This window comes from Coloeus monedula, assembly GCF_965178545.1.
Source record: "Coloeus monedula genome assembly, chromosome: 3".
Lineage (NCBI taxonomy): Eukaryota > Metazoa > Chordata > Aves > Passeriformes > Corvidae > Coloeus > Coloeus monedula.
Window position 1 is genome coordinate 48,006,453 of NC_138783.1, and position 144,179 is coordinate 48,150,631.

The window sequence follows — 144,179 nt, forward strand, 5'->3', positions numbered from 1 at the left end:
AAAAGTACTTATGAAGGTGGGTGAAATAAAGCTCCTACTGGCCTTGTTGTACCTGAGGTACAACAGCAAGATGAAAGCAAGCGGGAAATGAAATATCTACGGCAACTCTTTGGATGAAAAGATTCTCCACGGAGGCAGGATGTTCTCCCAGGCAGCCAGAAAGTCTCAGTCCTTGCAGAGCTTCAGACTCTGGCTGAAGAAAGCCCCAAGATATACGTTTTAAATCCTACTGTTCAGCAGTCAGTGCAAAGTCCACAGGCTCCCTGCACAGCAGTTGCAACTCTGAATGTTTCATTTGTCAGGTTCTCCTGTAACTGTCCTGACCCAAGATAGCATTGGCCTAACCTATGATGGTCCCCATGAGCAACCCAAATCATATCTTTGAGCAGCACCTACATAATAATTCATTTCATGTCCCTCATTTTAGATAGAAAATTATCTTTCTCCCAGTCAAATCTGATATTAATTGTCATTTATTACCACAAATTATTGCAATTAGGGATGGCTTGCTATTAATGGGCTGTAAAAAAGTGAATTGCTGTTTAATTCAAGCTGCCATTTCATGATTTAGTCATGACTTGCTTGTGTCCTTCAGGCCAGTGGTAAAGGTGCTGTGCAAAATGCTCTGTCTGGAGACTGCAGTGAGTTCCCCAGGTGGGACTGAGGCTCTGGGGTGCAGTTCATCACCCTGGTACACCTGGTAGTGGAGAAAGGGATTTATTTCTTAACTGAAAGGACACCGCAGTGTGAGCAGATAGGCCCACTGAGGAAAGAGCATCAGCTCTTCTCTCATTCTCCATGGACTACAAGGGCACAGCTGCCTACCATGGTCTGCACCACAGGCTGCAGAGGAATCTCAGTGCCCGCACCTGGAGCACCTCCTCTCCCTCTTTCTTCACTGACCTTGGTGTCAGCAGAGCTGTTTCTTTCATATGTTCTCACTCCTCTCTCCTCTGGCTGCAATTGCTTCTGCAAAATAACTTATTTTCCTTCTTAAATATGTTATCACAGAGGCATTACTAATGTGTTTGATGGGCTCAGCCCTGGTAAGCAGCAGGTCCGTCTTGGAGCTGGCAAGATTTATTTATTAAGCCCTATTTATTATATTAATTTCTTTATTAAGCCTTATTATTTATAGGGCTTGATTTTTGAGATAAAGTTCATGGAGCACAATATCACAAAACAATTTATATTCCATGTTTATCTCTTCAGTCCCCATCATGAAGTGTGACAATGTACATCCCCTGCTTCCTTTGTTTTTATCACACCAGTCTTAAAAGAAACACGGACTCCTTTAAGAAGCCTTACATCATTAGCCATTCAGCAGATTGCACTTGCTAAGCTTAAAGGGGTGTGGGGGTGTTGAAGAATGTTGTGATTATTGTTGTGAAGTCTTTTGTGGACCCACACATCCCACTTTGGTCCTGACTTGGAGTGCTCAATGGTGTTACTCTATGAAGCAGTCTCAGCAGCTGCTGTAAATTGCTTTTCCCCGGTTCCAGCCCATGCTATGTCACACCACCCATTGAATTGAGTGGGAAACTTACGTCTGTGCTGGGAATCGTGACTGAAAAACTGATCCCGTTTAAAAAGAAACATTTTGCGGGGTTTTTTTAGAGATGAGGCAAAAAGCACCAACTCGATTCGCAATGTGGCTGCAAAATGGTTGCTCCAGACCCCCGATGTACCAGGGTACCAGGTGGGCAAAGGAATGTGCTGCAGGAGCAAGGGGGCAGAGATGCTTTGCTGCTCTCCACAAAGCCGCAGCCTCATGTGGAGACAGCTCTCCATCAGCCACTGCTCTCCTCTCCTTGCCCTGCCCTTTCATGCCCACCCACCATGCTACCACCTGTGCTGTACTGGCACAAGCAGCTTCATGACTGCTCAGCCAAACAGCTGAGAAATGACTTTGCAAAAAGGTGGGTTATTTGTCATCCAAGTAAGTACGGGGATCCTGTTCACCCTGTGTTGCACAAGTGACCGTGCTGGCACAGTTGGTGGGCAGCCTAGAAGCAGAAGCAAATGCTGAAGATGGATTTAGGGGGAAATATGGATTGACTGTCTTGTTAGTGGCAATGTAGAAATGTACACAATACAGGTACATTTGAAATGTGTACAGCCCAGGAAACATATTCTGTGCTTTCCATGTTTCCAAGGTCCTACCATGTCTCACATGGAGACACCAGGATCCCCCACGCAGTGCTGGTATCAGGAATGTTTGGGCTTTTGATACTGTCAGGTATCCCTATGGCCCCATCCCTGCTCTGGAGACCAAACACACAGGCAGAGTGTCAGCGGCTGCTCCTGACGCCTGAGAATCTTCGTGCACAGGTACTTGTGTCCCACAGCTGCTGTGTGATAAAGTGCTTTGTTCAAACACCACAGTGGCACACTGATGTGCTCATGCTAATGCCTTTCCCTCTGCTCTTAGCAGGTTTCCATGTCAGCTTTCTGTGTGTGTGCACCTTTCCTCTCCTCAGTGTGGCCAGAATAGGTCGGTGCTCCAGCCCTCCCCATGAGCTCAGGCACACACACAGATAAGCTGTGGAAGTTGACAGCCTGTGGGTGCTCCTGAGCCCTCTGTCTTGGCAAGGTGTCTGTACCCTGCGTGCCAGCAGAGCTCTGCAGGGATAGGGACAGCAGGTCGCTCCTGCAGCCCTGAAGCAGGCAGGTCAGGGTCCCCTCAGCCATGGCAGGAGCTGCTTGTCTCTCCACAGGCAGGTACACCAGAAACCCGTTTCTCTAGACAACTTTGGTGCCAGTTCCTTTCCTTAACTTGATGAAGCAAGTCCTATAATCCTCATGTCAGCCAACACTGCTCCGAAACTCTCTTGGACCAAATAATTTTTCAGTTTAAAGTAGTTTGTTCCAAGCTGGCTATAAATCACACAGACTGAGTGTGTTGTCCCCCAAATCCCTCTCAGGCCAAGAACACCCAGGTGGGTCCTTCTGAGAGCATTCCCAGCCCTGAGGGCAGCAGACCCCAGTGGCATCTAATGTGGGTGAAGTGCTGGGACATCCCAGGCACAGCTTGGCCATCAAAGGCACAGAAGCTCCTGATGGTAGCAGGGCACTGGAGAGAGGCTTGGACAGCCCGTCACTGCCTGTACACAGAGGGTGTAAAGGAAGAGGCTATCCACTGTCATCCTCTGGCCATGAAATACACTCCATGGCAAAGCCTCTCCAAGGTCACCTACTCACAGGGGCAGCAAATGTGGGCTGCAGCCTCTGGATCCACCTCTGCAGCCTTCTCAGGAGGCTTCTCTGGAGGGAGCAGGAAGCATTGCTGGGATTAAAAAGCTCCATCAGTGGAGGGACAGTAATTACTGCCAGGTGATCCGTTCATCTAGGGGGAAACCATGTTCACTAGCTGTAATTTGTAGTTGGTTCTATGGAAGGGAACACACTTCCATCCATCTTCAGAATGGAATGGTGATTAGTTTTTCCTGGGGGAAGGAGAGATGCTTAAAGACAATTAAGGAGACTACAGCTTTTCCTCTAATACAGCCTGGCACACCCTGTACTATGGAACATTTTCCTGCAAAAGAGGCTGAGTCTCTGCATCCAGCCTGGAGAAGGATGTAATAAGCAGCTATTAGCATCATGTCTGCAGGTTGCTGAGCACCGCAGTGAGCTGGTTGTCAGCTCTGCACCAGGTTCCTGCTGGCTGCGCTCTTTGAATGGAAAAGTCCTTGAAAATCCATCTGTTTCTTAAAATGGAGAGCTCTGGTGAAATTCACCTGGACAGTAACTATGCAGTAGGATCTGTTTGATGCTGTTTGGTTTGCTAGTACAGTCCTGTATTGTCTCTGTGCTCACAAACTTCCATTTTCAGTCAGCTGCACTTTGATGACTTTGGGTTTTACTTCACTGCTGCTTAAATTACCGTGCTAGCCCATGCCTTGGAGTGGCTTGTGCCAGGCTGCCTGCAGACTTTGACCACCATCTCATTGCCTTGATCTTGGCTTGCTTGTGTCAGCTATAAGTAGAGGGAAAGAAAAAATACTTGGGGTAGTGGGAGGAGGAGATTTCTTCATGACTACCCAGGTTGTGCTTCTGGGGTGTAGAGGGAAAGATTAAATGCAAACTCAGAAAAGTCCAGAAAAACATAAACCAGTGACCACATGGTTTTCTGGGTTATTCAGGCTGGATCTATTGCAAAGCATCAGCTTGGTGGGTAGGAAATCTGCTGGTAATTTTCTTCACTGTATGTCATGGCAGAGGGACTTGCCAGGTGAACTGGGACTTTCTGGATATTGCACAAGCAAGTGCAGGGGCATGAGGGAAGAGCCAGCCATGGTGATACTGCTGTCCTGTGTCTCCTGCTAAAGCATGGAAAAATGAGAAAAGCTCTGTTCTATCTTTCTCTGTATCCTCACCGGTGCTCCTGCAGCTTTTCCCATTGTCCGTCTGTGTCCCTTTCCTTAACACACATACACAGATAAAAGCAGTTTTGGCAAGAGGCAGGATGAAGGCTCGGAGAAGAATATTCGCTTCCCTACTTGGGTGTGTTGCTGCAGACAAAGTGTTAATTTTTATTCCTATTGCATAAAGAAAATGCTGAGCAGCCTCCTCGGGGAGAGAGCAGCCCCCGGCGCCTGGCAGCGCAGCTGAGGTGCGAGACGTGGCGCTGGTCGCCTGTCGGGCATCTGACGCTTTCTGGCTGGGTCTGCGGCTCTGCACCGACGGCAGGCGCAGTGTCCGCGGCTGCCAAAGCCGAGCTGACCTCCAGCTGCCTTTATCGGAGGTAAAGAGACGAGAGAGGGTGTCTGTGGGGTTGCATCGGTTTGTAGTGGAACAAGGGGAGTTGGTGTTTAAGCATGTAACTGGCTCCTGTGGTAAAGCTCTCCCTTCCTGCCTGTCCACAATCCTGTGCTTGCAGAGGACCACACACACAAAAAAATTTCCTGCTTTCTCAGAAACTTCCCAGGGTCTATTTTATTTACAGAGCTTAAATTCTGGAAAAATCAGCAAATGTGCTAATGCTGTGGTATTTCCATCCCAGTCCTTTTCCGGTGTGTATTTTCAGTGGGTGCCCAGGTGAGCTCCTTGCTGACCCAGCTCTTCAGCCTGCAGATCCTTCTCGTAAACCCGCAGTGTTTAAGGGCAGAACGGAGCCTCAAATCGCTTGGGCAGACTGCCTGTCTATCACAGGCTATTACATTTCATTTGCTCACCTCTGTCTGGAGCTCAGTTACTTGCGTGGGAATACAGGCATCCAACCTTGAGCTGGCAAGAGGTATTGCCTTTGGCGCTGAGAGTTAATGGTTAAGCACCCTGGCTGGTGGAGGTTTGCACTCCACTTCCAGGCTGAATTTGTGTGGCTGCAGCTTCATTCCTCAGTTTTTACTATGATTTCCTCCTCTATATCTGTTCCTTTGTGACCCCTATTTTCCCCCTGAGCAAAAGTTCATACAAATTGTAGCAAGGTCAGCTCTCACTATCCTTTATAAGCACTTCAGGTTTTCTCTAAGTCTTGAAATGTTCAGGATGTTTTTTTACTGTAACTTCTTAAATATTGAACAGCTTCCAGAATTGCAGAGGCCAGGAGTGGATAAAGTGCTAAGGTGATCAATGTGCACAGTTAAAATACCCCTTTCAGTTCCTTTGTGTATGCAGAGACCATTTAGGCACCCAAGGGACGTTCTCCTGCTTTTTCCCTGGACTCCTCATCCCTCCTTGGACATAGTCTTGCTGTCCTGCTCCCTTCCCTACTGCTCTGCATCTGGTTCCAGACTTCAGAAGACTTTTCCTTGTAGGGCTTGGCAGACTGAGAAGTCCAGCATGGCTGTCGTGTGCCTTCCAGCTACTCCTGAGCCACTTGGGAAGGTGCTGCTCTCCTGGTCACCAAGGAGACTGCCAGTCCCTGCTGTCTCCTGTCGAAGCCACCCCATCCTGCACACGACCGCTGAGTGTTCTGGTGCTGCTGACAGCTGCTGGATGAGGAACCAGCAGCCAGGTCATCACCCCTTTCAGGTGTCGAATTTTAATTCCTTTTAGCATCTTTTTGAGGGGGAGCAATGCAAGTATCTGTCCAGGTAGCAAAAAATGCAGGACAAAGCACAAGGGCCAAAGACTGTAACAAGACAGAAACCAAAGTGAAGGTCCCAGGGGCTCAGGCATCCATCTGAGTGACTGAACTCACTGAACCCCTGCTGTATGATGGCTGCCAGGCTCCAGCTGCTGCTCCTGGGAGAGCTTTAGGAAGGTTTTAAGCACTTTTTTGAAGCACTCACTTAGGCAGTTACTGTAAAAAAAAACATTAGGAAATATCCTGTTGCAGGAGCTCCCAGGACCTTTTTGCATGCCTACACAACCTGAGCATGTCCAGCCTTCGGAAGCAGCTGTGAGCAGGGTGGATGGTTCAGCCTTCCCTAAATCGATGGATGCATAGTCCATCACAGGGACATAGAGCCAAATTTGCAAATAGATGCAGCTTCTGTTAAATCCAGTGCAAAACTGGTCATATAAACCAAAACTGGATTTCAGCTGGAGTCCCTTTATTCTGTAATAAATTCCTAAATGGACTGTCAGGTTTGATATTCTCTCATAAACATCTAATTAAGGAAAAAGAAAACCTCTGCTTCATAAAATCCCTGACTGATAGTACTAATAAAATGTCATAAATAACAATGAATGTTGTGATAATTCTTTTATAGACTAATTACCTTTCATTATCATTAGCACAGAACTGATAATCACCCAAAAAAATCTTGGTGTCACAGTGGTGTTGCCAGATGCAGGACAGGGAATGGCCCAGCTCAACCCCTTGCTGTGTTTGAAGCAAGAAGGAGGCTCCTGGCCCAACTTGCACGTCCCCAAGTAGGGAGGAAGGCAGAGCTTTGCTTTGCTGTTCCCCAGCAGGTATCACACCAGAGAGCAATCCCTGCAACTCGCACTGGCCCCACAACCCAGCTGTACAGGGGCTTCAAAGTTGGAGATGGTTCCCTGGAAATTATGTGAAAATATGCAAATTATTTCATTATGTTGCTGGCATGAAATGGCACACACGGAGCAGATAAAAGCTTGGCAGCTACAGAAATGGGAAAAGTGAAAAGGAGTTCAAAGAGGGATGCTAAGCTTCCTCATCCTATTTTTGCCCTCTGTGTGAGCAAATGAGGTGACGAAAAAGACTCACGGCTGGCCAGGGAAAGCATGACATCTCCACCTAGCATTCCATGGCTACCTCCACTGTGCTTGGTTAATGCAGCTGAACATGGATACTTTGGCTGGAATGTGTTCGTGTGCCAAGTGGCATCTGTGCTGTGTTTGCAGTACATATGGATCCTTCCTCGCCTTGTCCAGGAAATCCTAAGTGGTAGAGTGTTTTCCTTATCCTCCAAAGCAGAAAGTCAAGACTGGCACTAAGAAAATATGTTCTTTTTGCAGAATTCTTTGTCCAGCACAGTGGACAAAGGGGTGCTGGAGGTTTGAAGGGATGGGGCGGTGCATGTGAAACACCTGGAGTTACAACATCGAGGAAGTGTTGAAAGAATACACGTAAATCTTCCCAGGGCATTCATTTTTTCCACCCTGGCTGGTGTCACACTGGCTGTTGGTCAGCTGGCTACTTTGGTCCCACCTCAGGGCTGCCAGCACTGGCCTGGCATTGCCCTCACCCTGAGCTTCACAGCTGACCCGGGAGCCGGCCTGCTCCAGCATCCTAACCCCGGCTGGTTTCTGTTGGCAGTGTCCAGCCTCATGCTTGGAGCCTCAGCAATTAGATCATTTAATAACCATCTCAATTTGAGCTGGTTTGTGTAAAGCATTTTACCTGGCTTTATTTCTCGCATTGCTTTGTATTTCTTCAAACTCCAACCCCGCAAATCGATGTGGTGCCACTATTGTTGCCTCTAAAATGTTTACTCCTGGCTCTCTTTAGGACCTAAAAGGCTGAAAACTGCATCGTAATTGTCCAATTAGTCCTAATGCTGCGTAGTGTTGACTGTTTAGTTACCATATATTGTGTACAGAACTAATTGTGGTGAAAGTAAATGAATGTGAAGGAAACAAACAAGCTACTAGAAAATAATTACTTGGAGTGTTTCTTTTTAGTACCTGTACAGCAGATTTCATTATAGTCAACAGCTTCTAAAGCTGCTTGAAATAGCGGTATTTGTCATTTTCATAGAAACTTGATAATGACATTAATTTATCTTAATGGTCTGTTCTATTGTTATAAATAGTAAAATTAGCTTAAATTGTCTTGCTTTTGCTGGTTTTGGATGGCTCCAAAGGGCCCCACAACAGCAGATGAGTAGATAATTTGGTGTGCTTGACAGATTTCCAATAATTTGTTATGTGGAACATGAGGTAATGCTAGTACCATTAATGTTCATTTTCCTCTAAATTCATTACTGCCCTTTTCCCTTTTATCTTTTTTAATGTCTGGGCCATTTTTCTATATTTCAAGTGGAGCTACAAAGCCTATTCATATTCAGCTATAGTAGCTATTAACATTCTGCACATAGAGAACATCATGTAGGAAAACAACTCTTTATGAAATGATGAGGCTGGTGGCTATTTATGCTGAAAAGTAGGCAAAATGGGTTGTTTGCTGGTATTAGGGATTGGCTGTAATTAAGTCAAATGTAATTTTAAAGAAATTTAAATGTTTTCATTTTTATAGCCAAGGTAAAACACAATTCAGGGAAATTCTAAGATGGTGTAAATGCATTAATAAAAACTATTTTCCTGGTTTTCTACCCCTCCTGATTAAACTTCACCGAGGATTTTATGCATAGCTAGTTATTTGCACAATATTTTCTACCCAATTTAAACCTAATTAGTCTTGGGAAAGTATTAAAATTAATGGTACTTTTATGTAGGTTTGCTGATATGATAATGATCTGAACAAACATAAGAGCTTTCCATCGGGGAAGAATAATTTTGCCTCCTGCTCCTTTTCTTTCTTTTTACCTTTGTCTCTAAACAACATCAGTATCCTCTTCCCCTCCAGGTGCAGAGCCATGGAAGGGGAGGAAGGGATGAGGTTTTGCTGTCCGTATCTCACCGGTGCATCCACAGTGTATATGAAAATCCAAACAGAAGGAGTGAGACATGAGGCTGGCTCCCACAGGGTGACTATGGAGGGATGCCTGGCACCATGGCCACCTCCCCATCATGTGGCAGGGAGCAGGGGCAGGCCAGGAGGGGAGGGAGTGCTCTGGGGAGAGGATGATGCCCCGGTGCTGCCTCCCTGCTGAGCACTGGTGGTGATGACCCCCTGTCCAGCCAGGTCGGAGGAGGATGATCCTTTCTGCTGGAAAGTGCTCAGTGATCTGTGGATCTTGGCAGGCTTCCATGAAAGCATATTTTCATGACATTTCAAACACAAAGTGCTCCTGAGTGATGGAAGTATTTTTGAAAAGCTCAGTTGTCTTTCAGGAAAAGCTTGATTGGGAACATTCTTAATTTCTGTATTATTTTTGGATTTCATCGGATCACAGAGGGTTTGAGGTGGGAAAGGACCTCTGAAGGTCATTTAGTCCAGCACCCTAAGCCAGTTCTCTAGGACCATATCCAGCCAGCTTCTGAATATCTTCAAGGTGGGAGTTGACATTTCTTCAGTTTAGGTGTAGCAGGCAGCATGTGGCTCTGAGAAACCATGAATTACCATGAGAGTCAAACCAATGCATTATTTTTGTGTTTAAAATCAGCCACTGCTTATGCCTGATGTAAATGTCTGCCCTCTAAACCTACATCACAGCACTGCTGCTTGGTTGTGACGGTGTCATGATGGGCCACCCTCACCTGGGTTTAGGGCTCAGCTAACCCCCTCATCGGTCAGAGGGCAAGCTTGCCTGGCTGCTCTCAAAGCAGCCCTTCTCAGAGGTTTTAATTCTGACTAACTTGGACAACTCCTCCTGTCTGTGGTAGGATTCCTCTCACCGAGCTTTAGACACTATTGTGTAAAAGTTGGTACATTGGCTGCTCTGCTCATCCCCACTCCACCCCACTCCACTCAACCCCACTTTCAGGAGAGGGGAGAAGAAAAGCTATGCCCACAGTGTGAATCCTGTGATTTGTTTTAGACAACTACACTAGGATGAGGCAAAGAGCACCTGAAAGTGCCAATTTCTCTCCATTAAGGAGAAAGGGAGCTCAGGCTCCCTGGTATAAACTTCAGGTGTCAACATGACAGATACCTGTGCCTGGGAAAAGCATCTCTATCCTTGTGCCTCACTCCCAGACTGTGGGTGGGAGAAGTGCTCATCTGGTGCAATTCTTCTCCATCATGAAGGTCCCGGGTAGCCCAAAGATTGCACAGCTGTGTTTTACACCGAGCTATGGAAGTGCAACATAATTACACAATGGCAAGGTTTTCCAGACTTCCAAGGCTTATGTATCTTACCGAGTTTAGGCTGAAGCTTACATGCAGTTTCCCTATAGGTCTATTTTGCTCTTTCTGTTTCGTATATATGAGTTTTAATTTATATATTTTTAAAGATGTACTTATCTTATTTTTAAATTTTGGGGATGTTGCCGTGCATGCTGAATTTTAAGCAAATCCTTTTTTTTTTTTGCCTGTCACTGCTTCTGTACTGAGAAATGTATTGACTTGACTGAGCATTTATAATTAAAATATCTGCTACTCGAATCTTTCGAAGACTCACCGAGTGACAGTCAGACACACCTGGCTGAAGCTGGAATCGGCACATTTTGTCTGTTGTTTGCAAGTGCCTGTCACAACGTGCCAGGTTTGCTCCTTGCTCCCTGCTTAGCTTTTATGTGTTCGACAATGAAAAATCACGCCAAACAAAGGGGAAATTTGCATCACAAAGATGCATCTCTGCGCTCAGCCTTCCACCTCGAGATAAAGTAGATAGGTTTCCCATTTCGGCATCAAAACCCATAGGATTGGTAATCAAACACTCTCAAGCCCAGGCGAGCATCTGCGATTGGGAGACAGGGAGAGAACAACGCAGCATCTGAAGGGTACGGCTGACAAGGCATTTACCCTGAACCGAGGAAAATATCCATCTACCTGCTCATTTGGAAAATAGCAACTGAAGGATGAGCCCAAGCCTCACCTCTCATTCACTCTGACTGACTTTACCTGGAGTCTCTGAGAGGGAGCTGTGGCTGGTACTCAGGAAGACCTTGCCAGCCTGGGGCAGCCGATGGCCACCACAATGCCACCGATGGCCACCACAATGCCACCAGCACTGGGCAGTGTCATGACTGTGAGGCCAGTCATCAGAGTGGCTCTGAGCAGGGGACTGGCAGCATTGCCACTAAAACCTCCTCTTTCAGGACTTTAGAACACGTGTGTAAATGTTGATTTGCTCTGAAGCTCTGTACAGGGGAGTTTGTTTGGGGAGCGAGTTTTTCGTGTAATTGTATCTCCAAGAACAGGCATTTGAGTGCCCCAGCCATGAGCACCAGCAATAGCTGAGGGGTGTGGCTTCTTAAACTGGCAGAGCACGAATTAAGGCATAGTCATCACAGAGACCTCCTGTTGATAATCCAGGTGCAGAGTAGTTGTGTGGCACATGAGACCATAACATGATGCCTTTTCCTGGTCTTGAAAATCAAGAGTCAAACATGGTTAGAAGGGAAAAAGGGATTTTACCTTGGTGTTTATTTTAAGGATCCTTAGGTGCACTACATCCAGGTTGAATGCACCTCGATGCACATCACAATGCACACCACAATGCACACCCCCAAAAGATCTGGTATAACACTATAGGTCTCACTAATTAGCATATCTATCAAAGATTCCCCAATGAAAGGCTCAAGTGAGCCCCCCTCTCCAAGGAACCTTCCCCTGGATGGTTCTATCTTAGTTTACAGAATGTGTTCTGGAGAGGGCCTTGGGATCTGGGGCACACTAATTCCCACCTACGAAGCTTCTAAAATGTTTGGTCTCCCAGCTGAACAAACACGTCCAAGAGTGCAGGCAAAAAGCACTAAGAATACAGAAGTTGTAAAAAGGTATAACAGGGGTATAAAAGGCAAAAAATCATCATGGCATCAACACGTACACACAAAGACGTGGATGTAGCTGATCTGTTTGCTAACAGAATTAACCAATCATAGCAATAAAGGAAGGATTTTCTAAAAGCAGACAAACACGTCAGACCTCATTAGATTAGGCAAGATTTCCTCTGCCTCACAGAAGATGGGATTGCAGCAGCAACAGCTGCCAAAAGATATTTCTGTGCTGCTTCTCAATTGACTCCACTCCTGATGAAAAACCCCTCCCTGTGCCTTCCTTGCCAACAAAAATAATGAGACACAGACATAAAATCAAATAAGTGTAGACAGAAGCATTGCTGCTGGATGCCTTCAAAGCCTGTCCTGGGGTTGAACCACCTGTCCCAGCTGTACTCGCAGCAGCAGTTCTGGTCCAGGCTGGTGGGGTCAGACCTTCCTGGGTCTTGGTCCTTTGGAAAAGGTAGGCTGTACAAATAGTGAGGGAAAGGTGAATTAGGAGAGAAGAAAAAAAAGGAAAGCTGAGTGTGGGTAGTTTTTTTAACCTAGCTGAGGCTGATTTACAGCTGTGTAAGGAAGCAGAGCTGTGCCTTGAGGAGCTGCAAGTCTGGAAGGAGAACAAACAAGCAAAGCTCTGTCTTGCCCACCAGGCCACCCAAAAGCTGCAAACCTTTAGGTAATTATCTACAATTTGTAATCTATATCATATAGGTAGTTTTAGTTAGTTATACAGGTAATTATAATATATGGGTAATACATAACATATGGGTCATGAAAATATCTGTAAACATGCTAGAAAACAGCCTACAGCCTCATGTGCTGAGGTTTTGGTTGGTGGCACACCCTCATTCTTGATCAACCTGCCTGGGAAGCAGGACGTTGCCGAAACCTGTCCTTGTGCAAGAACTGCTGTTACAAGTGGTTCTGGGCCCAGGCCAGAGATTTCGGGTTGTTGCTGGAAATTGGTGCCTCTCACCCTCCCAAGGGTACCTGAGGATGCAGGTGAATTACAGGTTTCCACACATGGCCACTGACTGAGGGAGTATTTTCCTGTGATTTTGGGTCCCAGGAGACTCAGCTGATGAAAAGGATTCCTCTGAATGATGGTCTCACTGGATTTCTGACAGATACTTTTGGAGAGAGAGGAAAGAAAAGAGCAAACGTTTCATTCAAGAAACTCCATGCAAAACACAGTTTCTTTAGATTGCAGTTCAAGTTGCTTTGGACAGCTGAGAGATTTGCTCTGAAAACACAACTATTTTTGATGTCAGGGAAGGTAGTAAAACTTGGATAGGTGATGCTATCACCCAGGGAAAAGACAGTAAAACTGGCACTATTGACAGATGAGCAGCTCCTGGCAGGATATAGCACGTGGGAGCAAGGACCAACCCTGCAGGGTGGGAGGACAGCCCATGGGAAGGACTACTTGGGCAGGAGGTGGGAATGCTCAAGGCTCTTCTTGCCTTGCTAAGGGAACCAGGATCAGGGAGCCAGTCCCGGTGTCAATCCCAGGGAGCTGCTCAGGGCCCTCAGTGCCCTTTCTGCTGCAGTATCATGGTGCAAAAAGGTGTTCAATGGATGTGAGATAAATCTGGGGACACTGAAATAGCGTCTGTAAAGATAGGGTGGCCCTGCAGTACATCTGCTCCATGGTCTGAACCTGCTCTGCATCTCCAGTATCCCCAGGCCAGAGGAGAAGTGGGACTGGTTTCACTGTGAGAGGTGCAGAGCTGGATCCTGGTCCGTCCTCTGCCCAGTTCATATGAAAAAGGCACTGGGGACAGAGATCACTTGCTCTTCCACTCCCCTGGAGAGTGATGCACTAAACGCGCCTCGACTCCGTGGGCAAGAATTTATGAAAGGAAGCTGATGCAGCAAAGGTTTGTGAGCTATTTTGCCCCTGCCTATGGGGCAGGTTAACCAGGATGCAGGAGAGGGGCTGGCTCCTCTCTCCCTGATACCAGCTGCAACTCACCAGCAGCACTCCAAAATTTGCCAATTCTCAGAGGCTGAGTTTAACTGAGCTGAGTTGGAGATGGAATAACTGAAATTCAACAAGTCTCAGAATATTTGTTGTTCTGCCCTGCATGAACTCACACAAATCTATTTTTCAAGGTTCATGGTAAAACCCCCTCGTGGAGCTCAGACAAGGTCGGAGCTTCTTTCTGCATCATTAATTCCTTGACTTGTTTTTCTTTTTCCAGAGTTCTCTGCGGATCATTCTTTTCCAGTGCAGCAAAGGATGGAAGAGCACATTGAAACAATTATTGATAAATAGTTGCATCTTGAAGCTACACAGAGCCATTATTTCTCAAAGATGCAAAGACAAAATGATTTTGCATCGTGCGAATTATTGTTGTATTTGAAACACAAAATCTCTCTCAAATAGCTTTAAAACCCTCATTGTAGTGGAGCATCCAGTTTGTTCCATTAACTACTCCCAGAGTCAACTGGAGAACCACTGTTATTAATTTCAATGGAAAGCTAAAATGCAGTTCATTTTCTGTAATTGCAGGCCCATCACCTGAAGACCCAGGAAAAGCTTTTAATCCGAGGCATTTTTAGAAGGGTATGATTACATCGGATATCTTCATAAGGTGCGTAATTACCAGGGCGCCAATCACAAAGAAACACAAAGAACCAAACTTCCCGGGCTGTTAGAGAGCGGTCCCAGCCCACCAACCTGGGGCCACTGGTGTGTGGGGTGCTGGGGTGGGAACCAGAAGTGGGGGACCTCTCCAAGACCCAGCCATGATGGATCCCAGTCTTGCCCTGGGTGGGGAGCAGAAAATCCAGCAGTGCCACCCTGAACCCCCAGCACCATCACTGCTGGCCCAAAATAGCCTTTACACCACCCTGTGTGCTACATGTCAGAGGATGATGCAGAGAGACCCTGTGAGCCTGAAGGAGGCATTAGTGGGCTGGAAGATGCCTTGGAAAAACCAGCATTTAAGGCAGTTGTAAGGAAGCAGCCAAGGGAAGTTGTAGGGACTGCAGAGGGTCAGAAAAATGGTGGAAAGTTTGGGAAGAAATATCTGAAGGTAAACGCTATTTAGCTAAGGATGGGAAAGACTCTGTGAGGCGCCAAATATTCAGCTAAATAAAATTTCACCCCAAGATGAAAACCACAGACAGGTTGGTGTGGTTTTCACCCTGGGGTGAAAACAGGAAAAAACCTACTGCATCTGGACAGCTGAGCCAGGATCCCTGGGCCAGCTCCCCAGGATGGCATGAGGGCTGCCGTGGCATGGTGCCTCCTGGCCGGTCCTGACTGCCCTCTCAGCCATCATCCTGTGCCAAGCTGCCAGCCACGCTCACACTGCAGCCAGAAGGGACCGCGTGGTTGAAATTTAAGGTCTTTGGTACCCTGACTCTGCTCAGTCAAAACAAACCGCAAAGCACCTCCGGCACGTCTGGGGGAAGAGGCAACTCCAGTTGGAGGGAAGAAGAAAGGAAAAGCTTCAGTTTTGAATTATTGCTTGGCTGTTTTGCTCAAGGAGGCGCAGCCACAATCGTCTGCTCCGATTCAAGGCGGCTGCAGCCCAGAGGCGCCCTGGCAGGACTCGCAGCCGCGGGCAGAGGTTCGGTGCAGGACCACTGACTCCAAGCAGAGTCCTTTGTACTCGCAAACCTGACTCGCAGAGGAAACTCAGATCTGTAGGAACAGAGACGCCAGAAAATCAACCCACTTAAATCAGGCGCTTGAAATGCATTAACATCCCTTCCCTTTGTCTCTTGGCTTCAGTCCTCTCTGGCTTTAAGCACTGCTGGATGCTGAGCACTGGCTGCAGCAGTGGAGGGGGGGCAAGAGAGCCAAAGCTGTTTCTTTCCAGGGGTTTCACCAGTGAAGAGGAGCCACCTCTTGCTGCATCCTACAACAAGGGACACTTTAACTGATTGCAAAAAGAGTTAAGTGTACTTAGCACCTTGGCAGATGAGGGCTAAGGTGGGTAATAGCCATAGCAGAAGTAGCTGCTTGGGAAGCAATTTAATTAATAAAAATGTAAGAAATAGAAAGGTCAAGTCTTGCCTCTGCTGTGTTGCGTTTAATCTGCACATGTACACAGGACTTCAGCCTCGCGGGTGTTGTTTTTTTTTCCTCTGGCACATTTCCCCAAACACGATAACATTTTTTAACTTTAGTGGATGACATTTTGTAATATGTTTAAGGATCTGTAATATTTTATGCTTACAGCTTTTTGCTATTGTTGTTCCAGTATGGCACTGATGCTGGTATTAAAGTTTAATATGATTAGAAAGCTCAATTGTATAACCAAGGGGTTATACTCTTTATCTATTCTAATCTGATTAAAAGGCTTCTCTTCTGTAGCTTTCCACAATCACTTTACATCAAAACCTGGGAGCAAAGCAACCAGCACTTTGGTTTGTCCCAGATCAAACAAAACACCAAATTGATTCCTTAACAGTGTACTTCATTCCTTACCCTACAAAGCTGCACCCAAACTGCAAACCCAGCTTGTGTGGCTTTAGTGGATCTGTTCACTGGAACCAGTCAGATGCCCAGGCTTGCCCTGAGGCTGCTTAAGGCTCAATAGCTGCCTCTTCCGGGGCAGAAAAAAGGCATTTTGGGTCTTGCTGCCTGGTGGTTTTGCACCACCATACACTATGCTTTGGGGGTAAAACAGGGTTGGCAGATGAACCCCATACCCAGCAGAGGTTATTCTCTGTGCTATGGATCCCTAGCATTAGCAAGTTGAGCTCTGACACCAGAGTTAGAGAATGCTCCTGATGTGTTTACATCAACTCCTGCACCTGCATCTTAGAAGTGGGGGGTGGCTGCCCTGCAGACCACCTCCCTGCAGGACCCCCCAAGACTGAGTCACCAGTGGGATCACCAGCTCCCATGTGGCTGAAGCCAGTATCTGCCACCACAGCAGGGTGCTATGGGATGTAAAGTGGCCTCAAAGCTATTCCCTCTCCTCTCTAAACCTGAGCCATGGTCTCTACAGGGTCTCTACTCCTGGTTGCTGTGGCTAAGCCAGGGTAGGAAAGGTCTGGGAGGGAAGTCAAAGCTACTACTTGTGAAGGAGAACAAAGAGGGACAGCCCCTCCTAGATGTGGTATTTGCCCTTTAGAGTCATAGAACAGGCTCTGCCCTTCTATTTCATGCCCAGTTCCTTCCCAGCCTGTGATGAGAGCACTTGGCCCTCATCCCTCCTTGTGCAAACTTGGCTTTCCCCACTGAGGAGCATGCTGCTTGTTTGGCTGTGCTTGCAACCCACAGATTCCTCCAGCCAGCCTTTACCAGCATAGTTCAACAACAAAAACCCCCAAATCCAAACACATTCCTTCTCCTTCTAAACCAGCTTCAGGCCCAATGGATGCCACAGCTGAGCAGGCTGCCTGTAACCAGGCTCTTGGGCCAACTTGATTTCTGAGTTCTGTGAGACTCTCCGGAAGGGAGTTCATCGCCACTGTACCAGCTGCAATGCATCACTGACATGTGTGTTGCATCCACACTGCCCTGCTGATATTCAGGAGACTTACCCATGTGTGGTCTGGCAACGAACAGGACAACATCAGCATTTACTTAAGAGTAAGCTTTCTTATCCATACAATGTTGTTTGAATTGTCCCAAAGTATAAAGTCGAAAGCCTTCTCATCCTTTGAGCAACAAGTAATTTAAGAATTGTTCTTCACTAGCTAGACAGACTTATTTCAGGTGTGACAAGGTCTCTCCTTTCTCTATGTGTCTACAAAGAACCACTTTTTAGATAAGTAAACTCACCTAGAAGTTGTGTGAGACAAATGGGATGAGGAGGTTCACTGACCTGCCTTGGCATTACACCACCTTCTTTCTCAGGCCATGTGGCATCTATTGCCTTAACTCCATGTTTGCCATCACTGCTGTCCTGCCTGGCATACACACACTTTTAAGTCATCAGGATCTCCTACCTTAGTTTGTTAATAAATGTTTATGATCCATTAAAATTGCCTCAGTAGTACATGGTCAAGTTTCTTTAAAAAAAGGAACTTGCCTTGCTTCTGATGTTGTCTGCGTGACATTCTGAGAACCAGGCTTATATTTTCATTATAGCCACCCCAGATCTATTACAGAATTTGGAAATATATTCTTAATATGTATTCTTAATTATTCCGTGACATTGATTTTTCTCCTCAGTTGCTCATGACTGTAAAGAGAAAGTTTAGAGTGGCAAACAAACTTTCTACATTTCACTTTACTGGCATGCTGTGATGTGGCATAAACTTTTACATTCTTAACTGGAGATCCCTAGGGTTATTTGGAAAAGGTGTTCCTCCCATGAAGCTCCAGCACACAGATGACCAAGTCCTTACACAAAGCTCTGTGAACCTCCCCCCGCAGCAATGAACTCATTCATCTGTCTGTAAACCAAAACTCTGATGATCTGGCTCCTACCTTACAAGAAGTACAAGACCTCATAACCTACTGGCAGACATGGCAGGTTTCTTCTGCACTTCTGTACATAGGCATGGTTCTCTTTTAAAGGAACTCAACTATTTGCAACTACTGCAAGGAGCAGTAACACAGAGTCTGGGCAACTTTACTGCAAATCATTAAGAAATTGCTTTTAGACTCATTGTAACATTGCAGACATCTAAGGATAGAGCATACTTGCCTGCAGGAGATGGGAATTGATAACCAGGAGGGTCAAGTTTCAGTTGTAAAACTGATGTTTCCAGCAAGACTGTCTCCTTGCATCAAATCTCTGCTGTGAAAACATCCTCCAGCTGATCAGTACCAGCTGGCATGGAAGGGGAAAGAGGAAACACTACTTGTGGCAAAGTACCATACGGCACAGATCTTACCTCCACTTTAGAAACACTTCTCAGTGCTGGGATTAATGGGACCCTGGCAGGATGAGCATACCCTCAGACCCCTATGGTACATTCACTAACTGTAATTTATGATAAATCACAGGAGAAACCTGTGATTAAACCGAGTCTGCACTGAGCTCCCCATGTCTTTAGCAAAGAATGAGACGATACTTCTGAGTTATTACAATGCGTAGAATGAACTTTTATTTTCATTCATCCTTCATTAATACCATACAATTATATAGCAATATTTGGAAAAAAATAATCTTGAAATAATTTAAAACAGAAGGCACAGAAAACCAAACCCAACTATTCTGCTACAAGAGAAAGGGGAAAAATGATTTGAGAAGTGAATTTATTCTGAAAAGTTTTATCGCTAGATATTCTGATCAAAAGCTACAGCACACAGAAACAAAACTGCACAGTTTAAGCTAACCCATGCTTTTGTTACATTTAACGTATAAAAGGAAAAAAAAGTCTAAAAATATTTTTTGCAGGATTTTGAATGAAAAGTGTAATTTTTAAAATAAAAACCACTAAATCTAGTACATATGTCAAAAACTTCCCTACAAAAGCCTACACACTAAGATGTACTTCACAAAAAAGTCTGCATTAAGGGCAAAGCATACAGTTAAACACCATCTGGGGATGGGAGAAAACTGGTTCTTAAATCAGTTAAGAGTATCAAATAAATTTGGTGTTTGCTTCAGAAACAAGGATTCTCACTACGGTAATATACTGGAGAGGACATTCTTTTGTATTTTAACATTATGAAATTAAACCAACAGTATACATTACAGAGAGGAATCAAACCATTCATATGAGATTTTTAACTTTTTTTTTTCTTGCAAAAGAGTAACTTTATTTCTTTTGAAAACAAAGCTACTGGAATTAATGACATGCGATAATATGCCCCGATATTATACCAGCTAAGTTTGAAAATAAAGTTCATGCTTCACAATTGAAATATGCTGTGACTCTCAAATACATTCTCTGGTAATTAATAATACAATACAGAGGTCATTCATAAAATCAGTTCAGGTTGGGAACCTGGTTTATAAATGAAGCTCTTTTCAAATATTGAGAACACTGACAACACACAGGGTTAGCTCCAGGTCAGCACATTCCTTGCTGTGCTCCACCCCTCTTTTCTTAAACAAGTGGGTGCTTAGCCTGCAAATATCATGGAAAGGCAAAGTCTAGAAGTTACAGGTTGGTTTGTAAAAATACTAAATACAATCGAAGACAAACAGTATTACTGACAACTTAATAGCAGGTGCTCTCTAAAGGAAAAAAAAATATCCTGAAATGCAAAAGAGATCTTTTCAGCATTTGATATCAAGGCATTTGCACATTTGTCAGGAGGTGACAGACAGTAAGAGTGAACTTTGCAGCTTACTTTGCAGTTGGACTTGAAATCAAAGAGCTTTCCATCTAGCCTGCTCACCTGTAAACCATAACATATGGTTTCTTAATAGCTTGCTTTTTTCCCTGGAAATAATTCTCTCATTTAGAAAGTACAAGTCAAAGTATTGTTTCCACACTTGAATAAAGAGAGCTGACAACTACAATAGAAACGGTAAAAATGATCTTCATAAAAATGTTCATCAAAATTCTCTGACATAGCAAAACATTCATTTGTAAAGTAAAGTCTAATACTGCAAGCCATTCACTCAAAGGTGACCTTGGGCACATGTATCCTTGCCAGCATTGCAACGGGAATTGCTTCCATATTTCCTGTCATTATAGGGTACAAACTCTGTAATATATTAAAGTTTCCTAACAAAGAGTCCAATTATTGCACTTTATAAAAATTCTAGTAATATCAGGCTTTTGTCCTACTTTTCTATGAACATTGATGCCCTGCAAGAAAAATTTGGGGGACCAAGTAATTTTTGATGAGTAAGATGGAATACTTGAATCAGTCCGAAATATGGAATCAAGAATGGGAAGGCTTACGAAATGAAGAGATGCAACCTTTGGAAACAGGTTTTGGTTCATAGCAGCAGGCATGTGTCATTCTGGTACTGACACACGTCCTCTTTGCCGCGAAGAGCGGGCACATGAATGTTACATTTATATATCACAACTCAACTTGAGGACTTTGCAGAGAAACCCAAAGAACCGCTAAATTCTTCTGCTGACCCTACAAGCCTGATGGGAAAAGCTCAATGACAGCCACACTGGAGTGGGGGTTTCTCTGCGAGCTCAAATATATTTGCATTTGTGTCAGCAATAGATATAGCGAACAGAAATAGCTATTTTAGGATGGCAAAATAGGTAGAGTAAGTCTGAGAGGCCTGAAAAAAAGGAAAATACAGCAGTTTTGGCCCTGCTTTTAACCAGCTGTATCAATAGGGAAAAAAAGATAGAGATTTTTGTGCCAGCTATCTAGAAAAAGATGCTGCTTGAACCGAAGTGATTCACAACTCTATATGAGGCTTCCAGGCCAGCAAATCACAGTTAAAGTCACTTTGTTCCTCTGCTCCTTCAGCATGGGAACGAGTGCAGAATGACTCATTCCAACCGTGGATAGTCCATTTACAGCAACAATCATATCACCACACCTAAAAAACACAAGAAGGAAAAAAAACACATTATGAGTCCCGCTCTGCAGTAAGTAGCACACACCAATAAACAGCACTTCACTGCTGGGGTGGTAGGTTTGCATGAGGCTGGAGAGTGTAGCTAAAAATCCCAAAGCAGTTCAATTTGAAGTCTGTCCTACTGCTGAAAGATGCTCCTGTTCATTGCAGGAGTGTTAGACTAGGTAACTTCTAAAAGGTTCCTTCCAACTTCCAGCTATTCTAGGATTCTCTGAAACTCATCCGGGAAATTCCCAAATCACTCTATTTCAATTCTAATACCAAGATAATTCTGTGTTAAGAGCTGACCTGTATAGAAACATGAGAAAAGAGATTTGGAAAGACCTAATAGAGTCAAGAGAAGATGAGATAGCATGTGCATGACAGAAGCATTTCTGTTTGTTTGTGTGGATTATGACACATTTACACCAAACATGCCTTTACTGTAGGAGGTGTAAGTAAAGATACTTATGGTTACCAACCAACCACATTCCAACTACGAACCTTGTTTTCAGTGGTTTATGATTTTGTCAAATATAACCATTTGGCTTGAAATCTCTCTCAGCAGATGGTTCAACTGAGAATTGCAGCATCTCTGCATTTTGAAATGGGTAACAGAAATTTTGAGGGTGCCATTTGCTGGCCCTGAGAAAACTGACCTTGAAGGGTTAAGTTCTGGTTTTTAAAACCTCAGAAATTTCAAATATGGACCCAATTTCTTTCTGTACTGACCATGTCCCATCTCTAAACACCTCTGCTTTGCAACTTGAGTGTGTGACATTCCCCAGAGTAGTCAAATGTGACTTGGAGATCAAACAGGACTTTTCCTGAAACTGATCCACTCAAGTATTGAAAGCACCAAAATGGACGGCAAGAAGATGCTCTCCTGAGCTTTCCCTACGGCAGAGCCGAGGAAGAGGAAGCAGAGTTACCAACACCAGTCAAATGTGCACTCCAAAGTCCTCTTCTGCCTGAACCAAGGGACCCCATCACCCAAACTGCAGTGCTACAGTTCAGTACATCCCACAGCCTTTCCAATGAAGTCATTTTGCCTTCCATAAAATCACACCAGACAGATCATGTAAGCAGAAAACTGTCTAAACTATTGAACTGTGAAGTTATTTACTCCCTTCCTCTCCAGCCTAACATTTAGATAATTAAAACAAAACAGAACAGCTTTAGAAGAGACCTGCCCCACAATAACTCACAGTGCGGGTTCTAAGGGGCTCTCCCTTGTTGAAGGCCCATTTTTGAGTCCGCATTTTCAGTGGAACAGTACATTTGAAAAGAGAGTATTATATCACATTATCACACAAGAGCATCTTTTCCGTATGTTACAAGGGGACAAATGTGATCACAATGATTCTTCCACTCTTCTTAGAAATGATGCTTGAACTTCCTTTTGTGTGAAGACCTCTAGTTATTAAGCCCCCAACATGAAATTATTTAATTTGGGTTGAACTAAGATCTTTAATCTGAACTGTTCCACAGTTGGAAAAAAAAATCGTAATTTTGTGTTCAGCCAAGTTATTTTTTTCATTTATTTATTTAGTCACTGAACTGAAAAATCAATTACTGTCAAGGCTCTAGGCATAAGTACATTCTTTTCTTAAGTCACTTTGTAAGAAAATCTGCATGTAAAATTCATGCCACAAAACTTCAAGTTGCATATTCTTGACTGCCACCTTCACAAAAAATCAAGTTTATGAACAAGAGAACCTTTAATGGGAATTTTAAGTCCTAGTTCTGAACTAATCCTACATGAGGCTAAGACATATATCTGGATACTGGACCTGGAGGCTGCATCCAAATGTAATGTGTAAGTAAAATCATATAATCTTTAATGTCACAAGGGACCTCAGGAGGTCTACAGCCCAACCTTGCGCTGCAAGCAAGGTCAGTTGTAAGATCTGACCAGGACTCTCAGGGGTTTACCTAGTAGGGTCTCAGAAACCTCCAAGGGCAGAGACCATGCAATTTATGTTACTGCCTGACCATCCTCATGGGGAAATACTTTCTTCTTATAGCCAGTCTCAAAGCTCTTTTGTGCAATTTGTGCCCATTGTCACTCATCCTCTCACCCTGCACCACTGAAAAGCCTGGGCTCTTTCTCCTTGATAATCTCCAGGTAAGTACTGGAAAGGGTTTTGGCTGCCCCTGAAGCCTTCTCCTTGCAGGGAAAGTGCTCCAGCTCCACCATCTCAGGGGCTTCTGCTGAACTTGCTTCATTTATCAGTGACTTTCCTGCCAACTAATGACAGGGTAATGCCATGGGGACTTGGTTCCTTAACAATATTTTCAGAAATCTTTATCACTTGCTTTCTTGCCCTTCTATTAAAGCAGCAGCACCCATCCTCAGTACCAGTTTCCAGCAGTGGCTTCAGAAGGCTATGTGAAAGGACAGAGCAGTTTTGCCCACTTTGTAGAAGTTAAGTTCTAACTTTTAGCTGTTCTACAGGAAGACAAAAACTAGCTAGTTCTGCACATATACACTGCACATTGTCTCTTGGCTGGAAGAAGAGTTCGACAGGAGACAGCAGGTGACATCACCAGCACAGCTGGGGAGGAGCACAGGAGATGCCATCACCTCTGAGAGATGCCCCTTCCCCAGCAGAAACACCCTGTTACTTCCCTGCATCCCACTCATCAAGGAGGCAAAGCACTACAGGGCTGCACCATCCAGCAGCACAAGATGCTACAGCGTACTTCCTTAAGCAATTAGTTGCACATAACTGTTTACAAGTGGTTTATTATTGTTGCTGTTATTACTATTTTTATTATTTCTACCATTGTTACTTTGGCTTACTTTAATCTTCCATCAAAGTAGGCAGGAGTTCCAAGAACAATTGTTTTAATGAAGAAAGGCTGGTTTGTGTGGTTCTCCTCATAGCCACCGACGATGCTGAAGCCCCAGCTCCCTAAATTGCTCCGCCGCAGCACCACGTCATGGCAGCTATGCAGGCAGCTGTGGAATGGAAGCACAGGATAACAAGAGAAAAAGCCATGTATAGTCTTACAGTAGGCACAACATCTGCTGTCTCATCATTACCACTGCACCAAGAGTGGAAGAGAAAGGGAGGGATGGTGATTAGACCTCTGTTCCCAGAGTAATTTTGCAATAATCAAACCAATTACCGAAAAAGCCTCACAATCTTGAGACAGGAAACTGTCTTAAAAGAAATAACACAGTGCTAGAATAATTACTTAAACACAGTTAACTCTGCAAACTGACAGTAATAGAACTGCATTTTAGGAATTTCACAGGTGGCAACAATGTGGGTGAAAAATCCATACCTGATGTGTTCAGCCTGCAAGTCAAAAATGCAGAGCATTTGTCTTCCACCCCCATTCAGTTTAAGCTTTTTCTACTTTAAGTAAAAATTAAAAATCCATGCACAATCTTCATTACCTCTGAACTGATTCACCACCAGTAATGACAATATAAATGACTAACCATTTTATTACACAGAATGTAAATAATTCAGATCACACTTCACTAACTGTACTGCTATGTTATCAGCCCTAGTGAAAATTAATTCTCGCCAATGAAGTTGGCAATGACTGTAATTTAAAAAAAACCAAACAAATCTACATATAAATTAACTTTTTGTCAAAAAGACACCAAGTTCTTTACTGTTGTTCAACACTGCTTTAAAGCTCAATGCAGAGCATAATGTAAGGAGCCATACATGAGCATCTGTAGCATAGAAGAAATAAACCACCAGATAAGAAATAAACCGCTGCTAAAGCATGAAAAGGAAGTATATTTACCAAAACTGAGAGCCATTTACTGAGATTACTCATTAATACTTTAACAGAAGATAAATTAATTGACAGTTAAACTCAGAAAAAGAGAAACCTCTGGAGGGCCAATGCATGGTTGTGTTATCTTCAGTTGCATTCTGCTCCCAGTCTGACTGGTTCTTGTTGTGGTTTTACACTTTAAGTACAGACCTGGCAAATTCATCAGAGGGAAAGGAATTAACCTGTATGCCCTGACTGAAGTTAACAACTCTACTAGCTGTAGTAGGAACTCTTCTTGATAGCAACTGATGGCAGAATGAGATTATAGCTGCAGCCTCAAGAGAGTGAGGAGTACAAATGAAGTGATGTCCAGCAGATTGCAGAGTAGTTAAGGGGAGGGAGCTTGCTGCAAACGTCTAAGAGTTTCTGTGTTTGGCAGAGATGGTAGTGGGTTCTTGAGAAAAAACAATGTGAGCCTATAGTTACATGGCAACAGTCTTGGCACAGGACATGTCAAGAATCTGTCAGAATGGCCAAAATCTGATGCAATATTCTGAAGTGAACTATTTGGCCTCATAAACTTAGGTAGCAGATTAGCAAAGAGGCAGATGGATATACACTTTGCGGTTTTATTAGTAATTGCTCTGGTTTTAGATATTCTACAGAAAGTTACAGTACAATAAAACAAAAAAAAGATTAATTGTGCCTGAACAGAACATTCCACATGGGTAGTTACTATGGTTTGTGAAGGGATAAATCCAGTCTATTAATCTTTGAGTTTCCTAAGGAAACACTGCTCCTGTTCACAGCCTGCTTCCTAAGCACACTGCCAACTGGATATAGCTGAGATGGTCAAGCAGAAATAAGGGCAGATGTGCAGCAACTAAGGTCTCTGCTTCTTTATGTCTCTTACAGGACTTAGCTTACAACAGCTAAGTAAGTACTTGATTAATTCCGTACCTCGGAAGTCCCAGCCACATGACCCACGATGGTGACCAGCTGGCATCGTATTCATTTTCACTGATGGTACTCAACTGTTCTTCAGTAGCCTGGGGCTGTTCTTCTACAATCTGGACTTCCAGGGCTTTCAGGGCAACTACTGAAGAGGCAGCACTAGCCTTCAGCATGGCCACCGCCTCGCTGTGACTCAGGTTGGTCAGATCAATGCCGTTGATGTTCAGCAGCACATCACCTGTGCAAAGATGCGAGGGAGAGCACATCAGTCTGACAGTCCTGCCCACCCACAGCACCTCCCACACCAGGGTTTCATTCCAAACTGGAGTCTTGGGACCTAAGACAGTCTTAACTAACAGACTGGGAATGCGAATAGCTCTGAAGCCTTATACTGTCAGTTTGAAACTTTAACGTACTGAGCTTTTATCAAGTTGGATCAGTGTTTATTTCCACATAACACACCAAATACTGTGACTCCTATGTATACTGCCCTGAAAATCTGGAATAGAAATTAGCTAAGGACCTCACCAGTTCGGCTGCAACTAATACTGCAGATGCCATGACACAGCTGTCTCCAGACATGGATCTTGGGTTCATTCTAACTTTAAAAGTGAAGGAAGAATGATGGCAGGAACAATGCAGGCACATCAAAGTAACCAATTATTGTACAGGTAAGGTTCCACAGAGTGCTTCAATTCATCTGGTTTTAAAAACTTGTTACTTGGGAGAAGAAAATGGAATTCAAAATCTACTGGAAAGTTTGGTACAAAACCCAGTTAATTCAAAGACAGAAATGGAACCTCTCTACAAAGATAATTTGGAAAGAGTCAAAGCCAGGAAAAAAATTTCCACAATTTTAGTTTTATGTTTTTTAAAAGCCTCAGGATAAAACCAAAAATGTTATTAACTATCCAGTGGCAGACTCCTTTTCCACACAATGTCTCACCAATGAAAGCCAGAAAAACCAAAGCAAAAGTGCAAACGCCCAGGTCACATTTGGAATGAGACTCAGTTTTTAGAAGATTTTCCTCCCAGTAGCTTCTGTGGCTACTTTAATGTTACACAATGGAAGAACAATAGTGATTCTTCTACCAAGTGTGTTTTTCATAGTAGTACAGGAAAAGAAAGCATACCTGCTGGTGTGTGGGTGTAAATCTCCCTTTCTCAGAAGCAAAGAAGGATGCTCCCACACTGTTCTTTTAAATGTACAATCTGTGAAGTTTTTTTCCTAAATTTCTTTCCTGAAACATTCTCTAATTCTGTGAACTGTCTCAGAGGATCTCAGAGATCCCATAGGCAGTCTTTGCTTCACATATGACATAATACATTTTAATGATCAAATCCTTTGCTATCAATTATGCAGGACTGCCTTCACCTATGCTGAGCCTAACCTCCACCTCCCCGTTCCCTTTTACAAAGCCAAGGAACAAGGGCAGGTGTTGCAGCACCCCTGAAGACCAGCAAGCTCATGCTATCCCAGAGGACAAGAAAGCTTTTGGGAACCGGGATCAACACTGATGTAGCTCTTAGGGTAAACTCTGTGTGGGTGAGCTGTGGCCTATCATCAGAGCTTCTCTGCTGTTCAGATACTACACTGAGGAGGAGAAATTCCTTGGACAGAGATGTGGTCCAATCCACTAAATTAAACACAAAACCAGGGTGTGTGTGCATCACACCAGACCCCCAGCTCAGGGGACTACCATCAGCTTTAAAGAATTTAACCATACATTTCCTGATCTTATCCACTTCCTCTGCTATCATGCTGTAAACATCCCCTTCCTATAAAAGGTGAAAGTGCAACACTAAATACTGTATTTCCATTACTGAATCGTGGAGAAAAACATCCATAAGCATTTCCCTACATCTGCGAGAAGACTTTTTGACACCACCTGACTCCAGAGAATGCAGTGATCAAAAAGCAATCAGAGGTAGCCATGCCACCAGGGAAGCCAAACCCCACCTCGTTTAATCCTGCCGTCTCTTGCCAAACACCCGTGAGGCTGCACACTTGTCACAAAGATGGGCAGTTCGCCACTTTTGCTGCCTCTGCCTCCTGCCACTGTCATTCCCAGAGATTCATGTGGTTCTTTTTTCACAGTAATGTGCTTTTCTTGGCATGTAACACACTGGGAGAGATCCTGTTTAATAGGGATAAAAAGCATTTTTAAAACCAAGGAAAAAACCCAAGCAAACCAAAACAAAAAACCAGAACACAACAACTAAATGCACGCCAAACCCACGCTTTGGCACTTTAATGGAACAGTTTAAAAGGACTAAGTAGAAGAAACCAGCTTTGGCTGGATTTCTTCCAGGTCAGATCCTTGCCCCCTCAAAAAAACCCCCAAAATCACCAACAAAAACCCCATGGATGTAGATACTTAAACACAGATAGAAAGTTTGTAAAGGCCCATCTTGAAAATCCCACTCTAGTTTTTCTGAACATCCTACACTGGAACAGGCTAAATTTTAGGACTGCACTACAAAACCATATGGTCAAAACTCTGCAGACAAACCAGTAACAAATCTTTTTGATGTCTTGGTGAACATCAGCATTACTTCATTTGTCAGTAGAATATGCCCCAGAACTACAAAGAAGCTGCTAAGAAATGAAAACATGATGACAATAAGAGACCCTTTACAGCCCTTGCATCATGTTCTCTTTTGCAGCTAGTATGTAGAACCTCCCAGAGCACAAACTAAGGCCAATTGATGCTAATGGCTTGTAATGGGTACCTTGGGCAGCCTTCCTAATGATTATAATGAAGACTCAAGCTTGAAACAAGAAGAGATCCTGTATTAAATTTTCCGACAACTGAATGAAGTTCAGTCTGTATTTAGTTCTGCCAAATGAAAAAGATCTAAACCTAAATCAAAGTAAATTTTATTTGCTGAAGCCTTTCCCTCAGGCTATTAAGCAAAAGATTCAAACCACTGCACATACACCTGTAGTAGCATCTTAAATTAACAGAATACTTGCAAGGAATCCAAAATAATGAAAGAAGTAAGCTGGGATATTCTTCAAAGTGTATCTATGTATATATTCCCCTGCCTTCTCTTGGAAAATGACAACATTGTCTTCTTTGACCTCCAGTGCCATGTGCTCCTTCGGACTGGCTCTGCTCTACACATACACATTAATCATGGAAGTAGCTACATGTAAACACACCATAGCTTATAAAAACAGTTCATTCCTAAGGCTTCAGGCTTTAGAACTGGCTGCTGCCACACAATCATATAAACGTATTTTAAGCCACAAGGCTTCTAAGCCAACTACAAGTCAATGAGAGAAAGATAAATGATACAAAACATGAGAAACGTCCTCTTGCTGTTACATGGGACTTCCCATTTTCAAAGAGCCCACAGATAGCATTGATCCACGAGGGAAATCCACTCATCCAACTTTGGAACCATGGTAAGAGCACAACCCATGCTGGCACATGCAAAGTTGGTTCACACTCTGACATCAATGAACTAATCGTTGTGTAGGTATGGCCCAGCACTGTGGCAAGTACCCACAGCCATGGTTTTAAGGAGCCTCACCTTTGTCCCTCAGGAGGAAAACAACCTTCCTAGAGCCTCATTCGTTCTTTTCTGAAACGATCCCCGCTTTTAAAAGAAAATACTATTAACGCACGTAAATTATCCTAACAGAAGTACGACAATAAATAGTAAAGCAAATAGAGTGGACAGGAGCAAAGGTGGATTTGTTGACATGGTCAACATAACAATTATTTCACAAAGTCAACTTCTTAAGAGTGAGAAGTTGTATTTTTTCTAATTACAAGAACATCTCAGGCACAGGCTCTATTTCTGCAGCTCTTCCAAATAATTTGACACTAGCTTTATGAGTCTCTTCATTTTGCCTTTCTCCCCCTGCTTGAGACCCTGCAGTACTCATCAGCCTTGTAGCCAGGACGGTGGACTCATGAAGGAGATGACACATCCCTCCAACATGCTCTTCATATGCTGGATGGTAGGCTCCTTCCTGGTTGCAGCCAGCACAGCAGCAACAAAAACCGTAACATTCTTGAATGACAGCCCTTCCATGAAGGAGTAACATCAGCCACTGTCTTAGACAAGGTCTAACTACAGCTGTATGAGCCCACAGAACTTGCTTCTTTCACTGCAGTCAGCAAATCAAAAAACATACTGAGAACCTGTTTCGTATCTTTTGCTCCTACTCCAGACATGATGCAGGACTTCAGTACTTGGAAGTCATCACCATTGTTTTATTAATTAGATTAAAAAGACATAATCCTTTCTTCTAGCTTTGCCTTGCTACACACACCACCACATGAGTAAATGAGTATTTATTCCTTTCAGAAGGAGAAGCACCAACCTTATGTGAGTTAGGTCTGCTGTGAAAGAGCTGCTGGGACTGGTGTTGGTGTGAGCTGCTGCTGTGAGTCCCGGTGTCTCGGATAATACTGACTGTCTGTGACTTCAGGGATCTAGAGATGATCAAGTTCACTCTCTCCCCACTAGCCTGTTGAGTACATTAGGTCATCAAACGTCATCAAGTTTGATAGGATACTGATTGTTAGAAAGGGAGGAAAACATATGACAGAATGCAAAACCAGACAACAGAAGACTTTGTTTTCCAGTTCCTTTATAGACTGCACAGTCTCTTACTTGCTTCTTTTTGCAATTCCCCCTGGAATGGAAGGGAAATTAACTCTTCCTTCTCCTCTGATGTCACCTTTACATCAGCTGAAAATCCTTTGTCAAAAGGACCATTTCTCACTTTGTGTTACAAAGCTTCAAATATTAAAATTCACCCCATTCGATTTGCAGCCTCTGAACTTCAGCAACACACAGCAATAAATGGAAGAAATGCCTATGTGATAGCCCCAAGATCTGCAGATTTTGATCAAAAGCTCTGACTGCATCTGGTACTTCCCAAAGACACTTGCAAGAACAATGATACACATGAGCATACCATCATACTCTGGATTTTGGGGAATACTGGGAGGCTCCAGTCTGGAGTTACCAGATGTTAAATAAAACATCAATTCTTTTTATTGCTGCAAAGCCACACCTTAAAAGGTAAAAGTTATGCAATACTAAATTCTGATCACTGTTTACAAAAATTGGGAAACTAAAATTACAATTCCCAAGATGGTTGTTATTTTAATTTCACTGCAAGGAAAACTCTTGAAATGACTCCTGGAACAAGTATTTACTACTCATTTGTATCGGAGTTCTCTATGTGGTGCTTTATGCAAGGATGACTAGACTGCAGGAACGTACTACTGGTATATTCCAACTTTCCTAAAAACAGAGCCATTTTCACCAACATCCCATCAGCAGGAAGTAGCAGTGCTGCATCTGTTTCCTTACAGACTGGAAGAAAGGCATGGAGTAAATGTTTTCCTGTGGGGACACAGAAGGGTTATATGTCACACTGCATCAAGCTTTGGGTAATATTCGTGTCCGGAACATAGCCAGACATTGGAAACAGCCCTTTTTTGAACACTCAGAAAATGAGCTGTAACATGCAGAACTCATGGAAAACCTATATTTGACTTATCAGCTGCTACCTATTGACTCTACGGTCTGACAAATTACTTTCTTGTTTTAATTCAATCCCATGCACAGGCAAATCAATAAAAACCAAAGCCCGCTTCTATAGAGCTTACTGAGAGACTAAAATACAATACATACATAAACAGAATAATAATAATCCTGGTTTTTTTTTTCTTCCCTGCTAAGCAATAGGCTACAATAGGCTACTCTCCTTGCTCACATGAGCTGTCTTCTAATCTTCAGGCTGGATTCCAGGGAAGACTAATGCATTTTTCACTTCTGAGGGGGTGAAGTTCATCTGGTAGGTGCCAAAGCAGATCCTGTTCTTCACTATTATTTTCAGAACATAAATCACTGTAAATTACATTGACACAGGCTTTTAGGCCTCACACAAGCTGCTCTGCCTGGGAACAGACTCCAGTCCAGGTTTTGCCCAAGAAATAAAGCTGAGCTAAGGGCTCAGGCAGGGAAAGCAAATTACCTGTATAACCTGAGCAGCAAGCTCCGGTGTGCCGTGCTTCAAGTCGTGTCCATTAATGGCCAGCACGCGGTCATTGCTGCAGAGCCTGCCGTCCTGAGCAGCCAAGCCCCCTTCCAAAAGGTCGAGGATGAAAACTCCTGGCTCATCTGTTCTGCGCACCAGCTTGATGCCGAGCTGCTCGCTGGAGTCGCGCTTGTGCAGGGTCACCTGGAAGCTGTCGTCCCGCCCGGAGCCCGGCGCGTCCGCGTGGGTGTGCGTGCGGCTGCCGAACCGCCGCTCCCGCAGCACCGTCAGGTGCAGCACCGAGCACGGCTGCGACAGCACGGCTCGAGCGTGGTTGTGGGACACGTTGCTTATGTCAAAGCTATTGACCTGCAAACAACAGCAGCAAAAAAAGGTCACAGTGATGTTTTCGTACGTTTAGTTGTTCCTGGTTATGGAAATAAGCCCTTTCCAAAGTAAATGCACTCGCTTCAAAACCAGCCTTGGAGCAACCTACATGTCTGACCCTACTAGGCTTCCTCTCTTGTCCTTCCATTCTCTCCTGCAAACTCACATTGGATGCTCAATCTACACATTTTTATTTTTAGGTTGGAAAAGATCCTCAACATCATCAAGTCCACATGTTAACCCAGCACTGCCAACTCCACCACTAAACCATGTCTCCAAGTCCCACACCTACATGTCTAAACAGCTCCAGGGATGGTGACTCCACCACTTCCCTGGGCAGCCAGTTCCAGTGCTTAACAACCCTTTTGTGAAGAAATTTTTCCTAATATCCAACCTAAGCTTCCCCTAGCACTGTTTTAGGCCTTTTCCCACAAAGGTGACAACATGTCCTCAAAAGTTAACACCCTCTGCCATCTGTCCTCTTGGTCTCCTATACTTGTCTTCCTTAGATCTTTACACTGTTTGCTCCCCAGGAGAAGAACATGGCATGTGCTTTCAGTGCCAAGCCCAGCATCACTTAAAACTGCAAAATAATAGCTATAAAAAGAATGCATCCAAATCTCTGAAGAAAGCTTGTATGTTACAATACGCCGTACTTGCATTTTGTGAAAAAAACATTTAAAAAAACTGAAATCCAGAATAATGAAATTGCTTCATTAAGACAGTAGAAAAAAGGTAGTTGTACTAATTCTCAAGTCTTAACATGAACTTAGATTTTCCACAGACTTCAACTAGGTCAGAGTTTCAGACTTATAACCTGTATCACACAAAATCCAGTTGAAAATGAAAAACAGATTTAACTTTCTCTACCTACAACTAAGAATTGTGTTTGTTGTATGGCCCACTGATACAAAGATCAGTAACCTTCAGTCATTTCCTGCACTGTAAAAATAAGAACTGACAGTGCAATGAGATTTGGCAGAAAAGAGGAACATGAAAAAAATTCAGCACAAAAGCTGTGTTTGCCTTGTTTTGTAAAAAATGGTTTAAAGTTAACACTAGAATTTCATCCTTAGCACATATTATTGAGCCTTGGTGGAGGAACCCCTGCCCCCCAATTTCAGCAGATAGAAACTAACACCAAATGGTCTATACTGATTGATGTGCCTTACCTAAGCCTTTCAATACTCCCCATTGCAACCTAAGTAAAAACAAGCATGCAGCTTCTCACCATCTAATAGCAATATTAAAATTTTTTAAGTATACGAAGTAATGTACAACAGCTGCCACATTTACATCACACATCTGAGCTCAGGGGCTCCCAGAAGTCTGTGCCAAACCATTTGGCTGTGGTGGTTTCCAAATGGTAAAGGGGTACTGCCCCCTCCCTGAGCCACCTCCAGCCCAAAACCCAGCACAAAGCCATAGCTGCTGGCAGCACCATGAGCTCAGACAGAACCACGGTGGTGTCCTGCTCTGCTACAGCCCTGAGACAGGTTGTAAACCTTGGGCAGAGGGAAAAGAGGCATAGCTAGGAGAAATAACATTTAGAGCTGCCTCCTGCAAAAACCACTAGGGCTCATCCAGCAAAACCCTTAAATTAAATCCATTTTTATTTTTAACTGTAGCTAGCTAAAGTAAATACATAAAATATAGGAGCACTCAAAGGGCAAAGAAGAATATATGCAATAAAATGTAATTCTTTCTAAAAGGCAGTTCAAAATTTCAGAATACAATAGCCTTATCACTTCTTGGGGAAAGAGATTCTCATTAGGACATGCTTCACATGAATTACAGTCACAGTCCAGCACAAAAAAGCGACAATTTGTAGAGCACTTTGAAAATGTTAGGCACCTATCTGTACCTTGCAGACAACACAAGCTTTTATGTAGCTGTTACTAAATGCTGTTCCCACAGCTCTTAAAAGGGTAATACTTCTTGTCTGACTGGGCAAGAAAATGCTGAGTTTCACCTCACAGTCCTTTCTGGCTCTTTCTTTTAGACCTTTACAGCTCATAAAAGCCCTGGAAGACATTTTCAGAAATATCCAACCAAAGTGTGCATGCTGAGCTGCACCTAAGTGCACCTAATTACAGATGGCAGAGATTGAACCTGATCATTTTAATACAACAGCTCAGCACCTGCACAGGTAAATTCAAAGAAATAAAGCTATTCTAGCTCCCCTAAAAATTTAGGTTTTGCCCTCTGTACCTCTCCCTTGGCATGAGAGGACGACTCTCGTGGACACCCACTTAGCATCTGACAGCCCCACTGCCAGGATGTTGATAGGGAAGACTCACTGCAGTTTGTAAATTCCTATTTACAGTCAATTCACTGCCATTTATGGCTTTGGAAACTGTAACTGACACCTGCCCAAACAGCAGGAATTTCCAAAGCTTCACTGGAACTCAAGCTCCCTATTCTGTCAAACAAGTAGAGCCCTTAGTATAAAAATAAATGAGGCAGCATTCAATCAGTGTCTGCAATTACTTGTTGAAAAGGCAACATCTTGGAAACCTCTTGGGTTGTTTTCTTGGCCAGCCACTATGCTTACACTCCAAGAGAGGAAAAAGGCACATTTCTCAAAAGAGACTTTATTTTCTGAAGTGCAAACTGATTTCCTTCCAAGGGTAACTACTGTATTTAAGCTACTTCTATCGGCTTGATTTCAAAACAGTGAAATGAAGAAGGCTTACAACTACATTTGGACTGATCTTAGGCTGCCAGATCAAAAGCAAACATTCTTACTGAAGTAATTTTGAATTGACAATAATATATTTGTTTCAGGTGGAATGATTAAAAATAGAAGCTGGATGACTGTTCTGTTTATGCAGCACGCAGTTACTGTCATTCTAAAGTGTCCTATAAACAACCCCTTCCCCAAATATAAAAATTTAAACTTCAAAATTAATAGAATTTTATCTTTTTCTACTGCCTGTGGCTAATTACTTAAAACCAAAACAAAAATACACAATCAATCAAAAACAACTTACATTTTGTTTATTTTTTTTCTTTAAACACTTATAGCACCTGGCTTTAAATCATTCCATTGAAGGCTATCACTGAGTCTTTCATATATACTGAAAGATGCCGGTCAACTGCCTCGGCTTTTGGAAGGCAAGAGTGAAGCCAGATTAAAATAACAGTTTAAATGAAGCCAGCCTTACAATCCACAAATTGCTTTTTACATAGGACAAGTTACGCCAACTTGCTAGCCAGAAATAACCTTGGGCTCCTTCGGAATGCATGCATAAAGTTGAAATAAGGACCAAGTCCCACAACATTTAAAAACAGAAAAATAAACTTGTATTTTAAACGTTGACAACAGATGCTAGGGAGGAAAGATAATGCCAGAGACTGGTCCGACAAACAACATAAAGCATGATAGCCAAAAGTGCTAGAACAACAGGCTCTGCTCTGAATATTAATTTGCTTTCCAACTGATAATTGCAAAGCTAACACTGACACAACATAGTCTGACAAGGAAAATCTTCCATCTCATTTTAACAACAATTCTGCAAGGAGTGAATAGAAAGCAAGCAGACAGAATACGTAATTAGGTTCCATACTTGAAGTATTTGGTCTCCAGCAAGAAGTCTTCCATCTCTGGCAATGATCCCATCTCGATAAACCTCTTGAATGACAATGTTGATCAAAGGTGTTTCATTGCCACCCACTATGCTAATTCCTAATTCAATATAAGGATTGGACCGATGAATTTCAATAGTGGTGATCTCTCCTTCAGGCAAGGTAGGTGGCTGTTGATTTGCTGCCAATTATTTTTAAAAAGAAAGACAATTAATATCTTTTCTACCTCATTCGCTTTCAGTAAAATAAATCACCAAAAGATAATGTAGACAGGTCACAAAGCAGCAGTTTAACAAAAAGCTAAACCAGTGCAAATGAGTCCGTTCCACTACTTGTTGAAACCCCTAGCTTGTTAGAAACAGCTCTCTAATGACTTAGCAGCATCCATGCTTCCTGAAATGGGGTCATTTGGATTGGAATAGGATATTCTGAACCCTTTGGATCCCATCCTTTATAATAAATTTCATATGCTTCATTGGGTCACCTGGGGATTTGCATTTGGTGATGAGGATAAAAATGTATTTTAGGGGTTACTCCACGATAACCTCTTTGTCTTGCAATTGCATTAGGAGCTGCTGTTGAGTTACTGGGTTAACTGAAGGAGCCCATTTCTGAAGCAAACATGGATACGACTAAAAAGGGAAAAGGAGAATGCTAAAGGATGGCAAATACAGAGGAAAGGGGACAGGACCATTTTCCTCTGTGGTAAGGCTCAGCACTTCCTCTCAAAAATCCCAGATGCTAAAGGTGTTACTGCTCATTTGGTGCAGCTGGATGCAGGAGTAACTCAACTGCCTATTGTCTCGAGCAGGACAGCGCTCCATCTGTGGGAAGGCTGTTGATCCAATTGGGGGGAAAGGGTGAAGAGGGAAAAACAAATCTCATCTTAGAAAACAACTTTTGTAATTTTACAAAGGTTACACTCCTTCTATCTCACTTGTGAGGCCAGTTCCACTAGCAGATTAACAAGAACTACTGCATCATGACACAATAAATGATATAGCACCACAGTAGCTGGCACACACTCAGGTATTTCTTTCCTTCCTGTGACTTTATCTCAGTTGTAAACTTGCACATAATCAAAACCCACTAATATTTCTCCAGAAATTGCAAAAGAAAAGAGCCGAAGGTGCACATTCACAGTTGGTAAGAGACAAGCTCTGACACCACAAATGTTTCCACATCTGATAAAAGAGACTTGAGAAGATAAGTGATGACATACTGTCTGCTACTGTGTTCTCTTCAAAAGGCGGATTGTCGATGCTGGGCTCATCTGTCCACACGGGAAGGGCGGGTGAGGTAAAGCTCTGCTCAGCTGGCACTATTCCCTGATCAGCGTCCGGAGATAAACTGCTGGGCTGCTCCAGCCCGCCGAGACCACTCTCGCCCTCTGCTTCTGCTTGCAGCTTGCTCGTTTTCCTTCTCTCCAGAGCAACCCTCCGATGGGAAGCCCCAGGACACCTGAGAAGACAACATTTATATCATGGTTCAAGTCTGCAGCCCTATTTGTAGCACAAAATGCCCAAGTACTTCATCAAATTAAATTAGTCTTCTTCAAAGCCACAGCTTTAAACACAGCCTTAAAAAAATATTAAACACACTGAATTTTAAGGCCAAAATATGTTTTAGTGGACAAAACCCCATTACTGCTTTCCTCACAAAACTTCTACTAGGTAGTCTTTTGGCCATGAACTCAATGTGCTATAACACCTTCTGAATATGGACTTACTCTGTTATCATAGAATGGTTTGGGTTGGAAAGGGCCTTAAAGATCATCTAGTTCAAGCCCTCTGCCATGGACAGGGACACCTTCCACTGGAAGGTGGACTCTGTACATTTCAATTTCTGGAAGATAACCTTGCTGGAAAGATTAAACAGGATGGTCAAAAAAAATCCACAGAAGAGAAGCCCTGTTCCAAGACACAACTGGAGTCCCACTGAAGCCATCTCCTTTCACCTTAGTAAGCCAGAAGAAGTAAGCATCATATTTTCCTGGGCTCATTCAAGGGAGTAAAGACATGAAAATTTTACCTATATTGCAATCTAAGCGTTGAAATACTGAAAGAAAATTATGCTTGTCTAGGAATCTGTATGAAAGGTTTAGCAAAAGTAACAGCTCTGTTCATCATTTCCTCTTGGACCAGTAGAAGGCATTTACATCTCCCTCCTATCTCCTGTTTTTAATTTCTGACTTCACATAGGAGGTGCAATTTTTTGTTTCCCTCACGCAGCAATGCTCCCTCAGCATTTGATGCTTCTCACTACAAACTCAGTTTTTTTGAGTTTCCATTACTCTTAATGCAGTATTTTTTTTTTTTTTTGGGTTATGTTTAAAAGCCTACAATAGTTTATTGCATAAAAGGGCCACAATGTTGCAAATTCATGGAAAGTCTTCATTTATCGAATCATTTTGCACTTACATGTACATAATTAGATGTGGACATCAATCTTACATATGCCTCTGTGACAGTTCTGCCAGTGTCTGATAAATCACGTCTTAGAGTATTCGATGTCCTTAAAGTTCCTGCTTCTGAAGGTGCTGACCACCTAAAAAACACTCATACTGTAGCAGTCCCAGAAAAAAAAGAATCACATTCTTGAAAGGACTCAGTGTTTGAGAATTTGGCAGATTGTTATAACAAAAGAAGAAATTATTTATTTTTGCAAGAGAAGAAATGTGTCAACAGAGTAAAAGACAGCAGCAGCCTAATGACATCCTAACTTGTTAAACCAGAATGTTTTGAGAATCATGACTCTGTTCTGACATTCTGTAAAAGGGATTTGATAATTATATGGTTAGACTGTTTCAGCAGGGATTTTGAAGATAACCTGCTAACAAAGTTTTCAGATCCAAAGAATGTTGATAAAGCTTTTGTGACCCCCAGCCACGTTGTAAATACATGATATCTATTTTTTTTTTTTTCGATATACACAGAATGATAGAAATGGTTGTGGTTGGGCCCCATCCTGCCTGTCCTTGAACACTTTCAGCAATGGGGCAGCCACAGTTTTTCTGGGAAACTTCTTCCAGTGCCTCACCACCCTCACAGAACAGAATTTCATCCTATTATTTAACCTAAATCTACCCTTTTTCAGTTTAAAGCCATTCCCCTTGACCTATCACTACATGCCCTTACAAAAAATCCCTCTCCAGCCCTCTTACATCCATTTTAGATACTGAAAGGTGCTATAAGGCCTCCCTGGAGCTTTGCCTTCTCCATGTTTAGAAGAAAAGAAAAAAGGTAACCAAATATGCTCTGAAATATGCAAAAAACCATACATTAGAGACAGTTCACGTTATGACATGACGCATTTCAGAAATAATTCCTTGGGGCTTTTCCCAAAGCAACTGCTGGTCATTTTGTTCTTCAAAGCTAAGAAAGTGTAAGCATGAAAGATGAAAATTATTTGACAGGTTTTGCTTTGTGAAAATGTTTCTATTATTTTAATGATGGAACACAACCCTGTCTTTTGGCTCTGCCCAGACAGTATTTACTACAGAAAACCACTGGCACAGTGGGACTGATTGGCCAATATATCTGTCTGGTGATAGAGACACACAATTACAGGTGAAAATCACCAGGAAATTTCTATCATCGACCATTTCACAATGCAAACCTCAACACAAAAGTCCCAAAAGACCAGACCAAGAAAAATAAGGATGCTATCACTTCCCTCAGTATTTCTAACATACTTTAACTTGACGGGTTAGCCACATGCTCCCTCAAATCTTAACACGGTCAACGGGGAAATAAAATAAAGGAACAGTCTCCAACATCACTCACTTCGGCAGCAACACAGCAAGGGGTAAATGCTCTTGCAGAGAAAACCTTTTGTCTGCTGGGAGCTCTGATAGACATGCTCTCACACACTGATTCACAAGAATTTAGGACAAAACCACCCCAAGCCGTGTGTCCTTGCTGTCCCTGAACTGCTGTGCTATAAAAGTGGTGCTCCTTCAGCAAGGAGGCAAATGAACAGAAACCAACACTGTCAGAGAACCACGCTTCAATCCCACTGAGCCTGACATCAGAGTCCAGCCTTACTGGACTACTTCCTAGAGCAAGATACTTCCTTAGGTACCTCCTACCAAACCCCTGTGCTGTTGTTGACTCTGACTCAGCCATCTCACAAGGCCTGAGGAGCTCAAAAGACCTGCTCGAGGTGGCAAAGCACACCTGGGAGTTTTGGGTTTTTTTAAGCTGTGTCAAACCAGGACAGCATGAAACTCATCCCTGGAAGTGTCCTATTTCTGTCAAAGCCTCCTAAACCACAGCCAGGTCCTCCTCCACCCTCCTTCACAGAGCACATTCTCCCATCATTACCTGCCAGCTGATGAAAGTCATCACACAAAATATAAATAGATTTGAGGTTTATTTTTGCCAATGATGTTTAATTATCATTTCAAAAGCTAGCATCAAGAAATGTAAACAGCCTCCTGAGCACACCTACTCAGTTCAGCGGAATCCCTTTTGCGCAGCACTGTATGAGGCAAAAAAGGGGAAAACCCCACAGATTCTACCCCAAATTAACCAGTAATTGCAATAGACTCTGAATTTCAGTCTAGTATAGTGCAACTGCATTGCCAAAAAAGTAGTTGTCTAGTGGAGACATTAATTCATGGGATGCCAGTTCCTAGGTCTTTAAACACAGCATGCTGCCTACCAAGCAGCAAAGCCCCGTACTGGTATTCAAGCAGATCTAAACGGAGATTTTTCCTTTTCACTTGCAACATAAAAAGATTTTTACTGGCAGTAAGAATGTATTATTCACAAACAGCAAAACCATACAGCAGTTCTAACAGTTACAAAGTTCCAATAAATCTCCAGAGGGGCACACTTTCACTAATACCAAATACCTGGGATAAAAAGCATTTTGGACTAATCTTGTAACAAGTTATGTACACAGATGGGCATCTCATGATGAAAACAAGCTTTGAAGGTTGGATTCCTTTACTCATGAAAACATTCTCATAAAACAAATTGCATAAATAAGGGTTCAATTCAAACTTATAGAAATGGCATCTTGAATCTACCTACAAGGCCAGAATACTTTGTCTAGGAGCAAGAACAAAGGCAGGACTGTTTTAAAAATATTTAGAAATTCCTTAATTTCTTTCATGAAACAAGATGCTCAAGAGAAAGATTCCAACTCAAACTATTCTATGCTAAAGCAACTGAGTGATATTATTTAATGGGAAGATTGAAGGGCAGTTATTCTAGGGATGTAAAATTAGCTTCAGCTTATATTCCACTTCTTCCTCTACCCTCTTTAGCACCAGCTTCTGCTCAGTTCTGGATGGTGACAAAGTATAGCTTTTACCTTCAATTTTTCTTAATTCATATCAGACAGAGAAGAAAAATGGCTCTTTTTGTTTGGTGGGTTTTTGTTGGGTTTTTTTACTGCCAAGTCTGCTGGATTTCTCATTTAAAAGCTGACTTCTTGGAACACTAGCAGCAATCCCTCTTTGCTGATAAAAAGAGCTTTCATACAAAATTAAGATGTAGTTTACAGGGTATTTCTGTGGAATAACAGTAGGAGCTTGAAAAACACATTTGCTCACTGACTACTGAAAAGAAAGAATTCATTGTAACCTACGCCATCAGCTTCTGCCCAGTCTAGTGGTTTGATAAAAGCAAACACACTAAATAACCTCAAACCAGTTGCACTAAATCATTTTCCAAGCAGGAGCTGTATTTAAGCAAAGACTGCAAAGAAGCAACCCAAGTGCCTTTGTTATTGCTCATAAAACTTTGCCAGCAAAACGACCTTAAGCAGTAATTCTGGCAAGATTTACAGCTGCAATTCAAAGTAAAACCTGATGCTGCTTTGGAAAGTTAAGTGTCTGGGGGTTTTTTTTTGACAGGGAAAAAAAAGAAGGGAAAAAGAGAAGAAAATGGGGGAAATGAGGCACCAGGCGTTACCTAGGTTTAGGAGTCAGAGAAGACTAAGGAAAAATAAAAAAAGAGTGGTTTTGGTGCATACTTCTCTCTCCCACCCAAGAGCAGCTTACAACGTTGTCAACAAGCTTCAGAGCAGAGAACAACCACAGATTGTTTACCTTTCAAGCAATGGATAGAACCCATAGGGCATGGAAAAACTATGAATCTGTTGCCTATCCACTTACTCAAAAGAGGGTTAAATCCCATAGATCCTCTTCACTTCTGGTGTTTGAAGTGCCAGGCAGGGACAGTGCTTGCAGCTAACACGGGAGAGGGTGGGAAGAACAGGACTCACCAACACTGTCATAAACACCAAAATAACTGAGATTGCCATGATTTTATATGATAAAATTGTGTACCTTTACAACTTGTTTTCCCATGGCTTTTGTTACTCTAAATCCATATATTAAGCATGCTGAGTGACACACAATGAATAGCCCAATTGTTTCTTCAATTCCAAAAAAGGCAATCCTATATAAAGTTCAAACTTAACTTGACATAAAATTATCTGCAATGTTGCCCGGTCAGAAAAATGGCTCCATCCAAAATGATAACTTAAGCTACCATAGGGAAATACAGGAGGTGAAAGCTAAAGCCTAACTCAAAAGCCATAAACACAATACCTGACCCTCTCATTATAAAGTTGTATGAGAATTTCACAGTATGTTTTTGTACAATGGACTTTTTTCAGTTCTGAAAAACCCGTAAGAATTTAACCAAATTAAAATCATACACAGAAAATCTCAGTAACTTTTTGTTGGATTTTCTTCTCATAAATTTACCTTTGATATTTAGAAATCACAGAATCACAGCATTAACTAGGTTGGAAAAACCCTTTGAGACCATTGAGTCCAACCCATGACTGAACACCACCACCATGTGAACTAGATCATGGCACTGAGATCCACATCCAGTCTTGCCTTGAACGATTACAGGGAATGAAACTGGCACTTAACTTTACCAAACATTAACACATTTTCTATACCAAGTGACTGAAAAACAGTACATTACTCGTATGGTTCTTTCCTTTAAATCATATTACATGTATTGTGTTTTACTTTAAAAACCAAGTTTGCAAGTAATGTAATGAAACTCAAGAGTTTAAGAAATCAAGAGTATTTTCTTTGTGCAACAAGGTATCATGGAGTGCAATTAGTGACTGTGAAGTAATCAGGTTTGTGTCTGATGCCTCTCATCTCCTTGTGGGAGCATTTTGCGGTAACCTTACAGTCTGAGGCACCTGGTGGATACAATGACATTTTCTTCCATCTTTTATGCTCAAATGGAGGCAATTAAAAAAACACTGGAAAACCCCAGTGTGAAGGTTTTTAGACAGTGAAAATTAACCAGCCATACTGCTTTTCTCAGAAACAGAAACCAGCTCATGTAAAGGCGTGTTGAGACTGGTTTATATTAATCAACGCTGACAATTACAGTAATACTGAATTTTGTATTTCTTTCCTAAATGTAATGATCAGCAGTAGAATTTTACTGGATTCACTAATCCATATAGAATTAAATTCAAACTATGCAGTTACTGCCATCATTTATGTCAGCAATGACAATTTAGAGGTGTTCAGATGTTTGCAAATAAACTTAATTGGAAACTGTAAATCACCATATACTCAAAATGTGTATCAGCCAAGATAACCAAGACAACAGAAGGAATTGAAAATGAGCAGCCTTCTGCAACAGAAAGCTTTTTTCCAGTCGACAAACAGGAAAAGCCTGTGATTCAGCTCACTTGGATTCCATAATAACCTTGTGCATTAAGTAAATGGATATTTCACATATACTTAAAGAGGGCATACATAGTGTTCTATGTACAAATAAACTACATGATCCTGCTGTAAACAGCCCTAATATCATTCAAGATGATGTCAGCCAAGGAAAAAGGACTGAAGAGGTGAGGGATATGACTGTGAGAAACCAGAAGACGAATCAAATATTTAGCAGCAGTCTTGCTAGCATTTTGATTTTTATTAAAATTGAATCAGTTTAATACCAGGATTATAAATCATAAAATAGTTAGGCCTCCTCATGACTCCCACGTCATCATTTAGATCAGAAACTTGCCACAAGGAAACAAGCAAGTGCTTAAGCTAACACGGAAACCACATGGAGAATTTAAAGAAGATAAAAATCTAGAGAGAAAGGCTCCTCATTAGTCCCTGTACCTCCCTGACATGGACACCATACTACAACAATGAAAAATACCCAGGCAGATCCAGGCTCACCACAGTCCACAGGGCTGCTGCATGTTATGCATGCCGAGAGTCCTCCCAAGCTCTGAATCCCCAGAATGCTCAGGATGTGTGGAAAAAGGAAGAGGGCACACTGGAAGTATGAATGCAAACGAACAGTTTCCAAGGCAGGTGGTGTCTGTCCTTTTCCCCTTCTCTGCAGAGCACTTGCCTGCACGCACACCCACACCACGCACATGCTCCCAATGTCCTCTGCAACATCATTGTTCACCTGAAGATGGTCTCCAAGAGTATCCAAATGGACAAAGACCAAGACTTGGAAAGGAGTCCATGGAGGAGGTCTGTGCACCTCTCAAATGAACCCTTCCGTCTGGGTGGTCACCAGTGTCACTGGACTGGACTAAAGGCAGGCAGAGAAGGCCCACCGATCCTGAGAGATACCATGTCCATCTGCCTACCTCAGAACCAATTCTGATGTAACCATTCCTGATGAAAATTTGTTTAACGTGTTCATAAACACTTCTAAAAATGGGGAATGGACAACTACCACCTAACCAATCTATGCTGGTGCCCAACCATTGTAAAGCTTTTTTTCCTAAAATCTGAACTTAATATTCTTGCTCCTATTGCACCATTTCTCTCCTCTTTGCAGACAGAATCTGCACATCTCTTAATTCCCCCCCCAGCTTTTTTCCCCCTATTGTAATCAACTGCCATTGTATTTTATTTTTCTTGATAAATCATTTTCTTCAGACCTCTAATGATCTACATCATTCTCCCTATGGCTATCACCAAGCATTCTTCACTATTTTCTGGTGTGATGTACAAAAAAAGGGTAATCCAGTGCATTGCCTGTGCACAGTTACAGACTGACCATTTCCTACGGTCTTCTGCCGTGAATTTAAAAGCCACCACCAACTCTCCCCCTCTCCTGCCCCCAATTTCTACTGCTACACAAACTGGCCACAAACAAGGGTGTAGGGAAAATGCAGTGCAAGACCTGCAGCGCTCACCTGTTTTTAAGATGTGCCGCTAGGTCACATCGCTGCATCACTTCCTGACACACAGAAGAGAAGGGGCACAAAACAAAGAGCTTGTCTAACAGTTTATGAACGAGGATGCTGGATTTTTTGCAGAGTTTAAAATGGAGTCTTTTTCGATCCAATGGGCAGAAATCCTTCTCCTGCAGAAAGTTCCTTAGGCACTTGTAGCAGAAAGTGTGTCCACAGGGAGTGTCCAATGGCTGCAACAAGGGCTGAAGGCAAATGTGGCAGACCAAGTCATCATCCACTTCGTTCTGGTAGTTGTAGAGATGGTTCTCCCTTGTCCAGTGCTGCTGGCCACACTCAAAGCACAGAGGGTTCAAGGAGGCATTCTGCTCCACTGCAGCCATGTCATCACCTGTAGTCCCCATTTTACAGCTAAGAAGGCTGACGGATCCTTCTCCTCTTCCTTTTCATAGGATGGGGATACTCATGTAAAGCTCACAGCGAAGCAACTTCTTCCAGGGTGACTTATATTTGCTCTTCAGTCAAGTGTCATTTTCTACAACAAATAAAGAAATAGAAATTTTTCATTTTACAGGAAATATGGAAGTTCTCTTCAAAACATTTGACTTCTGGGTTTACCAAAATACAACAGCTAGATAGATCGGGGAATATTCCTGTTTTCTGTGAATTTGTCATAGAAAAGAACAACAAAAAATCCACAAATACGAATCCTTTTACAACACAAACATTTTATGGCTTCATAAGGGCTGCTGCAGTGCACAGTCTTCACCTGCAAGATGACCATTTTGTGACAGCAAGGGCATCGCATTATGCATTGTCACACTTAGAAGCATGCAATTAGCAGCTGGCACAAAAATACCTTATCGTGGAATGATGGTTATATGATCAAATAATTAAATGTGTTCTTTAATATGAGATAACAATTTTAATCTGGTTCTACTCTGTTTTTAGGATTTTGACTATACAGAATATTGGATTATTAGCAAAGTTCTAAATACACTGCATTGAAAATAACAGCAAACGGCTTACCCTGGTTCCTTCCATTAGTAATATTGCAGATAAATCATCACTTACTTCTAGGTTTTCTCTGTGGATTGCTACATAGTAAGAAGGACTAAGTAATCCTTCTTACTGCTACACAGTAAGAAGGATTCTATCCAGTACGCCCCATCTGATTCAGTACAGAGGCCAGTAGTAAAAATATGGAATAAACTAGTAATATGAAACTACGGATTTCAAACAACTTCCTTGTTTTGCTTTTTACCTAACAAAGTTACAGCATACTCAGTGTGGCAAGAAAGGACTGTAGGTCTGTCACCATGGGATTTATTTTCTAAACTTTTTATGTTATTAAACTTTGCCCCTCTTAAAATAGCTGCTTGGGCAGGAAGTTGTGCAGCCATCAGTCTGCAATTTCAAACACTAAATCCTTATCCCTCCCAGCCTTATTTACCCTTCTCTCCCTTACAGAATTACATTGCCTGACACACACAGCCTCATGATTTAAAAAATAAAACAAATTTCCTCACAGTCTTAAGACACCTCCATCTTTGTTAGTTTTGGTAAACGTTCTCACTTGTAGGGGAAGGAAAAAAAATCAAATCAGAGCAATGCTTACTTTGTGCCTAAATTCTTTATTGCAATTCAGCAAGCAACGCTCATGACAGACCTACTGTTTTCTAGCAGAGTAGTAGCAAGCATACAGAGAAATGAAAACTAGTAGTCTAGGTATCAGCCCATCATCTTTATTCTGGCTGTTGAAATGCAGTTCTAAACATATTCTGAAATTCATGTGGAACACATACATTTCCCCATCTTACATTCTATGAGATTCCCTATTTTGATTTTTGCCCCTTAACCTCACACAGCCAAGCACAAGACTTAGAGCACATTTTACAAGGATTATTATATCCTTTGACGCAAAAAGGATTAAATAGTAATTTGTAATCCAGGCTCCTATTCTGCCATGGAAATTGATGCTCATCATTGCCCTGTCTCGTAGTAGATAATGTGCACCTTCTGGAAAGGATTTCACAAGGGAAGAACATAGCAGTTCTTTGTTGCTGGAGACTAAGAATGCAAAATGAGACCCCAAAAGAGATTAGTCAAAAAACCAGTCTTAAACATATTATGTAAGAGCTCAAAGACTGGAAAGCAGATAAGGAAAGCAGCGCATGGGGCCCTCATGCTCAAACCACAGCTCTCTCGCTCTGCATTCATGCTGCTGGATTAATGCAGAAGGGATGAGACCCATCTAATGGCTGGTCTTTATGTAATGCAAAATAAACCAGATAAATGTTCTAGAAAAAACACAGCACTGATTTATGACTTTACCAAATTATTTTGTCACTCAAGGCACCAGGGGAGGAATATATGGCATGAGTTGTATTGTGCTCGGGGGTACCTGCAACACCAACAGGCCCTGCAGAGCAAAGTGACACGCAGAACAGGCAGCAAAAACCACTATACAAGTGTGCTGTCCAAACTGTAGACCTGTTGCTACTACTGACTATGACCAGGAATCTCCCTCCTTCTCCAAGCAACCAAAATCCCAACAAAGGACCAAGTCCTGTTATGCAGAATCATAAAATATTCTGAGTTGGAAGGGACCTATCAGGATCATTGAGTCCAACTCCTGGCCCTGCACAGAACACCCCAAGAATCACACTGTGTGCCTGAGAGCATTGTCCAAACTCTTCTTGAACTCTGTCAGGCTTGGTGCTGTTACCACTTCCCTGGGGATACCATTCTAGTGCTCAACCACCCTCTAGATGAGAAGCTTTTTCTTGATATCCAACCTAAACCTCCCCTGCCTCAGCTTCATGCTGGTCATGATGAGTGCGGATATCAGTACTTGCCCCTTGACCTTCCCCCATGAGGATGCTGAAGACCATCAGCGAGGCTATGGAAAAACCCAAGCACAATTCTGTGCACTGCTGTACTGGAGATCCAGTTAGGACCCCTGAGAGTGAGCATCCCAAATTCACCTCCTTGAAGGCTTCTAGTGTTTCTATCCTTTGAAGTCAATGTAACTCACATGGCAGTCTGTGACAGAGCACAAGGCAGTGTCATACAGTGAATATACCCATGAGGTATTTTGACCTCTATGACTGGCTATGGTCAAAGATACTTCTCTTTTAGGAGGTTGTAATTAAATCCTTTTCTGTGTTAAAAACTTTAGCAAGTCTCTATAAATTTTGAACAAACGGTAAAAGCAGAGAAGTCACTGAGCAACCAGGCATTCACTGCCATGTTATAATGACAAGCCTTCTCTCTTAGAGAAGGTACACCCAGAGACAGGCTCTACTTACTGAAATCACAAGAGCTTGTCACTTTATTGCCCACCACTGCAGGAGGTGAGCAGACACACCTGTTCCTAGGGCTGACCCATCCCAGTGTCTGAATGCTGCTGGTGCAGGGACCAATGCCCTGGGCTGTGCTTTGCTGCAGAGGTGCTACCCTGGGCCAGAGACAAGCTATTCCTGGTGGCAGCCGACATTGCCTCGGTGCTGCCAGTGCCCTGGTAGTTTAAACCACCAATAAATGCCATATAAACTAAGTCCACCACCTCTTCTGCAGTGGATGTGACCACCCTTCCACCACCTCTCTGCCAGCAGTGCTGTGGAAGAAAGGAATTGTGGATTACAGCATGAAGATTCAAAAGAAAAAAAAAAATCCCACTGGCACTACCCAAAAAACCCCAAACCAACAAAAATAAATAAATAAATAAAGACACCACCACCCCCACCCCCCCCCCCCCCCCCCCAAAAAAAAAATTTTAAAAAATCAAGATTTCTTTACTTTCACACTGCTGTGCTGTACTTGAGGCAAGCCCATTCCATGACTGAGGAAACACTCACCAGGAGTTTTATTGTTCATACGCTGTGGCTGACTCATTATTGATCTAAGGACTTTTTACTATCTGTTCCCAGCGCAAAATATCAATTTATTTACAAAGTTCACAAACACAGAATGTGTGGTCTGAGCAACAGCTGGGATGACGGGCCAGGACTACATTTCCCTGATGTAAAGTACTATATCCCTGAAATCCACAATACCAGAGCACTGCCATTTAAAATACCCTACTTCGACCCTCTTTCTGCATCCCTTATATTATTTTCTGTATCTCTTATCACAGCAGATCACCAGCTCCACAGGATGATAACAGCCCAGGAAAGCTGCAAACAGGAAAAATAACCAGAATTATAAAAAATATGAAGTGGGTAAAAGAGGCAGCCAGGCCTGTTATTCAAGTCATGTAATTCCCTAGAAAGTAATTTTCCCAGGACTTCATTGAAACAGTCAAATAGTGCAGGTGGTGCCCTGCTTTCAGTTTTAAATTACAATCTACTTGGGAACTGGACAAGACTGGACATCCAGCTGTGCAAATTTTTATTTTATTTTTTTAAGTGGAGTGTGTGCAAGAGAAATTTTATAGTGAAAAAGACAGCCTTATCCTTAGGCCTCCTCTAGTTCTGATTTATTGATTCAACAAACATTCTCTGGAGAAGCTCGACACATTTTTACAAAAGCAGAAGATGTCAGTCTTTATACCTACATCAGATTCCACAATGTTTATTCCTTCTGTCTGAATGGGCGCTATTAAAATTAAAAAAAGCAAACCACAAACAAACTGGAATTGTAGCAATAATTTAACCTTTTAACTGTAGTTGTCTTTACATAAGTCACAAATAATTAACACTAGTTCCAGTTTGAAGTTAATGGAAACGTATTTTGCAATTAATAGTCGCAGAGATTTAAGCAACCTATTTCTAAAGTATCTTATTAAAATCCTAGAGATTTACAGCCCATTAACTGACTGTTCAAAATTCTACAAAAAACCCAAGTATACCCCAGAAGTAAACAACTATGCAAAACATCCATCTTACTAACTAATCTCTTTAAAAATTACCTTTAATATACCCCAATTTTCTATTTTGTTTACAACTGTCTATGCAATTTTCTCAACCAAAAGCAAATGTCAAAAGAACACCCTGAGATGAATGACACCCCTGTTCCTTTGGAGGACTCCATTGTCCCTGTATCCCAAAATGGCTGGGATGCAAATCTCATTTCTGCACCTGAAAACTCTAACCAGAAGGGATGTATGAGATGCACAGAGATCTCTCTAACCACTGAATCAATGATTAATTTCTACTGTGTAGTTTAAAGCAGCTGCAAGTGAAAAACTGTCCACTTGTATTTTCCCCTTGATTAAAGGTCACTGGGTATTGGTTCTCCTCTTCATCCCAGAGGAGATGAGATCCCAAAATTTTGCTGCCTGCTGGCATCACAGGAATGCCTTAGTATAACCCTTCCTTATCCATCTCCAGTGTGGAAAGGGAGCATATGGAAAAAATTGTAACAGCCACAGCAAAGGTTTCATGTGACCCTAAATTCAGGCAGTCCTGTCCTGGGCAGGCAGATTTGACCTTGCAAGGCGATACATAACACACAGCAATCAATAACTCTGAACAACAGCACAGCCGTCACCCTGGATTTCAGGAAAGGTTGGCTTAATTTTAAAATGTCACAGGATTTCCAAAATCTGTTCTCTGTGGCCCCTGACTGCCTAAGGTAACTAGGAAGGGTCTCATAATTCCCAAATTCCCCTGCTTCATTCAAATGCCACAGCTGTGAAAAGGCTCTCTGAGCAGTCAGGAGTGGATCGACATAAGCCCCAGGAAAGGGTAACTAGACAGTGGTTAAAACCATTGCTTAAAACCACATCATAACATTAATTAAACATTAGTTCTTAGTTCCCAGTCCAGTATTCTTCACAAAATTACAGAATCAGGCTGATGACTTCTAACTGTTCTCAAAGCAGACCCTAGCTTAAGTGGAAGAATAAAAGACAGAAGAAATTAATAAAAAACATAATGAGAAAAAATAGCTAGCAAACATCACCACAGGGAAAAAATGTTATTTCCCATCTCCCAATAAGCATGACCTAGCTCATTAGATACAATCTCTGCTTTAATATTAAAGCCATATAGCAAACAAGTGATGCAACATGTATTGACTTTACTTATCTATGTTAATCATACTGATATCCAAGGGCTGCACTGCCTTCAAACACCAAATCCCGATTCAATCCTTGTCCAAGTTTATGAGGCAATAATCCTGTTAGACTCCTCCTCTTTTGAAAATGCAAACAAATGAAATTTTTGTCAAAACATGGCACCTGGCAGCTCCAAGTCAAAAATCTACAAGAGATGGACAGAGCACAGCAATTAGCCTGGGACACTTTCTGCTAAAGCTGCAGTCCCACTGTCACAGCGTGCCAGTTATCCAATACACCTATTTTTTGTGCTGATGAGCAACCTTTTCCATGTTTTTAAGTTGTTCAGCAGAATGACTGGAATTTTTACATTCAGACTAAATAATATTGTGCCTGAATGGTGACTTTGTTCCACTGAACCACAACCAGGCAATGCTGGGCTTGCAGTAAAACCATTCCTCCGGAGATTTTTTTTGCCTCTTTGCTAGTCTTTTTGTTCCATCAAAAGAATGCCCTCACAGACAAGGAGTCAGCCCTACACCAGGTGTTGATGTGGCATCACCACTGCAAAGGCAATAGGTCACAGGTGACAACTTTCCCTCCCTGCCCCAGGGGTGAGGGTTTTTATAAGAAATTCCTGAAAAAAAAAAAAAAAAAGTGCGCACACATTCCCTTGCTGGGTATTTTCACAGTACAGCATTTTTCAAGGATGCAACATGAAACCCTGCTTAAAGCTGACAAATAAGGAGCGTTTGGGAAAATTAACAAGACTGTAAGTTGTGTTTCGTATTTGTGGAGTGCTGCGTTTCCGTGGCAACTGGGGGCTATGGGCTTTAATTACCATCGCCACATTAAGGGTCCCTGCTGTACAGGGGTGTGAGTCGCTGCCAGGCAGGGGGACCAAGGAGCGCTGTCTGCGCTGCCCTCTCTGCCCCACAGCTGCCTGCAGAGGTCGAGGGGATCTGAGCAACCAGAAAGCGAAGAGATGCTTGGGAAAGGGAAACCGAGGGGAAGCACAAGACTGACCATCCTTAGGAGAGATGATGAATGATGCCCACCTCCCAAAACCACCACCTCAAACCCAGGAATGCTCAACATCAGGGGATGACAGGAAAGGGGGACTTGGTGCCCAGAGATAAAACAAGCAGGCAGAAGGTTTTGCTCTACCAGACAAAGATCCTGCTGCAGCCATCTTCATGGCACAAATGGAATGGCTTCTATTTTGAGACCAGGAGATTAAAATAGCTTTACTTTCGTCAAATTGGTCTCGAATGAGACAGGAAAGATAAGGACTGTGACTATACAGAGGTCCCTGCAATGAAATATCCATTCTTTATAGCAAATACAGAGCTACATCCGATAAATCATCTCAGAACAGAAGAAAAGGAGGCAAGTATGAATCTTTAACAACGATACATCTACACATCAACGGATTAAATTTTGCATAGTCCTACTGAACAAGAGTAACGCTGAAAAAGGAGGAAGTAGGACACACAAGCCAAGCTAGATGAGAGCCACCCAGGTTTGGATGGCCAGTCAGCTGTCCTGGTCTGCAGGAAGCACAAACCCCACTAAAGAACCTGAACTTGCACCCTCTTTTCTCCAGGCATTGCTGCCCACCCTATCAAAGTGTTACTTAAGTATTTGCCTTTCTCTGCCATTATGTTTCATAAGAGAGGTAGGAGCTGCCTTTACAATTTGCAAGAAGATCAATTTTCTGGAGGTACATTAAATTTTCTGTTAAGTGGAAAGGGATGTGCCTGTTTCTGGGAGCTAATCCTGCTCTGTGTCAGCAATCATCCCATGGCAGGAACCCCCAAACACAGGACAAGCACCTGGGGAATCAAGATGCTCCAAGGACTCTCAACAATCAAGCAGGTTTGCAACTTTTAGGTTTAAGTGCATTAAAAAAAAATCTGCAAGAAACCTCCAAATTCCTAAATTCATTTCTGGATTTTTGCAGCAGCGAAAAAGTAAATAGAAAGAAACAAAACTAAATAGAAGTGAAGAAATGCAGACTTACCTGCCAGGAGACCCAAAACCAAATTTCCTTCCTAGCACCAAAAGAATAAAGAAAGCAGTACTTAATTACTGCTGCTATAACAGGTGGCCTTTTATATCCAGTGGAAGTGAAAAAAGTTCCCCAACAGTCAAAAATCCATGAAAAGGAGACAATCAGTGAGGCTTTCTTCTCGCTGATGGAGCAGAGGAGAAAAGCAAGAAAGAGTAAAACATTTGCTTATCTGCCATGGATATTTTCTGCCGTGCAATCTGTCCACCAGCCCTTGCCATATGTGCCACCCTTTCTGCTGGGAGAGATGAAGGCAGCAGAAAGCTGTCCATCAAGATGCTAAACCTTCTGGAAAGCCCTCCCCTACGCACTTTGCCCTGAAACGGGGACTTCTGTGGATGAACAGAATACACTTAACTAGATTAAACGTAGCTCATTCCTGGACATGTACAGAGAGAACTTGATTTGATTAATTCAGATTTTAAGGAGCAGTAGTGATTCAAAGAAAATAAAGGCATCGGAGAGCTATGTTCCCTTTTTCTGCACTTCTTTATAACCAGCCCCCATCCCTACGGGTGTGCATGGAGGAAATCCAGGGAGACAGCACTGGGATTAATCACGAAATAGCTTTGATGACAGAGAGAAGCTGGGGGTGGAGGGGTGGAAAGGATGAAAGAACTTTCTGAATAGTTAAATTGTAGGACTTAACTATTTTCAGGGAGAAACATCATCCCATATCTTCCTTCAGGCATATGCCACCTTGCACAACTTGTTACAGCTGGTTTCCCCCATCAATCACAACTTGAGTGATGATGAAAGCTATTTTCAAAGGTTAACTATGCTGTTACTAAGCAGTTTTTTAGCTTAGACGTAGCATGAAAAAAAATGAAGCTACCTCCTAAGCTAACAAAAAGCTCCAATCTCTTAGAAAACAAGCATTTCTAAGATCTGTGCAAGATAGAGCCAAGAGGACATGGTTTAGAGACAGCTCAGATAAATTATAAGCCACACACTGTCATCCTTCTGCAGGAAAGGAGGCAGAGTCCTCTGCAGGAGTGAGTGCTCATGGCCTGCAAGGAACCCATGGCAACCCATGGCCAGAGGAAGAAACTTGAAAGTACAGCAGAAAGAGTGCAGAGGATGCTCTAGACTTGGTCTGAAGCTGGCAGCTTCAATTTTCAGCCTCAACCTGCCAAATCCCAGCAGCTAAGGAACATCACTTGATGAGCTAAGGCAACCCCCTAAACCGGTCTGCCCTGCCTAGAGACTGCTTATTTTCTCCCTAATAAAATAAAACAAGTATCACCACATCAGAACTCTCAAGAAAAAGAAGAAAATAAGAGCTGCCTTAAGCCCACAGGCAAAAGAGTATTTAGCTCAGGTTACCTAGGTGCAGGCCAAATTATAACTTGCCCATGAGCAGCGGTATTGCATGCAGAGTGACCGACTCACCACCACAACTGCCCCACTTGGTCTGCAGCCCAGCACAACCAGGGATCAGAGAAAGCTGGGCTGGCTCTGGCCATCCCTTGGCAAGCAGGTGACTCATTCCAAAAAGCACTGCCATGCCTGAGTAGTCTCTACTCATGCCCGGGAATTATGTTAGGATGCCATGCAATAGCCATCATTTGAATTAACTCCACAATAAAGGCAAGTTCTTTGATTCTTAACACTTGAGGATGATGGCTATGCCTCTCCCTATTAAGTCTGCTGAAGACATTTCACTTTGCTGCTGTACATAACTTAATTTCCAGTTAATTTCCAAGAGGAACTTTCCTTCTGGTAAGTGTAAAAAGGTTATTTTCAGAGCCAGCTGCCTGACCCAGCTTTGGGCACACAAAAAAGGCAGAACATTACTTGCACTAAATACCTCCATATTATTTTGTAGGATGCTTTTCAGAAATTAAAACCTTTACACTTGGACCTTCCAGTTAGGCTACCTGTCATACTGCAACAGACGTACTCTGTACAGATACTGAAAATAAATGGCTCCACACATCAGCAAAATTTACATAATAAGAACATGTTAGATCTAGAAGTTGTAGTCTTAAAATATACAAATATTATCTTAAATTAAACCCATTTAAATACTTTGTATGCAAACAGGTCTTTACATACACAGTAGACTACTGCTTGATCTGAGGCCTCCAGACAGGATTCAGAAAAGGAAGTGGACATTGAGTTGACTATGTAAAATCCAGTCTGATTATACGTATTTTACAGACACAAAGAATATGGAAGCAAAGCCTGCATTTGTTTTTAGTCCTGCTGTAGGAATCATACATTCTCCACTTCAGCCCTTGCAATTTCACGGCCACGAAGAAAGAGTAGAGACAACAGTTGTTGAATGAACATTTTTTCCAAAAACACTTCTCTATCCCCTAACCATGTTTGCCAGCTCATTATTTCACATTCTGTATTAGCTTGCCTGATCGCACGATATATATATATATATATATATATACACACACACGTATGTTAAAATACAGAATTTCACTAGCTATTACATAGGGAAGCTTCTATGGTGCAGCTCTTTACCTGCCTGAGGTGCAAAGTTTGGCTGCTATAGCGTGTCCTCTGAATCCTGTTAGTGTCCTCAGAAAGAAACTACTTCGGTGGTTACACTGTTGAAAAACAGTCCTTTAAGATTCAAGTGAGAAATGTTAACAAAGACGCATAGTAGCACAAACACAGCAGGCCAACAGGCCCCGGTATGTATCCTCACATGAGTGACAGGGGCTAAATACTAAGCAGCAATCTCCTAACTCCCTCTTGCAGAATGAATAATGTGGAAGAGCAGAACTGCTGTTACAGCATTTCTGTCCGCTTTCCTCAGTAGTCTCGCTCTCTTTAAGAACAGGTAACATTCCTAAACAAAGCCAAAAATTTAAAATCATTACCTTCTAAGTGAGCAGTAAAAATTAAAATCAAAGAAAAAAAAACGACACTGAAAACAGGTAAGTGGAAGCACCTATGTAAAGCATCAAACTGGCAGCCATAGGTAGAAATTATACAGAAGAGATAAATTAATAGAACTATAAATCAATAAATAAACTAGAATAAAATTGCTCAATAAAAGAGAGCTAAGTCCTCACAGAAGGCTACAAGCAAATGGGTGAAAGCTGAGAAGCTTGCTAGGGTGGGGAGGCATCGGACAACAACTGCTACGCTCATCTAGCAAACAAAACCCAAATTGTTAAAAAAACCAAAGGCATGACATTAGGAAAGAAAAATGCATTTCAGTTCATAAGATAGTTAATAATGAATTTGCAAAATATATATAAGACATCTACTCACATCACCAGGGAATTCCAATTCACCACATTTTGGGAAGACAGTGGTAAAGGAGTGGTGTGCTAAAGAGTCCTACCAGTTCAGATTCCTAACTTCAGGCACCACTTTTCTGTATCCATGGTCGAAAAGATTGCAGCAACAGAGGCTGACAGAAACATGCTACATCGGGAAGGAGCCAACCTTCTCCTCCTCCTCCCTGTCCAATCTCTTCTCAGCAGGCTGAAATTTTGCATTTGAGATTCTGTGGGGGATGACACAATTTTCACTTCCGCATTTATTCTATATATTCAACCCTTAAGAGCTAGCTTTTAAAATACCAGTCTTGCTTTGAAGGATACTACTTCATTAGCAGTGCTGTTGGAAAAAGGTCTTTAAGAGGCAGACGACTTGCCCTCTGGAGTACCCATCTCCTTTGCACTCCCTAACCACAATCTTCATTTTCCCAAACCAAGCACTTCTCAACTAGTTAGGCTAGGTTCACAGACATAAAAAATTCAAACCGCCTTTTATTTCCATACTTTTTTTTAACTCCCAACTCAGACTAAACACTTTCACATGTTTTATGCCAGATACTTAAACATTTTTTTTAACTTTATAAACTTTTTTTTTTAAATTGCTACATTGTCCAAAAGCCAGAAACCACCCCAGACAACACTCCTGCTGCACTGGAAGCTGTGCAAATGACCCCAAAGTATTATGGCGTCTCCAAGATAAGGACACACATTCCCATGGGATGTATTTCTTTTCCACGAAAAGGGAGCAGTGCTGTGCACAAAGACTGTGGGACACCAGAAATGCAACACAAGGACCAGAGGGGCTGTAGATGCCTGCCTACCCTTCATACAGAGACAGCAGCAGCATCTGTGTTCATAAGGCCAGGATAGCTTCAGGCAACGGATTATTTGGAAATAGCATACTTCCAAGCTTTCTTTCTCCTATCAGCAGCAACAGGGAGTCAAGGAGTTAGTCGGATGTACACCTGCAAACTGGCTGTTTGTAAAACCCAGATCTTTAAAGAAATAACTCAAACTTACCATCAAGTTCAGAGCAGTGCAGTGACTCAAAGGAAGGGGGTCTAAGTGGGTCAAACAGACAATGCCATAAGTCATCTTCATTTGGCAGTCACTAAAAAAAGCTAAGGAATACCCAGAAAACAAGTGCACACTATCCTGAGAAGGGTCCCTTCTGCATCAAGCTTCTAATACAGAGAAGCATGAGGGAACCTCCACAAAATGCCCCAAACAATAGTCTGCTCTATAGTTACTAGTTTCCACCTAGACACAGACATTTGGGTCAGAAACCCAACTTTCCACACTTCAGTGAAGAACTGTTTAATACTGCAATAAGAAAACAGCCTTGATTTTCACTGATTTTCAGAGTTAAAAAGCTAATAATTTCAATTTAACGAACGAAGAAAAGGGCAAACAGGGTAATTAAAAGCCTTTATCCCGTCCTTTCTGTGTGCAGTCTGAAAACCTGAAGTCCAGACAAGAACATGATGATAGTTTCCTTCAAAGGAGACAACTTTAAAAGCAGGAGACTCAGCTACAAGCAACACTGCCTCTTAATACCAGTCACACAGGATGAGAATACAGAAACAATAAATAATATCCCAGGCAACTTGACTCTGTAAATGAAAGATACAGGGAGGACAGAGTAATGAAAAGGCCATCCTAGCTGAAGAATTTTAAGACAGGAAAGACAAAACTATTCACAGAACCAGTAAGTTACACTGGAAAGCTACCACAATAATATACCATACTTTGGCTAAAGGGAGTAATTTGCATATATTTCCCTTTGTAAACTTCAGGACTAGAAAAATATGAACTCAGATTTACTGCTTGTCCATACAGACCAGTTTAACTGAATATTAAGTTTCAATAAAGTTAAATTCTGAACTGATACTTTGCTGTTAAAGCATGTTGTGTTGCTTTAGCCAACCCTTATTACTAAGTGGAATATAAACCAGAAAGCGTTTACAAAGACTTTTTTCCCACTGAGTACATGAAAATAAATCACTGCAGCTTTCCCATATATAATAAAGGTGTGCTTTTTTCCTAGATGATGGATTTGGAGAACAGCACATCGGCTGAGGTTCTTGCTGGTTGGAGACCCCTGTTTTCCACTAGCCTCCTGACTCCCTTCAAACTTGCAAATGCAACCAAGGGGGTGCTTTGGCTTAGAGATTCCTAACTAGTGGAAAACTGGGGGCCAAAGCATGTCATGAAGTAGCTATAAAACCTTATCCCAAATAATTATTGTTAGCATTGATACACAGTATGTTTAGGGTAAGAAAATATACCAAAAAAACCCACTGAACCTTGCCAACAACTTCCAATCTGCAATTAAAAGAAACAACTCCTGACAGCCAGACCTGATGCCTCACTTGATGTCCCATTTCTCTTTCCCCTTCCTTCCCCTCCTCAAATCCTGGAAAAACAGCAAAATGGGAATTATTCTTTGGGACAAACATTTCTACTTGGAAACATTAAGTGCAGTTATTTCAAAATTCCTACACATCAACAAATCCTGAAGGCAAACAGATTTATTAAAAATACAAGGAACAAATGCCTGAATGATCTTCAGTTTCTTGTTCTGTTTTTCAGAAGCATATCACCCCTTCCCAATTTTTAAATAAGTCTTAATCAAAGGACTTGTGTTACTTACAGTTTGCATGCTCTGCACAGCACCCAGCGAAATGAGCAACCTTTTTTTTTTTGCGAGGTGGTTAATAAAGGCTACCTGGAAGTTTACCAGGGTTTCTAGGATGCCCATTGGAAAACCTTATGGATAACTGTACAACTACTACTACACACGTATCCTAGGAGACCAAAGAGCTTTCACATTTAAGAGCTTATTCCCCAGCCACCCTCTTGATACACATCTCATGCAATTATAAATAATACAAATAGCCATGAGAAAGGAGGACGTTGGTTTAATTTCAGGCAGAAGGTACACAGACCTCTGCTTGTATCTGCATAAATGTTTCATTTTATTTCACTTCTTCTCACCTCCTGACAACAAAGATACTCTGTAAGATTATCTCACGTAATTAATGAAATGTTTTTTAAAATTGAATTTTACAACTGTGCAAAGCTAAATTTCTTTTAATCTTTAAAAATTCGCATACATACATACAAATCACCAGAAACAGCCTTTGTATTTAGTCAAGTGAAATCTAGATTCCTGACCACAACATTTCGCAAAGCATAAGCCTGTTAAAAAAAATAAAAAATACCAGAGAACCATATAATTTAGGAAAAAGCTTAGGAAAAAGAAATAAAAAAAAACAAAAACAAAAAGCACAAACCAGCTAATTTAAAAGAGACTCACATTACACTTCATGTTTGAATAGCCTATGCATTTGAAACAAGCTGAATCAAAAGCATACCCCTCATTTCTTGTTTTTAATTCTCATCACAGGGTCTAACCTGCAGTTAAGGACTCAGTGCCCAGCCTCTGAAGAGGAGCATCCTTAAAATGCCGAGCAGAGCCCTGGAAACACCCTGGTACGATTCCTTGGCAGCCGGCACCCAGGATCTGTTACAAAACCTGCAACGCAGAGCATGATAGCCCCTTCCCTTCATCACCTTTCTAGTCTACATTTCTTAGCCTTCCATCCCAGCAGAGGCGAGGAGGGAGCACAGAACACCTGCCCAACAGGAAAAGAAGAACATACTGTTGGTCTCCTGGAGGAGGGGATATCACATGACAACAAGAACGCCAAGGAAAAAGGTTGTCGACATGCTGGTACACACAAATGAAATCACCAATGGGTAATTAAAACAGGACCAGTTCCTCCTAAAGCCACTAAGCAGCTCTCGGGGTTTGATTTCCTTAAAGCAGTAAATTAATCACCTAACCTCACACGAATATAAAACCCTAACAGCTGTGGCTCAGCAATGAATAACCGGAGCAGGAGTCAGTGTAAAAGATCTGCAGGCACTCTCTTACACCGTGTCCTTCTCAAAACCTAAACTTAACATTAAAATTAACTGCGGGCTAAAATGTCGCCAGCAATTTCTCATGAATGCATAATGAGACGTTGCTACTCCATGCAGCACATCAGAGTTTTGTAAGCGCACCCGGTGAGCGTGTGCGGGGATGACCCGCGCAGGAATCCTCACAGTAACTCCGTGCGTACGGTGGCTTTACAACACAGACACGACATTTTGAGTCCCTGTCCTGCTATATGCTATAAATACTATGTAAAGCAACACAATGTTTGCAAGAAAAACAACAAATTGGATTATGTAACATCCTTTTTCTTTCTTCCACTCCTCTATTTAAGAAAATTCTGCTTTTTTGAAGAAGAAAGTTTAAGTGAGACATTGAAACTGTTCTCAAAACTGCACATACTTCCTGAAAAAGTCTCTACTTCTGTATAGTTTTATAATTCAGTATCTCAATACTAGAGGTGTCTTCAATGCAGAAAGTCCATTTTACATCCTGAAATGGCTTTACTTTTGTCAATTAGAAAAGGAGGGGAAAAAATTGTTATGATTTGCTTTCAAATTAAGTTCCTGGCTTTTTGAATACTACAAAATTGTGCTTATTTGCAGACACACAAACTATCTTCCACAGCAGCTTTTATAAAGTCTAGTAACTCCTCTTGCAAATTGAATACTTTAGTATTATTTTTCCCTTATACTGGACATAATACAAATTACATACAGGAGAGCCGACAACCAGCTAAATGTGATAACCACTATATCCCTCAAGACCATCCTCTTCCTTCTCTTAGTTCCATGAAGTGCATGAAAAAAAACCCCCAAATCTACAACCACCATGATAAATGAGCTGTACAAGAGTGTTCTCCAGCAGCAAAGGCTTCAGTTTGAGGCCTCAGTGGATGCTTCAGAAGACTTCAGGGTGGCCTTTATAATACTCTCCACTTGAGAAAACATGACTGCAAAGTAAATCATCCATACGAAAAAGTAGCAAAACTGTTTTTCTTGCTGCTTCTTGGTTTGGCATGGCTTTAAACAAACAGGATTGGATAAACAGCATAATGAAGAGGACTGATGTCGTTCTGGTTCACAGAAGAACTGCATGGCTTAGATGAGACATCGCTCCTGGTGAGACCATCAGAACAGTTAAATAAATTGTCCAGTCAGAAGTGACTGCCCATTCTGCTCCTTCCCGTGAGATAAAACCAGTGATTGTATCTCGAAGACATAGCACTAAGAAAACTTTTGACCTCTGCTAGAGACATTTCCAACAGCACTAAAATGACAATGTCAGGCTAGGGGCATTTTCTTTGGGTTTTTACATCTACTTGTAACACACCATTTCAGCTGAAGAACCAACGCAAACCAACGTCAGCTACTGTATTCCCCTGTGAGCACACCAATACTACACCTACGTGGGGCTCCTTCAGCACATGTGACATTAATTAAAATAAAGTCATAGCTGGAAATGGCATTTGCTAAGATACCACGATTTTTACCATGAGGATCTCAGCTGTATGAAACAGCGTGGTGAAACACCACACAGCAGAGGAAGGGGGTGTAAGCACAGCCCTCACCCTGCCACACAAAAGCTGCTCCCCAGCCCAGCCCTGCTGCCACACACCTCCCTCCAAACTCGCAAGCATCAGCACTGCTCCTACTACTGATGAAAGCAGAAGAGGACAGCTGAAATCTGCCTGCTCAGCCAACAGGCTGAACAAGAATTCTGGATGTGAGCCCCAGAATTGCCTTCAGAAGCCATGTCTTCAAAAGATCTGAGTGGCTGAAGGAAGCCTGTTCTCCTGAGTGATGAACCTACTCCCCCCCACAACATGGGGTTTAACGCACAGACTCTGCAGCTTTAGTAATAGTTTGCAACATGAAATTTAACATTTTAAGATTTCATTTAAACTAAGCATGCCACATGATTGCAAAGAGCAGCTGAATAATGAGATCTAATATGAAAGAAAGAAAGAAAAATTTACCACAAATCCCCATATTACAGTAATCTAAAAAAAAAAGTATTTCCAAAGGAAGAGGTAAACAACTTTTACCCTCATTAAAAAGTTGAGAAATGTGCACACCACCACTAAAACATAATTAATACACAGCCTTCAGGAGAGTCCAAAGGAGCAATTTAATTAACCACCCACTGATTTCATAAATGACAAGAACACACAAAGGTAATGGCACCTTATAATTGAAAATGTCCTGTTTATTTAGCTGAGCAATTGTGCTGGTCTATGGTGTACATAAATATGAGGAAACACATTTTCAACTCACGACACTTTAAAGGTAAGGTGTAACAGAACAACATACAGCCCATGATACAGTCACTGTACACTCCACTTATTTAATGCCTTTACCCAATAATCTCTAAATCACTGACAGTCATAAAGGTTTTAACCTTTATGAACCTTTCTGATGGGCTTTTTCCATGCCCTCTTCAGACAGGTGGAAGAGCCGAGAGGAAAAAAAATTCCAATTTTACTGGTATGCCACTTCAAACAAACTATTGCCTCATTTAGGGACTTAGTTTATATCTGTAGTTCTCCTACTTTCATACAAAGGGATCCTCTGTAAGCCCCATGAAATATTTCTGCTGACAATCTTCTAAACTCATTTTGCAGTTTCTCTCTTTCTTTCTTTTCTTTAACATGAAAAAAGCATCCTTTCAGCTACTACATCCTTTATAACGGCTAAAGAGAAGCAGTTCTTACTAAGGTAGGAAAAGGACATACCAAAACATATGAAAGGGTTTTTTCATTCAACTTTTCAGGGATAAATCTGGAATTAATAGTCCTTTTTGCATTCACAAAACTCAAAATGCCTTTGTGCTGCCACATTAAAACCATCAAAGTCTATTTGACTGAACATGAAACAGAGCAACATCTGAATTTATGAGCTGTTCATCTCCCTATCTAATGGACACACCTAAAGTGTTCAAAAGAGATGTGGAGAAATTGGAGAAGGCCCAGAGAGGGGAAAGATGATCAAAGGACTGGAAAGTCTGCCATATGAGGAGACGCTGCGAGAACTGGGTTTGTGTAGCCTTGAGAAAAGGCTTAGGGGAGACTTTATCAACATGTTCCCGTATTTAAAGGGTGCCTACAAAGAAGCTGGGGACTCCTATTTTACAAGGAGACGCATGGAAAATACCAGGTGTAATGGGTACAAGTTACTCCTGGGGAGATTCTGATTGGACACAAAAGGAACATTTTTCACAATGAGAACAATCAGCCATTGGAATAACCTCCCCAGGAAGTGGTGGATTCCCAAATGCTGGACACTTTCAAGATGCATCTGGTGAGGGTGCTGCATGATCTTGTCTAGGCTGTGCTTTTGTCAAAAGGTTGGACCAGATGATCCTTGAGGTCCCTTCCACCCTGGTATTTTTTGATTCTATGATTTATACTTGCTCTAGGACATACAATGATCCTCAGCAGTCTAACACCACTGCAGCAGCAGGGTGTACAAGCATGGATGTGGCTGCCCTGCACATCAGCCTCAGATCTCCCATCCCACCTGTTCCCCCTTATCAGCCGCCATGCAAGGACATCAATGACTTTACATAATATTATCTCCCTGCCCACTTAATACAGGAAAAGCATTCCTCAATAGGAACTGTAGCATTAAATGCTGATCCCAACAGCATCAGGGCACAATGTAACTACCTGAAGCAATTAGTTCACATATACACATTTAATACACGTTTCTGCAGCTCTGCATCCAACAGTGAAATCTTTACGCAGTGGTATTAGCTGGTCACGTTTACTGTTCCTGAGGGTTTCCCATCATTAGGTGTTTACTGTATTTACCCAGTCTGTAGCAAACCATTACCAGGCATACCTAGCTGGATTAGCTGCCCATCAGTGATGCCACCAGATATATAAACATTTTTTTAAATTATGAAAACTCCCATCATTTTTATGCACCATGGTTTTATGTACTACCAATCAGATGAGTAAAGAAGAGTTCTTGAGTAAATACCATAAAGCATCCTCTAGTACTTCGTTCTAAACTTTTTTCTTTCTAAAGTCCTTTTCAGCTTTCATGTGTTAACTGAAAGCATTCACATCAGAAACTGACAGGTCCTAGGTGCCTGTGCCCCATACCCCAGCAACAGAACCTTTGAGTTCTTTGTTATTACTCCCTTTGATCCTCAAAGGACTTTTAGGCACATTACAACAGGATAGAGCACAGCACTGTTTTCCAATGGTTAATCATGGTAACTGCCGCATGTTTCCAGGATGCATTCACCCTGTGAAAATGGTTTAGATTTTCTGCTTCTAAATGTTAAAGAAATTATACTGCTTAAATTTTAAAATATCAGTCAACTGCCTGCAGCTTCCAAAACAATCTGGACTGCTCAAACTGAGTTGTTTCTAATGTTTACTACTGAAACGAACTTTATCAGAAATAGTTACCTTCTTCCATGCCACAAATGTATTTTGAAAGAAAATCATGCTTCACAAGTCTCTGAAAGAACTCCACTTACCCATCGTATTTCTCCCTAACAACTGTACTCAAAGTTTCTCCAGTGGTCTTACCCTCAGTAAGAGCCCACCTATAGCACAGATTCCATGTGCTAAGTTAACGAGATAAGAAGCATCAGGAAAGATAACCACAGCTAGAAAAAAACTTTTATCATACAATACTTGGTACAAGTGTTGTGCTCCACTGGGGAAAGCTCTCAAAGATAAGCAGTGTTTTTTAATTCACCAAAAGTCACCTGGGATGCAGGACAGATGGAAAGTAACAGGGAGTCCTCACTAGCACAGAAGAGCTCTTAATTTTTAACAAAATATCAGAACTTCCCATTGCAGCAAGCAGAAATATCAGATCTTGAAGACTACTTTCCTCAAAACTTTCCTGTAGGAATTCCAGTACTGCTTGTTTCTTTTTAAGTGGATTAAATGCTGCCTATTTCCCCCCTACTGTTAGGAAGATCATTTTTTCCCTTATAACAGCATTGTCCCAAGTTCTCTTCTACACAAGTTTGAAGAGAGAGCCAAGGTGGTCTGCAGCTTGTTTATGAAACTAGCCCTCACTATCTCCCCAGTCAGCCCAGAAGGACAGGCAGTAGATGGCCATCCTCCCTCCTGGGGTGATCCCTCAAGGATCCCTACTTTTACAGGATATGAGGAGATAAGTTATTAAGTGATCAAAATACGCACAGAAAAAGAATTCATTTTAAGTGCTACATGAGGGATATAAGTAGTATATTAATTGCATCTTCTAGATTAATTTCTTATTCCATCAGGTCATGGCACAGTGAAGTAATTTAAATCAAGGGATTTAACAGCACTTTGAATTAGTTTAATAATGCTAAACCTTACTGTATATATTCAAGCACTTAACTCACAAGAGCTGCCTTTTTTTTTACTATTCTGTAGTGTTAGTTTAAAAATCAAATGGATTTCATTACCATTCCTGGTAAAGAACCTTACTTAAATTTTATAAGAATAATGAAAATAAACAATACCATTTCATGTTTAAATGAAACTTAAACCTTTAAACTTAAAAGCATTCAATTATTAACAAACCATATTGCTTATTATTACAAAATTAATTTTTTTGGTGCAGCAATATTGCTCTTTTCCCTTCTGTCCCCACTGCCACCAAAGGCTTGTTTGATTTCTACCACTGAACAGCCATTCCGTTTGCTGGTATTCCACTGTAGCACATAATTTTGAAAGTGGCAGAGCCTTGCCTTGAGCTTGGATCACTGCCACCAAAAATCTCATCCTTACAAAATTTCTTTTGCATACTCAAAATTAGAATAAATGCAAAATAAAGTATCGTCCAGTTTTTAAGTTTCTCTGCACACCAGCAATTTGACTACTTAACATCAACAGGCCAGCTTCAGCACAGGGCCTACTCTCGTACAACCCACGCAGATTTCTCAACCCTGCAGCTCAGACAACACTTGTTATCTTTTAGCAAGTACCTGCTGCTGACTGCTTCCATTTCCACAGGCTTTCCCATGGCTTCTAGTGTTATGAGCAACCTTCAGGGTGCCTTTCACTAGCACTACCTCATTTCACACTTCAAGAGAACAGAACAACACAGGGCTCAGCTCAGGTAACTTGTAGCTCACAAATCCATATCTTATGCCATCTCCCTACATCTCTACTAGCATCATAGCTGGAGGATTATTTTTAAAATGTCTTATGTATTACCTGGTTTTAATGAAATAAAAAATAGAAAATTCTATTCAAAGAAAAATACACAGAGTATCTGCTGTAAAATTGTCCCAGCAAACAACTTCAAAATTCCTCAAGGACATCAAATGTCCTTAAACTCAATTTTCTGAACTGACAGGAACCTACTATACCACTACATTTCCTAAGTAGTTTCTTACAAAAGAATTACATTAAGAGTTGAGGGAAGATTTAGTTCTTTCCATGCCAAGGCCTGCATTCCCTTTTTATAAACTCAAGGATTTCTAAATACACGTAAACATCTTGAATAAATAAATAAATAAAACACAAGAAAATTTTTCTTCCAGAATCACTTTGCAGTGTAACAAGAACAGTACTTTTCCTTTATTGCAATATTATGTTCTGGTACTAACTCAAAAGTTCACATCATTTTCATTTCTTTGTTGCCAATAGGCATCTAGGAAATGCTGCCATCAATAGTAAATCTACATGAAGTCACACTCCTCTGGCGCATTTTGTGAATAGCAATCAGTTCATAACATAATCCTGTTTAGTTTAAATTCAGTTTATTCTTCAATTACTCTGCTAGCCCAACTCTAATTTATTATATTTTCTGGTACATTTGATTTTGAGTATTATGACATCCTGGCTCATGCCATTAGAGAGGAAACATAAAATGGTGACGATGTCTAGGGATGGCTGAGAGTAAGATAGCAACAGCCTGGAAAATTAACAATATCACTGTCTCTGCTCAGCTAGACCGCTCCTGCATTAGCACTAAAAAAATTTGTCAGTATTTCTCTAATACAGACTTGACATCCAGGAATAGCCTCAGAGGCACCATAAAATCCCAGCCAGCACAGCAGGCAGCTGGGGTGGCTGGGTGGGCAGACAGCAGCCTCTGAGCCTACCAGGGCAGCTCAGCTGCAGAAGAAAGGAAACACTGGCCCTCCTGCCACTTGGAGCTCACCAAAGAAAGAAACCAATGTGGCTCTAAATGCCATCAATACTATAAACATTGATTTTTTGGTTGGCTTTTTTTAGCCTTGCGTTGTCTCAGTCCTAGCTACCATTTCTTTCTCCCAGCACCCAAGGTGAAATGAGAGGCAGCAGCCAGAAGCCTGCTCAGAGCACCTTTCTTGAGAGGCCTGGCAGTAGGGAGGGCTTTGCCTTCCCCTCCAGCTTGGTGACCGACTGCATTAACCTTCAGGGCACGCTGCCAGCCCCACCTGCTTACTCAGGCTTTTGCCAACAAGGGAAGCTCTCCCTGCGTTGCTTTGTCCTTCGAAGATGCATCCTCGTTCACTTACTTCTTGCTCCTGCCTAACATTTGATGTTGGAACTTCTGAATCCATGATGGAGGATGGAGGGGCAGTCCTGATGGGGAAACATCAGACTATTGTATTCATATCTGACCTTTTTCCCTACAACAGATTCTGACAACCTCAAACATGAAAAACGCTTATGTTTCTGCACACCTTGTTCTGTCCCAAGAAATTCCACACTGGGTTTTGAATAAAATGTGTATTTCCCTTCTTTTGTCTGTTGTTCAGAAAGCCTGAAAGATTACCAACACAACACACAAGAGTGAATGCTTTGCAGAGAAACCCAGGCAGGCAGGCCAATGAGGGGCTGCCAGCATTGGAAAGAATTTGCAGTGGAGGAAATCTGGCTGGACCCAAACCCTCACTCATTACTTTGTTCACCAGAAAAAAAATCAAGCACACTTATTTTCCCCTATAGGATAATAAGTTTTTGGCTGTGTCTAAGCTGTCTTGTAGCTCAGGCAGTATTGCAAGCTCCTTCTCAACCTCACAAGCAATAAGGATTTTATTAATGATGTAGTTGCTGCAACTGTTGCAATAAAAAGACAATGTCAAAAATTACATGTAGCAATGCCTACAATTACATGTAGCTAATTTACAAAATTAAGAAATGCCATGTTTTAGCTTATCCACTGCCTTTCAATTTTTCCTCATGTCTACTGAACCTATGTTGTAACCCAGTTGCTGGTTTCTGTTCTGAAGCTTTTCCCCCCACAACCCAATCCCACACAAAGCATGGACACAAAAGGGAGTACCATAAGGGATGCATAAGCATATTTCCATTGTTGGGTTGCTTGAGTTCACACTTAGGAAACCCCACTGAAAAACAGTTACTGGTGCATGAGAAACCAGAAGTACAGTTTCAGCTTGTGAAGCCTGATGGAGTCACAGCAAATCAAATCAGGCCACATTTAGGTGGGATGAAGAACTGGGACAGAGGGGCTCTCCCCTCCTGTTAAGTGCTATCACATGCCCCAGTGTAATGAAATATTATCACCATGATGAGAAAAAAATAGCTCCTCTCCTTTTGGTATGTTGGTACCAGGAAAACACATCACCCAAGCTCTTCAGAAGCAATGACAACTCCAGCTGTAACCATTTTGTCTTCTCAATCCTGTGTACTCAGTAAGGCACCTGTCTATGCTTACACTGCAAATCAATGCGTCCGCTCCGGTGTCTCCCTGCACCTGCTCTCATTACCCGGTGTTTGAAACAAATCCTGAATTAAGACCCGAGACTTGATTTCACTTCCCAGCGGGCAGAGTAATCATCAATAATTGATGTCAGTTGGTTTCATTTGGGGCACTGCCTCGGGCATGCAATGGAGAGTTACAGCACGCACCAAGGAAAGGAGGATTTGTATATAAAATGATTTGATAATCTGAAAAAATCCCTCAGTAAACAAAGGAAATTTACAGATAATCGTATTAAAGATTAGAGTTGTTTTAAAACAATGCAGAATGTATTCAAGAACATCTGGGAAAAAAGATGGTAGTATTAAAAGCAAAACCTTTGGTGAAAATATTTTCCCCCCTCGAAGAGGAAACAGTAATTAATCAATTATTAAATCCTAATCCTTGTCAATTCATGTTAAATCAGAGCACTTTTTCTAATAAAGACTGTTATCACTATATTTAAATGTAATTTTATAGATGAATACTTAAATATATTTACATACAGTTTTACTCCTGATTAAATGATTGCTTGATTACTCCACTTTTTAATTGCTCCAAATTTATTCCAAATGTGAGAAGCAGGATAGTTTTATGTCAGAAAACTGGGTAAGTTTATTATTTAATAAGGACAGAACAACTTGTGGACTAATAAAACTATATCATGATAGCAAAAGCAACTTGGTGTCTTTCTTTTTTTGTTTACTCATCAGCTGGAAAATTAAGAAAATAACTCCTTTTATCTTACAAAGGTTACTATTTACCCATCATCCATTTACTGTGTTCCAAACTCTTGGTGTGGGGTGAAAATCCCCACAATGGAACACAAACTCATGACATTTTCTATAATCAGTGTTGACAATTAACAGTACTCCTCTTTATTTAAACACTGCATGATTGAAGCTCCTCACTGCTATAACTGCTGACAGCGTCAGAAGACTATTTATTTTACTACTAAAAAGTAAAAACTACAGAACTGAACAATAATTAAATTGGTAAAAACATACTGGCTCAGATTTTTTAATGTCTTTCACTCTGTATTTATACTCCATTCTTCCATAAAAATACTTAATGTTGGAGCTAAATCTGGAAGGATTTCTAAGATCTGAAAAGCAAAAAAGAAAGAAAGAAAACAAACTATAGGGTTTGTTTTTTCCCTTTTTAAGATGTTTTATTTCTTTACACACAGAAATTAGTTTTATATATACACACATACACGTAAAGCTCAGTGTCAAGCAGAATGTTAACCAGATCTGTACAAGCAGCTATTGAGCCTTAGCAAAGAAAGCCCATCAGGGTTGCTTTTCTGCAACCATATCATCATAACTGTGCTGAATTCAGTGACTTTCTTGGGAGCAGAAGCAGACAAAAGAACTCTCATATCCAAAAAGAACCCTATGGCGTCACCAGTGTGGATTTGACTGTACAGTCAAGCCACAGGGATGGCTAAATAGGATTCAACATGTGATACATCACCTTAAAAAGGGTATATAAAGGATACCAACTGCTCCTAATACCTGGGTGCACTGTAGTTAAGTCCCTTCTCTCCTGCATATCAACTTAACCTGCTAAGCAGGCTTTCAGGTTTAGACAGACTCACCTATAGGAACACTTTAGATCAAAACATCTTTCTTTATCCTCAGTCAGTATCAGCTAAAACAAAACTCTTTCCTCTTTGACAATTTGAGGCAAAAATAAAAATGTCAGCACAATGTTAACATTACTGTGTGAAATAAGTTGTCTTCACTGAACTTGAGGCTTACTTAAAGGCTTCACCTGTTGTGAAATCCAGATCTGATTGTTTGTAGAAGATAACAAGTCAAGCTGTACCAAAAAGTTCCTAGTCAAGCATCTTCAACTTCGTAACAGCACAATGCTTAGGAACATTTCCTGGCTTCACAGCTTTCCAAACTTTTCGAATTATCAGTTAGAAAAGCATTACACTTCTACAGCATTTCTCTGGTCAACAGCACACATCCCTTACTGCAGAAGAAAGGACTGTTAACAGTTTTCATTTCACACTCCAGTAACCCAAAATCTTGTGTTACCACTTACTTTAGTGTTAATTTTCCCATAGATTCTCTTTTTCTGCTTACACGGCAAGACATCTCAGGTCAAGTGCTCAGACAAGCTGTGCTGCTGATTCTCCTTTATACCACCACTAAATCACCTTCACTTTTGCTTCACTGCAAAGTTATTTTCCCTGCAAAAAAGCAGGGGAGCCACATTCAATAGATAAGTAAGCAGCTACAGTCAAAAGAGATTTCAAAATGGGAAAAAAACCCTCCACACAACTATATCCATCAGGATTATTTATGCAGGATCATTCCAACACTGTATAAATACACTATGACAGGTATATTTGCTGCTGTACATGTAGTAAAGCCCAATTCAGCTCATGCCACTTCCAGCTATAGAATATAAAAGTATCAGTGCTGAACAGACATGCTGAGCCACCGCCCAGATAACAGGAATAAAGAGTAGTTACTTTGCCAGACAAAGTAGAAAGGTACCTTTTTTATTAGTGGTTTCAAAAGGAAACACATTTGACAGCTGTCACGGAATTCTTATGAAGTTTTGTTATGTGTATGTACAGACCTAACTTACACAGTTTTAAGACATTTGCATGAAATGCATGATAGATTCACAAATACACAAACATATCTGTGTTTTTAGCCTAATCGAATCTGGATTAATCTAGCTGTACCTTTAACATCTAAAAGGAATTAAAATAGTTAAGAAGCGAACCTAAATCTGAAGGCATTCAATACTGGTTTAATATTAGGCAGGAAACCCTGTGAATTTTAAACCTTCAATCTTCATTTGAAGCAGAAATGACAGCTTAGCAATGGACTAATTGTAAAAATAGTCCAGGAATTGACTTGTACTAATTTTTAATTAACATAAAGGCAGGAAAGAACTATTTTACTAATTCACTGGGTGAGCCTTCATTAGCTTCTGTCAGTAACAATAAAAGGCTGAGAAAACTGCACTAGAGCAAACAAGACATAAAAACAGGAAAAAGAGGCCAGACAGAAGGAAACCCTCATCAATCTGCTCCGGAAGAAGCCTGACTGAAAAAAGTATTTTGAGAAATTTAAAAAACAAGTTACTTCAATTCAGAGTTGGGGCAGCCCCCACGGAGCAGCATGGGTTTGGCTGAGAGCTGTGGTGCACACGCACTGTGCCAAGGTACTTAGAGACGCACGATCGGGATGGGCTTTATGGCAAACTCTTTGAACACGACCAGAACGCTTACACAACACATCAGGATCTATGTGGTCTTGTGATGCATTGATCAGCCTTCACTTACACTTAATTCATTCTGGTTATAAATAAATGTCAACTCGATTTAAAACACCAATGTAAGAGAAAATTACATGGGGCAGGGCAATAGATCCAGTAAGAAGAGACCAAAAGACAAAGAAGGGTGGGCCACAGGTACATAAATGCATGAACTTGGAAGTAAGAATAAGGAATCCTCCTCTACATGAACTGGCAATAGTAGCAACTCGTTTGGGTTTTTTCTGTAACTTTTAAGCTCCAAACATGTAGAGGCAACTTAATAAGATCCATACTTAAGTATTTAATCTACTGCAGATATTCAGTGCACTATCCATGAGGCACATCCAGATATTAATGTCTCCAGCATCCTCCTTGAAATGTGACTTGCTCTAAATGGAGGCTACTTGGCCGTAAGATGGACTTCGAAGGTGCTGTTCTGCACAGGCTCTTACTGAACCAGCTGTGTTGAAGTCAGAACATGGTTAGCTTAAGAGCCTTGTAGGGGTAATGGGCTTTCTCTTTGTTGTTTTGGTTTTGCTGGTCAATTAGAAGAATTATTTGGATGAAATGGCCATAGCCACAGAACCCCCCACTAGAGGCTCTATCCTATTGCCACTACGATACAGCTCATTTCATCTGGGGACCATGAGGTACGCAGACAAAAGCACTTCCACTTCATGACAAAGTAAAATGCACCAACAAAGGTGGCTCACTGATACCAGGCAAGCTTTATTTGTTTTTTTAAAATTTAGACCTCATTCAGGAAAGCCAACCAAAACTCGATGGCCAGAAGAATCACGACATGTCTGGATTCTGAAACGTTGCTTTGTATCACAAGAAAAGCCTCCTGGGTTGGTCCTTTCAAAGTAAACACAACATTCCTGTGGCAGAACACGACATCTTGTCCAAGCACAAGACAGCAACCATGGAAAATCGCTTTCCACGAACTGGTTTCAGTACACAAGTCAGCCTCCATTAGCTTTGTTTGAATTTCAGTTTTCTTCTGTTGTGCCAAAAACCTCTGCTGCACCAGCTTTCTTCTTCCTATCTATGAATTCAGAAACAAGGATTAGCACCAATGTGAAGAACAAAGAAAGCCACAGGAAGGTAAGAGCTTAAAATCCTTCATCACCAGTATTCTTTGGTCTTTTGGGGCCACAGTTTTTAACAATGACACTGCATTAAGAGAGTGTTGTCTGTGGCAGACAGCGCAGATTCAAGCAAAAATTGCATGCGAAGAATGTAACAAAAATCTACACAATGAGTACAACTGCAAGAGTCAATAAAAGTGCCAGCATTTAAGAACACTGGCTTGAACCCAATAATAAACTGTGCTTATTACCAATTGTTTTCTGAAGAGCCAGCCCCTGGGAATGCAAAATGCCAGCATCCTGACATCTTCCACTGGGCTTGTGCAAACTCCTCAGAGAAGGTCATGGGAACATGCAGTGGTAGTGTGATCTCGGGGGCTGGGGAACACAGCCTGTATCACACTTCAAAATCGCTCCCACTGCAAGGAATGTACAAAGCAGAAGTAAGAAGCTTGTAGCTCATTTTTCCACACTGCGCAGAATAGTATCTGACAGCACTACACCATTCCAGGCAACACAATCCAAAAGTCCTGGTTTGCCTTTCTGCAACTACTGGGTGCCTCCCTTTGCCTGGAAACATATGGGTTCTCCTTTAACATGGACCACTTTTCATTGTACTCTATGCTAGAAAAAGGATAAATAAGTCATTGTTCCTTCTGCTTCATTATTTAGAACTACTTATTATTACCATTTACAACATTTTAAAGCTGGATCAGTTCATATATTGGATATCCTACTTGAGTAAATTGCCTTTTGTTCTGCAAACAAGGGTTCTTTTGAAAAATTCTGTACAGCCCATCAAACAGTGGTTAAGTTTGTCAAATCTCTCCAAAGAAATACAAAAACACTTCCTCTTCCAAGTGACAGAAGAGCCAACAAGAAGAAGTGCTATGCTGAACCTTGTTCTCAGCAACAAAGAGTCTGGTAGGGAATGTGAATCTAGGGGGGAGCATTGGCTGCAGTGACCTTGGAATGGTGGAGTTCGAGAACCTTAGGGCAGCGAGCAGGGAGCATGGCAGGCTCAGTACCCTGGGCTTCAGGGGAGCAGACTGGCCTCTCCAGGGGTCTGCTTGGTTTAGCATAATGAGACAATGCCCTTGAGGGAAGACGAGCCCAAAAAAGCTGGTTAATATTCAAAGATCACCTCCTCCAAAATGAAGCTTTGAGCAACCTCGTCTAGTGGCAGGTGTCCCTTCCCAGAGGGATTGGAACCAGATGATCTGTAAGGTCCCTTTCTACCCAAACCATTCTAATATGACTTAAGGTTTCCTCTCTGTGGAAGGAAGTAAAAACAGCCAGGCAAAATACAACATCTATCACTCCATTCCAAAGTAAACCAACTCTTCCTGAGTAAAAATTACCTTCCATATAAGGTATCTGATCTGACTCATTTATAATCTAAGAATTACTTTCCTACCCAATTTGGTCCAGTTCATTCTGATGCCAGCAAGAAAATTCTAGACTTTCTTAACAAAATGCCACAACTCCAGAGCAATATCAACTTGCTTACTTGAAGCAAAAATGAGACTACAAATACTAAGCTGTGTTAACCCAAGTTTCCATGTCAAAAATAGTTCCCACTATTTGGATGGAAAAAACTGCAAAAATGCAAAACAATTTGAAATCTTGCATATTCACAAGTTATCTCCCTTATATCAAACAGCTGTATACTTTGGTTTTTGTGTTCACCATCTAACACACAGCTCAGCAGGAGAGACTCTGCAAGAGATTCCCCTCCTGTTCCAGCCCCCAAATTACTTGCGAAACTGACATCAGTTGAAATAAGCATCTATGAGAACATAAAGGATTGACATCTCTGGTATCACCAAAGTACTCTGGAAATAAAAGAGACATCTGTAGTATTGCAGAGCACATTGCAAGGATGAGGTCATCTTAGGTACAGCACTGATACCCCCTGCAACACAACAGCAGGGCTGGGGGCATCTCCACATGTGTCGAGGTGCAGACCAGTCCCCAGCCAGCCACCTACATCATCTCATGCAGAATACAGAGCAGTCAGTATGAAAACACAACAGGTTTAGCCTATGAATTTTGCGAACATAAATCCTGACCCTGAAAACATTTACATGCAGGCTTAACATTAAGCCTAAGAACAGACCCTCTAATTCCAAAAGAAATACTTGGATGTTTAAAATTAAGCATATGCAAGCACAAACATCTACAGAATTAGGACCAAAAATACCCACAAAAAGCACACTCAACAATATTATTAATTTTTATTGTTCCATAGAAACCTCAACCTATCAATTACATAACTTAATAACTAATATTTAAAAGCATTTTCATATTCAAAAGGCACTACAATTTCTAAAGGACAATCTCCACTGACCTAATAAAGCAATTAAGCAGCATGCAATTCAATGGTGTCACATTAAAAATGCTTCTGCAAACCAAATCAACAAAATTTTCAAATATCAGAGACAAGCTACTGCTGTATCAAATAGGCAACCAGCTTCCTCGGGTGCCTTTTACACCAGGGAGCATTTTAACACCAAATTAATGTTGTTTTCTTATTAGTTACAGCTCTTAATGTCTAGTAGCTCTTTAAACAAGCAACACTGTGCTGATGCGAGGCAATAATTTAATTAATTCAATGTCTAGTACACATCGTGTCTTTACACATTTCACTTTGATATTGTTGGTATAACTGCTTCCCAGCTGCTTTCAAATATATTTATATTCTTCAGAAGTACAGAAAAATGAGATGGAAGAAGGGGATATTTCAGCATATTTTCAAGTATACAGTTTTAACTAGTACCTAACAAACTTCTGCTGTTTTTTCAGTAATACAGGCCCATAATTATACACCAAGATTGAGGCCGCTCAGTATGGGTAAAGGCTTACAAAAAAAAGAAACTTTCACTGAGGTGATCAGAGCTTCCATGAGAGCACAACAAACAAATGCCAAACATTGCAATGTCAAAGCCACCGTTTTTGGCAGGACAGGTTTTAGTTAGCTTATTTTTTAAGCTGTCTCTGAAGAACAGTCCTTTTCCACCCAATCACCAGCTTACATTCCTCTTCCAAAGTTTTGTCTATAAATTGTTGCGCTTTTTTTTGTTGTTGTTTTGGTAATAGAAAATTCGGGGGCAGTGTTAGGAAAAGATACCATGTTTGCAAATCTCAGACCTGCATCCAAGGCCCTCGGCTCCCTCTTGCTGAAGTCACTAAGCAAAGTTGAGTACAGTAAGAAATTCAGTACCGAAAACTCTCATTGCAAAATTATGAGCTTTTAAAAATATCCATCGATTTTAGAATTGCAACAGTGCAAGCACTTGAAAACATAATATTACAACTTTTTTTTTATTTTGAAAAAATCTACTTGGGCACAATAGTGTTCTTTGCAGCCTACTGACTCTGAAGTTAATAATTTTATATTGTACTATGTTCAGGAAAGAGGATTCCTTACTTAGTGATCTGATAATTAGGAAAAAAATTAGTAACTATAAAGCAAATTATATATTATATATAAAGTAATTACAAATACACCTATTAAGTCATATAGTTCTAGCAAGTACAGTGATATAGATTGTTTCCATTTTGAAAATTTGCTTTAATAAAGTCGGGGCAGCATATGGTACTAACATGTTTATTTTCCAAATGGTAGGGACACTAACCAAAACCATCTTATGTTTCTTCCTAAGCCTCCTTGATCTGCTGCTGGATTGCAGCTTAGAATAAAGCATTATGAAGCCAGAAGAACTGCGTAGAAGAATAAAAAACCAAAATCAGTAATTCAAAGTGTTTATTTAATGAGAGTCCAGCTCGGACCAGTTTCTCTTCTGAACAGAAATTCTAAAGTATTTATGATTGGAAATGTATTTCCAGAGACTATCAAATACAGTCCAAAGCTAATCCCTAACAGACATTTTTTACTTTACACACAGACAAAAAACAAACCACTAATATCATGTAATTAAAAGAGGAATTAAGGGAAGCTCAGAAGTACTTAATAGAGTCCTAGAGAAGTAAACCATCACCGCTATGCATTAGGAACACTGTAAGAAAAATCACCAGGCACTACCAGAGCTCCAGGAACGGTTTTCTCAGTTAGCTGACCAAATAGTATGATTCCGTCAAGAGCAATGATAATTTTAACAAGTATGCCTTGTTAAAACTATAAAAGACAAAAAGTTTTCTAACCACATTTTCAGTGCTAAGAGCTAACAAATGAGGGGGGAAACCAGGGAGTGTGGGTCAGAGCACCGAGGGCTAGAGTGAACGTTTGGAAATAGCTGCCAACCATACGGACTCCAGCGGCATTTCGCAGCCAGCCCCGAGTTCCTCTGGCGCAGCTGTAAAACCCACAACCTGAAACCCGCTCCTGCAGCAGGGGTTCGCTCGCAGCTGTTCCTCTGCCTCCCCCGCACGCAGTAATCTGACTCCTTTCCAGGAAGGAGCTTCTTTAATGAAGCCACACGAGAGCAGCAAAGGTGCATCGGGGGATCCAGAACCTGGCGCTTTCCGAGTGGTTCTCCAGCCCCCGAGCCCACAGCTCAGCCTCGCAGAGACGCGCTGCAGGGGCAGGCGCCGCCGAGCTCAGCCCCGCCGCCGAGCCGGGGGCTCCAGGGCGGGGACTCTAGTCCCAAGCTCCCACCTCAGCCCCGCACGGCGGCTCCTGGCCCCGGTCCCTCTCCCGTACTTGTTGCCCGCGCAGAGAGGCTCAGCCCGGCTCCACCGCCCCCGCGGGGACCCCCGGTGCGGCTGCCACTGAGAAAGGCTGAGCGGGGCTGAGCCGCCCGGCGCCGCGGCGGGGCATGGAAGTTACTCACCGCGCCGGCTCCGCGTCGCGCTCTCCTCCTCAGCAGCGCCGGCTGTGCCCGCCCCGCCTTCGGGGAAGCAAACTCCGGGCAGCAGCACTTCGGGAACGTGTCTCGCCGGGCCGGGCCGGGCCGGTGCTCCCGCCTCCGCCCCCCGCCGCGGGCAGCGGCGCGGCCCAAGTGACAGCGGCGCTCCGCCACTCCGGCGGCGGCCCCGGGAGCGGGGCCGGGCGTGCCGCAGCCTATGGCAGCGGGGCCGGGGCGGGACGCGGCGGAGCCCTGGGCCGGGGTGTCCCCGCCGCTCGCCTGATCGGCTATGCGGAGCCCGGAGCGGTGGGGGGCACGGGCGGGGCTGGCACGGAGGAGGGGACGGGTGGGGCGGTGCCCGCCCAGGGCTGCCCGCGCACCTGTCCCTGCCTGCCCGAGCCCTGCGGCCGTGCCCGAGGAGCAAACCCCGGGGGGGTCCGTGAGTAACAGCTCCAGCGGCGCTCCCGCCTCCGGGCGCTCCCGCCCTCCCCACACTCAGTCACCACCCCGCGCCCTCTTCCCCCGCCCTGTCGGAGATGCATGGGAGTCCTGCCCGCATAGGGAGCCTGCCGCCCCCGCTCTCCTTTTGGTGGGGGGCGCGACCACCGGTGCTGCAGGTGCCCGGCGGGGTGTGGCGGGGCCCGGCTCGCCCCGCCCCGGCTCCTCCTGCCGGGGTCCTCGCCGTTGCCTACGCCCGCCCCGCTGCCCCGCCCCGCACGGCCGACAGCGGGTGATGGCGCCGGCCTGCGCCTGAGGAGTCGCAGTGGGGGACGGTGGGGGAGCCATGGAGGAGGACCCGGAGCTGGAGAGGTGAGGGACGAGCGACAGTGGGAGAACCGGCCCCGAGGGCGAGCGGCCTCTGCGGGGCTGCTGCGCCGCCCTGGGCCCAGCACCGCCTCCCGCCCCGCGAGGCCCGGGCAGCGCTGGGCTGGGGCCGGTGCGGGCTGGCGGCAGCCGTGGGGCGGCTCCTCCCGGCCCGAGTGGTCCGCGGTGCAGAACGGGCCCCGAGCTCCGCCGGGCTCTGCCCGCTGTCCCCAGACTGCCCCTCCTGCGGGCTGTGCGGTGCGGGTGCGCCTCGAGGGGAGCGCGGCCTGGAGCTGCTTCCGCCGTGTCTTCCGCACAGAACTTTGGGTGCGTGCTGGTATCGCTTAGAGACAAGACTGGAAAGGCGTGGGTGGTTCACCCCTCATCAGTTACAATTTGATGAATTGTGTACTAGGTAAAATAAATTTTTCAAATCCCAAATTTCAATTTTCAGTGCTGGAGATGTGCTTGTTGACCAGTTGTTGAATTTTCCCTGTCCCGGTATCAAGAAAATATAAAATGCTTGGCAGTTATTTTGTCACAAAATAAAATTGTTTTCTACTTGGCATTTCGTTGGGACCAGTGGATTTGTCTTGCTGCACGTTTTGAGTTGCAGTCCTCCCGAGCAAACACTGAGGAATAAAACATAGATTTCTATATTTGGATACTCCAAGTAGGCTTCTCTTAATTGTGTTTTAGGAATAGACTTTTGGTGTTTATATCACAAATTTTTTTGCAAAATAGCCCTATTTGTGTGATTGGAATTTTTTTCTTTTTGCAAGCGTATTTCTGGGTTGTTCACTTTCCTTATGGCTGTTTAAAACAGCTGTTACAGTGACATGATGACCAGAAGCTTTCTGAACTGTTCTCCTCATGGTTCTCACCTTTAACTTTTAAGAAACCGTGTCTGAGTATGCTTGTAGAAAATAACTTTATTCTCTTTATATCTGGCACGTATATGAAATGTGCCAAAAGCAATAGTACTGGGACAGTGGAAGGGCTAGAGAGCATAATGCTTTCTAAGAGGCTTTTAATAGTTGCTAAGCTACTTCTGCTCTCAGATCATCGGTTTAATAATTAAAGCTTCTTTCTGTGTATGCATGAATGTTTTTTTTACTAGTGCCATTCCAAACTTAAACATTTTCGTTCATGGCAAATTGAAACTATGTCACTGTTCTTCCACGCTGGCTTCTGGTTGCTATTGCCATGCCAGGGACCTGGGGTTCTCTGGGCAGTTCAGGACATAGCTGCTCACTCACCAGCTAAGGCCAAGTGCTCCACAGTCTCCTCCTGATATTAATGCTCTTCTTCCCAGGAGCTAAAGTTTTACCCTGCCTTATTGGTTCGGTCCAAGCTGGGATTTGCTATTCCTTTTCTGTGGCCGCGTGGTAGATAATGAGGATGAAGCTCAGTGACACTTACCAAAGGGTATGCAGGAGGGTTTAGCTGTCTGGTGTCACCAATCCATGCCACTGTTCACCTCAGAGTGTGTTCAGTCGGCTCCAAACACATTGTAACTACAGCGTAGTGCACTTGACTATTAACTCTTTTCTGTCCTGGATCCATCTATCATTGGTTACTTTTTCATACCTTAAGTTTTCATAAGAGCTCAATTTGGTAGCACCCTGAAATGGGCTTGTGCTGTGTGCATTTAGATGTCGTACTTGGGTATTACTCACTCTAGATATGCTTCCATGTACAATCTTCAATACAGACCCCTTCCAGTCTAATACAGACCTTTCTTTGGGTTACAGACATTATGCCTTAGATTCCTATTCAATAACCTGTAGCTCATATTCTCCTGTGAATAGTGTAGCAATGGTAGTTTAGGCTTATAATTTTTAGGGGGTTTGTAATATGGCTTTAGCATACAATTAATGGCATTTCTGTTCTGTAGCCACAGTGTTAACTCCTTTGGGTGGATTTTGAGTCTTTAAAAGCAGGTTTATGTGGAATATTTTGAGTAGTTTGTCTCTGAATTCAGGCTTGTCTTGCAATGCACAAATCTTAAAGAAAAACTTAAGGGTTTTGTACATGTGGTTTTTATTTAATTTACCGTGAGGGAGAAGGAAGTGTAACTGGTTTTGTGCATGCTTTTTCAGGTCAGAAATTAATTTTGTATCCCAGTATTCCAAAAAGTGATCTGTTAAGTCAGTTGTCCTATTTTTTTTATAGTGACTATCTAAGGAGAAGTCTCTTCATCTAGCTTCTTCTATTTGATCCTTACTGCTTCATTTCCTGATATTGTTTTTCAGTTTTACCATGTCTGACTCTCACTTGATCATACTTTTGATGTTTTCCTCACTTTAATATGAAGTTTTCCTAGAAAGCTGAGTACTAACTTATAAATCCCTGTGTGACTGTTGCATTCTGTGGATTTTAAAACTCTGAAAGCTGTAAATACCACAGGTGTGTAAAATAGTAATATTTGCTACATTCTGCTGAATTACATCCTCTGCTCCATCTCACCCAAAACCTTTGATGGAGGTATGGACTGAGGCTTGCTCCTGTGAACTTGCTGGTACGTCAGTGAAGACACTTGAGCCTTGAGATTCCATTGGTTCTTAAGAAAATTCTAAGTTCTGTTAACATATAATGTTAACTTGTGAAGTTATGACCCAAGAAGGAGGTGAAAGAAGTTGCAAACCAGCCAGAAGGAGCTGTTCAGTTTGTTTCCTCTGCAAGTACCTGTATGTGCTTTTCCTAGTTTATTTCAGCTAAACATCCACTGGGATACTACAGAGCTCATCATTTTCATTCCTATCTAAAAAAAAAAAATTAATTCCCTTCTCCTTCCTAAATGATTGTCATGGTAGTTCTGTGTGTTTGAAGCACAGAAGATGCATCATTTCTCTTCAAGTACAGAGGAAGTGGCTTGGTTAGACTGTGTGTCCAAACCCTTCCATAATCCATTCTGTCTTTCAATAGCTACAAATATTTCTCAACTTTGGATACCATACTTTATTAGAAGTGCCTGGCAAGCTTGTTTAGAGCATCATTTACTTGGGATTAAGTGTTTCCTAAGGAGATGCTGCTCTGAATCACAAAGAAGGCTATAATTCTGTAACAAGAGGCCTGTAGTTGAGTTGAGAATCAATAATTAATATTTTTGCTGCACAGACAGCCCAGCTATGCTTTTTAGCAAGCAATCTTTGTGCCTTGGAGAAAACTGATGGTTCTTACTGTTGATTTTAACAGTGTCAAGTGTCAGGATTCAGTATTCCATACTCCTGGCAAAAAAAAAAAAAAAAAAAAAAAAAAAAAAAAAAAAAAAGTGGTCTGTAAGCTAAGATTGGTGTTTGAAATGGAATGGTATGTTCGAGCTGGTGAGAATATCAGCACAGAAATGTACTGCAAATAGCACAAGATTGACAAGTAGAATGTTTAAATAAGTACAAAACCTGATCAACAAAGACTGAGAGCATTCATGTGCCTGGTGTGGAATGCCTTTGCCTTTGAACAAATGTTAGAAAGCTTGTGGTGTATTTGTGCCTCTTTTCATTCTTGCTCTTACAGTTGTGGCCTAGGTTTTATTCCTGACTTCCATTTTCATCAGTTTTCTTAGTAAGGGCGAGCAGATAGGACCAGCTCACGAGAGTTAATTTTAAATAACACTGTCAGTGTCTTCAGTCATTTGTTTGACTGAAGATCTTGATATTAATTATTCAGCTGTAATTGGAATACCAACATTCACTTCTATTTCTAGCCCCATGCACAGTTAAAAATAAGTTGTATAGTTAGCATAAAAGTGCTTTGAGAAAATTGATTTTAAAAATTGCTGATTGTTTTTCCTGAGCTTGCATCTTGCTGTCAGGACCTAGAGTGCCTCAGGAAGTAGGCTTAAGTGTGATTTTTGTCGATTACAGTAGAGAAGCTTGGTCTTTGAGCTTGAATAGTAGTGGAATAGACTGCAAACAGTTATTAATGCTTTCACGAAGATGTGTTTGTTAAAGATGTCCCTTCTCTGACTGGGAGATGTTGAATATGAACACTGCCCTCCTACTTCAGGTCTGTGCACTTCTGTAGCTGACTGTGCTGTGAAGCAAGTCCAGTAGATACATTTTCGTTAGAGTTCTCATCAGGATCTTTAATGAGACGATGGCATGGGCGGAGATGGCAGGGTTTTTTAGGTTATGTGCCAAAAGCTCCCAGTGAGGACTACAGAGAGACCATGATGGATGGGGGGAGCCCAAATAGCATCCAGTCCTGGCTTCTCCCAGGCCCATGCCAAGAATTGCCAGCCCATCAGAGCTCCATCTCCATGAGCCCAGAGGAGCTGGTGGGTAGGAACCCACAGTAAGGTCAGAGAGAAATGGATGTCTTCTTTGGGCCCCCCTCGCACTCCAGGGCTGATCCCAAAAGATAGCCTGGGCCTCCAGGCATGATACCCATCAAGAGGAGTCAGTGCTGGAGCATCTTTGGGACTCAAGGGCATTGCTGCATAGGGTTGTGGGAGGGGTTGTGGGATGCAGAAGAAAAGCAGTTTGTGATCACATATGGCATGTTGAGAGGAAAGGGTCAAAAATGGAAGATTTGCAAGGGGAGGGAATAGTTTGCTCAAGTGATGTTGCAGCTGGGAATGCTAAGAATATCAGTGTGGGAAAACTTCACATATTATGCCTACTGCTGGTTATACTCTGTCTGGTTTGACAGAGCTGTAGAGATAACATAAATGTTACCAGAGACTTAAGAGGCATTTTCACAGGCAGGCTTGAGCCTCCTGCTGGGAGAGAGAGAACAAAAGCTGCGAGATGATATAAAGTACAGCAAGGTGATGAACTGCACGTGTGTGAGGCCCTCTGGCAAACTGGGGCGGGCAGTGGGCTCCCCTGGCCACTAGGATGAACTGAGCCTAACAGAGCCTGTATCCCCACACGTCCATGCCGCCCGGCCTTGTTAGTGAGGTAAGGAAAGAAATCCACGCCCTGGTTACCTGTATGTGTTGATTAACTCATGGATTATTATGGGATGTGTAGGGGAGGAACCAAAGACAGGGAAAGCGGGAAGTTCAAGTGATTTGGGGAGAAGTAAGAGTGGGAAAATAGAGGAATAAGGGGATAATAAGGTCTGGTCATATGTGTATAGGCTGCTGGTTGGTACTCCTGTCTGGCCATGCCCTATGCCTAATCATCACAGCCTGTCCTGACTGCCAGTTAAATTCCTTTCTAATTGTCTCTTGGGTGAGGGCCTCTGAGGGGAGAAGGTGTACATCTCAGCGCTAGCAGCTACAGTCAGACTGTGGGTCAGAGGGACCATGTGTCCATGGTGCCAGCAACTGGAACATGTGAAGGTTTGGATGCCAGTAGTTGGGCTTGGACCCTGGGCTGGAGGCCTGGGGCACTCCTGGTCTCCAGACCAACTGGGGACATTTCATGGAGGGAGTAAAACCAAATGTTAGTCCCTGAAGTGGAATTGGGGACTTGTTTATCTGTGTTGTAGTACTGGAGCAAGTATGGGACCAAGTGGCTGCTGGTGAAGATCAAGCTGGAGTAGCTGGTAAGCGGGTGAATAAGGAGAGAGCTGGTGTGTAAGCTTGTATCTCCAAGAGCCAGGAGGAGCTAGCTGTTGGGGCCACCAGGGAGTCCTGGTCAGCTACTGGAGAGACTGTAGGGTCAGGGGTGAGATGTGTATGTATGCCTGTGTGTCTCTACAGGCAAGACCACAGTGGGGTTGGATATTGGGGGACCAGGGTGTCCCAGTCAGCCCTGCGTGGTGGTCTGTACCAGCAGTGCAGTTGGGCTGATGTCTTAGGCTCCCACACCCAGCCGGAGAGAAGAGCAGGATGAAGCTGTCAGTGTGAGCACTCTCTGTGTCTGTCTGTGATTGATGTGGCCAGCAGTGTAAGTGCATGGTGTGTGTATCTGCCTCTTAGGAGCAGATTTTTCAGCCTTGCTACTGGTTGGACCTGGACATGGGGCTGTGACTGTCTGGCCTCTCGGCTGTCGGATCCAGCATGATACGTCTTCTTCTGACAGTCATCTGTAATCACAGACATTGGGTGGTCTCTGTAATAACATGGTGTTTTCATTGCCTGTAACTATCAGACATGCCTCTTTATTACTATTTATTCATTTTTTCAGTCTATTCATTTGACCTTTTGGAAAAAAATGATGAAGCTCTTCCCCTGAGTGAGGAATAGAAAGTACTTCTCATTTTGCCTGACTAGGAGCCTTTAACATTACTCTATTCTTTTGACACATGTATTAATGATACTGGTTATTAGGATATATGCAATGGGAGCTTTGCCTGTAACCTTGGAATATAGAAAGAGGAAAAAGTCTAATCCCTCAGAAATGTAAATAGGTCTTGTACCATACTCTTGAAGATAAAAATATCACTGCTTGTACCTTCATGTTGCTGTAATTCTGTAGCTTGATTGCCCAAAAAGAATTGCCACAGCAAGTTTTAAGTGGTGCTTGCTATAAAAGATGTCAGAATGATGACAGGATTCTTAAATGTGCCCCTGTCCCTAATTTTCCGTCCCGTCAGTCCCCCAGTGTTTGGATGGTTCTCATGTGAAAGTTGCATGCTGTATTCCCTTTGCTCATGCTGCTGCCTTAGAATTGAAGCTGGCAGCCACAGAACTGTTTGTATTGTAACCAAGCTGTAAAAATGAAGAGAGTGAGGAATGTGGAGTCCTGCGAGGCCTCTAAAAGCAAATTTTAAAAACTTGTTTGCATAGCTTTTGGCTTACTTGTGCAGAGGATATAAGTTTAGTGAGTGGAAACATACGATTTCAAAGAGGATCTGAGCATTGCATTTCATTTGTCCATGCAAGCTGAAAGGGCTTTGTAAAGGTGCAGTGAAAAAGGGTGATGTTGAAAGAACAATATTAGGAAACAATGTTGATAATGAAGGTGTGGACCTAGAAGGCTACTAAGATGGGTGCCAGGTCAGTCTGAGCTTTGATATAATAAAAAAAGTCTCAAATACTTAAAGGTGTGTAATTCCTACCTAAGTTAATAGAATTGGTGTCACCATATTAATTTATTATGATCTTTTCCCTAAGACTGAATCATAGCTGTTTTAAATACCTATGTGTGTGTTTTATTAGTGCTTTGTAGCTCAGATTCTTTGGTTTATTATTTCAATTGTAAATTGTGACAGATTTTATAGTACAATAATAATGACAGGCTTTTCTCAGAAAGAGAATCACCAAGTTTGGTAACTGGTAATTAAAAGTCAGACACTTTCTTCTCCTTTTTCCTCACTTTTGTCTGACATTGCTATTTGAAGGCTCAGGACAAGTTTCTATTAATGCCATGTGTTCCTGTTGTTATCACTATAACCTAGCTCAGGATGCTCAGATAGCAAGTTCTGGGTCTGGAGAAAAAAATAAATTTTGCTGTAATTTCATGAAGATCTGTGAATGCAACATCTCTCACGTTCCAGTGGTACAGCCTGTGTTTTTCACCCTTTTTTTTGGTGTTCTTGCAAGTAGCCATCCCACACACATTTCCTCTCTTATGTGGGAAGGCAGTAGTAGCTGGTGAGGTTGCTGATGCTGTGCTTGGCATCTTGGAGCAGGTATTGCCCAGAGATGATAGCTTACCTGGGAGATACTCTGTTTCCATGAGTGCCTGTGGTATGACGGGATATGCAACTTGTCCTCACAGTCAGAAGTGTGCTTAAAAAGGATTTGAAGTGTGCCAAGTCCTGTTCTTCATTCAGTATTACAGTTTTTGTATTTGCAACAACTTTTGTTAGTTTCAGTACTTCAGAATGTGTCTCTTAATCTTGGTGCATAGGAATCTGAATTATCTTAAAGTCAAGGTGATTTTGGTAGCTTCTTTATTGCTTAATTCACTACTGTGAATAAAGCTATCTGCTTTATTTGCCTAAGTGCATAAAGTGGCATCTTCCTGTGTTCCACAAGTGGTGACCTTTTTCTTTTTCTCTTTCTTAGGAAGGCTGTGGAAGAGTTACTTAAAGAGGCCAAACGTGGGAGAACTAGAGCTGAAACAATGGGAGCTATGGGTTGGTAAGTTGTGCCGAAAGGAAATGAATGCTACAGCTGATGCCAAAATAAATCTTATATTTATTGTGTGAGAGAAGTCTCTACCTTTTTATGTGTTTCATGTTTAAATAATTCATCTTCATCCACATGTTAATTTGGGCAAAAAATTCCAGTCTAAATAAGAAAGAAGTGCAGGTAAATTCTGTCTGCGTGAAATTGCTTGTCTGAATGCGTTGAAGACAAAGCAATTGGAAAATTTGGAATATGTTCTTATAATAGATGGAATTGCAAATTTTGGGTTGGAACCTCATGGGTCTTTAAAATGCCAGTCGTCTTCATTGTGTATGTACTTACATACTAGCTACATGTTCCTGGGTTGGACTCTGTTTTAAGTGAAAAGAATTCATAACCTGACAAGGAAACCTAAAGCTTTGTACTAATAAAATAACAAACTATCCTTTAGTAGGCAATTCATCTGTAAATTGTAGCCAAAAATGAACTCACTGAACTCAAATGTATAATCCAGTTTTGGGAGAGGGTTACTTTTTTAATACTAAAAAAACCCTAAAACCCAGGGGCTGATCTGTATAGTAACTGGGAAAAGAATCACAGTATTTAAATCTTAAATACAGCATTGATTCTTCAATGCAGTATTCCAGATTTTACAGCTAAATTGTCATGGAATGTAATGCATGTAATTGTAATTAGAGAAGTAATAACATGCTGAGGAGAGTCATTCATCATGACATAGTGTATATGACTTTGATAAGAAGCTGTTGGATCTAGGGATGTTCACGCAAGTAGTGCACCAGTTGACTGCACTAAACGCACTTGTAGATAAGGTTTGGCTTCCTCCATCAGCAGTAGTAAGAGATAAGCTTGCACTGTTCATGAAGTTCTCAGCTCAGTTATCTGTTTGTTTTAGTAGCTCTGAAGAGATTAAAATAGTGCCTTGCTGATAAAAAAGTTACTCCTTTATGTTTTCAAACAGGTTGGGGTTTTCTGTATGTTTTACTCAGTATTTCTTCTAGGGATGCAGTTCGTACCCTTTGTGTTAAAGTAGCTTAATTGGTTTAATCCCCCAGAGTGGCTATAGCTGTACTGATCCACCGTGCTTTGACCCTGTCAGCCTAGCCATGTGGCCAATGCACACAGTTAGCACCATGAAGTGTTGCATGCATCCAGATACTGAGGATTTCCAAGTTGATTCCAGATATGGCAACTGAAGATTTCTGCAGGGAGATAATCAGGTGTCCCTGTACAATTTTGCTGCCACTTGTTCAGTCTGGAATACCTGCCAGGAGAGTGTATGAGCATCTGCTCCTGAGTGTGGCTCCTTCTTATTCCTTGTCTGTAAAAGGGTAGTGGTCCTGTTCAGCTGGCTGTGATGATCAGCTTGGGATGCAGTTTGCTAAAGCCAGATGCCCAAGACCTGCCAGGAGATGGGATAGCCAAGGGTGGCCTTTTCTTCAGAGCAGTTGCAGATTAATGGTGTCTGGCTAGGCCAGGGTTCTGTTAAAGCTGTAGGAGGAAAGGATTGTCAAGAAGGCTTCAGGCAGAGGGACACAGGGACGTAGGGATTGGCATGGTGATATCCTGAACTGAGGCTGTTGAAGTACTTTCTGAAGACTGCAGTGGTACCTGAGAACACCTATACTAGGTCAAAGTGTAGTGCCCTGTCTCCCATCAGTAGCCCATACCCGGTGCCTAAGAAGTGCTTTGCTGAATATCTTTGTTTCTGAATACGCTCTGTTGTACCTTCTTCAAGGTACTTCTTCTGCAGCTCAGGATATCGTGCTCTCAGGGATGATTTCTTTGTATGTAATGCACCTCCAGGGATTTTTACGTTGCTGAATTTATCCCTAGACTGGTAGTAATCCCATTTGTCACAAATCTGCTGCTGTAGGGTTTGGCATAGGCTAGTGTACGGCTGGTGTGTGTGGCTGTAAGGAAAGTATAAAGCCCCCCAAAGGCAAACTCCCAGTAAGTCTTTGCTGTTCAGTTCTGCAGGCACAACGGACTGAACAGCAGCTGCAAGCTGCCACTACTCTCACCTCTTTAATATTTTTATGCCCTGTTACACTGTTCTGGTGCTTCTGAACTGGCCCAACAGCTGGGTGTTGCATATAGATGTGGGGGATAAAGTGAAAGAAAAAGTTAAGAAAACTTAACTGTGCTCAGTTGAGTATCATACTCCAGCAAAATGCTATCAAGTGTAACTGATCCTGGAAAAAAGCAAATCCTGAAGGCCTTCAGAAATTATATCCAGGACTGATATGTTACCTTGCAAGGTGTAAACTACTGAGAAGAAGGTAACTGCTGCTCAGAGCTCTGTGGATAGCAAACGAAATGAGCAGAAAAGTTAGTTCATGAAAATGTGTATTAGTAGACCAGATCCACGAAATCGTAACTGGTAGAAGCAAAGACAAGGTCATCATCAACTTGTCTAAAAGCACAGTGTTAACAGGTAAAACGCAAAACCTTCCTTCCTTGCCAAACTCAAAATACTTACAGGTGTGTTTCATGAGGACTTCTGGGATTCCTCAGCCCTTTGTCAGAGGAGTCCTGGAGAAGAGATGCACAAACCCTGGAGACATCTAGTGTAAGGCCATCAGTCCTGCATTGGCACTGGAAAGCTGAAGCAGCTCGGCCTATGAAGAAAAGATTTGTTCTGCCATCTGTCTTTGGGTAAGGAGAAGCAGAGGCTACTACTGCTCATACTTCACTGATTCCAGTTTATGTTGCTTTCCAGCAGCTGTTGAATACTGGGAAATGCATTTCTGGAGTCAGTGGCATTTGACAGAAGTTGGTCAAAGGGAGGTGTATGGAGAAGTGGCATTCCTGGGTGGGGTGACTATACTGTGCATACCAGTACAAAGGAGTAGTGTCTCCTGGTGGATGTTGATGGCAGCAAAACCTTAGCCAGTAAGCCTCTGAACACTGTTTTGGAACTGCTTTCAGGTTCAAGCTATTGCTCTGTTACTGTCCAGTGTGATTAGTTCTCCACAAAAACTTTCAAAAAAGTTCCCCAAGCACCCCTGCCTAACCTTTTGCTGTCTCATCGTTTGAGATGGATAGTCAGCTGTTGCTGGAGCCTAAAATACAAGTATCCAAGCTAGTTTAGCTGACAGGTATAGAAAAAATGTACAAAGCAGTCAACCTGTAGCCCAATCTCTCATATAAAGACTGAGCCTTAAAACACAGGACAGTGTTGTTAGTATTTCTTCCAGTTTGGGAATGTTTTGCTGGTGTTACATTGTCTTACAAGTTTAATGTGGATGACATGGGCAGGTGCTGCAACCTGTGTGGGTTAGAGGCTGGTGGAAGAAAGGCTTGTCCCTTTTTGGAGGTTGGCAGTGATATTGGCCGAGTTTGTGCAGGAAGGGTAATTCTCTGAGACTCTCTGGACATGGAGCAACTGTCAGTATTGCCGGTGGGCTGCATGATCTCTTAGTTGGTTAAGAGTGTCAGCTCATTGGCCTCCATACTCTCAGGGACTGCTCAGATAGGCAGTGTGTAGGTCCATGGTAAATGAATCTAAGGAATACTGGATATTCTTATTTATAGATTTCATTCAGCAATGCAGTATTTCTAGTTCCTGCAGTGTTCCTTTTGTATGTACTCTGTGGCCTTGGTCATTCTTGTTGGGGGGTCTCCTGCATCCTTATGATAACACATGATGTAGATCCTGCTGCAGATGTATCTGGCTCAAGCATTAGTACAGCTAATCACAAATGAAAGGAAATGTGTGAGAGAAGGGTAAGGAAGAACCTGCTTCTGAAGGTGTCTTAATCCTGGAATTGTTGATCAGAAGAGAGCAGAATCTGTGGTTGAATCCTAGTGATGATGCTGATATGCTGGAACTTCTGAGATGAGAAAAGACATCAGAGCAGCTGTGTGGAAGCTAACATTTGAAGGGATCAGTTGGATCCAGGGTGAGAAGTTGTGGAAAAATAGTGTAAGAACATTTGAAATGGTTAGATAAATTTCTTTGTTTCATCAGAGGCTGTTTGACATAGATGGAATAGGATATTTGGGGGGTTTCCATTGTGTCTGGTTAAAATGAAGCCAAAAGTTCAGCTTCCTTTAATTGTTTCTCTTGGTTCTATGTAGATAATCCATAAGCTTCTTTATAGCAGTGAAGTTAGGTCCCATTTTAAGCAGTTGTTCTCACTGTAACCAAGAAAGGCAGTTAAAATGCCACAAAAGTTACTGTGTGAAAAAAGTTCTAGAGGCCCTTTTTTCCAGTGTATAGGTCTGATCTTCAAAGATGCTGATAATGTGAGCTAAAGCTCAATCAAATGTAGCTTATCATCTTACTTGAAAAGCTTATGTAAATTAAGAACTGGAAAACAAGATATTTTTGGAAGGTTTGTTCAGCTCTGCATTGTAAGAGCAGCTGAAATCACAACAAAAAAATTTTGGAAGCATTAAATTCTTTTTAACTCTCTTTTTTGTAAAGCAATCCTAAAACCACTTTCATTCCTATGGATAGCTTTCTGTTCAATACCGAATCTGTCAGAAGTACAGCAGAATGCAGAATGATGATGATGAGGGTACCGGAACTGTGAAGTGCTGTGTTGCATTTTGTCTTCGAATGGGTGTTGTGTGACTGTGCAGAAACACTGCAATGTGATTCCCCTCATCGTTCATTTGAATAGGAGGAGGAGGAGAAACAGGGATAGAGGAGAAACAGGGATAGAGGAGAAACAGATAGAGATTGCAAAGTAAATATGTTAAAATCTTGTAATCAGGGCACATCCCAAGTCAAGTTGTCGCTGGAACAGATTGCCCAGAGAAGCTGTGGATGCCCCATCTCTGGAAGTGTTTAAGGCCAGGTAGGATGGAGCTCTGAGCAACCTGGTCTAGTGGAAGGTGTTACTATCTGCAGGGTTGGAACTTGAGGATCTTTAAGGTCCCTTCCAAACCAGGTGAGTCTATGATCCTACAAAGTCCTGCCAGCTGCACCTGGCTGCCAAGACCATGTTTCAAAGCTTTAAGTGTCCTCTGAGGCATCCTCTTTTGTAAGGTCCCCTGTGACAGGGTAACAGCATAGATCAGTTGGTTTGCCAAAGCAATCTGTCGCTGCTTCCCCCCCCTTCAGTCATTCTTCTATTGAAATATGATATTTTCTATGGCAGTTTGGAAACGGTAGAAATGTACTTGTCAGTTCATTCATAGTGAACTTTTTTCTTGGAAAGATGGCTTTACTCTGTGTGATGAGGCTGACTGTGCCTATCCTGTTTAGTACGTCCAGTTACTCAGCAGAGACAAGACTGTGGCACATGGCACTGTGCTCTTGTGTCTTAAATGGTGTCAGCATGTTTTTACTTTTAAGAACTTGTGTAGTACATTTCTGTGCTGAACTGCACTGCTGCACTGGATGACAGGCACTGGTTAGAAATTCTGTGTTCCTGCACAGAAATTGGCTTAAAGGGTCAATAGGTTGAGATTTAACCTATGTTCACAATGATGGATTTAATTTTTTTTCTCAAAAGGCACTATCATTGTCAAAATGCAATGCATTGCATTGTCTTGGTTATTGCATCGTGGAGAGGTTTTGGAGGGTGTGAGATTTATTTGTGGAGGGAGGCAAGATTCTGTTGGCGAGAATAGCTTGGTTTAGCTTTTGGAGCATGCAAAGCAAAAAGTGAACCTTACAATGGCTGAATACACTGCTACAGAACAGGGGTCTAGTAGACAGGATGGCTCTAGCATTGCAGTTTGTGTGCTTGTCTCACTCACTCATGCCTGCAGCCCTGCTTGGGGCACATTTCAGTTCAGAACTTTAATGTTCTTTTAACATGTCTTTGTTGTTGTTCTTTTTGTTTGTTGGTTGGTTTGTTTGTTTTAAAGCAAAGCTTGTCAAATCAGTTCTGTGGCACTGTTTACTGGTCCCAGCAGTATTGTGTTCCACCGTGCCCAGGCTGAGATTGCCTCCCAGCCCTTCAGAACTCACACTGAGGGCAAACCTATTTGTGAACTGAGCACTGCAGGATCAGACCGTACAGCAAACCCAGGGCTGATCTTTGGAGATGTCAATTTTCTCACCATTAGAGATGCTCTCAAAGATATCAGTGGATTAATACAGTTCACTTTAATCTTCACAGTTCCATGTATACCATGGCTATGTGTAAACATGCGCTTGTGTGTGTGTATGTAATGTAGCACATGCCATACATCTTGTTTGCTTTAAGATTTAAAGGTAGAATTTGCTTTGTTGAAGTCTGAGGTCAATAAAACTAAGAACTAATGTTTTGCTTCAGTGCCATGACTTATGCTGCTCCATGAAAGCCTGGTGGCTCACTTTAATCACAGTATGATGGTAAACTAATGGCATCTCTTAGCTGACTCTCAAGTCCTGCATTTCTCGTCAGTTTTCATTCTTAGTATAGCTCAGGCAGCACTCATAGTGTCAAAAAGAAGTAAATGCTTCAAGCAGACAAATTTATTTTTGGCACTTTGACTGTCTCATTCTAGCATTATATATATGAGTGCTTAAATCAATCAGTGCATTAGCTCCTAAGAAAAAGCAAGACAAAGAACAAATGTGAAGTAGTTTTTGCCTGGATGCAGCCTACAGAAAGTTGCCCTCCTTGGTAGGAAATGTTTAGTTTAATGCTCACATAAGATATACAGAGGACTTAAATGTTAGCTGGTTTGTGTTATGTCTTGAGTGTAACCTGTGCCATGACACGTTCAGCACCGTGTTCATAGGTGGTGTAGCTTGAAGTAGAAACTCTGTTCTACTGACATTTATTAGCCTCTTGTTTTTACTCAGTAATACAATTAATGGATAAATAGTTTCCCTAATTTACAAAAGAGTTATACTAGGTTAAAGATCTTATTTATTTAAAACCAGGATTTGAGAAAAATAATGTAGATTTATATGAAGAAAGTTTAGAAAATTCTAAAATTCTATGCAATAAAAGCGCCAGAAAATACCTAGTGGAAATAAAACAGCATGACTGTGTACTTCTTAAATTGCTCTCCCAAGTTCTTAAAGGATTTAAGAAAAGAACAATTATCAGGAATGCTTAGTAGGCAGACCTGAAGCAAAACATCATGATAAATTCCATGTCCAGTTAAGTCATGAAGTGTGCTAAATAACCATATGTGATCTTTGTTGCAGTTTGCTTGTTGTTCTGATAGCTCTGATTGTTCAGAGGTGTCAGAGGTTTTTGAGTAGTTAGGGTATAGTTTCTACACTTACACAAAATATTCAAGTAGAATAGATGATCTTAACATTGTGGTGTTGGGATTCCATGGCTTTGTGGTTGATTCAGTAAGTGGCTGTGATCTCTAAGAGCTCTGATTTTTTTAAAAGTAGTCCCATAACTTGTCTCAAAAATATTTTGAAGACAAACACCACAGTGACTCCAAATATAAACAAAGCCTGCAGAGTGATTTCTGCTTTCTGTAGGAGCATATTCAAACTTGTTTTTTCTTATTCTGTTCATTAAGAGATGATAAATTGGAAATAAGTAGAATACAGATGATACCAACAAGATTAATGAAATTTACGATACTTGTTTACTAAAACTAGCTGATAAATTATGTGCAAAATTGTTAAGATGTGAGAGGAGAAAGTCAAAAAAAATGGAAAATAGTTGGATAAGTATCTTTACTGTTTAAGAAAAAGAAATTAAACACTTTGGTGGTTGCTAAGTATGTTTAAATTGGTATGTCTCATGTATATGTTTATGGTACAGCTATTTGGGTTCTTCATTCCCATGTATCTTACTTTCTGAATATCACAGTTCACTAGATAATGCTGCCTTTAGAAGATCACGATCTCTGTAAACCATTCCAATTTGACTTAGAATGTTACTAAGTGTTTGATTTCTGAATACCTAAGTTAGGCACCGTCAACCTTAAAATGTATTATCCTTTGCTTCCCCCTGCACACACTACCTTGTGAAAATCATTTGGATTTTCACTGTGTTGAAGTAAAATAGTTTTCTTCCCATAAAGAGTAAAACAAAAGGAGAATGGAGATAATCTGGAACTTCTCTTTCTGTACTGAGAGTTTACACTAGGTGGCATGCAAGGAAAGCCAAAATCACAAACCTGTCTTAAAATCACTGAAATTAAAATCTCAGACTTGTTTTGGGATATTTTTACCTTCTCTTTTGATCACTTTTAAATGTCTTTACAGGTTGAAATGTCCTCTTGCTGGTACAAATAAAAGATTTCTTATTAATACCATCAAAAACACGTTGCCATCTCAAAAAGAACAAGACCAAGAGCGTGAGCAAAAGGAAGACAATAAGGAGTCTGAGCCAAACAAAAGCAGGAAAGAAGAAAAACCAAAGAAACGCAGAATTCACCCATACACACCCAGCTTTCAGTCCAGAAGGAGAGTCAGCTACTCTCCTCCAAGGCACCAAAGCAGGAACCAGCACACAAAGGATAAACATGAAAAGCGATCAAGCAAGCGATGAGGAGAGTGACAAGTATGTGTTGTTACAAGTCAGGAATGTCATTAAGTATAGGAAAGCAGGGGTGTCTCAGTTTTTCAGGAAGAGATGATGTTCAAACTTGCGTGTTGAACCAAGTTGCCTGTGTGAGAGGTAACCTTGAGGTAGCTTTAGAAACTTTCCTTTGGGACTTAAGAGAAAAGCAAAGTACAGCATAAAACTTTCAGTTGTTTTAGAACAGACATTCCCTTTACTCCATTCCTCTCTCCCCTTCTGACTAAGCTTAGGGTCTTGGTGATGGAGCGTGATATGTGTGTCACTGTCTAATACAAATCATTTAGTCATGTCACTCTTCTTCTGGAAATAAATTTAAATTAAGCAGAATTCTATTTATTGCATGAAGTGTGCAGAACTTCTTTGCTGCTAGCCAATAAAGAAGTTTTGCTTATTTGGTTTAGAATGTAGAAGAAGAGAAAGCTGGTCAGTGCCTGGCCAAGCATATGCATTTTGTATAGAATAGAAGAGATTGCTTTCTTTAGTATAAAAACCCCAAATTTTAAATGGGCAGTGCTGGTTTTGCTTTCCAGGAGGGACTGCTGGGAAATAGTGACTTTGCTTGTTAATGTATATTCACAAACCTATCATAGATAACAATAAACATTACCCCTAAAAAGCTGCAACTGCAATAATTGTCTCTGTTTAGACTTCCCTCTGTAAGGAAGTAGTTTTAACAGTCTGTTGTCACGGTGCTTTCAAAACAAACCCTGAAGGCAAAATTTTCATGTTCTCTGTCTACTGCTAGAAAGTTTCAAAGTAAATATGTAATACTAGAAATGCAGAGGTGATGCTTAAACATCCAAATGCTCACTTTCCAAGCCTATGTGACAATTCTATAGTGGTACAGTTTTTAAACTTGTGACTGTGAGCACAAATAATACACGTTGGCATATTCTATGTCTCACTTCTGTTTGTGTTACAACAACAAACTTCTGTGTGAAATACTTTGTATTTTACTGTTCTCAGAAATAATTGTTTTCAACATAGTTTTGTTTTTGAGTGTGTGACAATAAAATCGAAAATGTTAATTGAAAGTGCCCTGTGGAATTAATGCTTTTGATGGGTTTCTTAAGTGAGATGTGCCTCTCTCTTCCAAGGGACAAGAGGACCGGGGCTCCGTGGCCCTTCCGTGTTGAGTCAGAGCAAGAGTGCCACCTATAGGCATGTGAGCACCTCTCCTCTCTGTGCTTACCTGACTCGGGGAGCTCGTGTCAGCTGCGACATGGGACGGCCAAAGTGGAGGTCTGCTCTGGCTGGATTTTGGTGCATGAGCTGGGAATTGCTCTTCTGAGTAGTGGGAAGGTAGTTATACTGGTGTTGAGCCTTCTGGAGACTGCCAGGGTCAGCATATCCAGTGAAGTGGGATACTTTGACATTTCCCCAGAGGAGTTATGCACAAGTCCTCTATTTCCCTGCAAGACCCACAGCACTAAAATAGAACTCTCAGTCTTTCGGAAAATTTACAATTGTTTAAGTGGGATCAGTGAAAAAGGAGTATCTTTGGAGAATGTAAGGACTGTCTTTGGTTTAAATAAACAGATGATGTTTGCAGTCCTTATTTTGCTGATTGCCCGTTGTATACTCCTTAATAATCCTTTTTGGAAGGACAGCAGCTATAATACTGGCTGCATTCTGCTGCAATGACAGTGCTGGATGGATGTGACTTTGAAGCAGAGAATTCATCTCACCATTGGTCAGGATTTGGACTGGAGATGTTCCCCAGAAAAAATTTTTGTGAATTCTTGCTGGTCTGGCTCATGCTGGTATATGCTGTCCTGAGAGCTTTCAACTGTCAGGCCTTCAAATACCACTTTGGGTAAGGGCTGTTGCTGATGCTATATTAATTTATGCCAGGCTTTCAGGTAGGGAAACTGATTAGAGCGTGCTCTCAAAATGAGTCTGGATTGCTGATAATGCTTGCATACTGGAAATGCTCAGCTAGAGGATCTGACATGACCTGCACAGATAACTGGAGAAAGCTTGTTTTTATGAGTGGTGGTGGTGCTGGTGGTAGGTTCAGATTTAATTCCACATTTTTCTGATTTACAGAATATACACGAATTATCAATCTTGCATTGGTTAATTCCATCTTTTAATGTTGTCTTTCGTAAGTGTACTTAATAAAAACAAAATCCTCTGCTGCTCATTAACTGTTCTAAAGGCAACTCTTTATAGAATCACAGTAAACTTGGAAGGGGGCACAGCGATTACTTTTCTAATAAGAACTTGGGTGCACAAAGCCAGGTTTGTATTTTGTCTGCAGTTGCTCATATTGTGCAACACTAGCATCATGTTTATAAGGCATCTTAAAGATAGGATTTAACCCTGAAAATTTAGACTTGGACATGACTTTTTCCAATGTGTTACTAACTGCTGTACACTTGTTACTTGTAAAAGTGCCTAGTCCTTAAATAAATACGTAAATAAATAGTATGTTCTTGGTCTCAGCTTCCTTAGTTACTCTCATGGGAAGGGAATGCACCTTGCCTTAGTGTTGCTGCAGTGGTACTTCAGAGGTGTTTCTTGTTAATCTGTGAGCTACTGGTGTTGTCTATGTTTAGTTTCAGTGCACATTATATAGATAAAGTTTATTCAGGTGAGACTATTCTCTGGCCACAGCCAGAACAATCTTCTCATTAGACTTCATCGTTACTTTGGATAGAAATCCTCCAAATGTTCTTTTTCATCAATCTGGTACTGAATGTAGATCACAAAACAATGTGAAGGAGGAGGAAACATTTAGGTAGCCTTCACGAAATCCTTTTGTTAGTTTTGATGGTCAGAGAGATAGTAACATGCAGTTCTTGCATTCATTGTACAGCCTCTTCTCTTTTGTAAATCAAATTTGAATTATTTACAATGAATCATGAACATCCAAGAAAAGCCCAACAGATTTCATGTATAACACGTCTTAAGGGCAAAAACCCACCCTCTTTTTTAGACTGGATCGGTCTAAACGAGAAGTTTCTTGAGGTGCAGTTTAAAGAGTGTTCCTTAGTGATCACAAAATTTCTACAGAAAACTAGTTAACAAAGGAGATGTAAATGTTTGTAGATCAATGGAATAATGTAGCAGGAGGGGGTTGCTTTTCCTGCACAGAACTGGTTTGGGGGTTTTTTTGTTGTGGCTGCAAGTCAATCACCAAGAAGCATGTTTCCTCTCCTGTCCCATCAAAGCTCTCACTAATAATTACGTGCTTTCAGTTAATTAAGCTGGAACAACACGAAAGCAGACTTGCTTGGATAAGTAGCAAGAAAACATATCTGGATTGTGTTTGGAGAAGGATTTTAGTCATTTTACCAGTGGAATCACTGATCCACCAAATCTTTATTCATGTGAGTGATCTTTGCACTTGCAAATAATCCTGTTGTAGCTCACCATCGATGAATGAAACTCCTGTCTGCATTAATATACACTTCGTTTTAGTGACTGTCAATAGGAAATAATCAAGAGTAAATGTTAAAGAGCGCATAGCTCTGATTAAAAGAAAGCCTTAAAAATTTTGCCTGCAGAAAGTGCTTACAGCAGCAATATGACACTCAACATCAATTGAGTGATATCTCAATATCAACTGAGTGGTATCTCAATATCAATTGTGTAAGTACAACCAAAGTCTGGTTTTGGGAAACATGAGTGGGCATTCTGATCTGCTTGAGATTCTGTCTTCTGAATTCTCTAGCTTTTCCTGGAAAGGAATTGCCTGTGTCTTTTAAAGCACCACACGAGGGATGAAAGTTGCCTAATGCTAGTCATTTAAAATTTCTCAAAGAAAAATGCCAGCAAGCAGCTTAATCCATCAGGACCAGCAACAACTGACAGTTGCTGGCCATGAACTGTTGTTTAAGTTCAATAATAAGATTATTAAGAAAGGAGTATAACACATGAAGGAAAATCAAGGCCCTGCATGTTACCTTGTCTTGATTCTGTATATTATATTCAAATACAGTTTTCTCTACCTACCATATTAGCAGACACTGCTCCTCGAGGCAGTGCTGTGTGGTCAGTACCTCTCTGAACCCTTCCATACTGAGAAGGCACTTGCTAAGTCCCTGGAGAACAGAGTGTGTTTTGTCTAGAAAAGTTTGTGTGTTAGCCCCTTCTCTCTCCTAGTGTCCATTTACTAAGTTGGGGGATGCCCCAAGGAGAGGCAGGTGAAGTTTCCCGTGCCCTGGCTCTCTACCTCCCTTCCGGAGGACTCCAGCAAGATGCTGTGTGGAGCATGGCTGCTTGAAAGACCTCCTTCATGTCAAGCACCTGAGTCAGTCTGGTTAAATAAATGTCTGTGAGAAAGCATAGGCTCCTAGGAAAGTGGCTAGTACTGTGTCCGTGAGTAAACCCATATCTAGTGTGAATCAGGGAAGTTCTGCTGTGCTGAGCTCCTGCACACATCCTGCCTGCCCTAAGTCTACAGACCTGCAGGTAGATTTACAGCTCCTTGCAGCATCTGCCTGGCAAAAGGACTGGGGATCAGCCCCACGGTGGGGGAATCCCTGAGGGTGGCTCTGGGTCTGCCTCATCAACAGGTCTCATTTAGACTTGGATCTCTGCAGGAAACTTCTTGCAACAAGAAAGGAACCAGGAAGGCACAGCTCTACCTTTCTGTAGCAGGACCTATTGCATCCTGCCCAGTAAGCTCCCAGCTGTCGAAGAAATGAGTTAAACTAGCAATAAAAGTCAACTGGAATGAATTTTATCTAAACTTCATTTTTCTTTGCCATTGAAAATTATTTCCCAGGCATCTATGCCCTTGGAAAGGAACAAGAGAGCCCCCACCACACCGCTATTACTTGAGATTCACCTCCAGTCTTCCCTGCTAACATTTTTTCCTTTTTTTTCTCCTTTCTGGGTTGAGGTCTTTAATAATTTCGTGTCTCTTTCAGTCTGGGCTCCAGCCTGGGAAAAACAAACCTGCTAGCCTGGCGAAAGCCAAACACACACGGCCCAATTACCAGCTTCCCCACTGTTCCTTTGGGCTGGCTGGTATTCTCCCCGCCTTTGTTTCGCTGCCTGCTCCCTGCCTCTGAGCAGCTTCTTTGACTCCACTCCATGCAGCCAGGCAGAACAAGATCCAGCAGGTAAACTGAGGAAGGGCTATTGTCCAGCTGCCCCTCCCCTGTGGATCGCTGCGGTTTATCTGCCAGCAGAGCTTTCCGCAGGCATACACCTCTGTGAGGAGCTGCTTTGCTTTGGAATTAGGGGAAAACGCCTTGTTCTTGGCATCAGAAACACTCGTGCACAGGGATGGAAGCGTCGCTGTGTCTCAGTAACAGCACACCAGGTATTGCAGTGCAGTGCTGGACACAAGGGCACGTGGCTCCAGCTCTGACTGTGTGGTGCTTGTTTGTCCTCCAGCCGGTGCCTTGGCTGGCACTTGTCCTGACAGCCTTGGGAAGAGCCAGGGAGGATGGATGGCATTGTCTTCACAGCCATGCCCTCCCACAGCTCTCCTGGAGGAGGGAATGTGTGGGAGCAGCACGGCGAGGGCCTGGCCTGGCTGCCAGGGGAAGGATGGTCCCCGCTGTTACCCGTCAGTACCATTTGGGAGGTGGGTGATGGCAGGCCCTCGGGGTAGGTGCTCACCTTGGCAGGGTCTCGGCTCGTGCCTCTGCCAGGCTTCCCTGCTGCAGCTGCAGGGGTGTCCACCTGGAGGGGATAGGAGAGCAAACTGTTCTCCAAATGTGCTTTGCCAACTGGGATCCCCAGAAGAACTCTTGGAGTGACAAGGAGTGCCAGTCCTATATCCATTTGTCCGGCTCATCCCCCTGCCCCAGCTACCCCATCTTGCTGTGACCTGAAGCCCAGGCTGTCCAGGTGATGAGGGCACAGCTGAGGTACTGAGGACCAGCTCTCCACAGTTACATCAGTGTCATCCTTCAGCCCCAGGAATGCTGCCTCACATCTGCCTGCCTGCAGTACCTTAAACAGGGACACCCCAGGCAAGCTGCCCATGCAGAGCCTGGCACCCTCTGTGGTGGGGCTTGCTGGTGGATCCAAAGCTGTGCCAGGGTCACAAGCCTGAGATTAGGTGGGTTTCTCCTACTGACTCAGCTGGAGTAGCGTAAGGGTGTGAAGTGTCAGCCACTGCTGCTGGTACCTGTCCTGGAGAGCAGGATGCTTCAGGAGCTGCAGTGAATGCCCCAAGGCAGAGTACCCCAAATGTGCAGCAGCTGTGAGGCTGGTCTATGAGGTAACAACCAAAAATCAACTTTGAAGGGTGAGAACTGTCTGAAAACAAAGTATCTTCCCCATCTTTCATTAGCACGACTAGTAGAATAGACTTGCCCTGCTCAAAGGTTTTACAGTTCATGAAGGATTTGTGTGCAGGGAGGGAGCCAGCAAGGGGAGCATTGGGCAGAAGCTTAGAATTGTTAGAATGTATCTCCAGCTCAGTGCTCAGTTTGTAAAACAAATTCTTCAGACAGGTGCTTGAATTCACCGACTCTTCAGGGGGAATTTATCAGCCTTCAGGAATATACTGGTTAAGAAAAAAAAGCCTATCGCCATCAGCTGCAAGGAGGGAAAAGCTAATCATCTAAACTTTAAGGCGGGAGAGGTGCAGCTGTCAAAGCAATAAGGTAAATGAGTCTGAGGCTGAAATGGTTTTTGCAGCAGAACTCTGCTCCCTGTTAAATAGGGGAGATTGAACTATAGCACCATTCCACTATTCCCTGGTAATGCACCATTTTGGGGCTGACTGGGTGGTCTTAAGTCCATTGCCACAGTGGTTATATCGCTGATACCAATCAAGGCCCCGCAGCTGAGACCCTGAGTGACCTGCTTCAGCAGCTTTTTTCAAACCCCAATTCACTCATTTGTGTGGGATGCTTTTCTGCTACTTTATTTATGGGATTACATAAATGAGCCATTAAAAATGTAAATCTTCAGAACAGTTGAATAATACAGATTTAAACAATAAGCTCAGGGCGGTACAGTACAGAAACTTCCCTGAACCAGCAGTACTGCACCATCGTGGCTATGGCAACAATAGCGGGTTAAGGGAAAGAGAGAGCAAGGAGGAAAATAAAACGTCCCGGCATTGTTACAGTCACTGGCACCACAGAAAGATTAGGGATTTTTTTTTTTTCAGAGTATTAGAACAATAATGAAGATGTGTCATTATGCACCACAAAGGAGACCATGCCATCCCTCACATAGTGCAGGTGTCAAAACAATCGGGGCTGGCCACAGAATTGAGTTTAAGTGAAGTTTGTCCTACCTCACCACAAAGCATTTAACACTTCCAGGGCCAGAGCCAACTTCAGCCGTGCCATGGGTAGCACAGGCTCTTTTCCCCTCTCCTGTGCCGTTAGGCATCTGGTCTCTGCATCCTTTTTCATCAGCAGCAGCAAAGGAGCTGTACACTACGTACTTACTGAGGAGGAGTTGGCTGCGGGTTTTATTTGGCTTTCTTTGTGCTTATATCATGGTAAAGTACCTGGTGAGGTAATAGCACAGTGAAGAATTGTACTGAGGTTTGGTTAAATCCTTTTCTTTGCAAAGGATAAAAACATGGAAGTAGCTTCTAAGCTCTGCTAAGTTCAAAGTATCTGAGCTACAATAGCAGTCTACTGATTTCCCCTGTTCAGAGGTGTATTTTAGCTGTTACATAACAACCTTAATGTGACAACTGTAGTGACAAGACATGCACACCTTAAAAACAAGCTCTGAGACACATCAGTGCTCTCCTTAGAACCAGATTACACCATGTGTTGTGTTATTGCATAAAGTTTTTCCTCTCATTTGGTTCTGTAATTGAGTAGGTATTTTATATATGTAAATTTGGGCGAGTAAATTTGGGAATTTATATAAAAGGCATATTACCTCTCTATTTCAGAGGTCACCACTCCCTGAATTTTAATATTTCTTACCTAAAGGCAAATGTGTACCTCTACCATCCTAATTTGTATGCTGTAAGAAGGGCAAAGTTGCTGCCCAATGAATCACAACTCACTTGCAGGATGGACCATGATCGCACCAAATCAGAGCTGTGTTTATAGGTCTGACCATGATGGAAACAGCTGCATACAGATACAATCTTTTGAATTACTTGGGTTTGTAAAGCTTATAAATGAAGCACCTTGTGGGGAAAAAAAGCAGTTAAATTCTTCTGCAAATAATGTAAGTAGGGAAGGTGTGAAATGGCTTCCAAGTGAAGTTTTCCACAACGACGGTTTTTCATGCATTACCATATTTAACTGACCTTTAAGACACTTTATTTCAGAACTCTGGGACTTGGACTGGATTCCTTTTTTAAATCTCTACAAATCCATAAACCAAAGAGTTACTGTGAATTTATGTTGGTGCAAGCTTGAAGTGAAGCTGTTTCGTAGTCTCTTTTATCACTGAAGTTCAACATCCTTTGCTGATTTTTGCTACCTTTCCTTTCTGAAGGCTGTTTACAGTAGTTTATCAATATCATAAAGAGTTTTTAGCAGTATTATAATATTCAGCATTCAACCTAGCATCACAGAAGAGCTGAAGTTGGTTTTCCTAGAGGTCACCTGGTCCAAACCACCTGCTCAAGCAGGGCCACATAAAGCTTGTTGACCAGGACCACGTCCAGAAGACTTCTGAATATCTCCAAGGAGTTAGGAGTGTCTCCAAGCACCACATTGTGATGATCTGTTGTTGGTTCAACTGCTGTTGGTAACAGTGTGACTGATTTCACTGTATGTAGATAATGGACACCATAAAAGCATGCCAACTCCCTTATGTTTTTTACCTGCTGCAATGGGAGAGGAAGAATTCCTGGTAATGGAAATGGGAAAATATTTTAAGAATATTATGATCATCAACTGTGCTAGCATAAAGAAGTTTATTTGACTAATGGTGGCTCTCCCAATGGGATTGTTTCTTTGGCTCAGGGGAAGAAAGAGGTGAAATGGGAAATTTCCCATTTATTGGCAAAATAGAGGGGCTGCAAGAGCACAGAATGTAGACAGCTCTGTGTTAATGAAGAAAGTCTTCCTCTGGGAAGGAAGATATGCATATGAGCCTTTTTGAGATCACTGGATTGATCTCAGGGCAGAATTGGGGGTTTAGTATAGATAGATCTTGCTGTCAAAGTGGTGGTATTTCCAGATGTCCTGCCTTCTTGGTGGTTACAGCTCTGGTCTGTGCAGCCATGGGCGCTAAGAGGACAGGTCATGGACTGCAGCCCCATCCAGCCCACCCACCAGGTGGGTTGCACATCAGGAGAGGTGCACATGTTGGGCAGCCTCTTCAGGAGTCCCACATTAGCTTTTCCACCTCAGTGCAGAAAGTGGGGGCGTGGGGGTGTGGTACAGAGGAAGGCTGGCCTTGAGAAAGAGCTTCCATGGGATAATGGGTCATGTGCAGCGTGTTCAGGCTTCTAAGATTCTGTGGACTGAGTGACATGGATCCAGGTCCTTGGGCATACTTAAAGAAGTAGCAATGGGCTACAATCCTGTTTTCTTCAGGGGAATAGATGAATATTAATCTTAACCTTTTCAATCTGAAAGCAAGTAGTTCATGAAAAATAGAGTCTTAAGAAGATCAGCCACTCCATTATCCTAATGTACATTATCTTCTTTGTTCTTCATTCTCCATAAGGTCAATTTGTTTATTTCTGAGAGGAGACAAAAGGCTGATTCTGCAATAAATGTGGCCAGAGAGATTTTTCCCAGTGGCCAGTGATCCTAATCCCGATTCTGGTTCTTAGTGGTGTGACTTGGAACTGCGTGTGAGGTGGCACAGGGCACTGCCTTTCCTGGGGCTTGGCTGGGTAAGTACTGGCCGAGACTGTTAGTAGTGGGCAACACCAGGCATTTCCATGGTCAAACAGCTCAGATAGGTCATGGCTGTGGTTGCACTCCAGCCTGGTTAAGGTGGATCCATGTGGCAGTATGTGACACGCCCACCAATCTCACAGCTGTGAAGCCAGTCTGGAATGGAAAAGCAAAACAAGCCAAATTCCAAATCAATTAACAACAGGGCACTTGCAGGAGAAATCCCTCCTTGAACCACCACCTTTGGTTAATGATGTTTTTGAGTATTATGTTGTAGCTTCAGTGTCTGTGTGAGAGCAAGTTACTTTATTTCATTTCTAAAGTAGGTAGAAAGATAACTGCATTCTTCATTGGCTTTTCCTCTTTTTCTCACTGGGAAGCAGTGGATCCTAGGACGCAGGGTTGAGGAAGGTCTAGTGTACACAAATGCCAGGTTCACAAGGTGGAGTGTACAATGAATGAACAGTTTCCCAGTACTTCATCTCTCTAAGTCAGACTGTAGCCCCTCTGGTGCCATCAAAGTGGTTTTCCTCTTTGTTCCCTCAGTCACCAGCACTAAAGGAAGCTTTGAGGTTTTACCTAGTTTGGAGCCTCTCTTATGATGCAGGAATGAAAAATTTGAACCTCACTATGGGGGAGGGAAGGAGAGGGGAGAGAGGGAAAAGGGGAGGGAGGGAAGGAAAGGAGGAGAGTAAGAGAGAAGGAAGGGAAGAGGGGAGGAGGGTGGGAGCTTTTTTTTCGCTTTTTTATCTGATATGGTGTAAGGCAGCTTCTCTTCTTCAGGCAGGATCTGTTGCTGAGCTCACTGTGCTGGTGTCACCAAGAGCACTCTCTCTTCTCCCACCCCATCTTGTTTCTTCTGCAGGCAGGTGCAAGGCACTGCCAAAGGTCACCTGCACCAAACTGCTTCCTGCTGCTGTCCTGGATCAGAGAAGCTCATAAATATGAGCATCGGTGGGGGAGAAAGGTCAGGGTGACTGTCTCCTCTAGGAAATATGTCAAGGAAAAGGAAAGCCGAATTTCAGCTTTGGCTTTATAGAAGGGAAGCTTCCCTTATAGCTTTCCCACTGTGCCAGGTTAGAAGTACTTTGGCTGATATCTAAATGGAGCTGGAATTCTTCAGTGAATGCAGAGTCCTAGGTTGGAGAGATGTGTCAAGATAATTTTGTGAGGCTATCAAAGCTCTGCTGCAGGAGCAGGTAAGTCAGGAGAGGAGCTGGTGGAAACATGAAACTTGTGTCTCTGTCCCAAGTTCCTTGAAGATTTCTGGGCAGCCCTGATTCGCCCTGGCCTTGCTCCTTGGCATTACCTCAGTAGGGGTGCCATTGCTGCCTGACTGGAATGGGAATGTCCTGTGTTTACCTGATAGCAGCGTGAAGGCTCGCCGGAGCCAAAGACCATGAGACCTGCAGCTGCAGAGCTCCCCTGCATTCTCTGGGTGGAAAACTTGCTGCCAGGATCAATGAGGTCCTCACTTTTTAACTTGCTTCAGGTTACGAATGCAAACCAATACAACAAGCTCTTTTGGGGGAATGAGGGACAAAGGGTGTCTCTCAGCCTCATCAGAATTGCTCGGGTGGGTCAGTCCTTTCCCTACAGCCCTGAGGTCAGCAGAAAGCATGACCCTGAAGCAGCAGAAAATTGAACTCCCTTTGAAATGAATACACTGAAGGAGCCTCTCCAAAAGCTGCTATTTTCCTCTCCATGTCTGCCCCAGTGCATCTCTCTCCAGTCCTCTGTTGGGACCTCAGGAGACAAGGTTGGTGGAGCTGTTCCCTCTCAGTTAAGCCAGGGTGAGGTAAAAGCTGGGATGCTTTGGAGTAGCAGCAGCTGCGGATAAAGAGCGGCCTGGGCGGGTGCATGCAAAGCACAGTATGCAGGGAGTAGTGGTGTCTGTCACAGTCTGGAAACGTGAAGTTCTTGGAGCAACAAGTCCTTCTGCTGACCCAGAAAAGAGACAGAAACCTTTTCTGCCTGAAGTCTGCAGTTCCTGTACAGATCTGAAGAAAATCTCCTACACCTGAGGTTTCTTTCTCCATCTCTATCATTGGTTTAGTAAAAAGCTTCCACTATACTGACATAAAATGCTTTCTTCATTTCTTTCTCCTTTCTTTTTTAACCTGTTTCCCCTCAAATGAAAGTGTTAATTTGACACCCCAAATAAGGCTAGATTTTGCCCTCTCATAAACCACAAATGTAATTGCAGGAACAATGTTGACTATGACCGCATGGTTGAAAAAAAGAAAAAATCAAACAACCAAAAATAACCAGTGTGAATTCAAAGTGAAAATGGAGTCTGTCTCATTCATAAATGTCATATGAGACTTCGGTTAAAAAGGCAAGCCTGTCATCCCAAGGCCAGCAGCTGTTGTTATGTTGAACAAAATGGATACAAATGGGTATTATTTTAAAGTGAAATGCTTAATCCCAGGCCTAACAAGCCCACTGTCCTCTCTGTAACCCTGTGTCATACAAGCCACGATCTCCAGTAGAGGGCTTGATTGCACAGGAAATAAAATTCCCTGGCTGTGCCCTACCAAACCGACAAACGCCCTGGCAATGTTTGAGTTACTATGGCAATCACAAAATAGGAAGGCCTTTTCTTCTTTTCCCCATCTCTGCATGCAGCCGCAGGCTGCTCCTGAATAGCTCACATCTGCAAAAAGTTTTAACACGGTACTCAGATAAAGAAAAGGATCCCAAAAATGGGCATTGACCCGTCTCAAAAAATGTTGCAAATTTTATATACAAGAATTGGGGAGCTGTGCCACTTTGCACAGGTTATGTCATAATGTGAACAAAAAGGGATAAAAGCTGATGAAGGCTTTTGCTGTCAAATATGGAGAGAGGGGAAAAAGCAGAAGTAAATGACAGCTTTAATGCAGATGTAAGAAGAAAAGTCAAAGATGGGTGACAGAAAGTTGCTGGTCAATGAATAAGGGAAAAATTTCTAACACAAAAACCAGACAAAAGAGTAAAATACAATAAAAATCTCACTATAGAGAATACTGAGAAAAGTCCCAAAAGCACAGTGAGCAAAATCTTGGAGCTATCAAACCATGTGAAACGGACATGTGGTTCTTTAGAGTGGCCCATTTCAGGCATTAATAGCTCCCTTTATAAAGGGGGAACCTGATCTCTGGCCTGGAAAGCTTTCAAGAAGCAGACTTTTTACAACAAAATTGAAAAGCAAAACAAAACTGAACCTTTCTGTCTTGCACAAATTAACTAGGATTTTGGTCTTTCTAGACAAATTTGGTCCTGCATAATGAACTGTTACACATTTTACCAGTTTTCCTTGGACAAAACCTCTCTGGTAATGACGAATAATTATGTATTTAAATGGAGATTTGCTTTCTGGCAGATCTGGCAGATCCTGTGCTTTCTGGCAGTACACTTTCCACCATTAAAATATACTTATTTTTGATGATAGAAACTTACCTTTACCAATAAGCTGATTCCAAAACCTAATTTAGATGCCTGCATAGAGTATGTGAATGTGTGTTAAGTGCCTGATGGTCTCACCAAGCTGTTTAATCCCAGTGAGGGGAAAGGTTTGGATCCAGAATTTAATGTACAGGTCTGCTGCTCTGAGCTAGCTTTGCCTCAGACGTCTGGATCTGTGAGGTAGGAGCTGGAAAGTGCCACCACCACCTCCACGTACGGGAGCTCCATCTCTCAAGAAGGTTCACTGAGAGTAAATTTATTCTTAATTTGTTCTTAATCTTAGGTTCGATTGACATGTTATAGCTTCTGAAAGTATCATTGCACTTTAAAAGCTCTTACTGACAACTCACATTAATCACTGGCTTCTGAGAAAGGCCTAATGTGAGGAAATGAATGAAAATGGCATAAACTGTTCACAAAAAAAGTCCAAAGGGCCAAAAGAAGCCCCAAATCCAGTAAAAGTGGGAGTGCATTATACATTCATTGACTCTTGTTCTTTTGGGGGTGTTTTGGTATGAAAAGAAAGAGACAATGGAAGACAATAGAGGTACCTTATCAAAGTTCATTCAAGCAGCTATTTCAAATACTTTTAACGGCTTGTCACTGGGTCTTGCAAGTCTCCGAGAGTCTAAACACTCTGTCACATTTGTGTACTAACCACTTAAAGTGCTGCTAAAGCCTTTTGACCTGGACTGACTCTCCTTTATCTAGGTCAAAATGCAAGGCAAAGCCTTTGTGTTCCACGGCCTTCATTAAATTCATTGATTTGACCTGTATTTTAAAGACCAAAAGTCAAATGGAATGGGAAGTTAAAGTTCCCATACAAAATCTTCCACTGAGCACTTCACTGCCTCCTTGAACTATGTAACATACAGAAAAGGCCATCTCACGGCCATTTGAAGTGTGGGCTATAGCTGGAGTGGCAGTTTTGTCCAGTTTTTTCAAGAGCTTTGAAGGAATTCATCAGAGCTTTCCCTCTCTCAAATGAGGGCAAAAAAAGTTGAAGCTTGCAGACAGTCCCACTGGCCATTTTTTCCTGCCCCAAGTCATCTGTTCAACAGGGCATAGCAAAGTTCAGGGGTAGACAAATAATATTAAAATCTCTTTAGCACACAGACAGGCGGGGATGAGGTTTGTTGCTTCACATTAGACTCTTGACATGCTCAGAGTCAACCACACTATTGGGGAAAAAGAAGGGATCAGTTTTTACCATATCAAGAAACAAACTTTCTTCTGCATTTGGAGATCAAATTTTACAACTAGTGTTTAGTCTGCCTGGAAACACAGCATAAAACTTAAGGCCTTTAGAGAATAAGCATATGTTTTAAGTCTCAGTTTAGTCCTCAACATGGACTCAGACATCAAACAGCCGGAAATCTGGGGGTTTCATTCAGCCCTAGTAAGATGAACCCAGAGATGTTTCTACATGTGGCTGACACAGCTAATGTTGTGGGTCTGAGAAGGGGGAGACTGACTGTAAACTGGCAGGGGCAGCCCAAGTTGGCCAGAGAGGCAGGTCCTGCCCTGTGGGGATGGGGTCAAGAGCAGATGCCAAGGGCCCTGTCTTGCCCCTGGGATGCCATTGTGCAAGTCTGGATTGGACTGGTCACCTTGCTTGCCTGGCAGAGGTTCATGGCTTATTTACAATGGGAAGAGTGCAGTGAAATAAAAATAAATTACAAACATGAGAGTAAACTTCAGCCAAATGACAGGCCACACAGATCTTCAAAAACAACTTGTCTTGAGAAGATCTGCAGTTTTATAATGTCAATAAAAGTTATCATGCAAGATCCAAGTATTTGGCACAACAGTCCAGAAACAATTATTTTCGTGAGTGGCATTAGGAGTGAGATTCAGCTGCCTAGAGGTATTAGGTTATGTGACTGAAGGCTCATCCCTGTGAACACAAAGCAGAAGAGAGGAACAGTGATGACAGAGCAGGCACCAGGCCCATGGACTGGGGATAACAGCTCCTAACCGAGAGGGTCCCTGCTCACCTCAAAGGCTGAGAGGGTTGGTGCCTGTGGGGATGGGGGACTGAGCATGAGAAGAGGGAGAAGACAGCAAAAGGAATGAGCCAAGAGGTGTTAGACTGTGCTGTGTTTGGATTCCTACTCAGCCAGAGTTTGGCCATCCCACCCTTTCTCCTCTTCCCCTCTGAACACAGCTATCTCTTCATGGTCCCCTTGGAGCAGAAATGCTCTCAGGAGCTTTGAAGAAGTTCAAATACTTTCTCAGCAGCTGCCAGCAGAATGCTTCCAGCTCTGAGCTGATGCAGAACCAGGACAAACCCAGTGCTCTAATCCATAAAATGAATGACCTCAGTAAACGCAGCAGCTGATACGGGGATCACTGATGAGTTTAAGTGTTCAAAAGAAAGTCCAGGAGCAGGTTAAATCCCCTTCATCTAGCAGTAGGTCTATAAAAGAGTAGGCTCTGCTTCTATTTCTAGGTTCACGGAATTATGATTTTGTATATCTCACCACCTCAAAGATGAAAGGAAGAAGCAGAAACAACACATAGAAAGCCTTTGGTGCTGGCTAATGGCAGGATGTCATCTTCCAGAAAGGCTGGCTAGAAAAATGGAGGTATAAAGGAAGGTTTCTTTAGCTTTTGATTGAATTCTGTAGTTCCCAGAAATCTTCCAAGGGCATGGTGTTCATTCAAAAGAAACAATTTCAAACTTAAGGAAAAAACCCACCAAACCAGATCTAAAACAGCCCTTTGGGGCCATTATTTTCTATTATTCCAATTTTATACAAAATCGAGATTCCAAAATCTCGATCATGACTCCTGACCAGAGCTGGTTTGTTTGACGTTTTCTTGTTTGCAAAATTATCTGTAGAAGGATTTTGTTTGCCTTAATTATTTCCCTATAGCATTCTGATCAGCACTGGGCAGTCTCTGGATTGTCTGCGGATTCCTAGTCTATTGCTTTGTACATTTCCAAGATGGTTTTTTATGTTTTGTGACTGGGTCATAACTGGTAACTTAGAGACACTTTTTTCTAATGTCTGATTGGGCAATTCCTGGAGCTTTGAAGATTTACCAGATGATCCCTCCTACTGTGACTCTTCATGGAGGAACATGTTTGCCAGACTCTGTGTCCCTGAACATCCTGACAAACCGTACTGCCCTCACATCTCTGGAAAGCAATGAGATGAAGAAGGAGTTGAATGCCACCAAAGAAGACTGATTATTTTGTGTTTAGGAAAACATTTGCAAAAAGCTGTTTGGAGTTGGCTGTAAACAGGGCCACTCTAAAACAGTGTTTCTATTAAAGGAGTATTGTTTCTGACCACCAGAGCAGAATAAAAGTAACTCCAGGACCACATTGAGAGATGTGAGAACCTTCTAGTCCATGGCATGTGCCCCTTTCCTGCCAGTCCAAGGTGGTCCCTTTGCAGTGAGGGCCTTCTTTGGGCTCTGGGGAGAGCAAGAAGCTGTTGGGGAGAAAAACTGCAGTAGGTGAACTTGAGACATGCCCTAGTGGGCCAGGGCAGAGGTCCCCTACTCATCCTCTGTTGTGGGCAGTAGGAGCTGCTATGAGGGAGAGCACAGGATTTTTATCACTTGCTGTGAGAGCCTCCAGCCCCAGAGGTGATGGGATGTTAGTGGGAGGTACCTGCTCAGATCCTGAATACCATCTAAAGAGCCTGCTGTTTGCAGATGTGTCTAATCCTACTGGGAACCTGCTGATACCATCCAGCTTTGCTTGCAGCCTCCCATGGATGTGACTTCCAGATATTTACGACCAGCCAGGCGCTGATCTCTGTTTTAAACAGATCTCCACGAGGTTCCCTGAGCACTCTCTGGCATTGCATTAAGGGATTTACTGAACAGCAGTTCCAAGTTTGCTTGACCCATCACGTACACGTGAACTTTGTACGTAAGCTCTCAGCCTTCTCGCCTCTAAACTAAGGAGCCTCTTTGGTCTCTGCACATAAATAGGCTGCTTCACCCCAGAGTCATTTTCATTGCCTTCTTCTGTGTCTTCTGACTTTACTACACCCTTCTTGAGATGCAGAGACCTGAGCTGCACCCAATAGTCAAGGTATGAGAGAAATACGATTTTCAATCTCTCTTCTTCCCAGAAAGAAAGTGAAAAAGAATACAAAATGAGGTAAATGGAAGCAACATCATGCACTATATAGAGAGTCATATTATACCATGAACACCATTGTAATCTCACTAGCAGTGTCCTGTGGGTAGCCTAGGTTCAAACAAGGTTCACAGTGGGAGAGGTTTTGTCCACGTGACATCTGCTAGGTGCTCTGGTGGCTGCAGCACACATAGGCTGCCTCCTGAGTCAGAGGCTGCTTAAAAATATGAGCCCAAGTAACATCCCCTGAGCCCAGGCCATGCATCTCTGAAGTACAGAAACATGGCTAAGCCTCACACGCTCCCCAGGTAGGATGTGTAACTGATAGGCCAAGGTTCTTTTATCCATTTAAGTAACAATTTTGATGTGTCCTATTTATTTTAGTACTTGCTGTCTTGGAAGCCTATGAACTGTGAAGATTACAGCTAATTCAAATGATGGCTGTTTGAGGAGCAGAAAGGAAAAAATAAAGCATTTAAGGCTCGTTTTGTTCTAATAAACTGCAGTCAGCACTACAGGCATGTTACACTGATTCAGACATGTTGCAAGAAACTTTACCTTCTTGAAGAACTTGCAGTCAAAATGGGCAAGGGAGAAAAAGGGGGAACAGGGCCAGTGAAGTGAAGGGTGATGCTACACGTGGGACCAGAGAAATGTAAAGCCTGGCTCTTTTATTGCAAGATTTATAGCCTTAGAAGAAAGATTTTTCACACAAGAAAAGTATCTTCAAACACTCCTACCTTTGTCCTCCCTGCCCCCCCCCAATCTCCTTGTCAAGACATCCCACAGCTCCTTAGAAATTTGCTCTCAGAAGTCACCTGCTGAGTAAACAACACTTACTCCTGCTCTGTGGGAAGACACAGTGAAACAACTTACTTGAGCTGAAGTCATAGCTCAGACTGAAAACTCTCTTCATCCAAAAGTGCAGTGCTGTCAGGTCTGATTCCTGGCTCAGTCTCAATCCCAGCACAGGCCAGCACAGTGGTGCAGGAGGGAGGTTGCTCTTGACCATGGTGGCCAATCCTCTGCTCTGCCTGCAGGAATGCAAGGGTCACCTCTGAAACCACTCCATGCCTCTCAGGGAACCCAGCTTGGCACAAAGCACTCAGAACCATAGTGGCCATGGTCACAGGGATAGCCACCAGTATCTCTGGGTTTGGTGGGGGCTTGTACTGGTGTTCGCAGATCAGGCTTTTTGTCCTTGCAGACCTCTAGAGCTTTCTCTTTCTCCTTGTTCTCACTTTTCGGTCCCTCTCCAAATGTATATGGCTTTCATAAATTGTACTTCCAAAAAGAGCAATCAGCTGTGTACAAATACAGGCCATCCTCTGCAGTGGACCAACACACACAGGAGGAGCTCCCATTTTCAGCACAACTGCAAAGCAACAGCACTTGAATGCCAACATAAACACCTGAAATGGTTGAGTTTGTCTCCACTGCCATCGTGGGAGTTCCTGTAGCTCCCACTCTCTCATGTGCATCCTCCCAGGTCACCTGTGGCAGCTGGGATGACACCCAATCGATGCAAAAGGAGCACAAAGCCCTATTATTTCACCTTGTCACCTTAACATTCACGAGGGGAGGGCACTCCTTGCAAAGCGCCCTGCTTGAGCCCCAACAGGTGGGAGCCCATGGGTTTCTGCATTAAAGGGTTGAGGAGAGTTGTGTTAATCCTCTGCACGGCCACGTCATCTGACAGCCTTGTTTGCCGAGCTGTGAGCGAGCATACCAAAACCTAATGATGTACTACCAACACCCATGCCAAAGACAAGGCCATTTAGAACAGAGAGACAAGCTGAGTTAGCATAAAAGAAGAGGCATCAATCACCATTCCCCCAAGACAATGGCGATAATTTAATGGCTGTTTTTAAGAAGAACTGACACTATACAAAGATTGAGGAGAAAGGTCTGATAGGCTTCACCTGCAGCTGAGAGCTATTTGTTCCCATTGTGCCAACCCAGAGTGAGGTTTGAAATGGCAATTTCTGCAGCTGGCATCATATGCATCAAGTTATGCATGCAGCTAAGGGTTTACTTTAAATCGCTAGATTTTCTGGCTCAGACTGTTATTATTCAAGCTTGAGTGACTTTACTAATGAATTAACTTTCTGTTGAATTTTAAGTTAAACTGCAGAGCTGTGTAGCGTGATTTTTCTTCTGTTAAAATCATTTAGCTTTTGTGAAATTATTTCCCTTTATTAATTCTATAGCACTTTTTCTATTGGGTTCACAAAGATCAAATTCAGACTCAGGACAAGAATTTGCAAACCTAATACATTTAGCTGAGTTGTATCCATGTACTAGAGACCTATACTTGACATTATCTTTTTTTAGAGGGATGAATCCTTGCAGACACCCTTACATAGGGTGTAAGGTGACTTGACAGAATCTAACCAAAGGTATCCAGACAGCCGAAGTCATCAAAGTAGATTCACTCTGAAAAGTTACAAAAATAAGGCTGGAGGGATTTTCAAGGAGTCTTTTAGTACAAACCATCACCATAAGACACGATCACCCTTACCTGTCAGGTGGAGTATTCTGCAAGCACACACCTCTCCAGCACAGCTCCCCTCCCTCACTGTTTATGCTGTTCACAAGTGTTCCAAGTGTCTTATGGAAACTTCTGCACTGCACCTAAGTATGTTATTTCTTGTCCTATATGGGCACCAAGGGCATTTTCCTCCTTCTTTGCTGCAGGTCTTGATATATTTGAAAAAATTATCAGAAAATCCCTGGCATGCACTAGAGCAACTCCAGTTCTTTCATTGTACATCACACTTCTGGACTTACCGTCGTTCTTATTGTCCTCACTGGGCTCTCTGTTTTGCCTGCACCTTCACAGGTGTGCACGTCCCAGGCTGAGCCCTGGTGCAGCATGGATCACTGCTGAGCAGGGAGGGAGAGTTAGTCAGAGTCCAGCTCACTCTGTAGCTCTCCTTGCTAGGTACTTATATAAACATTCCCTATTTTGCCAGAGACCTTCTCAGGATTCCAGCATAAGCAACAAATTTGCTTTTGCAGTCTTTAAGGAAAATATGGTAAGGATACTGAAATGCTTTGAAACATACTTAGAAACCAGCAGGGTTCAGGGTCTTGCAGTGAGAGGCAACTGGACCCATCAATCCCAGAAGTGTGTTTAGTTTATCTGACAGCTTTTAGTTCATTTCAGCTCGATTGAAATGAATCTTTCCATTTCCTCCAGCAGCTATGGCTTCTGTTCTGGTAACCCTTTTTAGTGATAGCTGCTGAAACATGTGCCAAGGTGATAATAAGGCTCTGTAACCACAATTAGTGATTTCTAAAGAAATTGCTTGTTTTCGCAGATGGTTTTTGGTTTGGGTTTTTTTGGCGGTTTTTTTTGGGTTTTTTTTCCCATATTTTAGCTTCCATTTCTACTGTGCTCATCCAAACCGTCAGCATGAGCTTCATGAGCAAGATGGGCCAGAGAACAGCTCAGTCAATCATCTGCCCTGTGGGCATCCTCCAGGGCTTATGAGTGTGGCTCATGAGGCCCAGCCTGCTGCTGCCCTCATGTGTGGTGCGGTGAACTCAGTCCACCTGCACACCACAGCTACCCCGGACAGCGAGCGTGGATTTCATGCAACACTGGGATGTGGAACGGGCAGCTTGGTGGTGAGCATGTCACACACATTGCAGATGAGACAGCTCTGGGTCAGCAGCGGTATAGCTACAATTTAAAAGCTCTGCCTTTGCCTCAGACTGTTTCTTCTTCTGCCTTGCCAGTACGAAGAGAAGGTAATTTTGGTCTTACATCTGGATTTCAGGCACCAGTTAAAACATAGCTTGTGCACCAGGACCTGCCCCATTCAGTTCTAGCACTGACTCCCCATTCAGTTGCAAAGTTGGATTGTATCTGCACTGAGAATGCTCCTGAAGAGACAGAAGCAACAATATCCATGAGTTTGTCCAAGTGATGTTGAATGTCTGACCTGAACTTTCTAAATCTTTCACTCTGAGACATTACTGAGGGTGCTTCTAGGGGAGCATCCTGTGGTAAAGTCTCACTGGGAAGAGCTGTTTTAAACATTTTTAAGAAGCTTCTTATGAGCTTCAAGGTTTAATGTGGATCATCTGAATACTTCAGGCCTCCACATTTGCTATCAAATCCTATTACCTCGCAGCTCCTAAGTGGATAGGAGGATGTGTGCATATAAAAGTGTTAACCAGCTTGTTCTTCCAAGCAAGTCAAGACCACCCCTATACAGTGTGCTCAGTCTCTGAGAGACAGATATTCCCAACAGTCAGCATCCTTCCCTTCTACAGTGGAGGACAAGCAGGGATGTTGGAAGCCACATGGAAAGTACTGATCTCTTCAGAGATGATAATTCAAGGTTTTGCAGTGCCAGGAACTCTTTCAGCCACCTTCAATGTGGACAGTAGCTGTGCATGGTGCCTTATAGTTCCTAGGTATGATTTTAAGGTGTTCCATCCTGAGTATTTGGTCTTTAGAACCACATAAATCTTGTCTGCCTTATAAATATTTGTCCTATAAATTGCCCTAGGTTACTAGAGAGACCACTACCAGATCAAGAAAAAGAGCTAATGACCTCCTATCATTCTTCCATTGTTTCTTAGCTACTGAAATGTTAACAGGGACATTAGGAGTAGTTTGGGATTTCTGACTGTGTTTGAAATCGAAATTATCCCAATCTGCTTTGCATAGAGGACTGAGGACAAGCTCTCTGTGTAAGCTTTATAAAATCAAAGCTGAAGTGTGATTGTCATAAAGATGGGAAGGAACAATCCTTGAGATAAGTCATGGCTGAGTCGCTAATTCCTTGGAAGACAAAGACCAGGTCTCTCTCACGACTGTAGCAGGGCCCAGGTGGTATGTTTGGGTCACCTTGGTGGTGTACCCCGGGGCTTGCACTGGGATGACTTATTTACTCATGTTCAATAACAATCCAGACAAGAGGGGGTGCATGCTGCGGACTGAGGCCGCCCAACTGCCTACAGAGACAGAAGCTTCACCTGGACTGGAGTAATGCTGGTGGAAAGGGGAGACCGGTCAGTTTCCCCCTTCCAGGGAAAGGTGGAGGTAAAGGGCAGAACCTTCACTGGTACAGTGGTGCCTTCACTAGAAGATGGAGGATCCCCAGCCATTTCTTCCAGCTTCATGCACTCCTGGGGTGCCACGACAATTTCTGCCCTTAGGAAATACTTTATGTCAAATGATTACAGTTATGCTTTATATCTTCTGATTAAGTGGATATGCCCTCAGCTGGCCCTCCATGAGGTTGCTGCGCTTGCTCTGAAATGTTACAATCTCTAACAATACAGTGAAAAAAGTGTGTGGAATCTGAAGTGTCCTTATTCTTATCAGAGTTTTAACTAAGCTTTCAAAGCAAAATAGGTGAAACCATGAGCAGATGGCGTGGAATCAAACAACACTTGTGCAAATATCTAAGCTTTGGTCAAAGCAATAACAGTGGCACCAATATGGTTCATTTGAGCAAACACATGGAAATACTCAGCTTGGACAAATGCGTAGCAAATTATTTTAGCTTTTCCTAAGGAAGTTTATCAGAGTTGGCAATCAATCATCTAAACTGACCAAGAATACAGTGTCTTTGGAATAAATGTCCATGCCTGTCGTCATTAACATCATTTAGATTTTAGACTTTTTCTAATTAAGAAAGGTTCCCACCAGCAACACCAAAAATCCCCACCACCTCTTTCATTATCTCAGCTTTTCTTCCCTTTAATTACTATTGAGCTCCTGGCTGATTAAATTAGGTTATTTAGGTCTTTTCTGAAATCTTAGGGAAATTATCTAAAAATCATGAAATCAATTCCCTTACGCTGTTTTAATCTTTTATGTTTTGGGCTCCAAGAGGGACGGGTGGACAAGTGCAGCCCCTCGGAAAAGTGTGCAGCACTAGACTGCTTGCCAGCCTTCTATTGCCTTTGTGGACCATCTGGGTCAATTTCCTTCCAACTAAATGAAATGCAAATAAAAATTCCAGCAGTTTTTCAGCTGCAGGCTGCCCAGCTGATTAGCATGACAGAGGCCGGGAGATGAGGCCTGACCCTGTGCACTTCCCCTCATCTCATTAAGTTGTAACTCTACCGTGGCTGCATTCATGGTGTTTATTGACGCTGAAAGGCGTCTTTATCCAAAACTAGCTAAATTCACATTCAGAGTTTTTCCATGAAGGCTTGCCTGCTACAGCATCCACATGAAAGTGAACCTATTGTAGCTTGGTGATGTGTCCTGCTGATTCCTTAACAATCTGAGCTTTCTCCAAAAATGGTAGATTCACAAGTTTAAGTTCCAATAAAAAAAAAAAAAAAAACAACAAAAAAAAGGAGCTCCAAACATTTTAACAATTCTGTAGTTAAAAATGTAGAGAGTATAGACAAGTCTCATTCTGGTGGTGACAGTGTGTATAATAAACTCACACAGGAGGAGACAAACCGGCCAAAGTACAGTAAAGAGCAAGTGCCTGTATCATGTAGGACTGCAGACAATGGGGTATTATACATATCCTCACATCCATCAGCAAGGAGAAGGATGCAAGATTCATGAAGGCAGCATCTTCAGCAATTTATAGTGCTCTGAGAGTCACAGCTGGACAACGGAGAGAAATACACCTTCCATCTCCCCAGTATTTCATGTCTTGTCACAACTCTACATTAAAGAAAGTCGAGCCAAAGTCTGGTGGAAATGAGCATAGTAATGACTATGATCCTTTCACCTTTCCCTTTAGTGCCATAACTAGCATCCCTGCTGAAGGACAACACAGAGCCCAGACACTGCTGCTAAAGCTCCAGGGTGGACAGCTCTGGTGGGCAGTGCATCTTCTCTGCTGTAAAGTTTGAGGGCCAGGTTGTAACTAAGGTAGATGGACTGTTTCTAAAAGGGACGGAAAAGAATATAAACTACTACAGGTTTTTGGAAAGGAATAGCCAAATGTTCATGTTCTGCCTACAATTTGATTCTACAGGAATGCACAGTAAAGACTAAAAGCACTCTTACAGGGCTCCCAGAGTATGAACAGGAGTCGGGGAGGGTCCAGCCCTGACCCCTGTGCACCTCTAGAGTCAAAGTCTCAGTTTGAGAAATTTCTACTTGTAGTAGCTGAACTGGAAAAAGTGAACAGTGGAATTTTCACTAGACAACTGCCAAGTCTCTCATGAGTTAATTTGTGATTGCTGTGGAAAGGAGAGGATATGCTGCTTTTGGTTATGAAAACCAGCTTTTTCTGCTTCCTCTGTGGTAAGGCAGATACAGGTGAACAAATGTAGGAGAGTCAGTCAGAGATCAACACTTTGGATGAAGTCGGAAGAAGAGGTTACAGGTCTACGAGCATCTCATCAAGTGATTTATACCTGTTCAGGGCCAAAAGGTGAAGTCAGTGCATAAGGCAGACTGGCATCACAGGCTGTAAGGAAAAAAAAGGAAAAATCTTACATCATCTCTACTCCATTCAAAAGCCACATGGAGCAGAGAATATTGAAGGGTGATCTCTGTTTGATTATCCCATGAAGAAGAAATTCAATAATAATTTGCCTATGGCTCCTCCCTAGACTTTCTATCTCATCAGCTAATGAGTTCATTTTGCTTCATGCAGTCAGACCTGTACAAATGTTGTCTTGATCTGAGAAGTAACACCCAATGCTTGGGTAGGAAAATTAATTTTTTAAGTTCAGAGTACATTGATGTCTTCCCACTGAGCCATCAAAATAACATTTTGGATCTTTTCTCACAATCCTACTGAAGTCAGAAATGTTCTATTATTTTCCACAGGGTTTTGATTCTATCCTTTGATAGTTTGGCTTAGTTAATTGTTGCCACTATTCCACCACTACAGGTGAGGTGGTAGACACCAACTGAACAAACATGTCAGTGCTTGGCTTTCCTGTTGGTCCAGGTAAGTGTCTGCAGAACAGATGAAAAACACTCAAATGTATTCTCACTCAGATGTATTGTACAAGCAGGTTCTTTGTCTAGGCACATGTAAACAAGGATTTTACTGTGCAGACTTCTACTTGAAAGCCAAGAAGAGGAACACGTGACAGAGCAGTGTGAGAATGATGTGTTTCAGCCACTCATGTTTCAGCTTTGCAGGATCCTGGAAACATCTCCTTTCTACATATCAGTTCAGCCTCATCAGTGACAGAACACAGCTAAGGCTTGCCTGAAATCAGAAGTTTAAACACGTTTAGTCAAACCAGTGAAAAGACCTCATGAACACCCTTGTTTGCTTTAAAAGCACATCCAATTTCAACAAAATTTAATGAGGAATTAATATCATTAAATTGAAACCAAAGCCTTAAGCTGTAGTGAGCATGTCAGCAGTGCACGCAGCCTTGGTGAAAGTAGATGAGTTAAAACATTTTGGTGTTTTATTAGGGAAGTTTCATTAAATTCTGCTATTCAGAAATAAAAATAATTGGAAATGAGGCAGAGAACTGCCTTTTTATCTACTCTGCGCTGATGCAAACTTTATTTGCTTCTGTGTTTTCATTTGAACTAACACAGTTCATTGTTGGTTTCGTATCTCCTGAACACAAGCCAGTGACTTTCCCATCAGTAGCTATGACATGGTTTGTGCTTGATGAAGTTTGTTATCGGACACATCAACTTGAAAGTCAGCCTAAAATGTTTCTGGCAGCTCATGAAGAGGGTTTTTAAATAATAGCAAGTTATGGTGACTGCTACCTGTAAAAGGAGTCCCATGACAGATGGGAGTGCACTCAGAACAGCAAGGAGACGATGGTTCCATTCCAAAGAGGCTGGAGGAAGGGAGGGAAATGCTGTGTATACTGGCTGGCATTTCATATTGAACTGTATCCAAATGCAGAGCCAACACTTTAGAATTCCTTCTAAATACACATTTGAATTAAAAATAAAAAAGCATGGCTTAAGATCCTTGAAGGATTTTGCTTCGGTAATTCAGTACCTTTTAAATTAACAATTTATTTAACTTTAGTAAAGAGAAAGCATTATAATAAAATGTTAGGTAATGATAAAACATATGTGCTACTGTAGCATCAAAACTGGAATAAAAATGTCAAACTGTTATATTTTGACCTTATCAATATGGAATATTTTACAATATCCATTATTCCACACTAAGGAATAATATAGACAGGATAAACCACTGCAAGTTCTTCTAAATGAAAATTTTTCATGCTTATTATCTTCCTTGGTTTTGACAGAGATGACTATATGATAGAAAATTGTCTTCAGGGGTTTTCATCCAGGTTCAATTACCATTCAATAGAATATAGGAGTTGGGGGTTGCTTCACTTGGGAAGGTGAAAGTAGTGATAGTTGTGCTTTTTTCTTTTATGCGTCATTTATTTGTTTATGAAACAAAAGGTAAATACAACTTGGTTTTTTAGATCCCAGCAGGGAAGAGAAAGTAGAGTAAAGAAAGAGAAGTGGAGAAAAACGTAAACTTAATTCAGAGGCTGAATGATAGTTGGAGATTGGACTTGTCCTGGAGATGAAAAACAGAGCAGCTACAAGCACACACATCGTGTCCAAGGTAACAGAAAGGAGGGACCACATGAAAAGGTGCAGACAGGGAAAAGACTTGGGGACACAGAGCCAGGAAAAGAGCCCCGTGTAGGGAGGCTGTAATGGGACAGGAAGTCCTCACTTGGGTTACTTTTTGCCAGATCAGCCCAGCAAATGGGACAGCAGCAAAAAAACAGTGAGCTTTATCATTGACCAGGTTTGTCAGATGCAGTGAATGTCTCTTGATTTCTAGTTTTTCTCAGTCCTGGTTGTACAGTTCTGAGTTATATGAAGTTTTCAGCTTGGGCTAAGAAACAGCCATAACACCATATTGCATGTTGTCCAAACTGCAGAGGAGAGTTTGAAAAGGTGGCTGCCTTTGGGTAGAAAACACCAGAAACAAAGAAGACAAGTTAAGTTTTATTATTACAAGCATGTTACTCTCTGAGATCTGGAGCTCTCTCTATTGCTTATCTTTGAGATGAGATGCAGAAGTGATGTCTACCCTTATTCTGAACTTGAAGAGGATCCTGAACCTGCAAAGACACTGTCTTGTTAGGAAAACTGAACTCCCCAGAATGTAAAGAAAGGAGTTTGCAGGTACAGCCTTCACCGCAGTAGCACAGGCCAAAAGGAGTCATACAACAAAAGACCTTAATGCCTCTCCAAATACAACTTAAAAAGAAAGGAAAACCTCAAAGCCAGTCTTTGAGGATTCTGGGGAAAAATGTCCAGCTTGATGGGGGACACTGCAGAGTAACAGAGGAGCAGGTCAAGAGGCCGCAGCAGGATGGGTGCAGAGCAGGGTGCAGGCAATGGCCAGCAGCTGCAGCTCTGAAGTTCCATTGCCTTGCAAAGCTTTCACTGTAAATGCCCCATTGACGTTTCTTAAGTCTTGGTCTGAACTATGCGGGCTAATGTCCTTGTGCTTGGGGACTGGTTTTGTTTCCTGCTGTGTTTTGAGGTCCACATCAATACAAACATGTTTGTTTGCATCAGACCAAACATGCCCTGCCTGGGACTGAATCCAGGTTTCTTATTCCTCTGCATTCAGCTTTGGCAGCCGTAGGGCACCATTTGCACTGAATTGCAATTTAGCAGCTCATGGGTCTGAAGTGCTTCTTTCTCCCTTGCTTTGCACAGAGAGTGCTCTGCAGGATGTGCATGAGAGCCCAGGGTATGAAGCCAAGCTCAAAGCTCATGGCATCTTTACCCATCCATGTAAGCACATCCCTAGGCACAATGAAGGAGCCGAAATTCCATTTTGTGGTATGATGTTAATATTCTTCTGCCCTCATCTGACATCCTCATCCCATTATTGCCTTAGTGCCCCAGTTCCTAGCTCAGCCATTTTCTCTCCATTTTTTTCTCTTTTCAAGCCTCTTTTCAAGCCATCCTCACAGGCCAGTGACAATGTTGCTGTCGCAGGCTTCTCCACAGGCCCGCTCTCTCATCCAGACTTGTGAGGTGCCCAGGCTATCTCCTGTGCCAGGTCACCGTCCTCAAATAGTTCTGGGCTCAGTGTGAGGGGAGATGTACTCAGTACCCTGGAGCCTGCAGGACAAGCCTCTCTTTCCTGATGTCAACACTTCCATTTATTCTTCTTGGATCACTATCCACTGCTGCCTTGCTTCCAATCTCCATTTTTCTTCTGGTGAAGATTTCTTTTTTTTTCAGTTGAGCTGTATGTTGTTTTCAGGCTAGACCTGGACCCCCAAAACATATACATTTACAGAATCAAGGAAGTTAGGGATTTTTTAAAAGGCCAGTATTCTAGGGATACACAAGGTCATCTATCTAGCCTATTACACAGGATAAATTTAATCAAATAATATAAATTGAATCATTCAATTGAATAAAGGATGAACCCTTTTTAAGACACCCTGACTTTGTGGAGGACAACTTTGCAAGTTGTCTTAATGGCTCTCTATCTTCAGTATTGCCTCTGAGAACTGCTGCTGGATTGGCAATTCTGTATCAAATAAAACAAAAAAAAAAATAAAACAAATCAACATTTTTCTCTCTTCCTCCAAACTTGGCTCACTTTGCTGGTTTCACTGATTCCCACCTTCAATCACAAAGTGAAAATGGTATACGGCCTATCTGCTGCATTGTTCAATGTGTGCAAATTGTCACATGTAACAAAAGTAACAAAAAATTTGTGTCAACATGGAAATTAATCAGGTCAAAGTCATCATAGTGCTGAATGTATGACCTCAGTACTGCATGAATATAATTCTTTTCATAGCTTTTATGTAGGATCTGTACTAATAAATCAGGATGAATAACTTAGTCTTCGATAAAGCAATGACTGATGCATGTTCTTAACGCCAGGTACTCACGTGTGGAAAGTCAGGCGTGTGCAGGAGAGCGTTCAGCCCTGGGTAATGTAACTGCAGTGTGGTTACAGCCACTGCTCAGGGGCAGAGTGCCACTCTGACAGGTGTCTGGGTTTTGGGATGGGGTCCTAGGGAAATGAGGTTGGCTGGAGCTCTTGCAGAGCTGCAGGTCACAGGGACGGGTCCCTTATGACTGTAAATGTGTCAGCTGGCCACTCTCTTCTTTCCCAGGATTGAGGCCATCTATCTTCAATGAGGAAAGCCCACTCAAAGGACTGGTGAAACCATGAACTCACAGTTAATCTCTTTGAAATTTTACCACCAAGTTTTGGCATCTATCTCTTTCCAAAGTCCAGGAAAAATGTCCCCCATACCTATGTGTCTGAGACCAAGGCTCAAAATACCTCAAGGGTTTTGTCTCCTGTATTGCCCACCGCTCTTGACCTACAGCCCCTCTGTGGATGGCAATCCATAGAGAAAAGGCATGAGCTGTCTTTTCCTGCAGAATGGCTGTTCTTGCTCTCCCAGCAGAGGCACCAGCAAAGGTGCTCTAGTTTGCATTCGGTTGCCTGCCAGACCTTCCCGGTGGCTTGTCACAGACAGCTGATATTTCCTCTCCAGTCTCCACGAGTTTTGTCCATCAAAGCAGCAGCCAGTGTTGTTTTATGATGTGTTGTAAAACTACCATGCTACCCTGAGTGTGCTCAGCGTGGCTGCCTCATTTATCACTGCTCAGCCTTCACACTGGGGCATCATCCATCACTGCCTCCTTAGAGCTGAGAGTCAGAACCTGATCTGCAGTGCTGCCATAGCCCAGAGTCGTGTGAACACTCATCAGCAGGTCCCTTTGTCCTCAGGCTTTTTTTTTTTTCCGGGAAATGTGACTTCTTCTTATATTTAGTTCCCAACCAAGACTCCCAAGAATAAAAACTCCAACTTCAAAATTCAATTGACTGTGCCTAATGGAGGGGATTTTAATGTGTAGCCTTTGACCCTTATCTATTATTGAAGGAAATAAAGCCTTTTTTTGTTCCATATTAGAAGTTAATGGCAAAAGAAAAATTTGGAGGTTTTAATTTTTTGATTCCAATAGTGACCTCCATGTCCATTGTGAAACCATGAATAATCACTGCTTGAGAAAGGCATTTCTATGAGCAATCTAGAAAGTGGACAAAGGGACCTTTGAGACATACGCAGAAAAGAAGTTCAAGAATATGTTTGTGTCTGGTTTTATCTTCTGCCATAGAAAGATAATTATCTTTTTTTAATTTATATTAATCACTTGCATTGCACTTATATCCTTATCACTCACAAGTTTATTTTATTCTAATGATACTAATAAAAAAGCCTGTAAAATATCAGCCAATGTAAAACCTATAAATTCAGAGCCTTGTCCTATTCCTAGTGCCTTCAAAAGGTTAAAAATACCATTGTTTTCATCAAGTCTGTGTTGTGAGGTGGGTGTATTGCACTACATAAGATGAAAATGGGACTTTGGTTGTTTCTGGGCTCTAACACTGTTGTTCTTTAGTGCTTTCCTACTTCTGGGTACGCAGTTCTCTAACGCGTGAGGAGTTAACAAATGTGACTCAGGCATCGTATTATCCTCTCTTTGGGATTTAGCCTCCTGTGCTGACAGAAATGCTGCATTGTGCACAGCTTGCCGGGCAATTGTCCTCCAGGAGAAGCCAAGGCATGTAATAGTGAGCATGTACTTTGCTTTACACTCTTCTTTTGGAGGTGAATCTTCACAAAAGTGGCCTTCCAGGAGATAACCACAACTGGGTGGGTAGATGGGGACAGGCCATGCATTTGATTGTGGCTTCCTCTATTCCAGGACTGATATGAGCATTGTGCAAGTCACATTCATGGCTGTTAGTGATGCCCTAGCAGAGAAATATGGGCTTAGAGACCCAGATCCTTGTTTTCTTTTCAGCAAAGTGGTCAAAACAAGGACAATTATTAGGAGCAGAATAAACAGGATTTAGGTTTTAGATGTATCGTTTTTCTGTTGCAGCTCAGCTTTCCATCCACTCAGTAATTTAGAAACAAAGTCACAGGCTCAGCATGGTGAATTTGGAAGGCCTGGCTATGGAGACAATGTGCTTGTCCCCATGGATGCGTGACCTTTGTCTTCTGGGGCTGCACCCACCCCAGCAGCAATGCAGCACAGTAGGGGTGGGTGTGTAGCCTGAAGCCTTTGCAATACCGTCTTCTACGTTCATTTTCAGATGAGGGGGCATCTTCTGAACAAGATTTGGAGCCAATGTGTCTGCTGTGCTTCTGCTTTGCTGCTTCTTGAGAGCCCAGTAGCTGGTTCAGTTCCTCATGGCCACATCTATGGGTTGTACCCACTTCACGTGCCTCTTGGGGCAGAGCTTCCCTTTTTGTTTTTCCAAGAAGGCACCCGACCCACACGTCCTTAAACCATTCTCTCGACCAAGCCTGAGTATGATATGAGGACATGGCTTTGTTACAAGGTAATTGAAATATTGCTCCCTTCAAAAACACGAATATAAACACGAAAATAAGCAAGATGTATCGCCTGACTTTAGCTCCTGCCTTGGACTTAATCAGACAGGATGCATCTACTCTTGAAGGCCCTCTAAAGTTTGAGCACAGCTCAGCAGCTTCTGCTGCCACTGTTAGCACTTTCGGGATGTGAAGAGGGTGGCTGGCCTGTGCTCCCTGATTCAGAATGGGAAATAGAGGGTTGTGAAGGTAAACCATGAAGTGGAAGGAGGATTGGCGACTGCTAAATATTTTTCCTCGTGTTGATGTGAAGAACAGCACAAAACAAATTCCTTGAGGAGGGGACAACAACAACAAACCCCTGGAAAGTATTGCAAGGAATAGGTATTCAAAAGCCATTGGAAGCAATGGCAGTTCTTCCACTGACTTTAAAACACATCTGACCAGGAACCTGAAGATGTGATAGCATTTAAGAAATAAAGTTTAATTTGAGGCAAGGAAGCATAGATGCAGTAGTTTGTCCCTTGTAAGGGCCCACAGTCTCTCAGCACTGGTCCTGTTTGGAGGCTGAGAGGTGGACGAATGTCCAGAGCCATCCACCATGCCCAACTGCCCAGGAGAGGATGTGAAGCAACAGAGGGGAGCAGTGACAGAGCAGGTATGGTATGTTGATCCAAGAAATAAAAAAAAAAAGGGATATGCATCATAAGTGGCAACATTTTCTAAATTTGCCATTAAAAAAAAAGTTAAATGAATGGGCTGGTTTTTGGTTGTTGTCCTTTGTTAGTTTTTAATTCTAATGAAATATGTGCCACTCTCTCCTGAGCTATTCTGTGAAACTCTGCTGGGGGCATTTTTCCATGACTAAAGGAGAATTTCTCTTGATTATTCCCTCATTTTTACCACAAAATTTTAAATATTATTATTTAATTATTGATTAGTCTCTCATTTTTACCATAACATTTCAAACAGTAAGAACGATATTTGTTGAAACTGGAGGTGGTAGAGCTCTTCTCCTCCCACACACTCACATCTTGGCTGCCTTCCCCTGTCTCATGGGAGCTGCAGCAGAGATTGCTTCCCCCATTTCTCACTTCCAAGCATAACTGAAGGGGCCACCAAAGGCACATGTGTGAGTGGTGTTGTACTGCTTTGCCCACATTGCCTGGGTTGAACACGCCCATATGACCAGCTGAAATTGACCCAAACATAAAAGAAAATATTCTTTTCCAAACAAAGTTTCCAAGCTGAGGCAGAGATGGGACAGGACCTGTGATGCTTTCCAGGCAAAGAGCCCCCTGGCAATAGCTTCTGGAGCGACCAGAGGCGTCAGAATGAACTGGTCTCAGAAGAGCATTAGAGTGTTATTTTGATCCCTGACAAATAACCTGAGCTAACAACCAGCTGAATTGAATTCTGCATGCTGGTAGGCTCATGGAGGCCACAACGGTGATTTTCAGACTCAGGCTTGCATCTCTGTGTGTGTGTTTGTGGTTTGGATAATTTTTTTTTTTAATGTTTTACTGGCATCTTTGTTATTTCTTTGGTTTTCAGAGTGGAAAACACTTGTCAAGACTTCAACTCTGTATTAGCACCCTTCGCTGGGTGTTCAGCTCACTTCTGGGCAGGTTTTATATGGGATTTTTTGTCATGTCTACAAATTATTTTTAGCATCTAATTTAGATTGCAAACACATGTCTGAAAGGAGCATCTCATCTACAGACAGGTCCTGAATAGACAGGCACACGTTACTCTCGTGCTATTTTTGCCTATCGCATGCAACCACTACAGTAATTCCCTCAAGAAGGTCTCTTTGCTTCGAAGAGAGATTTTTACTATTGATCTGAGTCTTGTTGCTCTATGAAGAAGCAGAGAAGCCTTGCTGATACATGCAGCAAGAGCATGAGCCTTCCTTCACTGCCTCAGCTCCAAAAAGGATGGTGTATTTTCAAGACCACCAGTGATAGGAAAAAACTTCCCTTCTGAAGGGAGAAGGAGTTTCCGCGATGTGAGGTTGATTATACTGTTGGAAAGGAAGGGATTTGATAAAATAAAAGACAGAGAGTGTCCACAGGACAAGTGAGGAGGAAAATCATGGCAGGCACACTTCAGTCTGTTTTTTCTTGGTGTAGAACATCTCATCTCTCAAAAGACAACAAGTGGAAGTTTGTTTAAAATCTCTCAAGAAGCAGGGACAATTTGTGGAATTACTGAGCTTTTTCAGTTGGTGCTGAAGATTAGATCTAAATATTTATTCACCACTGAGAATAATCATTCTCCTGACATTGGTTGAAATTTCTGAATTTATCTCCTCCTCTTTCTTGATTGCCAAGTTCTTTTCCCCCCAGCCTGTCTCTGTGGCCACTTTAACCTACTGCTTCTTTTTATGTGCCGGTGACCAAGACAGCAGAGTCTCCTCATCCGTTTGGGAGTTTTTTGGTTTGGTTTTGTTTGTTTGTTTTTTTCTAGCCCTGCATCAGGGCAGTGTCAAAAATTTGGAGGAGACTCTATCAACCATCCTAGTTTTATCTTTTGGAGGAGATAATTGGAAGACTTCAGCCTCAAACCTTTTCTCTCACAATTCTGGATGAAACTCTTGAACAAGAAGAACTTGAACAAGAAGAACTCTAGAACAAGAAGACTTGTTCTATTTACTGAGATGGTGATCTGGCTGAAGAGAAGAGAGGCAACAAGGGAAGATGCTGATGGAAAAAAATTACAGACACTGAAGAAGAGGAGGAAAAGTAAGGGCAGCATCCAAAGAAGGAGTGAAGTTGAAAAACTGGAGGGAAACTTTTGGAGATACAGAGTAAATGGGAAGGGCTGCCTAAAATCTAATGGATCAATCTGGTCTTCCAGGACAGGAACACCAAACCCATAGAGGGTTCTAATTAGTTTCCATACTCTGGGACAGAAGTAGAGTTAAGAGGCTCTGACCTCATCTATACAAGCTGCAAGAGGTGTCAGAAAAACAATGATTCATTGTCAGATTTAGTGATTCAAAAGTGGGAGTAGAGGGGCTCCACACAGCTCACGCTGTGCAGCTCCATGGCTTCTGGAGAGTTCATGCTCCAAAGAGTTGCAGCCTACATCCGTGAGAAAAGGCAAGAGCTGAGGCAGAGCCTTACAGAGACAGAGCACCCGTGGGCTTCACCTGGGCACATGCACTTGGGCTAGGCATTTAGGGACCCTTTAGAGCACCGGGTATGTATTTCTGGTGGGATATTTCAATTTTTTTAACTTTAAGGATTTCTGCAACAAATCAAATGAATCCCTCTGTGCACGTACATGTTTCTTCCCACTGACTACAGAGGGAGTCAGCAATGACCAGCTCTTATGTAGACTCTCCTCTTAAAACAGTGCATTCCCTGTATTGTGTGTAAGAGGTGCAGTGGAAGGTAACACATTGAGGAGAGTTTATGTATACAACCACACTGAGAATAAAATTTGGCTAAGATTCTTTTGTTCCTTGTAGGGGAGAAAGAATATTTTGAGTGTCTGATGAAAAGCATTTATACAGCCATCAATTTATCCTTTCATGATCAAGTATTTCTCACGAACTGCAAGAGTTGAAGTTCAAGGGTCTGACAAACCTGTGGGATTCCAGAAATCCAGAAATCCCACTAGTATTTTGGAGTATGCTGCCTTCCTATTGAACTTCACAGGTCTAAGGCCCCTATTTGGGGATCATCTTTTTCATATCAAAGCACCCAGCTTGGGGCTATCTTCCCAAAATATAAGACTGCTCTGCTTGGGACGATGTGGACAGTACTGCTGGAAGCACAATGGAAGGAACCACCATAGCCCATGATGAGAGGGACTGGAACATGAGGCTAAAGCCAAAAATTGAGCTCTTTTAAGAGAAACCTTGAGCCTCTTTGCTCATGCACATTCCCAGCCGTAGCTCAGCTGTGATTCTATGCACCGGGTACACAGGGGCATAGGACAGGAGAGTCTTTGACACCACTCTCCAAAGGTGGAAGATGAAGATCTGATAGCAAAAAGGCATGAAGTCAGATTTGTGATGTTCACATTTTGAGTAGGAAACTTCCCAGGTCTATTACTAATCCAGGACAGCCTATAACAACTACAAATCCAAACTCTGTTGAGTGTTAGATCACTATATTTACTGAAACAAACAAGCTGAAAAAAAGAAGTTCACAGGCTTTACTTGCATTGAAAATACAAAAAAAATGCAGTGCCATCACATATATTTGTCATGTACTGCCTTGGATACCCTTGATGCTGTTTTTGTTAGCCAGTGGTTGTTTTCTGTCTCTAAAAAATGAACTGCTGTAAACCAGAAGATTTATGTGCAAATATAAGGAGGTCAACAAATGGCTCAGTTTCCAGGAAATTGTTTCTATATAGTTGCCACAATATGGTTGTGTATGGCTGTAAACACCCATCATACAGACTTGATATGTCTCTATAAATATATAAAATATACCAGTTCGTGTCCAGGTATGCAGACACAAGCACATGTAACCTAATACGTTCTGGATACTCTACTGTGTTCAAAAGGAGTGTTTAAGTCCTCAAAAATGTAATGAAAATAAGAAAATTATTTTGTCAGTTCAGAGAGTTCCTTTTCTCAGTCTACTGCCAGGACTGGCAAATTTAAGGAATTAGCACACCTTGGTGAGATCTGCTTTACACAAGCTGAATAAGCATTTAAGATAATCGTTTCACATCCATCTGTGATAAACACTTGAGGAACATGTATTAGTCAGCATCAAAGAAGGAACCAAGCTGCAGAGTTCTGCAATTTTCAGGCTCTGCCACCATATCACCAGCAATGGCCAGGAAACCCTGGTGCAGGTAAGCAAACCTCCCTCTTTACTCACAGCCCTTGCCACTCACCATGTGCAACCTACCAGCCCTTGATCCAGAGCAGAACACCCTGCCCCATTTGACATGCTCCTCCTTTGGCAACACTTGCCACATGTTTCTGCATGTGGCTGTTGAGCAGCACTGCAAAAGCATCTAGGAAATGCTTTCTGTGTGTTGGGGAGCTCCACCTGGGAGCTTGTTCTTCAGTGGCTTTATTGGCTCTAATATCTTCAGGTCTCTGGTATTCTCTTTTAAATGATACGGGAAAACTCCTTTTTTTCTGTTGGCTTCCTGTAGAACTTGACTTAGAAGTCGAAGAAAGATCTTTATCAGTGATTTACTAGACCTTTATTTTTCTCTCTTCCATCACGGAACGCATTAACCAGATGTCCATTCAGCAATAACTACCACCACTGCAAGACCGTCCAAATCTGCCAGGAAGGGGACCAGAAGCCAGCACTGAAACCAGTGTACCCACAACCTCAAGTACCCATGCTGCAGATCAATATGGTTTGATGATAGCATCCATCTTAATGTGACTAGAACCCAAAAAGAAGTGCATCAGCTACAGGAAACTGTTCAAATGCTTCATATGAATATACAGATATGATATAGTTTCTTACCGTACGAGATAACAGAATTTCCCCTTGGATGTTCTCAAAGGGCAGTCTGAAAACCTCTAAAACTTTCAGTTTTTAGAGGACTTGAAATACATAAAGGTGAGAAGTTTGGAGAAAGGAGAAGACATCAATAAAAAAACGCTGGGAAATAGCATGGATTCTGGGGTTGGAGGATGGTATTTCTAACAATTTGGTATTTTAACAACATCTACAGAACTAATATCCAACTCCTCTTTTGCAATTCTTTGTCTTCATAGCTCTCAAGAACTTCTCCATTCTTCGTGTACTTTTGTTCTACAAGGTCACTAGCATTTGAAATGTGGCCTCACTGTAAAAGCAAAAGGTTATTTTAAATTTTTTGGTTTTACATAGTCCTACTTTTCTTGTTCCTTTTTCGTTATTTATGTCCAGATACTTCTTTGAAACCTCCTCCTCAGTGAAAGGTCAAATGAAGGAGGAGGAGAAGCAGAGCAACAAATTGTCTTCTTAGAAGATGAGTACAAGTGCCTTATAAACCAACACTCTTAAGAACCAATGAGACTGGAGATCTAAATGACAAATCTCTACCCTAGATATCTGCTGCGGAAAACGGTCAAAGGAAAAGAAAATAAAGGTCACAGAAACAAGCGGCTTTGATTTGGTCCTCCTGTGGCACAGATTTTACTGGCAAGGTAAGCTATTGTCTTAATAGCTTGTGATGGAAAACAGATGAAACTGGATGAACCACATGGAAATGTGGCAGGGCTGGATCACAGAAACACAGGATGATTTAGGGTCAAAGGGACCTTAAAGATCATCCAATTCAAACCCCCCTCACCATGGGCAGTGATGTCACTCACCAGACCAGGTTCTCAGGGCCCCATCCAGCCTGGCCTTGAGCACTTCCAGGGATGGGGCATCCACAACTTCTCTGGACAGCCTGTTCCACTGTCTCACTGCCCTGTGAATTCCTCCCTAACAAATAATCTAAATCTTTCCACTTGCAGTTTTAACCCATTCCCCTTTGTGCTATCACTATTTGTCCTTGTAAGTAGTCTCTCCTTTTTTTTAAGCCCACTCTAAAACCATTGCTGATAGGCTACAAAATTTATACAATTATAAATTTCAGAGGAGTTAACTGAACAGACAAGAGCTAAAGGAAAACTCGCACAACAAAACCCCCTTTGGTTTAGACTTTATTTTGGAAAAACAGCAATGAAACACATAGTTTATGTTTCTGGAATTCCTTATATTGTGGATCACTGGAGGCCAGAAGGAAACCGTGGAAGACTCACTTTACACTTCTCATTCTCCCATAGACTTCCTAAGATTTCCACTACAGACGCTGCTGCAGAGATGGTCATAGATGGGCTTCTGGTCTGATGTGATGTGTCCTGTTTTCAGACTGGCTTTTGTTCGTGTTTCTCATGGTACGTCACAGACAGTGCAAAGTAAATTACTGAGATCATGATAAAATGTTTCGGTTTGGTTTTTCTGAAGATAACCAGTCCTTGTGCTCTTCTCAGTGACTGCTCGCCTTCCCTGAGGTCTGGCTCTGAGGGTGACAAACGCTTCCAGCATTTGACCAAAGTCAGTGCACAAAACATACAAATGCACACTGCAGTTTTCAAACACTGAGCTTCACGTGAACGTAGAGTGACACAAACACTCCACAAGCATCATCTGCTGGTCCCAAATAGTTGCCAGCCCCTCATCACTTCACCTTTGTGATCCATCAGCAGAACAGATCTTGCTCCACCTCTCCTCTGAAATGCTGTGGAAATAAACACTGCCAAAACAGATGGTCACACAGGCCCTGTGGTGTCGATGCACAAGATAAACCCATGAGGAAACATTCATTCTGTACAGGGCACAGTTTGAGTAAGGAACCAGAAATAACATAGTTTGTGTATCTGTTCATGCAGTTAGTCCTGTACAATGGAGCAAGAGATCAGTGAGAAAAGTCCAGCAGCTACAAAAATCAATCTTGCTGATAAGGCAGTGGTTTTTTTAAAAAAAACCCTATTTCTGGTTATTCAAACTGAGACTCATTCAGTGATCAAGTTAACTGAAGGGATTCACAGGTATCTCACAGGCTTGCTCCTGGGTGTGTTTGTCCAATGTAAGCACATTCTTTGGAGAATCCATCACATGGTGTATGCCTTGTGGCTCAGAATTGGCTTCGATTTACATGTTGGTATTCACCATTAAAAAATAATGACTCAGGCTAGGCTGGGAAATGTTACAGTCACTCACAAATCGTCAGCCCTGCTCACCTACCAAGGACATGGTCTCCTTGGAAGTAGCGATTCCTTCCCATTCCAGCAGGATTTCATCCTCGCCTCCCCACAGCTCCCAAACTAATGCACCTCTCCATGCCTTATTTAGGGATTGATGGCGCATGGCACCTCCTACCCTCAGACAGAAACGGCGACCACCGCGGAGAGTGAGGGCCTCGTCAAAAAAGGCGCTGATGGCTGGTCCCTCAAAATGACGAGGGGGCTCTTTTCAGCCGATGTCGGCACAGCCACCCCCAGGCAGCGGCAGTGTGACACCTTGTCCCCTCGCAGGCAGAGGTGTCGTAGGTCACCCAGCCCCAGGGGGGAAGGCACGGCTCAGTCAGTGCTAGCGTTGCTGCCCTCTCTCTCCTTCATTCCCCGCAGAGATCCCTGACGCTCCCCTCCCTAAGGGTCCCCGGGCTGACGCTCACCCTAATGCGTCCCTGTCCCCAACCCCTTCTCCGGGGGCTGTGACAGAGCGGGCAGGGCGCGGGGGGAGCAGTTACCACCCGGCGATTCCCTCCGTCGGGAGCCCAAGCGCCGGCACTTCCCGCTGCCGCCGGGGACCCTGTCCCGGCAGGAGCCCCGCGGGGCCGGGCCCGCCCCACGCAGCAGCCGCAGGTCCGGGCGGGGGCCTCCCGCAGCCCCGGGAGGGGCTCCCCCCGCGCCCCCCGAGCCGCCTGCAGCGCGTACGCCGCCCGCGGATCTCTTTGCCCCGCTCTCGGAACCCTTTTCGTTTAGCTGCGATCGTTTCGAGACAGCAAATATACGAGGAGAATTTCCTCTATTAAAAAACCAAAAAAACCCACCCCAAAATACAAAAAAGAGGGGAGCGCAAAAAGACGGGTAGGGGAGCTGGTTTAAAGCTCTGATATTAAAGGTCTGTGCTAGTTTCAAGCGCTCATAAAACGGCCTGAAGGATGCTATTTTGCTGCAGTCTAGGTTATTTCAGCCCACAGTTGCACAACAAACCATTTAAACATTTCAGCACAAAACAGATTCCATTGTTGAGCTGCACATTAAAAAGTGTTATTCGCTTTGAAGTTTTTGTCTAATGGCTCTAAACTGAAAGAAAATGTTTTCCTATTACTTAATTCAATCATAGCGAAGAGGCTTGGTAAAAAGCCCACGGATTTTGCCCAAAGTGTGACAGAGTTCTCTTTGTGTTTGCTTATCCTCTGCTGTCACACACTTTAATTCGCCTCTCTTTATCTGGCATTCAAAACTTTCTTCAATGACATTCAATAAGGTCCAGCGGCTGGAAAAAAAAACTGGTTATTTTTTTGGATATTCTTTCCCAGTAGCTTTGGGCTTGGTGTGCATTCAGAAGCTGTTAACCCTTTGCCTCCCTGCGGCTCGGAGCCCCGGGGTTCAGCCCCTGGGCAGCGGGAATCCCTCGGAATAAGGCTGAATCCACCACCCCCCGGTGGCGAGCCACTTCTCAGCGGGGAGAGATGCCTCGTCTCTGGAGCCGGCTCCAGCGGAAAATATTTTAAAACACCTTTTCCTTAAAAATAAAAAAGAAAAATCCAAACCCAATTAAGGCTTTCAGGGAAAGGATGCTTGGGAAACCTTTCTATATCTTTGCGGGACTGAGTTCTTATTAACATTCGTTTTTGTTCGTAATTTTCGCCGTTCACTTGTGCACATCAGTACATTTTTAGGCTCAGGCATCAACAGTATCTCGGCAAAACTCCCGTGGATTACAGTGAGAAATGTGACCGCAGGGAAAATAACGTCTGCATAGCCCGGAGACACGGAGTACACCGCTTTCAAGGCTTTTACTTCCTTTTCCCCTTTTCTCCCCCCCTTTTTAAAAAAGTCCGTTTGGTTTCGAGACGGGGAGGTTACTGTAGGGGAGCAATCTCCCCACGTTTTGACAGGGGTCGGCGGGTGCGTCTGTCTTTTTGTTCCCTGTATATTAAATGGGAAAATCGGGGCAGAATATGTAGCCCCGCGAATTTTCTTTTCTTATTATTTGTTAGCGTTCCTTATTCACCTACTAAATCAACAATCTCCAGGGAGCGGGACGCGGGGAGCCGCTGCACGGGGTAGCGCCGGTGCGCCTCAGCTCCGACGAACGCGCACTCGCTTTGGGGACCGCTGTGAACTTAGCAGATCCCTGTGCTAAGACATCCAGACACCGCCGCAGTGTTTAAGTTAAATCTCATCGCTCGAGAAAAGTAAGCCGTTTCCCTGCCGTCACCGCAGCCCCGGGGACTTCCCGGCGCGCTTGTGCGCGGCGATGCGGGGTCGGGCTAGCGCGGCTTGGTGGCGGCCGGGGCCGGGGCCGCCGCACGTGGGGTGCCATGGTGCCATGGCAGGTGTTACCGCTGGGACTGGGCACAGGGACCTGGTGTAAAGACATGCGGAATGTGCCGATCACCTCTTCTCCCTCCGCGGGTGCCACCGGCACAGAGCAGTGTCTGCGTGTCGGGTTTTCTATACCCGCACCAGGGCAGCCGCGATGCTTGTGGCGCTCCGAACCCGTTAGCTATGCCCGGGCGCCCACGCCCACGCAGACGCCGTGCGGATGTCCTTGCCGGTGAAGCACCGGCTGGCACATCTCTGTGACCGGGGGTTTCGCCCGACGGCGGAGACAGCGACAAGTGGCAGGTCCCGGACCCAGGCTGAGAACAAAGACGCGGGGCTGGGGAAGGCGGCGGGCGAGGTAGTGGGGACGAGGCATCCTGGAGGCAAGGGGAGAGAAGAGAGGCCGTCGGCACAGGGGGACCGACCTGGTGCCACAGGTGGGAAAGGCACGGGGACTGGCAGGGGAAGCTGGCGCCGGCGGAGACCGCGGCTGCAGCCGGCAAAATAAACAAGTGGGAGCGGGCTGAAAGCTGGGCTGAAAGCGAAGGAGAGCGATAAAGAGAAAGAAAAGAATATTAAATCGCGAGAGAATGAGAAAATAACCCCGCCAAAGGGAGAGGAGGGGAGAGGCCGCCTGCTACGGCGTGGGTGGGGTCGACAAGAATAGAGTACATTATGCAGTTCATTTAGTTAACAAGGGAAATAATGAGGGAGCGTGCGGCGTGAATGCCAAGAGAAGAGCCACAGAAAGCCCATTGAGCGCCCGGCGCCGCCATCACATGGCGCGGGCGCTATTTAAGCGGGCGGCGGGCGCCGTTCAGCACCACTCGGGCTGGCCAGCGGCGCCGCGCGGGCGCTGCGCGGGGCGCTGCGCGGGGGCTGCGCGGGGCAATGCCGCGCTCCTTCCTGGTGGACTCGCTGGTGCTGCGGGAGGCGGGCGAGAAGAAGGGGGAGGGCAGCCCTCCGCCGCCGCTCTTCCCCTACGCCGTGCACCCCTCGCACCCTCTGCCCGGGCTGCCGGCCGGCGCCTGCCACGCTCGCAAGGCAGGGCTGCTCTGCGTCTGCCCGCTCTGTGTCACCGCCTCCCAGCTGCACCCGCCGCCGCCCGCTATCCCACTCATCAAGGCCTCCTTCCCTCCCTTCGGCTCCCAGTACTGCCACTCGCCCCTGGCCCGCCAGCAGCACTCCGTCTCCGCCGTTAGCGTCGGGCACGCACCGGCGCTCTACCAGGGCGCCTACCCGCTGCCCGACCCCCGGCAGTTCCACTGCATCTCCGTGGGTAAGGCGGGCAGGGGCTGGAAGCGGGGGTGCATGCCTGCGTGACAGCGGTGGGCGCTGCGGGGAGGTGATGGGGATCCCGGGGGACCCTGCCGAAGACACCTGGGGAGGGGAGGGGGGTGCCTGCCCACCGCACGGAGGCTGGACGGGGAGTCCCGGCACTTCTCTCTGTCGGTGCCCCCCGGACGATGCGCAGGAGAAGCCCCCGTGCTGCCCGCCGAGCCTCCGACCCAGGCTGTGCGTACGAGAAGAGGCGGCCGCGGTACCCTTGTGAGCCCGGACTCCAGCCTGCCAGCCGCTTGCTGAGTCTCAGGGCCCCCGGGGAGGAGGAAGGGCTGCGGACCCGCAGAGTGGGCGGCAAGGAGGGCTCAGAGGGAACGGCGAATGCCCTGCGTTGCGGGGCGGGCGGCGGAGGGTCCGGCAGGTCCTGACGGTGCGCTCCTCTCCATTCCCAGACAGCACGTCCAGCCAGCTGCCCAGTAGCAAGCGGATGCGCACCGCATTCACCAGCACGCAGCTCCTGGAGCTGGAGAGGGAGTTCGCCTCCAACATGTACCTCTCCCGGCTGCGGCGAATCGAGATCGCCACCTACCTGAACCTCTCCGAGAAGCAGGTGAAGATCTGGTTCCAGAACCGACGGGTCAAGCACAAGAAAGAAGGCAAAAGTAGCTCCCACCGGGGCGGGGGGGGCGGTCACAGCTGCAAATGCTCGTCCCTTTCTACCACTAAGTGCTCGGAGGACGACGAGGACTTGCGCATGTCTCCGTCCTCCTCGGGGAAGGACGACAGAGGTCTCGCAGTCACCCCCTAGCCACCCGCACGTCCACCCCGGCTCCGCAGGAACTGTGGCGAAAGCAGGGGAGGGAGTCCTGCCTGCCCCGGTGCTGACATGAAGCCGAAGGATTTTATACCGTTTTGTATAATTTGTGTAATTTACGAAGGACATTCTCGCCTTTCTAGACCCCCGCCCAGGGGGACGGGTGTCCCGGCACCCTGTTGTAAATAAACCCCTCCCTAGGACCCCAGGCGTACCCCCATAGTGCTCTCTCACTTTTTTCCCCTCAGACACCGCCCCGAGCCCGGAAAGCTCCTCGCAGAACTCCCCGCGCACCGAGGCGGGCGCGGATGCTGCGCGGCGACGGCCGGTGCGCCCGCCTGGAGGGATGCTATCCCGGGCTCCCTCGGATAACTTGGCGGTGCCCAAAAGCGGGCGGACGGACGGGGAGGGTTGAAGGCTGTTTGAGTTATTACCTTTTCCTATTTTTTTCTTTTTTCCTTTCCAAAATTGTTCTCGGTTTTGTTTTGGTTCCGTCGCTGCCGGGCGCGCAGCTGTGGTTGTACCGTTCCGTCCCACTCCCTCCCCGCGGGAGATATTTATTTATTTATTTATGTGCAGAGAAACGATGATGGCAATGATAATAATGATTATGATAACAATAAAAGCTCGTTGGTGGTTTATTTCCTTCCCTTCGCGTAGAAAGCAGGCACTCGGCTCCCGCGGGAGTGCGCTGGGAGCACCGTCGCTCTCCAACCCTCTCCGCCGCAGCTCGGCACCGGGACTCGCCCGCCCCGGCCAGCGCAGATGACGGGGAGTCTTCCTTTCTCCGTGTCGAGCTGAAGGTACGGGGTGCGGGGGACCCCTGCCTTCGGTCGCGGGGGCTCTCTCGGTCCTCCCCGCGAAGCTAAAGATGGGGCCCGGCAGAGGCTGGGCTGAACACCTTTCATTCCCATCCCAGCCGCAAGTCTGCTTACGGCTGTAGGTCAATATAAACACCAGGCTGACGGCGGGACTCGGCTCCTTTCTCCCGGTGCCCGCCGTAGCCAGCCAGGAAGGCTCCCGTTAACCTTTCCGGGGCTGGTGCCGGGGTCGGCCCTGCTGGGGCTCCCTCCCTCACGACCACCGGGTTCCAGCAGTCCCGCTCCCGGCAGCGTTCTGCCGCTTTTTACGCGCGGTGACTCGTCCCGGCGGCTCGCTGGGAGCCCCGTCGGAAGCAGCCGAGAGGTCCCACAGCCCCGGGGGTGCCACACGCGGTGGCGCGGGGTCGGACTGGCATCAATCTCCTCGGGTGCGGGACCCCCAGAGCCCGGCGCTCCCGCCGCCGCTCCGTTCGTGCGGGAAAAGGCCCCTTGTGCCGGGACTCCCGCTCCGTTCAGGCTCACGGGGACGATTATCGGTGGGTGCAGCGGCAGTCCCTGCATCGGCAGCCGATGCCTTGACTCTGCCCGCAGAGCTGCACCGCCTGGCAAGGCGGGTTTCATGCCCTGCAATCCGGAAAATGTGCTTGGGTCCCTGGGCTACTGTCGGTTCCTGCCCGTACCTGGACGGGACCTGATTTTCATCCCAGGGCATGTCCGGAACATGCACCGGGAAGAGCAAGGAAAGGAGATGTTGTCCCTCATGGAAAATCCCCGGGGAGAAGGTCAATGCAGCTCCTCACACAGGCTGAAGTTGGTGTGGGAAGCTGTGGGTTTGAGATCCTGAGGCACCAAGGATAAAGGCAGAGGTAAAATAGCCACGGCTGGGACAACATAAAGTCCTGTCCATAAAACAAATATGTCACCCTTCAGCCTTCCCAGGTCCCGTTGTACAGCTGTGGGTCCAGGAGATCTACAGGTTCCTGCAACTCCATCCCATGGATGACCCTGAAGCCCATGGCACACTGTGGACCTCTCTGGACAGTCAGCATGATGTGAGGTGGGAGGAAACCATTAGACATGACAGTGCAGGACAGGCACAAGGCAGTACTCTCACCCTGCTGTGACTGGCCTGATTTGTGTTCCCCTCTCTGGAAGCTGCAAGGACCTGGTGACACTAGGCAGCAGCATTATGAAGATTGGGGCACATGGACGAAGTGTTCAGGCTCCTTGGTGGCCTTCCTTCACCCGCTGACTCCTGGGACTCTCAGACCTCTCACCTCTCCATCTCTGCTTCCTCCTCTGTTGGCTTCCCACATTATCCAGCTGAGATGGGATGGCAGAGCAAGCTCATAGTTATGACACCCCATGGGCAGCATCTTCCTTCTTCCTGGCTCCTTTTCCTTTGACTGTTGGGGATGAATTTGGCAGGTTTGAAACCAAAATCTGGCCTTGATACAAGAGTGAGTCAGTCTTGCCTGGTGCTTGGCCCCATAATGTTCCCTGTGTGCCCTTCTTTCCCCAGCAGACCAGTTTCAACAGAAAAGACCCCTCAGAGGACCCTAATTGGCACAGCAGGGCCCTGTAGACTTTCCAGCACTCACCTCCCATCCCGCTCACATTTACCAGACTTGTTCTAAAAAATCAATGCAAAATAGAGGCAGAACCAGCCTAATGTAGGTTTAGCAAGGGGTCTGGCACCCTCTTACGGAGCACTGGCACTGAAGCCAGCGGGCACCCATAGTGGCGCATGCGTGCGCTCCTCATGCCTGTTCAGCAGCATGGGACTGAGCCAGCTGGATGGCAGTGAGATGCAAGGATCACCAGCACTGAGCATTTGAGTGTTGCTGTTGGAGTGGTATTGTGGCATTTGTGCTGAAGCTCTCAACATCCTTGTCTGCCAGCACATTCCCACCGTGTCTCTGGTCCTCCATGGCACAAGCTCTGATGTACAAAATGTGCCTCCTCGCACTCTGGTTTTTGAGGCTGAGCAGAGACAGACAGGGACAGTTTCTCACCACTGTGATAGGGATGATGAGGCAGTGGCACAGCCCACCCAGCTTGCTCCCCACTCCCTCTGAAACCTGGGCAACAGCATGCCTGGCAGACAAACAGTACCTTGTGGACAAACACATTCTGTCCTGAGGAACCAGGGCTGCTGGGATCCGAGGGAACAGCTGGAAAACTTCATGGTTGTGCAGAACCAAGTTCACTATCACATCCTCACTGCAGGCACAGCAGCTGTGGGCTGCAAGGAAAAATCTTGTAGTGATGCTGTCCCAGTCAGTGCACACATTACAGAGAGTGTGGGGCACACATGTGACTGCATCCTTTGTGGACTGAGTTTGTCAGACAATTTGGAACTAATCCTCAGCTCTAAAATGTACCTCATATATGTAAAGTAGCAAAGAGAATTCCCTTGTATGGTATAATTTTGTCTGAACAGCAGTGGAGTATCACAATGGATGGCCCCAACAAGACAGTATTAATATTCTCTGATGCACACTGGCCTCTTCTGCAGACCCTGTGTACCTTGCAAAGCCCAGTGGGGCTCTCAGTGCACTTGACAGTCATTATGCCACATCCACATGCAGAGATAATCCCTCCTTAGTTGGGCATTTTTCTAATTTAGTGAGAAATCATTACAGCAAATGCTCAGAGTGTCATTTTCAAGGACTCTGAGGTTGGGCAAATTAAAGTCATTTTGCTGTGGGAAGAGCATGGGCACCTCTGCTAAAGCGAATGTCATAACATGCCAATTTTCAACTTTCTATCTCTAGCCATTTTGGCAGCAGGTTTCTGAAAGTTACTTAAGCATTTTAGCATCTAAAATGCTCGGTCTCACCTGATTCCAACAGGAAGCAGACTTACAAATGCACAAAGGGAGTTTGAATGTTTTCCAGCATATACTTTTTTGATTGTATTTCTATCTTAAGGTTGAATTACTTCTGCCCTAGCATGCAGAGAGGAGACTCTTTGGATGCTATCAAAGCTTTAAAGACTCTATGCCAGAGCAAAAGTGGCTGTCCTGGCAGGGAAAGGAGGACAAAGGATGATGCTGGGCTCTCTTTTCCACACACTCGTATTGCTGAATTTTGGTGTCCCACACCCCATCTCATCACATATGCAACTAGTCTCTTTTCACAGGCAAAAAATGTGAACATGGTATGGATACCTTGGAAAAAACCAAAGGTTTGGAATGAAGAATCTTTTCAACATTGATTACCTGTGTACTTACAACTACTTAATATTAATTTACATTATTTGGCTCTTACATTAATGTGATTTTTATTTTTATCTCTCAACCTCATTTCATTCCACATAAAGACTGCATCAAATAGGTTTACAGTTGGAAACATGCATTGGTATTTTAAATGCTGTTGCTCTTAACCACAAAACTAGTATTACTAACCCAGGAATTCCATAATTCAGTTTATCTGCTGTTAATGCATTTACACAGTGCCAGCTCTGAGCTGGCCCCATGGCTTTGGAATAGTGTTTAGAGTAAATGGACTTTCTGCTTTGGAATAGCATTACATTGTGGGTGTTTGTCTTTCAATCTTGTTTACTTAGAGTGAATCTTACCTATTAATTTAGTGGGATAACAAGGATTCATTTTTAATCCTTAGGTTCCTGAGGGCAGCTCTGAAATTTGATTCACTAATGGCAATATAATTTGGTCTCTGTATGTGATTACTTTAAAATAGAGGTGGGTGTTAACAAAAGATCCTAAATAAAATAGTTTTGTATGATATTCCTAATGATTTGAAGGCAGGTACATCAACAGCAGCTATCTCTCAATTACATTAATTTTGAAAGTGTTTTTGCTATGAACACAAAGTACTCATTTATCAGGATGTAATTATGCAAGATCAGGACATCTCCTAGGATACTGACACTGATGATGACAGCAAATGGCTGGGCCTGATGCTTAATATGGCTGTAGCTCTACAGGAGTGCCTGCCCGGTGCTGGACAGCTGACTACCCTGGAACTACTCTGTATACTCTCTATTATATAACCCATACATGTATCTGGCATCTATAAATAAAACCAAACTAACTAGCTAACTAAAAATAGAAGTAGCAATTATCATACACAGGAAAGCTCTTCGTTCTTAAGTTT

General features: G+C 43.2%; 3 protein-coding genes across 4 annotated transcripts; 2 read left to right on the forward strand and 1 right to left on the reverse strand.

The window, feature by feature from the left end:
• Nucleotides 1-18,979: 18,979 nt before the first annotated feature.
• On the reverse strand, nucleotides 18,980-78,522 carry LNX2 (ligand of numb-protein X 2). 2 transcript variants are annotated; one of them, XM_082278727.1, is made up of 10 exons: nucleotides 78,267-78,522; nucleotides 45,184-45,715; nucleotides 37,247-37,485; nucleotides 36,006-36,205; nucleotides 32,047-32,418; nucleotides 30,379-30,525; nucleotides 28,000-28,177; nucleotides 26,046-26,277; nucleotides 24,148-24,306; nucleotides 18,980-21,323 (listed from the first exon to the last, which is right to left on the reverse strand). In XM_082278727.1, exons 2-10 carry the CDS (start codon nucleotides 45,582-45,584, stop codon nucleotides 21,188-21,190), a joined length of 2,064 nt encoding a protein of 687 aa, XP_082134853.1. In that variant the 5' UTR covers nucleotides 45,585-45,715; nucleotides 78,267-78,522; the 3' UTR covers nucleotides 18,980-21,187. The 2 variants fall into 2 exon arrangements, with proteins under 2 accessions (XP_082134853.1, XP_082134854.1); XM_082278728.1 differs by lacking the exon at nucleotides 30,379-30,525.
• Nucleotides 78,523-78,980: 458 nt separating this feature from the next.
• On the forward strand, nucleotides 78,981-96,547 carry POLR1D (RNA polymerase I and III subunit D). Its single transcript, XM_082278771.1, has 3 exons — nucleotides 78,981-79,091; nucleotides 86,992-87,066; nucleotides 95,201-96,547. Exons 1-3 carry the CDS (start codon nucleotides 79,066-79,068, stop codon nucleotides 95,484-95,486), a joined length of 387 nt encoding a protein of 128 aa, XP_082134897.1. The 5' UTR covers nucleotides 78,981-79,065; the 3' UTR covers nucleotides 95,487-96,547.
• A 41,486-nt stretch (nucleotides 96,548-138,033) lies between these two features.
• On the forward strand, nucleotides 138,034-139,231 carry GSX1 (GS homeobox 1; the record flags this gene model as incomplete). Its single annotated transcript, XM_082278038.1, has 2 exons — nucleotides 138,034-138,421; nucleotides 138,876-139,231. 2 exons carry the CDS (start codon nucleotides 138,034-138,036, stop codon nucleotides 139,229-139,231), a joined length of 744 nt encoding a protein of 247 aa, XP_082134164.1.
• Between the last annotated feature and the right edge of the window lie 4,948 nt (nucleotides 139,232-144,179).

Bases quoted from the DNA above. Each gene is read 5' to 3' on its own strand.
- LNX2 (XM_082278727.1), bottom strand. From the start codon at position 45,584: ATGGGGACTACAGGTGATGACATGGCTGCAGTGGAGCAGAATGCCTCC. The intron at 36,206-37,246 runs GTATGTCATCAC...AATAATTGGCAG, and splicing joins AGAGAACACAGTAGCAGACA to CAAATCAACAGCCACCTACC. The intron at 26,278-27,999 runs GTGGGGTTTGGC...ATCTTTGCACAG, and splicing joins AGACGGCAGGATTAAACGAG to GTGATGTGCTGCTGAACATC.
- POLR1D (XM_082278771.1), top strand. From the start codon at position 79,066: ATGGAGGAGGACCCGGAGCTGGAGAG. The intron at 79,092-86,991 runs GTGAGGGACGAG...TCTCTTTCTTAG, and splicing joins GAGGACCCGGAGCTGGAGAG to GAAGGCTGTGGAAGAGTTAC. The intron at 87,067-95,200 runs GTAAGTTGTGCC...ATGTCTTTACAG, and splicing joins ACAATGGGAGCTATGGGTTG to GTTGAAATGTCCTCTTGCTG.